Genomic DNA, 141,142 nt, shown 5'->3' with positions numbered 1-141,142 from the left:
GGGACACAGACGTCCCTCCGGAGCGGGGATGTGGGGACCGGGGGGCAGCTGCTGGCTCTGCAGGTCCTGGTTGGTCACTGCGGCCATTCAGCCGGCACTAGGCGGGGTCCCGGGCAGCCGTTGGCAGCTCTGCTCCTGGGCACTGCAGAGACCCTGCCCCATCCGCAGTCGCCCCTGGCTGTGCAGGTGGCCGACCCGTCTCCCTCTCTGTTGCCTTGACCCAGGGCCCCTTCGAGACGCCTGAGTCTGAGGTCGGGCACCACTGTGCCATTTCCTACGGCGCCTCCTGCTGGGAGATGCTGGGACTGGAGTAGCCAGGGGCTCCCCGGCAGTCAGAGCTCCCGCCCTCCCCAGCACAGCTCTGAGCAGGGGAGCTCCAAGGCATGGCTTTGTGGGCGTCTGTGCAGGGAAACCCCAGAGGTGGGGATTTCTCACTGCATCGAGCCGGCCCTGGGCAGCAGGGTTGGCTCTGCCCAGCTAGCCAGCATGGGTGCAGGCGTGCGTGTCGGGGATCCTTCCCTCTCCTCCCTGAGGCCAGAGGGGGGCTGTGGCTGGATACACACCTCCCCCTGCAGGGAACGAGGCCGCCTGCCCCAAAGCACAGACACAGACCAGAGGAGTTTAAGGAGACTCTCTCTTCAGGTCTCCAGCCACTAACTGGTGCCAGTCCTGGACATGTGAGCAGAGCCGAGTGCAGCGATGCACCGACTCCCAGCGATGGCACTGGGTTGGCAGGTGGCACCATTCATGGCACCTGAACCTGTATTCCCTCAATAGCCCACCAAGGGCCCCCACCCTTCTCCTCCTCAGCTGTCCTCTCTTGGGTGGAAACCCGCGTCTCTCTCCCTGCTGCCCGGCTATTTCCAGGCTGTGCAGCCCCTGCTTACACTGTGCCATTGCCCAGAAAAGCAGGCTGGTGGGTGGCCAGCGTTGGCACTTTGCTTTCTCTCCAGAGGCTGCAAACGGTGCCTTGCCGGCAGTTATACGGCGCCACCCCGCTCTCCCTCAGCAAATCACCACATATCAAAGCCCCTCCTTGTGTCTCCCTCCTTTCTTCTGACAGCTGTGACCCGGGGGCTTTTGCTAGGCCTGGGAGCGGAGAGTGATGGGAGCTGCTGGAGTAGCCCCTATAGCACCCCCACCCCCTATAGCGCCCCCGCCCTTCGAGAAGGCAGCACCCAGGCCGCACACTAGTAACGGCGGCTGGCGGCAGCCTGCGAATTCCTGTGTCTGAGGGCTGGATGTCGGGGGGCAGGGTAGGATGGCAGGGGTCCTCCTCACACACCCCCCCTCCTGCGCTCCCAACCCCAGCCCCACAGACTCACGTGGGCGTGTTGGTTCCCATGGCAACCAGGCCTGCGAGGAAGACCACGGTGCCCACGGCCGCAGCAGGGAGCAGCCAGGCCGTGTAGAAGCCTGCAGAGGGGACGGGCACGTGAGACCAGCCCCCGGAGGAGGGCGACACCGGACAGGGGAGACCCCCTCCCTCCCCTCTCCATCAAGGGTGGGGCACCAAGACTCCTGAGTTTCACCCCCAGGGCTGATGCCCTGTGTGGCTTGGGGAAAGTCCCTCCCCCGTCCGTGCCTCAGTTTCCTCAGCTGTAAAATGTGGACAATGATCCCGCCCCACCTGGCAGGCTGGGGGCAGGACTAAGGCACTTGCAGACTCTGCATGGCACCTCGCTCACCCTCTTCCACCCCACGCCCCACGCCCTGTGAAGCAGGGGCACGGGGCACCAGCCACATGGCACTGCTGGCACTTCGCGGCAGCACCAAGGGAAAGAACCAGGAGACCTGCCCACACGGTCCTGCCCCGGCCCTTTCTGTACCAGTCAGGTGCCGGGAATCTGCCTCTGCCGGCCGGCCACCGAGAGCCCTGGGCAGCGCCACCGGGCAGCACAGGCTGGGTGAGCCTGGCTGGGGGCAGAGAGAAGCCCTGGGGCTCTGTGTGTCCAGCAGGCTCCAGGAACAATCCCCGTGATCCCCATCCCAGCCCCAACCTGGCCCCTGGGACGCTGCAGGGGAGGCGCTGGGGCAGGGGCAGAGGCGGACAGAGGGGAGGAGGAGGTGGGCTCTCACCCAGCCAGGCGAAGTAGATGGCAATCTTCTCCCGAAGTACTGGCGGATGTGATCCAGCGGCTGGTACCGTACCAGCAGCCCCACTGGGCCCAGAAGCGGTAGAGGACTTGGCGAGGGTTCAGGGCTTCAGCGGGACCTCAGACTCAGGCGTCTCGAAGGGGCCCTGGGTCAAGGCAACAGAGAGGAGACGGGTCGGCCACCTGCACAGCCAGGGGCGACTGCGGATGGGGCAGGGTCTCTGCAGTGCCCAGGAGCAGAGCTGCCAACGGCTGCCCGGGACCCCGCCTAGTGCCGGCTGAATGGCCGCAGTGACCAACCAGGACCTGCAGAGCCAGCAGCTGCCCCCGGTCCCCACATCCCAGCTCCGGGAGGGACGTTTGTGTCCCCGCCCCATCCCAGCTCCAGAGGGACATCTCTCTCCCAGGCCCCCATCCCAGCTCCAGAAGGACGTCTTCTCCCAGGCCCCCATCCCAGCTCCGGAGGGACGTCTGTCCCCGCCCCATCCCAGCTCCGGGAGGGACGTCTCTCCCAGGCCCCCATCCCAGCTCCAGAAGGACGTCTCTCTCCCAGGCCCCCATCCCAGCTCCGGAGGACGTCTGTCCCCACCCCATCCCAGCTCCGAAGGACGTCTCTCCCAGGCCCCCATCCCAGCTCCGGAGGGACAGCAGCCCACCCGGCAGCCCCTACCTCGTGCAGCGGGAAGGCAGCGCCAGACACCCGCTCGTTCAGCAGCCGGTTGATCCCGATCTCGGCACGCTTCCGCTTCCCGTAGATGGTGCGAGCCAGGATCTCAGACCTGCCGACCCAAGGAGCGCGGCGCCGTCAGCAAAGTCCACCTTGCCAGGGCTCACGCGGAGCAGGAACCCAGCAAGTCCCGGCTGGGCGCAGCCCTGTGGAGCTCACACACCTGGACCTTGCACCAGAGCCTTGGGATGCTAATGGGAGCCTTCCCATAGACCTTTCTGGCCCAGCCCCCAGGGCAGGAGCTGCCCACGGCTCTGATGCCCCCACATTCCCCTTGGCTCATGCTAGGTGCAGGGCAGAGGGAGCCTTCCTGACCCTTCCCCAGGCAATCAGCCGTGCCCTGGAGCCTGAGATTGATTCAAACACACGTCACTGGTTCTAGTGTTTCCCACCAGCTGTGGGGCCTGGAGGCTGAAGCACAGAGCTGGGCCCAAGCCATGAAGGGGATGATTCTGGGTTGGGGTTTCTACACAGAGCTGGGGCAGGGTTGGGTCTGGGTGGGGTTAAATCAGCCCATTAGAGAGCCAGGGATTTCGATCTGGCTGCCCACCATGTGATGGGCCCGTGGAGCTGCCTCTAGGCAACGGGTTAATTACGGACCTGGGCAGAGCAGGGCTGGGAGTGGGGCAGGCCCCTGAGGTCCCCATGCTCCCTCCACCCTACTCACGATGCGATGTCTCTGCGTGTTGCTGAAGTAGGAGTCCCGGGAGTCGCTGCCCAGGAACCTGGGGGGGATAATCAAACAGCCAGTCGGGCCAGGGGAAGGGAGGCAAGGAGGGAGCTGTGACGAAGTGGGGATGTTCTGGCTGTGCTCTGTGAATGCTGAGTGGGGAGTGCTGGCCTGGGAAGGCTGCAGGGGAGTTGTGCTGGGACTGGCTGCATTGGGGATGGGAGACTTGCCTTGAGGGAGGACACCTGAGCACGGAACATGAGACCCCAGGAAGGGGGCTGGAGGTCGGCCAGGTGACACCTCTGCCCGGAAACTGGACAAAGGACACAAAGGCTGGGGGAGGAGCCGGGGGGAGGCTGAGTGAGAGGCTGGAGGGAGTTTCAGTTTGGAGCTGGCTGGGAGACTGGAGGGGAGCCCAGATGGGGCTCTGGTCTCCCAATGCAGCTCTGGCCTCCCTGGCCCCCCAGATGGACCTAACTGAGGGAGTCCCGAGACTCACTTGTCCAGCTTGGACCTGCGGAAGGCGCAGGTGTAATAGTCCACGGGCTTGTTGGGGACGTGCTGGTGCAGGGCGTTGGGGGTGCAGAGTCTCCTCAGGACCTCGGCGGAGCTGTTCCAGTCCGGGTTGGGCTGGGCCTGCGGTCGGCACAGACAGCGTCAGGGCTGGGGGTGGCCAGGGGAACCTCCCAGACCGACAGTCACCTGCAGGCGGAGACGGGGCCAGTCCCCCCACTACTTCCTGCACACGGGGGGCCTAGCAGAGCTGGGGGGCGGGGCTGAGCTAGCAGGGGGCTGCGGGTCGGAGCGCTGTCAGAGCTGGGTGGGGAGCCCAGGGCTGGGGTGGGAGGGGGCTGCGGGGCGGGGGTGCGGGGCGCGGGCGGAGCTGGGGGGGGGAGCCCAGGGCTGGGGTAGGAGGGGCTGGTCGGGGTTGAGGGAGCTGGCAGAGCTGGGTGGGGAGCCCAGGGCTGGGGTAGGAGGGGTTGCGGGTCGGGGTTGAGGGGCGCTGGCAGATCTGGGTGGGGCACCCCTGGGCTGGGGTCGCTGGTGCGTGCGGGTCGGGGTTGAGGGGAGATGGCAGAGCTGGGGCGCCCAGGCTGGGGTAGGAGGGGTTGCGGTTGGGGTTGAGGGAGCTGTCAGAGCTGGGTGGGGAGCCCAGGCTGGGGTAGGAGGGGGCTGGTCGGGGTTGAGGGGAGCTGTCAGAGCTGGGTGGGGAGCCCAGGGCTGGGGTAGGAGGGGGCTGCGGGTCGGGGTTGAGGGGCGCTGGCAGTGCTGGGGGGGCGCCCAGGGCTGGGGTAGGAGGGGCTGCGGGTCGGGGTTGAGGCGCTGGCAGAGCTGGGTGGGGAGCCCAGGCTGGGGTAGGAGGCTGCGGGTCGGGGTTGAGGGGCGCTGGCAGAGCATTCTGGGGGAGCCCAGGCTGGGCCAGCAGGGGCTGCGGGTCGGGGCACTGGCAGAGCTGGGGGGGGGGAGCCCAGGGCTGGGGTAGGTGGGGGCTGCGGGTCGGGGTTGAGGGGCGCTGGCAGAGCTGGGTGGGGAGCCCAGGGCTGGGCTAGCAGGGGGTTGCGGGTCGGGGTTGAGGGGCACTGGCAGAGCTGGGTGGGGAGCCCAGGGCTGGGCTAGCAGGGGGCTGCGGGTCGGGGTTGAGGGGCGCTGGCAGAGCTGGGTGGGAGCCCAGGCTGGGGTAGGTGGGGGCTGCGGGTCGGGGTTGAGGGGCGCTGGCAGAGCTGGGGAGCCCAGGGCTGGGGTAAGTGGGGGCTGCAGGTCGGGGTTGAGGGGCACTGGCAGAGCTGGGTGGGGAGCCCAGGGCTGGGCTAGCAGGGGGCTGCGGGTCGGTTGAGGGGCGCTGGCAGAGCTGGGTGGGAGCCCAGGGCTGGGGTAGGTGGGGCTGCGGGGGTTGAGGAGCTGGCAGAGCTGGGGGCCCAGGCTGGGGTAGGGGGTTGTGGGTCGGGGTTGAGGGAGCTGGCAGTGCTGGGGGGGGAGCCCAGGGCTGGGGTAGGAGGGGGCTGCGGGTCGGGGTTGAGGGGCGCTGGCAGAGCTGGGTGGGAGCCCAGGCTGGGGTAGGAGGGGCTGCGGGTCGGGGTTGAGGGGCGCTGGCAGAGCTGGGGGAGCCCAGGGCTGGGCTAGCAAGGCTGCGGGTCGGGGCGCTGGCAGAGCTGGGTGAGGAGCCCAGGACTGGGCCAGCAGGGGGCGGGTCGGGTTGAGGAGCTGGCAGAGCTGGGTGGGAGCCCAGGCTGGGGTAGGAGGGCTGCGGGTCGGGGTTGAGGGGCGCTGGCAGAGCTGGGTGGGGAGCCCAGGGCTGGGGTAGGAGGGGCTGGTCGGGGTTGAGGGGCGCTGGCAGAGCTGGGGAGCCCAGGCTGGGCTAGCAGGGGCTGCGGGTCGGGGCGCTGGCAGAGCTGGGTGGGGAGCCCAGGCTGGGGTAGGAGGGGCTGGTCGGGGTTGAGGGGCGCTGGCAGAGCTGGGTGGGGGAGCCCAGGGCTGGGGTAGGAGGGGCTGCGGTTGGGGTTGAGGGGCGCTGGCAGAGCTGGGGAGCCCAGGGCTGGGCTAGCAGGGGGCTGCGGGTCGGGCGCTGGCAGAGCTGGGTGGGAGCCCAGGCTGGGGTAGGAGGGGCTGCGGTCGGGGTTGAGGGGAGCTGGCAGAGATGTGGGGAGCCCAGGACTGGGCTAGCAGAGGGCAATGGGGGCTGGTGGGAGAGCCGCCCCGGGTGCACTGACCTGCAGGGGCGCTGCAGGCACAGCTCGGCGTAGAACACCAGCACGCCCCACGGGCGCTCAGCTTCAGGTAGTGGATGGTTTTCCGCTCGCTCAGCATCTCCTCCTGCGGGAAGCAGGAGGGGGCTGAACACGAGCCCCAGGGGCAGAGCTGCCATGTGCCTGCGTCCAGGGGCTCCAGGCCAGGGTCTGTAGGGCAGGGATGGGACACACGGCCCTGGGGTCAGGCAGGGGACAGCCGCCTTCTCCGACTGCTGCATCCTGGGGCCAGCAAGGCCTCGAGAGTCTCCCAATGCACCGTTACCCCAATCAGCCACAGCCAGGCCTGGCTGGAGCCGGGAGGATGTGGTGGGGGCCAGGGCCTTGGGAAGGGGGACATGGCCAGGGCTTGGGAGGGGATGCAGCAGGGGCCTGGACCCAGTGGGAGAGGGATGGGGTGGGGCTGGGGCCTGGAGGGGTGACGCTGGGGATCAGGCCTGGAGAGGGAGGGCCATGGCGGGGTGTGACGTTACTGATATGATCTGGGACCATATAGAACATGGTTGCAACCAAGGTCCTGTAGTGGCACCAAATCTTATGTAAAGGATCATATAAGGTGTCTAAGACCAGGCTATGGGTGGCTGGTTATGATTATGGTGTCTGGGTGCATGTGTCATTTTGTAGTTGAAGTTATGAGTATTGGCTCTGTACTGTCTGTATTTCAAATTTGTGCTGTGTTTCTGGTGGTGTTAGCCCTGCCTAGCCTGCTTGAGGGCCCATTAAGGACCATCAGCTACACAACTGACCCATGGAGAGGAGGCAGACACGCCTTGTGACTCAGCAAAGTGCAGGGACTTGCCCAGGTGACTCCAGACTCCATTTTGCTGTAAAGCCTCTAAAAGGCTGATGCCTCATCTCCATCTGGTCTTCAATCCTGCTTCTTACCTCTGGAGGGACTTTGCTACAAACTGAAGCTCTGCACAAGGGACTGATGGCCCATCCCAGCGGGGGATGTTCCAGAGACTTGATTTAAACCTGCAGTTTATTCCATCACTGCTACAAGCCTGAACCAAGAACTTTGCCATCACTGTATGTGATTGATTCCATGTAACCAGTTCTAGCTCTCATCTCTATCTTTTTTCCTTTATGAATAAACCTTTAGATTTTAGATTCTAAAGGATTGGCAACAGCGTGATTTGTGGGTAAGATCTGATGTGTATATTGACCTGGGTCTGGGGCTTGGTCCTTTGGGATCGAGGGAACCATTTTCTTTTATTGGGGTGTTGGTTTTCATAACCATTCATCCCCAGGACGAGTGGCACTGGTGGTGATACTGGGAGACTGGAGTGTCTAAGGAAATTCCTTGTGTGACTTGTGGTTAGCCAGTGGGGTGAGACCGAAGTCCTCTCTGTCTGGCTGGTTTGGTTTGCCTTAGAGGTGGAAACCCCCAGCCATGGGCTGTGACTGCCCTGTTTGAGCAATTGGTCCTGAATTGGCACTCGCAGTTGGGTCCCGCCAGAACCGCATCGTCACAGGGGGCCTGGGGCCTGGAGGTGGAGGGACATGGCAGGGACCTTGGGTTGCCAGGCGAAACGCCCCGTCACAAAGGGACCCTGGTGACTCCGGTCGGCGGCACAACCGGGGCCCGGGGCTAAGGCAGGCTCCCTGCCTGCCCAGAATTCACACGGCCCCCAGGTCCCTGCAGCTCCTAGGCACATGGGCGGCCAGGGAGGCTCCACGCGCTGCCCCTGACCCTAATGCCGGCTCTGCAGCTCCCATTGCCTGGGAACCACGATGAACCCTGCAGCCCCCTCTTGCACCCAAACTCCCTCCCACAGCCCTCACCTCTACCCCCTGCCCCAGCCCAGAGCCCCCTCCTGCACCCCAAACTCCTCATCCCCAGACCCACCCCAGAGCCTGCATCCCCAACCCCCCCCGCCCCATACCCTAATCCCCAGCCCAGTTAAAGTGAATGAGGGTGGGAGAGAGCAAGCGATGGAGGGGGGGGATGAAGTGAGTAGGGGCGGGGCCTCGGAGAAGGGGCGGGGCATGGGTGGGGCCTCGGAGGAGGGGCGGGGATGCTGGGTTTTGTGTGATTAGAAAGTTGGCAACCCGACGCGGCAGGGACCTAGCGGGTGGGGAGGGACATGGAAGGGACCTGGGGCGGGGAGGGACACAGCAGGGGCCCGGGGCCCAGGAGGGATGCGGCCGGGACCGGAGGAGGGAGGCACATACCGGGGCCCACGGTATAAGTCTCTCCTCTCACCTTCTCCATCAGCAGCCCGGCATTTCTCAGGTTGTTGAGGAACTTCCTCCTCCAGTGCTCGTGGTGCCCGCGTGGCCGGTCGCCTCTGGCCTCGTGAGCCGCCAGCTTCCCCCTCCTCTTCTTCGGGGGCCGCACCTTCTCCTCCCACACCAGCACGAAGTCTGCGGGGGCGAAGGGAGGGGCTGCGGTCCGGCCTTGCAGCGGCCAGGGGCTGGGAGTCTCCGCAGGGCCGGGGAGCAGCAGCGAAACTCACCGTGATCATAAAACACCCAGACCACGCACAGGATGGGCGCGGGGGCGGGGAGACAGCAGCCCTAGGGCCCTAGAGTGGGGGGGGGGCCACACTCGCCACCACCGCCCCCTGCTGGAGGGAACATCAGCCCCACTCTGGCACATGCAGCCCACCAGCTGGGGCGCCTCACCGCTAGCCTCAGCGGAGATTCCCCGGGCACTGCAGCGGGCGTGGCCTCGGGCTCTGCAGCGGGACGCCCGCAGGCGAACGGGAAGCCCCTGCAGCCGCAGCCCACAGGGGTGAGCAGGGCCCTGGGGAGGGAGGGAGCCTCGTTAACGTGGCCAAGCAAGGGGCTTTGGATCATTTCATTACTGCTCTGGACAATGTACGTTAGCCAGTGGAACTCTCTGCCACATGATGATGCCGAGGAAAAGAGATTTAGGGAGCACATGTTCGCAGAGCAAGGAGGGTCATGGGGCTGGGACGCAGGAGATGGAGGGTCACTTCTTGGCTCTGCTAGTGACCCCCTGGGTGTCCTTGGGAGAGTCACTTGCTCTTCGTGCCTCTGTCTGAGGCAATGAGCATCTCTGTGCCCAGCCCCCGGCACAGCCCGGGAGGCCCGTTGGCAGTTGGCACAATGCAAAGGCGCACCAAGGCTGCTCGACGGCAGACTGCAGAGGGCAGTGACGTAGGGTGGCTTAGGGTCGCCCCCAGACTGCACCGGGCCCAGCTCACACAGCCAGAGAGGACGTACCACGCAGCCACCCGCTCCCAGCTCCTCCCAGACAGAGGCCCGGGAGCTGCCGAGGGGCAGGGCAGGGCAGGCGCCACCGATCTTGGTTTGCCCATCTCGGAAGTAGTTGCCCCTGAGGTTGGGGCTGTAGCCTTCGTCACCATGCACGTAGATGGGATCGTCCTCGTCCTCTTCATCCTGCAGCCGGGAAACAAACGAGACGGGGGGCAGGGGAGAACCGTGCAGCTCCGCGCCCGGGCCAGCCTCGCCCGCGCCCCAGCTCGGATCTGTTGGGTCGGTGGGGAGCAGGGGAATGTTTCAGTGCCCAGGAAACCGAGAGGAGAACCTAGAGCCAGATGGGCTGCTTCACCCCACAGCCCTGCCGGTGCCCCTCAGTCCCGACCCGCAGCCCCCTGCTATCCCATCCCTGGGGTCCCCCCCCAGCACTGCCAGTGCCCCTCAATCCTGACCCTCAGCCCCTGCTATCCCAGCCCTGGGCTCACCCCGCCCCACAGCCCTGCTGGTACCCTCAGTCCCGACCCGCAGCCCTCCACTATCCCAGCCCTGGGCTCATCCTCCCTCCTCACAGAGCACTGCCGGTGCCCCTCAGTCCTGACTTCCAGCCCCGCTATCCCAGCCCTGGGCTCCCCACAGCCCTGCTGGTGTCCTCAATCCTGACCCGCAGCCCCGGCTATCCCAGCCCCAGACTCCCCGGCCACGGTTCCGCAGATGCACTACAGGGCACCAGCTATCCTGAAGGCCAAACCTTCGCCTCGCCACGGCTCTGGGTCTGTTCGAGTCCCCACCCTCCACCGCAGGGACGCCGACTCCATTAGCTCCAGGGGAAACCAGCACACGGAACGAGCGAGGAACCAGGCTCTGCCGGGATTCCGCCCAGGGCGGGGCTCGAACCGGGCAGCCCCTGAGCTGCAAGGACCCCCCCAGTTCCCTCCTCCTCCAGCTCCCGCTGCTCCCCGTCCAGCCAGGACAGTGGCTGAAATGGCCCCAGTAACGGACCGCGTGAGCTTTGCAGAGGCCTGGCCCAGAGCAGCCACAGACTCGGCCCAGAGCCGCGGTTCTCAACCTCTTAGCCATTGTGGGCTGCAGCCACCCAGTGCAGACACTACCCGGCGGCCCGGTGTGCTGATGGGGCTGAGAACCGCTGGCCTAGGAGAGGGGCCCAACTGGGACTAGAAACCCACCTGCCCCAGGGCAGCGGCAGGGCTGGGACTCAGCGTCTGGAATGAGGCAGGGAAGGGAGGTTGGATTACGGGGTTGGGCAGCTCCTCTGCCCCCAAACTCCTGCCGGGATTCTACCATGAGCTCGGGACGTGGGAAGAGCCGCAGCTTGTGAAACGGACGGACCCCCCCCCAGCCCCCAGAACTCAGCACCACCAAGGGCGGCGGCGCCATGGATTCACCAAGGGCAAGTCATGCCTGACTAACCTAATTGCCTTCTATGAGGAGATAACTGGGTCTGTGGGTGAGGGGAAAGCAGTGGATGTGTTATTCCTTGACTCTAGCAAAACTTTTGATATGGTCTCCCACAGTATTCTTGCCAGCAAGTTAAAGAACTGTGGGCTGGATGATTGGACTATAAGGTGGATAGAAATCTGGCTAGATCGTCAGGCTCAACAGGTAGTGATCAACGGCTCCATGTCTAGTTGGCAGCCCGTTTCAAGTGGAGTGCCCCAAGAGTCGGTGCTGGGGCCGGTTTTGTTCAATATCTTCATTAACGATCTGGAGGATGGCATGGACTGCACTCTCAGCAAGTTTGCTGATGACACTAAACTTGGAGGAGTGGTAGATACAGTGGAGGGTAGGGATAGGATACAGAGGGACCTAGATAAAGAAACCTGATGAGGTTCAACAAGGAGAAGTGCAGAGTCCTGCACTTAGGACGGAAGAATCCCATTCACTGTTACAGACTAGAGACCGAATGGCTAGGAAGCAGTTCTGCAGAAAAGGACCTAGGAGTTACAGTGGACGAGAAGTTGGATATGAGTCGACAGTGTGGCCTTGTTGCCAAGAAGGCTAATGGCACTTTGGGCTGTATAAATAGGGGCATTGCCAGCAGATCGAGGGACGTGATCATTCCCCTCTATTTGACATTGGTGAGGCCTCATCTGGAGTACTGTGTCCAGTTTGGGGCCCCACAGTACAAGAAGGATGTGAAAAAATTGGAAAGAGTCCAGCGGAGAGCAACAAAAATGATTAGGGGGCTGGAGCACATGACTTATGAGGAGAGGCTGAGGAAACTGGGATTGTTTAGTCTGCAGAAGAGATGAATGAGCAGGGGATTTGATAGCTGCTTTCAACTACCTGAAAGGGGGTTCCAGAGAGGATGGATCTAGACTGTTCTCAGTGGTACCCAATGACAGAACAAGGAGTAATGGTCTCAAGTTGCAGTGTGGGAGGTTTAGGTTGGATATCAGGAAAAAACTTTTTCACTCACAGAGTGGTGAAGCACTGGAATGGGTTTCCTAGGGAGGTGGTGGAATCTCCTTCCTTAGAGGTTTTTAAGGTCAGGCTTGACAAAGCCCTGGCTGGGATGCTTTAGTTGGGAATTGGTCCTGATTTGAGCAGGGGGTTGGGCTAGATACCTCCTGAGGTCCCTTCCAACCCTGATATTCTATGATTCTATGACTTCTGCGGGGGGAGGCATGCTGGACAGCGCCAAGGATTGGGTGTGAGCCCAGGGTGCAGAGAGAGCTGGGGGAGGGTCTGTGTGTCTGTAACACTTCCCTATCCACTCCCACAGATGGAGTCCAAGAGAGATAGGAAGGAGAGGACGAGAACCCCAGTACTAAAGAAAAATAAGGTGCATCCTAGCTGGACCTGGGGCTCTGTGGGGTTAATACCAGTGGAAGGGACAAGAGTCTCTTGTGCAGCGTGACTATGCTGGGTGCAGGAGCAGTGGGGTGCTTTCCAATTGTAGCTGTGACAACATCATGCAAAGGGGGTTCAGGGTAAGCCCTGGGGTGTGGGTGATGCGAGAAGGAGAGCCTAGCCATCACGGCAGATTGTGATGATAACTTTTGTTTTTCCCTCTTGTGTTGTGTTTGGCACCAAGGGGAAAGAAATGTGGGGGTGGAGAGGGAGGGGAAGAGGGGAAAGAGTCCAGCCCAGTGGTGAGATGGAAAACGAGTGAGAGCAGAAGCGTTGTTGATGCCAGGCAAGACAATCACCAACGAAATCATGCTGCCCGAGCATGGTGAGATTTTCCCAGGGCCCCCCGAGTTGCCCGAGGCCCCTGGGCATGGGCCCCCTGTGCGTTAAGCCGCCACTGCAATGGCTGCAGGGCTCAGGATACCGCTTCCCAGCATGCCTGGAATGCCGGGCGGAGACGGAACATGCGGGGAGCTACTACCAGAGCCAATCAGAAGTCAGCGCTCGGAGACAAAGGGGTCAGTTTATATTTGGTTGTTGGCTGTTGGTGGAGTGGAGCAGAGGGAGCCAATCAGAAGTTAGCGCTCGGAGACAAAGGGGTCAGTTTACATTTGGTTATTGGCTGTTGGGGGAGTGGAGCAGAGGGAGCCAATCAGAAGCCAGTGCTCGGAGACAAAGGGGTTGGTTTCCATTCGGTTGTTGGCGGAGTGGAGCTGAGGGAGACGCGTCACAGCCTGGGAGGTGCCCATTGACACTCAGACCGAAGACCCGGTAAGAATCCCTTTTGCTTGTTTTCCTTGTGAATTTCAAGCCGGCCAAGGAGCACAGGGCAGCATCAGCCCCTAGAGAACTGATACTCAACTCCCATTCTGCTGCGCAGGGGCTGGGAGGGAGCTGGTTGGGGCGGGTCGGGCCCCTTGTCAATGCTGTGATTGTTGATGGGTTACTAGTCTAGTTGCTCCTGTTCTTTCCTTAACCCCAGGCCTTTCTTCCCTCTGCCCAATAAGCTCCCTCACTTGTTGTGTTGTTACTGGGAGATTGTGATAGATTTGTACCCTTGTGCCTGGATGACAATCCTAGTCTGTTATTGGGCACCAAACACTTCCCCAGGCACAGCAGCCCTTGTGACTCAGGCACTAGGAGGGGCCCCCTGGGGTGGAGTCAGCAGGGGCCAAGAGAGTCCTGCACTTCGGACGGAAGAATCCCATGCACCGTTACAGGCTGGGAACCGCCTGGCTAAGCAGCAGTTCTGCAAAAAAGGGCCTGGGGATTACAGTGGACAAGAAACTAGATATGAGTCAGCAGTGTGCTCTTGTTGCCAAGAAGGCTAATGGCATTTTGGGCTGTATAAGTAGACGCATTGCCAGCAGATCAAGGGACGTGATCATTCCTCTATTCGACATTGGTGAGGCCTCATGTGGAGTACTGTGTTCAGTTTTGGGCCCCACACTACAAGAAGGATGTGGAGAAATTGGAAAGAGTCCAGCGGAGGGCAACAAAAATGATTAGGGGGCTGGAGCACATGACTTATGAGGAGAGGCTGAGGGAACTGGGATTGTTTAGTCTGCAGAAGAGAAAAGTGAGGGGGGATTTGATAGCAGCTTTCAATTACCTGAAGGGGGGTTCCAAAGAGGATGGAGCTCAGCTGTTCTCAGTGGTGGCAGATGACAGAACAAGGAGCAATGGGCTCAAGTTGCAGTGGGGGAGGTCTAGGTTGGATGTTAGGAAACACTATTTCACTAGGAGGATGGTGAAGCACTGGAATGGGTTCCCTAGGTGGAATCTCCATCCTCAGAGGTTTTAGGCCCGGCTTGACAAAGCCCTGGCCGGGATGATTAAGTTGGGGTTGGTCCTGCTTTGAGCAGGGGGTTGGACTAGATACCTCCTGAGGTCCCTTCCAACCCTGAGATTCTATGATTCTAAGGACCCAGGTTCCATTCCCCCTGAGGCAAGACAGGCCCATTGCTGAGAGGCTTTGTTGCCCCAGACTCACGGCTGCTCCCTGCTCAGTTCCAGGATGGACGTGCTGAGAAGGTATCTCAGGAGGAAGGTGGCCCCGGAGCCAGAGGGGACCAGCTGCCAGCGTCCCCAGACAGAGAGCTGCCCCTCCATCCGCATGGCATGGGAAGCAGGCCCCGGCCACCCCAGGAGATGGTCCTGCTCGGCCTTGCTCACTGGGAGGAAACCAGCCCCCAGGGCTGGTGCTGAGCAGAGAGAGACAACATCCAGGCCGAGATGGAGGTGGCCTAAGTTCAATCTGGGCAGGCAGGACTCAGCCCATGGCAGGAGCCAGGCAACGCAGCTCTGGGTTTGCTTCTGCTGGAAGGCCTGCCCTCATCCCAGCTGTGTGGGCCAGCAGGAGGCATTCCCAGGGCAGGAGCTGGGGGATCGCTGCCTCAGCTGCTTAACTGTTGCCGGAGAGGAGAGCAGCTACTCTCTGGAGGTTCTCTGCAACACGGAGGCTGAGTGGTCCTCCACTGCAGGTGAGGAGACCCTGGGCATGGGGAGGAGCAAGGGCCATTAACACCCAGTCGCTCTGTCCCAGTCATTGTGGGGATCCCAGCCCAGGGGTCTGGCCAGAGCCACGTGAGCTCAATGACATCAGCGGGAGTTGCAGAGCCACCCCCTGCAATGGGGCATGGGGGGAGCTTCTGGGAAGTGGGTCCCTGATGATTTGGAGCAACTCCCAGGGAGGATGGGACAGTGAAGGGCCCACTCTGCCATGGGGCCACAGGGCTGAGGGTCTATGGGAGGGGCAGTGTGGGGAACTCTCTGCCATGGGTCATTGGGGCTGAGGGGTCTGTGGACGGGGCAGTGTGGGGATCTCTCTGCAATGGGTCCTGGGGCTGAGGGGTGTGTGAGAGGGACACTGTGGGGATCTCTCTGCCTTTCGATGCTTACATGGGAGGGAGAAACATTAAATCTGCTCTCCCCATCCTTTCTCACCCCTGTCCTTCCTCTTCCCCCCTCCCCAGCAAGAGTCACCCTCTGCCCTTGTCTCTCTGATGCAGAGACCCCCACAGACCAGTCAGAGAAGGACTTTGCCCCTGAGGAAAAGACAGAGGAGGATGAAGACCCTGACACAGAAAGAGAGGAAGAGGAGGAAGATCTAAAGACAGAGGAGGAGGAGAAGCAGGAAGAGCAAGTCCTGATTAGTGAAAAAGAGGAGGAGGTGGAGGAGCTAGTGATGAAAGAGGAGAACATTACCACTGAGGAGGAGGAAGACCTGGACACAGAGGAGAAGGAGGAGGATGAGAACCTGTTTGCAGAAAAGGAAGAAGAGGAGGAGGAAGAAGAGGAAGAGGAGAATGTGTCTGCAGAAAAGGAAGAAGAGGAGGAGGAGGGGGGGGATGTGTCTGAAGAGAAGGAAGAGGAGAATCTGACTACAGAAGAGGAAAAGGAGGAGGAGAACTTGTTTGCAGAAGAGGAAGAAGAGGAGGAGGAGGAGGAAGAGAACGTGTCTGCAGCAGAGGAAAGGAGGAGGAGGAGAATGTGTCTGCAGCAGAGGAAAGGGGGAGGAGGAGAATGTGTCTGCAGCAGAGGAGAGGAGGAGGAAGAGAACTTGTCAGCAGAAGAGGAGGAGGAGGACCTCTGCACAGAAGAGGAAGAGGACTTGATCACTGAGAAGGAGGAGGAAGAAGAAGGTAAAGGAAGAGGAAGAAAGGAACACCTGATCATGGAGCAAAAGGAAGAAGAGAAGGACCTGGCCATGGAGCAGGAAGAGGAGCACCTGCCTGTGGAGGAAGAGGAAGAGGACCTGGCCACAGGAGTGGAGCACCTGGCCATGGAGCAGGAGGAAGAGGAGGAGGACCTGGCTCCAGAGGAGAAAGAGGAAGACCTGGCCATGGAGAAGGACCAGGCCACAGAGGAGGACAAGGAGGATCTGGGTCAGGAGGAGGAGAAGGGAGAGGACCTGGCAATGGAGGAGGACGAGGATGTGGCCATGCAGGGGGAAGAAGAAGAGGCGGAAGAAGAGGTAGAGGACCTGACTATAGACTAGGAGGACCCAGGAATGGAGGAGGATGAGGATGTGCCGATGCAGGGGGAAGAAGAAGAGAAGGAGGTGGACCTGGCAATGGAAGAGTAGGAGCAAGAGGACCTGGCCAGAGAGGAAGATGAGAAGGAGGAGAACCTGGCCACGGAGAAGGAGCAGGAGGAAGAGGACCTGACCAGAGAAGAGGACGAGGAGGAAAAGGAGGAGGAGAACCTGGCCACAGAGGAGAGGGAGGATCTGGCCAGAGAGGAGGAAGTGGAGGAGGGGGAGGACCTGGCCATGGGAATGGAGCACGTGGTCATGGAGAAGAAAGCAGAAGAGGACGACTTGGATGAGGAGGAGGATAAGGAGGGCAAAGCCAAGTCCTCCTCCACCTCCATGGCCAATTCCTCCTTGCCCAGATGCATAATCCATTCCCACTGCCAGACTCTTGCCCGCGGTGACAATGAAGGAGCAGGAGAACTTCTGGGCTGCACAGTCGGGTGTCACGGGGACGTCTGTGGGAGCCATTGACAGTGTGTTCTGTGTGAGCCATTTTCCTTCTCTGACCCAGGGTTCTCTGCTCCCAGAATCTCAGCCAGGAGGCCACCCTGCAGAATATGGCCCGCAGTTTGGTGATGGGCTGCAGGAGTCACCACGTAGCTGTGCAGCAGCCATAGCACCTGCATTGACCAGGGACCAAAACCTGCAGCCCTCACAGCCCAGGCTGCCCCCACGGATGGCAATGGGAGTGTAGCCTGGGCAACTAGCTGCTGGGCCAGGGCATATAGAGAGGACTCAGAGATGCAGCAAACCAGTGGGCAGAGAAGTGAAGGAAGTAAGGAAAGAGGAGAGCGAGGAGATCGGGAGCTGCTGCAGTCAAGGGACCCCAGCCAGAAGAGAGAAGCTGGGTGGGTTAGACACACAAAGTCCTGCATCTTGGCAGGGGTTAGACTAGATGAACCTTGCCAGAGGCGGCGAGTTATATGGGCCTGTGGTGCCCGGGCTCCAGCAAATTCAGGGCCTCGAGGCCCGGCTCCACCAATGTTCAGGGCAGGGTTTCTCCCAGCCCGACCTGCCACTCCCACGTGCCACCCCAGAGCATCCCCGGCCCTGCCTGCCACCCCACGTGCCTCCCAAGCGTCTCTGCCTGCCCCTGCATCTCCACACTGTGCTCCTCACTGGCCGCTGCCACTGCAGGCTACAGGAGCGGCGCTGGGGGCAGGCTGAGGCGGCTGCTGGGCCTGTGGAAGTAGGAGGCGCATGGCAGCCTCCCGCCCCACCAGGTGACTCCAAGTCGAATCTGAGGAGGGCTTATCCCGTTGGACCTCCTGAGCAGCAGCCTGGTGGGGCCTGGGTGAGTGTCTTGTCCCTGGGGGGAATCCTCCCCTCTTGCCCCCCACCCCAGCCCCAGGCAGCCTTCCTGCTGCACCCCAAACTCCTCATCCCTGGCCCAGACCCACACCCTGCACCCCCTCCTGCACCCCAACGCCCTGTCCCAGCCCAGAGCCTGCACCCAACACTCAAACCCCCTCTCACACCCAGCCCCCCAAACCCCCTCCTGCACCCCAAACCCCTGTCCCATCCCAGACTCTGCACCCAGCCCCCAAGCCCCCTCCTGCACCCCAACCCCCTGTCCCAGCCCAGACCCTGCACCTAGCACCCAAACCCCCTCCTAGAGCTTGTGCCCCCTTCTGCACCCAACCCCCAACCCCCTGTCCCAGCCCAGACCCAGCACCCAGCACCCAAACACCCACCGTTGTAACCGTTTCTGCTCCCAAACCCCAACCCCCAGTCCCAGCCCAGACCCTGCACCCAGCACCCAAACTCCCTCGTTTGTACCCTTTTCTGCTCCCAAACCCCAACCCCCTGTCCCAGCCCAGACCCTGCACCAAGCACCCAAACACCCTCCTTACACCCCAACGCCCTGTCCCAGCCCAGACCCTGCACCCAGAACCCAAACTCCCTCCTAGAGCTTGTACCCCCTTCTGCTCCCAAACCCCAAACCCCTGTCCCAGCCCAGACCCTGCACCCAGCCCCCAAACCCCCGCCTGCACCCCCACCCCCGGTCCCAGCCCCCACCCGGCACCCCGCACCCAAACACCCTCCTGCACCCCAACCCCCTGTCCCAGCCCAGACCCTGCACCCAGAACCCAAACTCCCTCCTAGAGCTTGTACCCCCGTCTGCTCCCAAACCCCAAACCCCTGTCCCAGCCCAGACCCTGCACCCAGCCCCCAAGCCCCCTCCTGCACCCCAACCCCCTGTCCCAGCCCAGACCCTGCACCTAGCACCCAAACCCCCTCCTGCACCCCAACCCCCTGTCCCAGCCCAGACCCTGCACCCAGAACCCAAACACCCACCAAGAGCGTGTACCCCCACCAGCACCCCAACCCCCTGTCCCAGCCCAGACCCTGCACCCAGCACCCAAACCCCCTCCTAGAGCTTGTACCCCCTTCTGCTCCCAAACCCCAAACCCCTGTCCCAGCCCAGACCCTGCACCCAGCACCCAAACCCCCTCCTAGAGCTTGTACCCCCTTCTGCTCCCAACCCCCAACCCCCTGTCCCAGCCCAGACCCTGCACCCAGAACCCAAACTCCCTCCTAGAGCTTGTACCCCCTTCTGCACCCAACCCCCAACCCCCTGTCCCAGCCCAGACCCTGCACCCAGAACCCAAACTCCCTCCCAGAGCCTACACCCCAAACCCCCTTCTTCACCCAAACACCCTCCCTGGACCTTGCAGTGCCTTCTAACCTGATGGGTCTATAATTCTTTGATTCTAGCATCTGTCACCTAAAAAGAAGGGCTGGCGTGTCTGGATTTCCTCCGCATCCTCTGCAGTGAAGACAGAAGCAAGGAACTTTTTTAGCTTCGCCGCAGTGGCCTGGTCTTCCTGGAGTGCTCCTTTAGCACCGATTGCCTAGTGGCTTTGCTGACCGTTTGGCAGACTTCCTGCATCCCATGTACCCCCTCCTGCACCCCAACCGCCTGTCCCAGCCCAGACCCTGCACCCAGAACCCAAACCCCCTCCTAGAGCTTGTACCCCCTTCTGCTCCCAAACCCCAAACCCCTGTCCCAGCCCAGACCCTGCACCTAGCACCGAAACCCCCTCCTGCACTCCAACCGCCTGTCCCAGCCCAGACCCTGCACCCAGAACCCAAACCCCCTCCTAGAGCTTGTACCCCCTTCTGCTCCCAAACCCCAAACCCCTGTCCCAGCCCAGACCCTGCACCCAGCCCCCAAGCCCCTCCTGCACCCCAACCCCTGTCCCAGCCCAGACCCTGCACCCAGAACCCAAACTCCTCCTAGAGCTTGTACCCCCATCTGCTCCCAAACCCCCAACCCCTGTCCCAGCCCAGACCCAGCACCCAGCCCCAAGCCCCTCCTGCACCCCAACCCCCTGTCCCAGCCCAGACCCTGCACCCCGAACCCAAACTCCCTCCTACACCCCAACCCCCTGTCCCAGCCCAGACCCTGCACCCCGAACCCAAACACCCTCCTAGAGCTTGTACTCCCTCCTGCACCCCAACCCCCTGTCCCAGCCCAGACCCTGCACCCAGAACCCAAACTCCCTCCTAGAGCTTGTACCCCCTCCTGCACCCCAACCGCCTGTCCCAGCCCAGACCCTGCACCCAGAACCCAAACCCCCTCCTAGAGCTTGTACCCCCTTCTGCTCCCAAACCCCAACCCCCTGTCCCAGCCCAGACCCTGCACCTAGCACCCAAACCCCCTCCTGCACCCCAACCGCCTGTCCCAGCCCAGACCCTGCACCCAGAACCCAAACCCCCTCCTAGAGCTTGTACCCCCTTCTGCTCCCAAACCCCAAACCCCTGTCCCAGCCCAGACCCTGCACCCAGCCCCCAAGCCCCCTCCTGCACCCCAACCCCCTGTCCCAGCCCAGACCCTGCACCCAGAACCCAAACTCCCTCCTAGAGCTTGTACCCCCTTCTGCTCCCAAACCCCAACCCCCTGTCCCAGCCCAGACCCTGCACCCAGCCCCAAGCCCCTCCTGCACCCCAACCCCTGTCCCAGCCCAGACCCTGCACCTAGCACCCAAACCCCTCCTGCACCCCAACCCCCTGTCCCATCCCAGACCCTTCACCCTGCACCAAAACCAGCTCCTAGATCTTTTACCCCCTCCTGCACCCCAACCCCCTGTCCCAGCCCAGACCCTGCACCCAGAACCCAAACTCCCTCCTAGAGCTTGTACCCCCTCCTGCACCCCAACCGCCTGTCCCAGCCCAGACCCTGCACCCAGCACCCAAACTCCCTCGTTTGTACCCCTTTCTGCTCCCAAACCCCAACCCCCTGTCCCAGCCCAGACCCTGCACCTAGCACCCAAACCCCCTCCTGCACCCCAACCCCCTGTCCCAGCCCAGACCCTGCACCCAGAACCCAAACTCCCTCCTAGAGCTTGTACCCCCTTCTGCACCCAACCCCCAACCCCCTGTCCCAGCCCAGACCCTGCACCCAGAACCCAAACTCCCTCCCAGAGCCTACACCCCAAACCCCCTTCTTCACCCAAACACCCTCCCTGGACCTTGCAGTGCCTTCTAACCTGATGGGTCTATAATTCTTTGATTCTAGCATCTGTCACCTAAAAAGAAGGGCTGGCGTGTCTGGATTTCCTCCGCATCCTCTGCAGTGAAGACAGAAGCAAGGAACTTTTTAGCTTCGCCGCAGTGGCCTGGTCTTCCTGGAGTGCTCCTTTAGCACCGATTGCCTAGCGGCTTTGCTGACCGTTTGGCAGACTTCCTGCATCCCATGTACCCCCTCCTGCACCCCAACCGCCTGTCCCAGCCCAGACCCTGCACCCAGAACCCAAACCCCCTCCTAGAGCTTGTACCCCCTTCTGCTCCCAAACCCCAAACCCCTGTCCCAGCCCAGACCCTGCACCCAGCCCCCAAGCCCCTCCTGCACCCCAACCCCTGTCCCAGCCCAGACCCTGCACCTAGCACCCAAACCCCTCCTGCACCCCAACCGCCTGTCCCAGCCCAGACCCTGCACCCAGAACCCAAACCCCCTCCTAGAGCTTGTACCCCCTTCTGCTCCCAAACCCCAAACCCCTGTCCCAGCCCAGACCCTGCACCCAGAACCCAAACTCCCTCCTAGAGCTTGTACCCCCTCCTGCACCCCAACCCCCTGTCCCAGCCCAGACCCTGCACCCAGAACCCAAACTCCCTCCTAGAGCTTGTACCCCCTCCTGCACCCCAACCGCCTGTCCCAGCCCAGACCCTGCACCCAGCACCCAAACTCCCTCGTTTGTACCCCTTTCTGCTCCCAAACCCCAACCCCCTGTCCCAGCCCAGACCCTGCACCTAGCACCCAAACCCCCTCCTGCACCCCAACCCCCTGTCCCAGCCCAGACCCTGCACCCAGAACCCAAACTCCCTCCTAGAGCTTGTACCCCCTTCTGCACCCAACCCCCAACCCCCTGTCCCAGCCCAGACCCTGCACCCAGAACCCAAACTCCCTCCCAGAGCCTACACCCCAAACCCCCTTCTTCACCCAAACACCCTCCCTGGACCTTGCAGTGCCTTCTAACCTGATGGGTCTATAATTCTTTGATTCTAGCATCTGTCACCTAAAAAGAAGGGCTGGCGTGTCTGGATTTCCTCCGCATCCTCTGCAGTGAAGACAGAAGCAAGGAACTTTTTTAGCTTCGCCGCAGTGGCCTGGTCTTCCTGGAGTGCTCCTTTAGCACCGATTGCCTAGTGGCTTTGCTGACCGTTTGGCAGACTTCCTGCATCCCATGTACCCCCTCCTGCACCCCAACCGCCTGTCCCAGCCCAGACCCTGCACCCAGAACCCAAACCCCCTCCTAGAGCTTGTACCCCCTTCTGCTCCCAAACCCCAAACCCCTGTCCCAGCCCAGACCCTGCACCCAGCCCCAGCCCCTCCTGCACCCCAACCCCTGTCCCAGCCCAGACCCTGCACCTAGCACCCAAACCCCCTCCTGCACCCCAACCCCCGTCCAAGCCCAGACCCTGCACCCCGCACCCAAACCCCCTCCTAGAGCTTGTACCCCTTCGGCACCCCACCCCCACCCCCGTGTCCCAGCCCAGACCCTGCACCCAGAACCCAAACTCCCTCCCAGAGCCTACACCCCAAACCCCCTTCTTCACCCAAACACCCTCCCTGGACCTTGCAGTGCCTTCTAACCTGATGGGTCTATAATTCTTTGATTCTAGCATCTGTCACCTAAAAAGAAGGGCTGGCGTGTCTGGATTTCCTCCGCATCCTCTGCAGTGAAGACAGAAGCAAGGAACTTTTTTAGCTTCGCCGCAGTGGCCTGGTCTTCCTGGAGTGCTCCTTTAGCACCGATTGCCTAGTGGCTTTGCTGACCGTTTGGCAGACTTCCTGCATCCCATGTACCCCCTCCTGCACCCCAACCGCCTGTCCCAGCCCAGACCCTGCACCCAGAACCCAAACCCCCGCCGAGAGCGCGGACCCCCATCTGCTCCCAAACCCCACACCCCTGTCCCAGCCCAGACCCTGCACCCAGCCCCCAAGCCCCCTCCTGCACCCCAACCCCCTGTCCCAGCCCAGACCCTGCACCCAGCCCCTAAGCCCCCTCCTGCACCCCAACCCCCTGTCCCAGCCCAGACCCTGCACCTAGCACCCAAACCCCCTCCTGCACCCCAACCCCCTGTCCCAGCCCAGACCCTGCACCCAGAACCCAAACTCCCTCCCAGAGCCTACACCCCAAACCCCCTTCTTCACCCAAACACCCTCCCTGGACCTTGCAGTGCCTTCTAACCTGATGGGTCTATAATTCTTTGATTCTAGCATCTGTCACCTAAAAAGAAGGGCTGGCGTGTCTGGATTTCCTCCGCATCCTCTGCAGTGAAGACAGAAGCAAGGAACTTTTTTAGCTTCGCCGCAGTGGCCTGGTCTTCCTGGAGTGCTCCTTTAGCACCGATTGCCTAGTGGCTTTGCTGACCGTTTGGCAGACTTCCTGCATCCCATGGACCCCCTCCGAGCGTCACACCGCCCAAGGCCCCGCCCCCGAGCGTCACCCAAGCCCCGCCCCCCGAGCGGCGCCCCGCCCAGTCCCCACCCTGAGCATTGCCCCGCCCAAGTCCCCGCCCCTCGAGCATCATGCTGCCCAAGACCCCGCCCCCTAGCGTCACCCAAGCCCCGCCCCCTGAGCGGCACCCCGCCCAGTCCCCACCCTGAGCATTGCCCCGCCCAAGTCCCCGCCCTCGAGCGTCATGCTGCCCAAGACCCCGCCCCTAGCGTCACCTCCCCCCCCCACCCACCCCCCCCCCAGCCCCCACCCTGAGCATTGCCCCCCCCCCCCTTGCCCCCTCGCCCCGCCGCCCGCCCCCCCCAAGCCCCGCCTGAGAGCGCCCCGCCCCCCAAGGCCGCCCCCCGCCCACCGCCCAAGCCCTGCCCCCGAGCGCCGCCCCGCCCAGTCCCCACCCCCTGAGCGGCCCCCACCCACCCACCCCCCCCCGAGCGGCGCCCCCCGCCAGTCCCCGCCCCAGCCGAGCACCGCCCTAGTCCCCGCCCCCCAACACGGCACCACACCTCCTAAGACCCGCCTCCCCCCCGCGCCGCCTGGCCAAACAAAAACAATAAACCCAACCCCCGAGTGCCCCCCTCCCAAGGTGCCGCCCCAGCCCGTGCTTGGTAGGCTGGTGCCTGGAGCCGGCCCTGATCCCATGTACTGAACAACCCTTTGCTGGTAGTTGTTGTGCCTTGGCTAGTTGCTCTTCACGTTCATTTTTGGCCTCTGCCCTGTACTTTTCATTGGACTTGCCAGAGTTTACGCTTCTTTGTCTTTTCCTCACTAGGATTTGACTTGCCAATTGTGAAAGGTGCCTTTTTAATGATCTTAGAAAGGCTCTAGCGGCTGCACCAGCGCGAGCCTCTCCTAAACAAGGCCTGCCATTTTACTGGCACCTGGCAACTACTCCAGCAAGCACTGGAGCTGTTTTGCTGCAAAAACAAATTGGCCAGGTGAGACCGATGGCCTATGGTTCCAAAACTCTCAGTGAGGTGGAGGCGAGGTTTTCAGCTTGCGAACGTGAGGTATTCGCCCTGGTATGGTCCCTAACACATTGGGAATATTTAAGTGGCACAGCTCTCATTGTGGTGAGGACATGCCATACTCCAGTAAAATATGTCATCTCTGGAAGAATTAATGAGGGAAGGGTATCCTCTCCCCGGCTGGCGGGATGGACTCTAAGTCTGGTCAATCGGGATATTCGTACTGAGAAGATCCCCCCCATACGAGAATCCTTCCCTATGCTCCGATTACCGCAGGAGATGAGCACGAATGTCCGTTGCCAGATCCTGATTTAGACTTACTATCTCCATTCTTCTTAGCAACATCCTGGGAAGAAGTACAAGGAAAAGGGTTAACACTCTGGGCAGTTGATGGGAGTGCTTGTCACCACGAAGGGCATCCTGTTGCAGGGTTTGCTGCAATCCAGGAGGGACACAGCAAGTGGTGCAGGGTACGGTGAGGCCGCCGTCAGCACAAGCTGCACAATGAATTGCGGTCCTGGCAGTATCGTCTGGGGTAGCACCTGAGGAAAACATCTGTCTGTGTTCTGCTTCTAGTTGGGTGGTTCAAGCCCTTCCCATCTGGAAAAAAGAGTTCAAAGTAAAAGCCCATACGAAGGGGGTCGGTTCTGGCCACGCTTGACAATCAGGCCAATCAGCTAGCAAAACAAGCTGCTAGGTTAGGATCAGCATATACATGGGATAAGACCCAATTTCAGCTGCTGTAGTTAAGATGCCGTCTCCAGATGTGTCAGCAGGCCATGGCATCTTGACCCTGCAAAAACAGGATAATGATCTCCAAGCCCTTTTAACAGCAGGGAAACATCAAGGATATGTAAGGACAAAAACGGATTGATTATAGCAACATCACCAAACTGTGAATTACCTGTACTGGTTATGCCAATAACTCCACGAAAAGAACTAATAACTGTAGCTCATGGCCAGGGTCACTATGCTGCGTCCAAAACTTTGGAACGGGTGTCTAAGTGGCGTGGTTGCCTAACATAAAGGAGGAAATACTGGAACAAACCTTTTCTCGATTTGGTATCCCATCAGAAATAGATTCAGACAGAGGACCACACTTTGTGGGTGAAGTCACAAAAGCGCTGTGTGCGGCCTTAAACATCAAACAGCGGTTGCACATAGCTGCTCACCCGCAAAATCTGTTATCGTCGAGAGGCTAATAGAGCCATGAAAACTGCTCTTAGAAAAGTAATAGATGTGCAAGGAAGGGATTGGGATAGCAAACTCCCATATATCCTAGCGGCCATGCGATCTACTAGAACTGTGTGAGGGTTTTCACCGCACGAGATGCTAACTGGGAGAATTATGCACACCCCTGAACTTTAGTGGGTGGGAGGAGTTCCACCGGATGAGTACCTTCCCAGGGTGCAAATAGACTTATACATGTCACAGTTGCTAGACACCATCAGCAGTCTTCAACATCGAGTAGCTCCTCAACTAAAAGCTAATAACCAAGTCATTAGTGCTTGGTTAGGCCACATTAATGATGTAGGATGGGTGGTTGGTACAAAGGTAATGTTTAGGTATTATATAGAAAAGGCCATGTCCTTAGTCCTCGTTGGGTGGGTCCAGTTATCATAACAAACGGAGCAAGTGCCTCTGTATATCAGGTTCAAATACCAGCAAAGAAGGGGATCAAATTAAAGTGATTCCATAGCAGCCAGGTAAAGGAATGGAAAGGAAATCAACCCATTTAACTGTGCCAATCATATTTTCTCTTCCATTCCTAGATCGACATGACCGCCATCATCCTATTCTCTATGTATATAGGTTGCACTGTATTTGTTAAGGTTTGGTTAATTGATTTGGTTGAAGTTGACCATCTGTTCTGTATAACAGGGAGTCATTATGCCACAGAGGATCCCATGGCCACCCTGGATCCTTTGGAACAAAATGACCCCATTTCTGTTTTAATGATCAAGGAAGAACCGTGCTGTGTGCTCAAGTGGGTCAAAGAAAGATCAAACAAGGCAGGTATATTTCAAGCAGTAATTTCAGAAATGTGCCTTAACTATCAGGCTGCACCTGTGGGATGCAGAGAAAAAACAGAAATGTCATGTAAGTGGGATATAGTAAAACCTCTTTTGGGAATTGTACCAAACTTAGGGTGCCCAACAGTTCTCAGATTTGCGGTTGCATTAAATTGGAAGTACCTGAGCATGTACCATGGGGTGGGTTTCTGGAAATATATCAGCTCCTTGGGTTCATGAAAGACCTAGTGCCATGTTCAGAATTAGTACTCCAGCACAGTCCTTCCTTCTCGGCTCTCAATGTACTGTTGTATCCACACCTTCTTGCGATAGTTCGTCTATGCAGGAAATGGATGTAAAGCAGGAAGAGTCTTTTCATTGTAAAACTTTCTACTGCAGTAAGATCAAGGTTAAATTTTCCGTAAATAGTTAGACTTGTATAGGAGGTTTAAAATGAATGTTACAACGGCAGACTCTGGTAAATGGTCTATGGTAGGTCCGTATGGAATAAGAGTATACCAATTTGTTTTGGTTCTTCCTTCTCCTATTCCTAGTTTAACTGGTCCCGTGGTAATTAGGGAAGAAGCAAATCAAACAGTTATTACACATCCCCAGTCTGCGATAAGGAATGTTTTAATCAGCACTACCCCTCTGTAATACTATGGTTGTATTTGGGTTCAATGCAAATTTTTCGCCATGTGACAATTTATTCATCGGGTGGGTCATAATTTGGCAAGCCACAGGTGTCGGCAGTTACATCTTTTAAAACAGGTGTAACACCGACAAGAGGGAAATGTTAATTTCAGTATACATGTTTGCGAATTATTCTGTATAAAAGTTAAAATAAGTTCTGTAAATCAAAAGGCCATTTTGTTTTGGTAAAAGGACAAGGCGACCTCCATTGGGGGTCAGGTTCTTGTTCCTCAGTACCTAGAAAAGGCGGGAAAGTGGGAAGAGCAGGAATCTGACCTTGCCCAGCAACAGCTCCCTACAGAGACCAATGAGGGGAGGGGCCAGGGGCACTGGCTCTTGAGCTTTTGAGCTGTCAGAGGTGCAGGTGGCTGCTCTCTCTCCTGGTGCGGTACAATCTTGCCACTGGCTATGGGCCTGCAATAGCTACTTACTAATTAAGTTGGGGTTGTTTGTTTGTTGTTTTGGGAAAGCAAACTTGCATACACGGACCTGGTCCGATTAGTTAGATCAATCGTGCACTCAGGACGACGCAAAGCGGGTTAGGGTGGGAGTTAAGATAGGGATACGTACCTGTCTGTTTCATCTGTTGTCCACGGTCAGTGTTCACTACTGGCTTCTCTTTTCTGGATCCTGCACCCCTTTATCGCTGATGTCTGTAAAGATAGAACATCTTGTATTATAAGTGCCTGTGTGTTATTCCGAATCTCCAGAATCATTAAACCATTCCCCTTTCCATTCCTTCCTCTCCCTTAGCAAATAACGTGTTGTTGTTTTATTTTATAGCTTTGTGTGGGTGGAGTTCATTAAAGTCAGCTCTGATAGATGGCCTTAAAAGGGGGACTCAGCGGAGATAAACTGTAAGGCTCCCGAGATCTTCTGATCAGATCGGCCTAGAGAGATAAAAATCCTTACGCTTGTTGAACCTCATCAGATCTCTTTGGCCCAGTCCTTCTTGAGAGTGGGAAGGGGCTGGGACAGCAGCTTAAAGCCACATCTCCCAGGGCAGCACAGCACAGCGTGCAGCGCAGGGGCACATTTCAGTTAGTTTCACTTTGTGCAATTTAACCCTGAGGTTCTCAGCCCTGTGAATGAGACTGTGGAATTACCCAGCCCGTGGGAAAGACTGTGAGTGTAAAATATTCCCAGGGTTGTTCCATCCCTGGGGGACCATCTGCCTCTGGAGGCTGGGGATGGAATCAGGACCTTTCACTGCCAGGCTTCTGCTTATGACCAGGACTACGTCAGCCGTGATCAAGTCTAAACAGTGACTTCCAATGAGCCTTAGCCCACCGACTGTTGTTAACGGGCAAGGCGGAAAGGCCTCAATTTACAACAATGGCCTAATTTTGGGTACCTCAGTTTCTCCCTTTGAACTACAGGACTGCAGGGAACTTGTTCCAACTGCAGCCACAGCTGCATGTGGAGTCCTTGGGCACTGCAGGTGTCCAGCCCCTACGCATGTAAAGGCAGGATCCCATATTTGGATCTGACATCAAGAGACATTCTTGAAATCTGGCCCCAGCCCACCACTGTGCTCTGCCTCCCATGCTGCCCAGGGTGGGCCAAAGGGGCTGTAGGGAAGGGGTAAAGCCCTCCCCCACCCTGGGAAATTCCTCCCACACAGGTGCCACTTGTGCCTCCCCCCAGCAGCTGTAGGCACAAGGAGTGCTCGGGGAGGGGGGAGCATGGACAGGCTGGAGGGGGAGGGGGTGGAGCAGGGATAGAGGGGTGTGACCAGGGTGAAGCTGCACCTCAGTTTTATACAGGGCCGCCGAGAGGGGGGGGCAAGAGGGGCAATTTGCCCCAGGCCCCGGGCCCCGCAGGGGCCCCTACGAGAGTTTTTCGGGGCCCCTGGAGCAGGGTCCTTCACTCGCTCCGGGAGCCCCGGAAAACTCTTGCGGGGCCGGGCCCTTGGAGCTTCTTCTGCTCCCGGTCTTCGGCGGCGGGGAATCCTTCCGCTCTGGGGTGGAAGGACCCTCTGCTGGCGAATTACTGCCGAAGCGGGACCCGCCGCCGACGTGCAGCCCGGTCTTCGGCGGTAATTCGGCAGCAGGGAGTTCCCCGCCACGGGGCTCCGGGGCACGGCGGTGGCGGGTCATGAAACGGAAGGGCCCCCCGCCACCAAATTACCGCCGAAGTGGGGGCCCCTGCCGCCGAAGACCCCAGGCCCCCGGAATCCTCTGGGCGGCCCTGGTTTTATACCCTGGCAAAGCCACTAACACCATTAAAATGAGTGCAGCACACTACTCAGCTGAGCTGCAACCTCTATATTAACCATGTAGTTAAAGTGCTGCAGCGTCGTACTCAGGGAACTAGCAGCATCTGCAGCAGCATCTCTGCTCAGCCCAGCTTCCCCAGCACAGCTGAATTCCCTCCTTCTCCCAGACGGCTGCTTTCCCGACTCCTGCCCCAGTCCCCGGGCTGCTCCCAGATCCTCCTGCAGTGGAATGGACACGTGGCCTGAGAGCCCTGGACACTGGATTTCTCTGTTCACCCCACACCATGGACCCTGCAGGAGCGCTAGTGCAAGCTCCCTCACCCGCTGCCCTTGATCACTGGTTTGCAGCCCCAGCTGGGGAAAGTTCATTCTCCATGGACCAATGAGTCCCTGGTCTCTCTGCTGGGACTCACAGACAGGGAGAAAATCGGTGCAGGCCTTGCTGGGTGTGGTTACGGGTGACGGGGTCACCTACCCCACTAGGGCCCAGGCCGAGATCCCAGCACATTCCACGCTAGCCCCTGACCTGCCATCAGATGGACTTTCAGCTTCTGTCCCTGTGGTGGGGGGAGGCATTGGGTCATTGCCCTGGGGGAGCTGCTGGGCGAGGGAGGCGATTTACCTGCTCACAGACCCAATGGGCTAGTTTTACTTTGGTTATTATAGTTGAAAAGTCATGGAAGATGGGAGAGATTCCAGCAGACTGGAAAAGGGCAAATGTAGTTCCCATACATGAAAAAGGAAATAAGGACAAGCCAGGCAGTTACAGACCAGTCAGCTTAACTTCTGCACCAGGGAAGATAATGCAGCAAACAATTCAGGAATCCATCTGAAAACATCTAGAAGATAATAGGGAGAGAAGCAATAGCCAGCTTGGATTTATCAAGGACAAGTTGTGTCAAACCAGCCCCCGATAGCTTTCTTTGACTGGGTAACAAACCTTGCGGATGGGGGGAAGCGGCAGATATGGTTTATCTAGACTTTAGGAAGGCTTTCAATGCAGTCTCACATGACCTTCTCCTTAACAAACTAGGGAAATACAACCTAGATGGAACTACTCTAAGGTGGGTGCATAACTGGTTGGGAAACTGTTCCCAGAGAGTAGTTATCAGTGGTTCACAGTCAGGCCGGAAGGGCATAAGGAGTGGGGTCCCACCATGCTCAGCTCTGGGTCCAGTTCTGTTCAATATCTTCATTCATGATTTAGATCCTGGCATAGAGAGTACAGTTACATAGTTTCAGAGCAGCAGCCGTGTTAGTCTGTATCCACAAAAGAACAGGAGTACTTGTGGAACCTTAGAGACTAACAAATTTATTTGAGCATTAAGCCACTGAGCCATCCCACCCCACTCCAGGGGCAGCCATGTGCTGGGGAATGACGCAGGGCAACAATTTCCCACCTACACAAGGACAAATCGCTGCAGATAACACGGGTGGAAAATGCCCTCACGAGAGAAGATTTTAAACTGACGTTTGAGACTCATGGGGAGAACGGGGAAATCGGGGAGACGGGAGAGCTGATCATTGAGGAAAGGGGGAAATCGCCCCAGATTTTATAGCCCGTGTGAGACACTGAGCGAGAAAAGGGGCAGAACTAGAGAGAATTTGTATCGGGGCGAGAGCCAAGTGGCACAAACAGGGACAGGATCCAATTAACCCCCTCCCCTACCCCGCCCACCACTTCTCCCCACTTGGGAATTTCCTGGCTGCACAGAGACAGTTCAACCCCCTCCCCCGCGTCCCACTGACCTTCCCCCTCCAACTCCAGCTTCTCCTCCCTGCCTGACACCCCCATCTCCCCCACACCACAGGGGATCCCCGCCAGGCCCCAGTCTCTGCCCCCAAATCCCAGCGATGCCGGGGCAGCTCCTGCTGCAGCTCCACTGGGGCTGAGGCAGCTCTGAGGCTTCTCCCGGGTTCCCGGGCAGAGTCACTTTCCTACCCAGCCCCAGTGCCCCCGGGTCTCTCACTCCAAGGGGCTCCGTGGGAGGCTGGACACCAGGGATGCAGGACGGCAGGAATGGGGTGACAGGCCTCCTGTTCCTCAGTCTCACGGCGGGACCCAGGGGTTCGTCGCCTCCGGCTCGGGAGCACTGGGAAGACCCGACCGTGGAGGGCCGTCGCTGGGGGGACGGCCCGCGCAGGCGCTGAGCACGTCCTTATATCACTTCTGTGGTGGGAAAAGGGCTGAGGAGATGGAACGCTGAGGGCTGGTTTTGGCGGAAAACCGGTTTGGACTGGTTTGAGCCTGTCCCCTGATGGTAAACAAGTCCTCTCAGAGATGGAGTCCAGGGTCAATAGTTCATATGCTCCAGATTGGATCTTATTTTAAAGCCAGTGATTTACTTCGTAGACATCTTATTAACCAACTAATGGAACCTATTCAACAGTTCATACTTCTCACACCTAACAATGAGATAAAAAAAAGAACACAGACAAGCCTTGTCAGTAACAGCTAATGTCCCAACTGGGACGCACGTGAGCTTGTTGCAGAGCTGCTGCTCAGGGATGGGAACCTCCTGGCACCCCAGCCTCCAAAATCACTCAGGCTGCACTTTCTGCACGACTAGGTGCTGGCTGAGGGGGGCGTGGAATTGGTGGCCTCTGCTGCAGGTGATGGGAATCGCAGGTATTTAAAGCCATGGCCTAGAGGAGGGAAGTGCCTAACTCCAGAGTCTGCAGCTGCCTAGGGCCAGGGCTGAGGATTTAGAGCCCCTAGTGCTGCCGTTGCAAGGTTCAAGCACGCTCAGCCCTGGCATTGCCACCCCTCCTGCGGCTAGTAGCTGCAGCTGGCTAAGGCTGGCCTCTGGGAACTGGCCCCATGGCTGTAGCCAGAGAAGCTGCAGGTGGCTCTGTGACTACTGGGGCCATTAAGCTAGAGCAGCTAAAGACACTGGAGTTCACCTCAAGGAACAGAGGGCACCAGTAGGACAGGAATGTCAAGGGGAGCAGGGAAGGAGGGAGCAGGTCAGGCTGGCAGAGGGAGCTTCCAGCTGGGTGGGAGCATTTCCAAAGTGGAAAGGAAACAAGTATGGGGAGAGGTGGTGACCAGGTAGCAGACTAGCATGTAGATGGGAGCAGAGGGAGAGAGGCTGGTGGCTTCAGATTCCCAAGGGCTCAGTCCTGACTTTGGGGAGATGGTGTTTGCAGGTGGCTGGTTCACATGGCAGGATGGGGGCTGGGGGGGGGGGAATCTGTCAGACCTGATCAGGTGTCTGCTGGCTTTAGAACTCTGAGCTGAGACTAGGACCATCTGCCGTGACTGGTGACATGGGGGGTACTGGAGACATGGCTAGAGAAGGTCTGAATGAGGAAGGAGATAAATCTGTGGGGAGTTTCCTTGATCACTATGAAAGTTCTGCTCACTGTGGACACTGGTAAACCCACATGGGTGTACAGCTCAATAAGAAAACCCGGGGGCTGAGGGAGCTGTGTATGGCAATGCGTACAGTCAAGTAGTGGTGTGTGATCAAAATGAAAATGTCTCTGAGGTTCAGTACCGGGTATCCTATGGCACCAATGGCACTGCCCCACCAGGCCCACACTCGGAGCCCACAGTGACTACATAGGGGCCTACAAATATGTTTGGTGCCGGGACCCACAAAAGGCTAATCCGGTCCTGACTGCCTGAGCACTATTTCAGCCTCACATTTTTGGGTGGACCTCCTACAGTGGGAGCTGCAGAGCCCTCCCCCGCAACACCCCCCCTCCCTCCTGGTGTTGGGAGGGGAACAGGAGAAAGAACAAAATAAGCAAGAAAAGAAGAGAAAGGAGGGAGGAAGGGATGGAGGAAAATGTGAAACAAAAAGGACAAACCCTAATGTTCCCAGTGATTCTAAGGGACAAAATCCCAGGTGCGCAATAAAATTCTGCCTCTTTAAGCTCGTGTTTTCCATGCCTAGAATTCAACTCTCACCAGATGGATCAGACTGAACAGGTTTCAAACCTCCAGGAGGCTCTTACCTTCTAAACAGGGACGGCTGTTTTCTAGTAAAATCACTAAAAGGGAAGGAGAAAACTCGAAAGAGGTTCCTCCTGGCGCTCAGGTACTTGAACCGCAATATTCCCCCAGTCCTCAAAGAGAGACCTGGAGAGGGAGACTTGCTGAAGCAAAGCCACAGGGTCTCTGAGGTTTCCCTGGCCCCTCGCCCCTGTCCTGCCTGGCTGATGTCAGCATCTCTCTGTGAGGTCACCACCTCCCCACCACCTTTGGCCAATAGTCTGAGCCCCTGCAAAAGGCCTTGTGATGTCACTGCCACACCCCTCCCTTGCTGTGCTAATGTCCTGCCCCTGGCCAGGCACTTTGCAGGTTTGAGCTACTCCCTGTGGATCACCCCACTCAAGGAGCGTTCGTTCTAGGCAGCAAGCCGGCTAGGCAGGGAAACATCAGACGCTGCTCCCAATGCTACCCTCAGATTTTCAGAAATTAGTCGACTTTATGGCAAGAGACCATTAGAGCATCTAATCTGACCCCCTGTGTATCGCAGGCCTCCTGTAGGACACAAGAGCTACTTTTGGGGCAAACACATTCCATAAAGGCATCTAGTCTTCATGAAATGACATCAGGAGATGGAGAATCCACCACTTTCCTTGGTAACTTGTTCCTGTGGTGAATCATCCTCGCTGTTGAATATTTGTGCCTTAGTTGTAATATGAATTTGTCTCTTTTCACCTTCCAGCCATTGGGTCTTCTTAGGCCTTTCTCTGCTCGATTCAAGAGCCCTTTAATACCCAATCTTTTCTCTCCATTAAGGCACTTCAACACTTCAATGAAGTCACCTTTCAATCTTTTGAGAAGCTAAACAGGTTGAGCTCTTTCAATAGCTCACTAGAAGGCATTTTTCTCCAGCCCTCAGAACCGTGTCACCTCCTGTGACATTACTGACATAATCTGTAACTGTATAGATCACTGTTGCGACCACTGTTCTATATTCGCAGCCAATATTGTAGAAAGGTTGTTGTGTAAGAGGTCTATGGAGAGGTTCTGATTGGCTGATTATAATGATGCTATCTCTAGATGTGTATCATTTTGTAGTTGATGTTATGAATTTTGGCTCTCTGCGGCCCGTCTTTCTTACTTGTGCTTTGCTTCCAGGGAACACCACTGCCAGACAAGTTGTTTTATGTTCTGCCTAGCCTGCTTGATGGCCCATTACGGACCATCAGCTCTACAGTCGACCCACTGAGAGAAGGCAGATACACCTTGTGACTCAGCAAGCTATGGAAGGACCTGCCTATGGACAGAACTCTAAGGTTTTTCTATGCCATGTGCTTTTAAACGGTCTGCATGTTGCTTGCAGGCTCCTAGCACTTGCCACAGCAGCTCCTTTTAACTTCCATCCAACCATCTGTACTTATGCCGATAGGTCGACTTTAGGTCTTTAACTTTGATTGGTAGCTGAGAAGATGGTAAATTGGACAGAAACCCGTTCGACAAACCTCTTCATTTCCTTGTTATTTCCTGACTTCTTTATTCATCACCTTTTCCTTATTTCCCAGCAGATTGACTAGATCTGGGTGCTAGCAGGGGGACCTGATGGGCCTTATTTTCTGGTTTCTTTCGGAAGCATTGAACTTGCCAGGGCACAGTCAGATTCTGGATGCTCATGGAAATGTAACACCTCGTGCTCAGCTTTAGTTCTGTTTCTCAGCTCTTTGGAAAATCGATCTTTAGTCTGACATGCAGCATCCTTGCATTAGGAGATGGCTAATTAATAAGACCACAAACCTTGGCAATCAAATGGAACCTGAAGTCCATAGAAGACCCCAAAAGGCCCTTGGGGAGTGGAGTGCAAGTTGAGGAAGACTTCCCTGCACAGCTTCTCTCTCAATTCTCGTTTTCCTGTATTGAGCACAAAAGTCGGGAATCAGCTCAGGGTAGGGTTATACCATGTGTGTGCAGTGGTTAGACAAGAAACAGCAAGGAACTGGACTGGTATGGAGCAAAACTATCTTATGTGTGCCTGATAACTGTACGTTTGAGAAGGAGCAGAAAAGAGCATTGGGGCTGGGATAGCGCTTGCATAGGCTTTCTTTGGCCTGTTTTGCTGTAAGAGTAAAAGTGAGAGATTGTTAGTCACAGGTCAGTGGGTGGGTTTATGCAAATTAGGAGTGTACAGGGAAACCAGCAAGAGGAAGGAGGGTGAAAGACTTCTCTGTCTTTGAACAGAATTGTGTGTTAAGGGCTCTTGCTTTGAATTCTTCCAGTGGAGTCATTTCGGGGAAGTGATCATCACTGAGTTACCTAGTTATCAAAGTTTTGTGAATGGTGTTTGGTGTGTGTCTGGGAGCTCCTCGTGCTGAAGTAGAAAGCAGTGGGGAAGAGCGGCTGCCTAGCATTTGAGACTCTTAGCATTGTTTCTCGGCTCCTTGGAGCTAAGATCAAATGTAGGAGCTAAGATCTGGTTCAGAGATATTTACACAGAGTACGTCACGGCCCACCATCAATGCAAAGAGTAAGCCGGCATGATTTCACGCACCCATAAGGCTGAAATGACCTGTAAACTTCCCTGTTAGACTTTATTTTTTGAGCCTTAAACCAACCACACTGAACTCTGCCCTGTGAGGATCATCCTATCATCATTACCCATTTGGTTCATTTATTTATGCTCATGACTATCCATAACCTGTTTGTATGAGTGATGTACCCTCACTGCTTGTTGGCTGTACCTTGAACTCACCCACCATATACCCCGCATTGGGGACATGACAGACTGTGTATATGTATGTGCCGTCCAATACCCAAACGCTAATATCCCCCTACAGCCTGTATCCTACCCCCAATGACACAATAACTGACTCTTCAAACATTTTGTATCGTTTATTTTTAAATATGCTCTAATAAACTTTAAATTTGCTTCTTGGCTTTTTGAGCTCAGAGGGGGTGAGTAGTCTCTTGGTCTCTTCAAGGCTGTGATCAAATGTCTTGATGTTTTGGTCTTTTGGCCTCGAGATGAAAACCTTATCTGTGTCTGGGGAACCTTGAGGTAAAAAATATTATCTAAGTTATATCTGTTCTTATCAGTTTAATATCTGATAGGTCCTTTGTTGGAGGACTGTATGTTAAATTTATTTTTGAAACAAGGGGATGGAATAGGAGCTTGCTCTGTCCACCCCATGCATTGACCTGGTATTGCAGTGTCTCCAGGACCAGTCTCTCTTCTTTTGGGGAGAATTGTCTGGTTAGAAAAGCAGAAAAAGTTTCACTCTAAAGATGCTGATTTGAGAAAAAAAATTTAAAGTACTTGAAAAATCAGGCCTCTTTAGCACTTTGGTTTCTTCATAACAACATATTGTTAAAATTTCTTGGGAGTGTTTTCTGAGTCTACAGATGTGAGTTTCTTTGTCTTGCTGGCAGGGGCGGCTCTAGAAATTACACCGCCCCAAGCAGGGCGGTGCGCCGCGCCGCCCTTCCCCGTCCCGTGGCCGGGGCAGAAGTGTCTGCGGCGGGTGCGCTGGTCCCGGCTCTGGTGGAGCATCCGCAGGCATGCCTGCGGGAGCTCCGTCGGCGCCGGGGGACCAGCGCACCCGCCGCAGGCATGCCTGTGGGAGCTCAAGTGGAGCCGCGGGAAGAGGGGACCCGCCGCAGTCTTGCCTGCGGCAGGTCTGTTCGTCTGGCTCGTGGACCTCCCGCAGGCATGACTGCGAAGGTCCGCCGGAGCCAAATACCGCCCTGCCCCAACAACGCCGCCCCACGCGCCTGCTTGGCGCGCTGGGGTCTGGAGCCGGCCCTGCTTGCTGGAGGATTGTTTTAAAAGCTGAGATTCTTCTGTTTGCTGTGAGTCTTTTCAACAATATGAGGGATGAATGCTTTCCAGACTGAGGGTCTGTTTGGGAGATGGTTGGTTGGGGGCGGGGGGGGGGGGGTTCTGTGTGTGTGGGGGGGACACACACAGATTGGCAATATTCGAGGTCACATGTATATCAATAACTGGATGAGTTACACAGACTTCTCCCTTCCCAGCCTATGTTCCATGTATCTTGACGGGGCCTGTCGCCCACCATCCCAGAGCAGAAGCCTGAAGCCTGAGCCCCACCGCACGTGGGGAGGTGGGGAACTCCCACTGGTTACCTGCTCCTGCAGTGTTTATGACTCCGGAAGGGGGTAGGGACCAGCCCCTGCAGGCAGCCCGGGGGAAAGAGCCGCTGCTTTGCTGCCCCTGACTCCCCCTCAATTACAGCCCAGGAGCCTGTGGCCACAATAAAAGCCCCTGGTGGCCACACTTGAGAAATGCTGGAGCCTCACAGTAAACAAATCCCAGCAGGTTAGTCACTCCCTGTCCCCCACCCTGGGAATTTCCTGCCCTCTCCCACCCAGACCAACCTTCCTGGAAGTTCCCACCCCCTATGTATTTACTGCCCTTTCTCCCCGCCAAGGGAACCCGCCAGCAACTCCCTGATCATCCCTCCCTCAACTGACTCCACCGCAGCCATTTCCCTTCCCCGGCCCCTGGGAGGACGGAATGAGCTGGAGCAAAACATGGATGTTGCACTGCAGCCTGTTAGGGCAAAAAAGGCAACTGGGGACATGTCAGAACAGGAAATAATTTCACAGCACAATTCCCCCCAGGCTCTTTCTCTGCACACAGATATTCCAGCTTGTCCTGCATGTGACAGAAACATTCAAATCTAGGGCTGGCAATTAATTGCCGTTAACTTACGCTATTAACTTAAAAAAAATCATGATTAATCTGTTTTAATCGCACCGTTAAACAATAGAATACCAATTTAAAATTACGGGATTATATTTTGTTTTTCTACATTTTCAATATATTGATTTCAGTTACAACACAGAATACGACGTGTGCAGTGCTCACTATATATAGTTTTATTACAAATATTTACACTGTGAAATATAAAGTGCTTTAGGGCAATCTCTGTATCATTAAAGTGCAACTCGCATATGTAGCTACTGCTCCCCCCAATGTTGGGCTGTGCCCCCCTAGGGGGCTGTGAGGGGGGAGCAAGGAGCGACATCGGGCTCCCTGCCTCCAGGTCACCTTCCCCACCACCTGGGCGGCATAAGGAGAGGACAGAGCGCAGCAGCCCAGCCCCCTCCCCCGCTCCGGGACCGCCCCTGGCCGCGAGCAGGATTCGAATCCCAACGAGCGGGGGGGGCAGCGAAGCCTGGGGCCGAGGGAACCGGCGCCTCCCACCACGCGCCGAGTCTCTGTCCCGCGCTCTCTCCGCCAATCAGGAGCGGGAGGGCGCGCGCGAAGTGACGAGTTACGGCCCTCCTCCAATAGAAGGTCGCGTAAGAGAGAGAGAGAGAACTACGCTTCCCAGAGTGCACCGGGAGGGGGCGCGTTGCCTGAGCAACCTGCCGTCACCTCCGCTCTGAGACGAGCCAGGAACTTCAACTCCCAGCCTGCCCCGGGGCGCCTCCGTCCTCCAGCCCAGGTGAGGGCGGGTCCCTGGGTCAACCTGACACCTCCCAGCGCAACTCCTCATCCCCGCCCCGCCCCAGAGACCCGCCCCGGTGCAGGGTGTGACGCTGCCCAGCGCAGGAACGTGCTGCGCCGCCGCCTTCCCCCCGCACAAAGCGGCTGGTGGGGCGGGGCCGGTCTGGCTCTGCCCGGGCTGGATCCCGTGTCCGCCCGCGGGATGTTCCCGCGCCCTTGTAACCCCCCTCCCGGCTGGGTGTGAGCGGGTCCGGGTGGGTCCGACGGGCCCAGGCACCGGCCGCGTGTCACCCCCCGACTCCCGCTGCCTCCGCCCCGCCCCCTGCCTGCTCCTTCCCCCAGCCCCACCCCGCTGTGCCCGCCCCCAAAGCCCCGCCCCACCGTTGTGCCTGCCCCTAAAGCCCTGCTCCGCCCCTTCCCAAAGCCTTACCCCGCCCCATACACCCAAAGCCCTGGCCCCGCCCCGCCCCCTCGGTCACTGCCCACCCCGTGTGGGGGCACCAGCACTGTGCCGGGTCGTGATGGGAAATTGTCCACGCTGGCCCAGGAGAGACGTGTGTGTCCCTGCTGCCTCCTGCTGGTGGGGCTGAGCCCCACTCTGTGTGTGTGGTGGCTTTGCAGGATTTTGTATCCTGCAGCAAGTGACACACACACACACACACACACACAAAGGGACTCACACAATCCCAAGAACACTCACACACAACACACCCAGAGGGACATGCTAGCCCAACCCCAAAGAGAGAAACAATCACACCCCCAGCCACACTCACAATCACTCCCCCCACACCACAATATTCACAGTCGTGCTCAGAGACACAACTGCACGCAGTTCACTCCCACTGCTCAAATACAAGGACCTCCTGCCCCACACAGCATGTGCCGAGGCCTGTGGAACTCACTGCCACTGGACAGCTACCCATGAGAATGATCCCCTCGTGTTGGATCATCTGCTTGGCCCCCCACTCCCTCTCGGGGTGCACTGTGCGGCGTGGCTGGGGATTGTGCAATGGCCCAGCACCAGGCAACGCACAACGAACACCACAGGCCCTGCCCTTCCTCACCTGAGCTGCTCTCCAGGTGCATTGGAGCCCAGCACCCCGCACCTTGGCACTCCTGCCCCATAGGGGGTGAGCTGCAGCCCCTGCCACACTCCACAGAGGGGAGAAAGGTCAGGCCAGCCAGCCATTGTAAGATGGGGAAATCACCATCGGGGTCGACGGTATGGGGGCTGTGACAAACGGAGAAACGGTTGTCGTGCCGGCAGAAGGCAGCAGAGCACACACACACACACACAATTGCAAACATACATGAACACATGCAGGAATCCAGCCACACACACACAAACACCCGCACAAATCCAGCCAACACCAACACAAGCCTGGGAGCCAGGGGAGCAGAGCAGGCTGGGGCTGGGTCACACCACTTCCCGCAGGAATTAGCCAGCCCCCCATGTCCCACGATGGCCTGGGGCCAGCCCCCTTCTGCTTCCCCCCATGGAGGCCTGGGGCCCCAGCCTGCTCTGCTCCCCTGGCTCCCAAGCTTGGGGAGGAACTGCCCCACAGCACTCGCCGGCGGCGTGGCTGGGAGCCAGGGGAGTGGACCAGGCTGGGGCTGGGTCACTCCACTTACCATGCAGTGAGTGCAGGGGCGGGGGCCATGGGGAAGAGCCGGGCAGCCCCCTGCAGCAGCTCCCCTCCCCAGCTCACCTCCGCTCCACTTCTCCCCTGAGCTCGCCGGCTGCTCCACTTCTCCCGCCTCCCAGACTTGCGGTGCCAATCAGCTGTTTAGTGCGGCAAGCCTGGGAGGGGAGGAGAATTAGAGTGGGGGCAGCGTGCTCAGGGGAGAAGACGGGGCAGAAGTGAGCTGGGACAGGGAGCGGTTCCCCTGCACGCCCCCTCCCCCGTTACTTGCTGCGGGCAGCCCTCCCCCCGCACCTCCCAGCCCCCTGCCCCAGCTCATCTCCACTCCACTGCCCCCCCTGAGTGTGCTTTTTGGTGCCCCCAACCACTTGGCACCCTGGGCGGCCGACTAGTTCTCCTAGTGGTTGCACCGGCCCTGGCCACTGCCTGTCAGCAGGATTCCCCCTCCTCCTCCTCAGGGAGACTAAATCTCTGCACCTAGACAGCCGGTCCGTCCGCTGCACCTCAATCCCCCATGCCTGAGCCTCCCTGCCAAAGCCCTGCACCTGGCTCCAGAGAATTAAGTCTCACATCTCACTGGGAACTTGACTTTTTGTGCCCAGAGAGTCTTGGTCCCCCTCAGTAGCTGACCTGAGAAACACAGTGTCTGCAAAAGCAGCAAAGAGTCGTGTGGCACCTTATAGACTAACAGACGTATTGGAGCATGAGCTTTCGTGGGTGAATCCCCACTTCATTGGATGCATCAGTGTCTGCCTTTTCCAAAGAAGTGCCTGGAGGGCTTTTTTTCTGTGTGACCATGTGGCCTAATGGATAAGGCGCCTGACTTCGGATCAGGCGATTGAGGGTTCGAGTCCCTTCGTGGTTGTGCTTGTGCAGTTTTACCTTTGGGCTGAAAGTCCTGCTCCCTTCAGGGCTGGAACCTCTTCTTGGCCGCTCAGGCCAATGCTCTGGCTTCAGCTAGAGCCCCGGGAAGGAGTTGGGGGTTGGGTGTCACAAAGGCTGGGGCATGAGCCCCAGGTGCTTCCAGTCTCACCTTTGCCCTTCCTGACTTGCCAAAGAAAATGGGCGGCTGCCCGGGCTAGCGTGTGGAGCAGTTTCCCTCTTCCAAGTGTGTGCCTGTCCCTGTGCTGGACGGGGGTTGCTACATAGCACCTTGGGAGCCTGGGTGTTTCTCTGCTTCTCGCCAGCTGGGGAAAAGCCTCTTGGGGTAAAATCTCCTGCCCCACTGCCAAAGTGAGCACCTGGAGTGGGAACGGTAAGAGGCGCCACCAAGGGGGCTGGCCCTGCTTTCCTACCGTCTTCGATAATGGCCACAGAGCATCAGCAGCTGCCCTGCATGCTGGTCTGTGGGTGGCCTTCAGTGGGGGTTTGGCAGGGCCGGCTCCAGACCCCAGCACGCCAAGCACGTGCTTGGGGCGGCATGCCGCGGGGGGCACTCTGCCTGTCGCTGGGAGGGTGGCAGGTGGCACCGGTGGACCTCCCACAGGCGTCCCTGCGGATGCTCCTCCGGAGGCATGGGACCAACGGAACCTCCGCAGGCACGTCTGCAGGAGGTCCACCGGAGCCGCGGGACCGGCGACCGCCAGAGCGCACCCTGCGGCGTGCTGCCGTGCTTGGGGCGGCGAAATTGCTAGAGCCGCCCCTGGTATTTGGCACGGCAGGGAGCAGCCTGGCTGGGTGTTTTTGTGCCTGTCTGAAGGCCACACATAGGCATGGGCCTGCCCTCCTCTTGCCCTGCCCTCGGCTGCTCTGTGGCTTTTAAGCCTTCCCTTGGAGCCGTCAGCACCAGCTGCCTCTGCTCTAGGTGCCCAGAGGAGGAGAGGTGCTGGGCTCTGTGACGAAGTGGAGGATTTTCTTGGGGTTTTCTGTGTTTTCCAGTAGTTCACATGCACAGGGAGTGGGACTCAGTGTCCCCAGGTGTTACTGGTTTAACGAGGTGAAGGGAGAGGGAGTTTGTTGTTACAGAGGATCGGAGAGGGACTTGGGACCCCGGCTGATGGCCTGGAGGATGGAGACCCCAGCGACTGGTGACCTGGTCATCCGGAGACCCAGCTCAGGAGTCACAGCCGGTTCTGGCCAGTGGGAATAAAATGGGCTGCAGAGAGAGGACCCCGGAGAGGAGAGGAGGCCCAGGCAACCCTGTTTACTTGGAGAAAAGACAATGGACAGAGGTGGAGCTTGGGGCCGGGCAGGGGCGGCTCTACCTATTTGGCCACCCCAAGCAGTCATGCGCGGGAGGTGCCCCGGAGACCCGGGAGCAGCGGACCTCCCGCAGGCATGACTGCGGAGGGTCCGCTGGTCGCGCGGCTCGGCTGGACCTCCCGCAGCTGCGGACGGTTCGCAGGTCCGGCGGCTCCGCTTGAGTTTCCGCAGGCATGCCTGCGGGAGGTCCAGCCGAGCCACGGGACCAGCGAATGTCCGTAGCTGCGGGAGGTCCACTGGAGCCGCAGGACGAGCGCCCCCTCCGCAGTCATGCCTGCAGCAGGTCCGGTCGTCCCGGGGCTCCGGTGGACCTCCCGCAGGCATGACTGCGGCAGATCCGCCGGCCCAGCCTGCCGCCCCCCCGGGATAGGGCCGCCCCACGCGCGTGCTTGGCGTGCTGGGGTCTGGAGCCGGCCCTGGGGCTGGGGATATCAGAGGCCCAGCTGGGAAGCAGCGGGGCTCGGGGCTGGCGAGGGGAAGCCGGCAGAGCCCACCTGGCTGCAAGGGGACTGGGATGTGCTGTTATTGTGAGAGGCCAGGCCTGAGGCCCTGAGAGTTTCCTGTGCTGTGTTCAACTCTCAATAAACCCTCCTGTTTTACGCTGGCTGAGAGTCGCTCTGGGCTAGAGAACAGGGGGCATCATCCCCTTCGGGGGTGAGGAGGCCCAGGGGGTCCAGAGCGCGTGGACTCCCTGAGGGGGCCCACGGCGAGAGACAGACGTGCTAAGGCTCAGAGAGGTGCGGCTCCAGGAGGTGGGGGGCCTGACCCCAAGAGAGAGTGGACCCCCGAGAAGAGCTGTCGCACTGAAAGGGGCACCCCCCACGGACCGCACGGGGCCAAGAGTGGGCACGATCTGTGAGTCCGTGACAGGCAGTGACATCACAAAGGCCTTTTGCAGGACCTCAGACTATTGGTCAAAGGTGGTGGGGAGGTGGTGACCTCACAGAGAGATGCTGACATCAGCCAGGCAGGACAGGGGCGAGGGGCCAGGGAAACCTCAGAGACCCCTGTGGCTTTACTGGAGCAAGTCTCCTTCTCCAGGTCTCTCTTTGAGGACTGAGAGAGTATTCGGGTTCACGGACGTGAGCGCCAGGAGGAACCTCTTTCGAGTTTTCTCCTTCCCTTTAATGATTTTACTAGAGACCCGCCGTCCCTGTTTAGAAGGTAAGAGCCTCCTCGAGGGAAGGGGTGTCCTGGGGGTGTCACAGTTCGGATGCCGGTGCCTCCCCAATGTATGGAAGTTCCCACCACCTGCTCTGTGTTCGCAGGGCGGGAGAGAGCAGCATCCACGGCAGTGATTTGCTCCTGGCTGCCGGAGCAGAGCAGCAGGCTCAGCTGTCAGAACTTCCTGGAGCGATGAAAGGGGAGGGCCCCATGGCTCTGTAGCAGGAATGCAGGGCAGGCGAGTTCACAGAGGGCATTGTGGGATACTGGCACAGGCCAGTTATGGTGATATAATGAACAGCAGCATCTACACTGACACTCTGTCACTTCAAGTTTGCTGGAAAAAGCTCTAGACCTCTCATCGAAGTGGTTTTATTTTGTCAGCAAAACAGGGGGAGCGTTGTGTGTTTTTCACACACCTGAGCAATATAATTGGGCTCAAATAACTGTGTAGTGCAGACCTGGCCAGAGACCCTCTCTCTCTCTCTCTCTCTCTCTCTCTCTCTCTCTCTCTCACACACACACACACACACACACACACACACACACACACACACACACACACACACACACACACACACACACACACACACACACACACACACACACACACACACACACACACACACACACACACCTGCTGCTCTGCTTCGTGGGGCCCAGGGGGGGATGGCAGGGAGTCAGGTGTGAGCAGACACTTTACTTTACTCACAGGCAGGCACCATGGCTTAGCTGGTTAAAGTACCTGTTTTGTAAACAGGAGATGCTGGGTTCAACTCCTAGTGGTGCCTTGTTGAGATGCTTTTAGAGCACCTGGTATTGGCTACTGTCAGAAGACAAAATACAGAGCTAGGTGGACCTTTGGTCTAGCCCAGTGTGGTTTTTCTTATGGTTTAAATTACACTCACTGGCACTGATAATAGAGTTACTCAAAGTTTGGGAGTTAAGAGCTGATAGGTCAGTGGTCCAAGCCCCTCGTGGATGATCCTCCTCTGGGACAGGGGCAGGTCTGGGCTCTTGCACCAAATGCTCATTGTGGCTGCCAGAATCTGTGGGCAGCTCATTTAGTTTGCACCGAGGGTTGAGTCCTTGATTCACACATCAAGGATAACAACCCTTTGTTTCTCCTGCCCCAATAACATGGAGACTGGGAATCCAACACCAGCCACAAGTGATCATTTCGGCAAGCAACCCAACCTATTTCCAACATACTGTGAAATCCACATGCAGACTCGTACACGAAACCTTGCAAGAAAATCTTCCTGAGGGGGTCTGAAGCACCTGCTGCTGGAGGGAAGGAGGGAGCTGTGGGTTGGGATTGAGGAGCAGCGTGAGGAGGGGGGCCTGTGGGTTGGGATTGAGGGGCACTGGGAATAGAGGGGACATGGGTTCGGGCTGAAGAGCGTCCTCATTTGGGGATCCAGCAGGACAAGGGAAGGCAGCAGGTGATTCTAATTCCTTAGGGATATTCTGTGTGTTTGCGTGTGCAGGGAAGGAACATGCTCTATGCCCAGAGGCCTTTATTCCTCCAGGCTGCAAGGTCAGAGGGGCTGTCAGGAAGTTGCCCCTTCAATCCCCCCCACACAAAGGCCCTTCTTAGGATTTGCAAAATCCTGAAGAGAAAGAGTAACACCCGAAGAAGATTCCAGAAAATCAGATTTTTACAAAAATAGTGAGAAGTTTATTACCTGACCAGGGACTTGAACCCTGGACCCTCAGATTAAAAGTCTGATGCTCTACCAACTGAGCTAGCCAGGCTCGCATAAAAAAACTTCAAGTTGGTGCAGAGGTGAAGCTAGTCAAGAAAAAATGAGTGGGAAACAATAGGGGAAACCTGCTGCTCTCTCTCTCTTCCCAGCCCTGGCCTGGCTGGGTATTAGTGCTGGTTAAAAAGACGGGAAAGTGTCGGTATCTACCAGCCATTCATAGCTGTACAAGACTCAGGCACAATACAGAGGTGCCCATCTGCAAGTGCCGAATGGTTGGATTGGCTAATGCAGCCTGTAGACGTCCAGGGCACTCTGGGATATAGAGCCAAGTGTCCATCACCATCATCATTTCAAAGGGATAATGATAATGGTAGCAAGGTTCACAACTGACTCAGCAGTTGCATACAAAGGTGCATGTTTGGCAGTTACGTTGGCTCAGGTTGGCCACCCTGGTCTAGATGTAGAAGTTACAACATTTAAACTTGAAAGAGGGGCCAATTTCCCCATCATTTCCCACCTTTACATCCAAACACGATGAAGGTAGCAGATAGAGCCAGAGCAGGTTGTCTATGGGACCAAGTATATGCAGAGTCTCCTCGACAGAGGTTTGTTCAACCTGTTCTTAAAAACCTCTGAGGAGAGAGACACCACAGACGCCTTTGGGAGCCTATTCCAGAGCTTAACTGCACTCAGAGTCTGACATTGGTGAAGTAGGAGGCTGAGGCCTGGTCTACACTAGGCGTTTAAATCGGTTTTAGGAGCGTAAAACCAATTTAACGCCACAACCGTCCACACTAGGAGGCACCTTATATCGATTTTAATGGCTCTTTAAATCGGTTTCTGTACTCCTGCCCGATGAGAGGAGTAGCGCTAATATCGGTATTAACATATCGGAATAGGGTTAGTGTGGCCGCAATCGACGGTATTGGCCTCCGGGCGGTATCCCACAGTGCACCACTGACCGCTCTGGACAGCATTCTCAACTCGGATGCACTGGCCAGGTATACAGGAAAAGCCCCGCGAACTTTTGAAATTCATTTCCTGCTTCCCCAGCGTGGAGAGCTCATCAGCACAGTTAACAATGCAGTCTCCTGAGAATCGAAAAAGAGCCCCAGCATGGACCGCTCGGGAGGTACTGGATCTGATCGCTATATGGGGAGAGGATTCAGTGCTAACAGAACTGCGTTCCAAAAGACGAAATGAAAAAGTATTTGAAAGAATTTCTAAGGCTATGACGGATAAAGGCCACAGCAGGGACTCAGTGCAGTGCAGAGTGAAAGTTAAGGAGCTCAGACAAGCCTACCAGAAAACCAAAGAAGCAAACGGAAGGTCCGGGGCAGGTCGATAAACATGCCGCTTCTATGCTGAGCTGCATGCAATTTTAGGGGGCTGCGCCACAAGTACCCCACCCCTGACCGTGGATTCCGAGGTGGGGGTTGTAATCTCTGCCATGTCTGAGGATTATGCAGACGGGGAAGATGAAGAGGAAGAAGAAGAGGAAGACTTAGCAGAGAGCACACAGCACTCCGTGACCCCCAGCAGCCAGGAGCTTTTTATCACCCTGACGGAATTACCCTGCTCCCAGCCCTCACAAGCAACTATTCCAGAGAATGACGCCATGGAAGGGAGCTCTGGTGAGTGTACCTTTGCAAATAGCAAACAGTGTTTTTTAAGCAAGCCTTTTTTAATGATTGATTTGCCCTGAGGACTTGGGATGCATTCGCAGACAGTATAGTTACTTAGAAAAGTTTGTTAACATGTCCGGGGATTGAGAGGAAATCCTCCAGGGACATCTCGATGAAGCGCTCCTGTAGGTACTCCAGAAGCCTTTGCAGAAGGTTTCTGGGCAAGGCATCCTTGTTCCGCCCACCATGGTAGGACACTTTACCATGCCATGCATGTAGCAAGTAATCAGGGATCATTGCGTGGCAAAGCATCACAGTGTATGGTCCCGGCGACTGCTGGCATTCAAGAAGCATCCGCTCTTTATCTTGTTCTGTTATCCTCAGCAAAGTGATATCGTTCAGGATAACCTGGTTAAAAATCAGGAATTTAAGTAAGGGGGGTGGCCATTTCTCTACTGGGTTCGTGGAATGCAGCAGCTTAAAAACACTTCCCTGCCCGTACCAACGCGGGGGGAGGGGAGGAGTGAAATGCCAATGATCTTTTCTGTTTGGTCACCAGCGAGGCGATCTTCCCCAAGCTACCGGACACGCAGTGGGTGGGGGGGAGGGGGAAGGTTGTTGATTAGCAGGGAGCTAGCGTGGTATTAGCCATGCGTTGGGGGGGAGGGGTAAATCACTGAGACAGTGGCTTACCATGGCCGCATGCAAGCTGAATTCTGATGCCTGGACCTGATGTGTCTGTGAGATCTGTAACCCCAGAGCTGCAAGCAGTCACTATTAAGATGAAAAATGCGACCTTGTAGGGAAATCACATGTGCTAGGTGAATAGTGATGTTCACTGTGAAACAGTATAACCATTGTTCTGTAAAATGTATCTTTCTAAATATTTATCTCCCTCATGCAGCTGCAAATTTTTCAAGCGTCCCTCCTCCATCCCAAAGGCTAGCACAGATAAGGCGGAGGAAAAAGAAGACGCGAGAGGAGATGTTCTCGGATATTATGGAAGTTACACGCAATGAAAGAGCTCATCTGAATGAGTGGAAGGACGTGGTTTCAAATTACAGGAAAGAGGCCAGTGAACGTGAGGACAGGAGGGACAACCGAGATGAGAGGTGGCGGCAGGAAGACCGGCAGGAAAATCAGCGGTTGCGGCAGGAAGATCCGCGGTGGCGGGATGCAACTCTGGGGCTGCTGCGTGATCAAACTGACATGCTCCGGCGTCTTGTGGAGCTTCAGGAACGGCTGCAGGATCACAGAGTGCCGCTGCAGCCCCTGTATAACCACCCTCCCCCCTCACCATGTTCCTTAGCCTCCTCACCCAGACGTGTAAGAACGCGTGGGGAGGCTCTGCACCCGCCCACTCCACCCCCGTGGACAGCCCAACCAGAAGGATGTCGTTACTCTGAATTTTTTTTTAATGGCCTTCTCCATCCCTCCTTTCCTCCTCCCAAAGCACACCCTTACTTCTCTCCCTCTTTTTATAATGAATTAATAAAGAATTCATGCTTTTTAAATGAGAGTGACTTTATTTGCATAAGTAAGCTGTACTCGAAGGGGAGGGGGAGTTGCTTACAGGGACTGAGTCAATCAAGGGGGTTGGGTGTTCATCAACAAACACAGCAGTCACACTGTACCCTGGCCATTGATGAAGCTCATTTTCAAAGCTTCTCTGATGCGCACCGCTTCCTGGTGTGCTCTTCTAATCTCCTGGTGTCTGGCTGTGCGTAATCAGCGGCCAGGTGATTTGCCTCAGCCTCCCACCCCGCCATAAAGGTCTCCCTCTTACTCACAGAGATTGTGGAGAATACAGCAAGCAGCAATAACATAGGGGACATTGGTTTGGCTGAGGTCTGAGCGAGTCAGTAATGTGCGCCAGTGCGCCTTTAAACGGCCAAATGCACATTCCACCACCATTCTGCACTTGCTCAGCCTGTAATTGAACAGATCCTGACCACTGTCCAGGCTGCCTGTGTATGGCTTCATGAGCCATGGCATCAAGGGGTAGGCTGGGTCCCCCAGGATAACGACAGGCATTTCAACATCCCCAACTGTTATTTTCTGGTCTGGGAAGTAATTCCCTTGCTGCAGCCGTTTAAACAGAGTAGTGCTTCTGAATACGCGAGGTCATGAACCCTCCCTGGCCATCCCACGTGGATGTTTGTGAAACGTCCCTTGTGATCCACCAGTGCTTGCAGCACCATTGAAAAGTACCCCTTCCGGTTTACGTACTGGGTACCCTGGTGCTGCGGTGCCAAGATAGGGATATGGGTTCCATCTATCGCCCCCCCACAGTTAGGGAATCCCATTGCAGCAAAGCCATCCACTATGGCCTGCACGTTTCCCAGAGTCCCAACCTTCGTAGCAGCAGCTTAGTGATTGCTTTGGCTACTTGCATCACAGCAGCCCCACAGTAGATTTTCCAACTCCAAATTGATTCCCGACTGACCGGTAGCTGTCTGGCGTTGCAAGCTTCCACAGGGCTATCGCCACTCACTTCTACTGTGAGGGCTGCTCTCATCTTGGTATTATGGCGTTTCAGGGCAGGGGCAAGCAAGTCACAAAGTTCCATGAAAGTGCCCTTACGCATGCGAAAGTTTCGCAGCCACTGGGAATCGTCCCACACCTGCAACACAATGCGGTCCCACCAGTCAGTGCTTGTTTCCCGGCCCAAAATCGGCGTTCAATGGATAGAATCTGCCCCATTACCATCAGGATCTCCAAAGCGCCGGGGCCCGCGGTTTGAGAGAATTCTGTGTCTACGTCCTCATCACTGTCATCGCCGCGCTGCCGTATCCGCCTCTTACTCGCCTCGGTTCGAAGGTCCTGGTTCAGCATATACTGCACGAGTGCGAGGTGTTTAAAACAGCCACGATTGCGGTATGGAGCTGAGCAGGGTCCATGCTTGCTGTGCTATGGCGTCTGCACAGTTCACCAAGCAAAAAAGGCGCGAAACGGTTGTCTGCCGCTTTCAGGGAGGGAGGGAGGGGTGAGGCTGTACCCAGAACCACCCGCGAAAATGATTTTTGCCCCATCAGGCACTGGGATCTCAACCCGGAAATGCCAAGGGGCGGGGGAGGCTGCGGGAACTATGGGATAGCTACGGGATAGCTACCCACAGTGCAACACTCCAGAAATCGACGCTAGCCTCGGACCATGGACGCACACCACCGATTTAATGTGTTTAGTGTGGCCGCGCGCACTCGATTTTATAAAATCTGTTTTACAAAACCGGTTTATGCAAATTCGGAATAGTCCCGTAGTGTAGACGTACCCTCAGAGTTAGAAAGCTGTTCCCAGCATCTAACGTAAATCTCCCTGGCTGCAGATTAAGCCCATTACTTCTTGTCCTACCGTCAGTGGACATGGAGACCAATTGATCATCATCCTATTTATAAAGACCAAACTTTTCTCTCTGCAGTCATCTGTTAAATGGTTATTATCCCCTCTTCTTGCCTGGGGTAGAATGGAAGAGGAGGAAATTCTATTTGTTCTCTCTTCATGTTTTACTGAAGCTCAGAGAGGAAGGAACCTGATCTGCCTTAGATTGTAGAGCGGACAGAGAATTTATTTCATTTTGGGCTGTGACTATAAGCATAAGAGTGACACCTAAGAGCTGTTGCTGCTGCCCAATATGGGGCTTAAACTCATGCTGGCAGGATTAAGAGTCTCATGCTCTATCAACTGGGCTGGCCGGATTTGAAGTCAGTCAAGTGCCCAGTCGCAGTGTAGAAGGAGCCCTGAGGGCATTTATTTGCGGAGCTGAGGTTCCCTGTCTGACATTTGCCTTCTTTCCTGGTTCATTATGTCTCCAGCGAGCAAACCGGAGCTGTCACAAGGCTGGTTAGATGCTGCTCTCTAGCCCAGAGAGCTGGGGTTGATTTAACATGCTGTCACCATCAGCTGGTCAGAGTAACCAGCGGGGAGGGTGGCATTTAGGATTCTCCCACCAGTGGGAGGTGCTGTTGGACTCATCTAGTGGGGGAGAGTCTGAAAAAGCTTCTCAGCTCCCAGAGAGGGGGTAGACAAGCCAGTTCCCCACACACACATTTTCACAGGGAATCAGGTCCCCTGAGGAAAAACTCAAAAGAAGCCTGACCCAGGAGTGTCAGAGAAGGGAATCACTGTTTGCCTTAAGAGGTAGGTGAGGGAAACCTGCAGGTCCTTAGATCCCTCCAGCGCCTGATAGAACCATTTGTGGGGAAGATCTGGGGAAGCCGAGGAGGACAAGGAGACGGGAAAAGGGCTTGCAGCTGTTGTGCAATCCCCATGCTCCCAGCAGAAGGGTCCAGGGGTCTCAGCACTCAGAACTCACAAGATGGCAAAGCTCAGAGGCCCGTTACATGGAATCAGAATGTGATCAGCTCACACCCAGGGGGAGCAACACCCCTCCCTTGGTCTCTATGCCAGAGCTCCTATCAAATCAGTGTCCTTCCTGCAAGAGCGGGCTGCTGAGAGGGTTGTGATGGGGTAAATGAAGACAGAGGAGGATTGTTCCTCATGGGGTTTTTTTGTGTGGCTCTGTGATCCTGCTGGAGGAAGCATGATTTGAGTTTGTTTCAGTGGCTTGGGTTGGGCTCAGGTTGTGACCCTGAGTACAGGGATTCCTGCACTTTCTGCTCCCAGCCCCTCAGGGAATGGACAATGGAGCAGTTTCAGAAAGTGGATAGAAAGTAGCCTAAGAAAGTGTAGCATAAGAGAGAAAAAAATAACATCAGCTCCCTGGTGGTCTAGTGGTTAGGATTTGGCACTCTCACTGCCAAGGCCTGGGTTCAATTCCCAGTCAGGGAAAAGTGACTTTAAACCAGAAATGCTTCAGTTATTCTTCACTTGCAATGTAAACGATTCCATGGTATTTTCCTGATGCCCCCATCTTCCCACTGTCTCCATGGCAGGGCTGACTTCAGGCACCACAGCAGCAAGCAGGTGCCTGGGGCGACCAAAGGAAAGGGGAGGCTTCAGCAGCAGTTTGGCCCTCTTGGAGGGAAGGACTTGCTGCTGATTGCAGCTTTTTTTTTTCCCCTCTGCTTGGGGCGGCAAAAACGCTGGATCTGGCCCTGCTCCAGGGAAGACAATTTGTTAAATCCCAGATGCGTGCAGTTCTATCAGGTCTCAGCCTGAGTCCTTAGGTCTTAATCCTGAGGATATTGTCCCACCATGGGGCCATTTCCCGCCTCTCTTCCTAGGGAAGCACAATTTTCCTTGCACAGACACAGGAACAGCAAGATCTTTCTCTGTCCCTTGTGCAAAGCAGGGGCCAAATTCCATGGAAACAATGGACAAGCAGGGGCCCTGGGCACATCCAGCCCTGGCTGTGAGATGTTCCTCCTCTTTCTTTATGCCCCTGTTGTTATTTCATGGATTGTCTGGGATGGGGGAAAAGCTGAGTTCACTCCAGGTGGAGGGGAAAAAGGACCCTGAAAATCTCAGGACCCAACCCCCGCTACCAGGATCACCGAGGTGCTGGGGATTTGAGTAGGAAAGGGACGGTGTGAATTGTCAAGGTGGGGAATGAATAACAATCTACCACAAGATCCACCTCATTAACCACTGACACAGGCTAATCCTGCTGTCGATAGAAGGGAAACTGGGAATGATTCTTTGCTGTTCAGCCATGGAAACAGTGACCCAATTGCACCGCAGTGAATGTGCTGGGGAAAGCTGGACTTTACAGGAAGGTGGAAACACCTGGAGCTCCCCACCCCGCTTCTGCCGCCAGGGTGAGGTGTTGAGCTGCTCACAGCGTCCCCCACCATGACCTTGCAGCACGGGGTGGCAGCACCCCCCACCCAATGCAGGGGAGAGGGCTGAGGGTATCTCTGCACCCTGAGTCCAGGGCACAAACTCTCTCTGCCCCACACATCGAATCTGGCCCTGCTGCAAAGTGACCCCTATGAACAATTAACCTCCAGGAGAGCAGGAATGGCCCTCAGAGAGGGGAATGGGCTTCTCGTGAGGCTTATAGGTCACTGGATGCAGTGGAAACAGGAGGGCTCTGAGTGTAATCCGTAGCCCACCTAAACCATCTGGGGATGTAGCTCAGTGGTAGAGCACATGCTTTGCATGTATGAGGCCCTGGGTTCCATCTCCAAGTTCATTTTTTCACCCTGGTGCTTTGCTCATGCCCGGAGGAGATGTGGCCCAGCAGTCTCCCTGCACCAGTTTCAATCCTGCTCAGTAAGGGGCAAGTGCCAATTGCATGGAAGGTCTGGGGGGTGGTTTCTGCTCCTAAGTCACCTTGGTACATTTAAGATTCCCACCTGCTGTGCTGCTTGGGACAAGGGTAGATGAGAAGGGCGAATCCTCCAGCACTGGAGGGAAAGGTCCCATCTGCACAGACTGAGAGGCAAGGAAACACAGGGGCAGTCAGTGCTCAGAGAGGAGAGAGGTCAGTGATTTACACCCACCAGGGGACACTGTCTTTTTGAGGCGAGTGCAGTTTGCTTGGGATGATGCTGATGATGGATAGAAAAAAGGCTGGAGTCAATGACTGATGAGACCACAGAAGGGGAAGGGGAATGGCAGCCCCACAGAAGGTCCTGGGTGCTCAGATGCCCCAGTTATTGCACCCTGGCCTGTCACAGAGAGAGAAAAGACCCAGCGGGACCCAGCCCCCCTACAGTGATCCCATGGACAAGAACCTGGCTGGGAGTGGGGTGAAGTTCCCTCTGGGCAAAGGGGAGCTGAAATCCCTCAGTGTCCTGGAATTTAAGCAATGGAAGCTTCAAACCCTGCACGGGTGTGGGCTGAGGTGCATCAGCAGAAGGTTGGGCTGGACAGGGGCGGCAGGTTTGTACAATTTTTGGTGGTGCCCAGAATGGGACCAAGTCCTGCCCCACCCCCCCCCACACACACCTGCCTAAGGCTCTGGGAGGGAGTTTGGGTGCAGGGTCTGGGCTCAGTCAGGGGGTTGTGCTGCAGGAGGGTGTGCAGGGGGCAAGCTCTTGGAGGGAGTTTGGGTGCAGGTGTGGGGTCTGGGTTGGGGGTGCAGGAGAGGGTGAGGGGTGCAGCATTTACCTCGGGCATCTCCCAAAAGCAACCTGCACCTCCTCTGGCAGCAGCCCTAAGCCGGGAGGGCCAGGGGTGTCTCTGTGCATGGCTGCCCGCAGACTTCACCCTTGCAGCTCCCATTGCCACAGCTGGCAGAGTTGGCACTCAGGGCGGGGCAGCGTACGGAGACCTCCCCCACACCAGGGACGTGCCAGCCACTCCCGGGAGTGGTGAGCCACATGGAGTGAGGGCGGGCAAGAAACCGCCTTAGTCCCCTTGTGCTGCTGGCGGTGGTGGCGGGGGTCCCTGGGCCCTTTTAAATTGCCCAGGGGTGGCAGGCAGCACTGAGGGGGACACTCCCAAGGGCCTAACGTTGCTTTGCACAATGATAAATCTTGGAACAGGACAGAAATGAAATGGCAGCAGAACCTAAGGAATTAAAAGCCTCCGGATTCTTGTGTGTGCACTGACTCCGACCGGAAACTGTAATTTGACTCGCTTTGTGTCTGCGGCTGGTAAAATATCAAGGCAAAATCATTCCAGTGATCGTGACCCTGGGATTGAGGAGGCTTTGGTGTTATTAAAATGTAACTAGAATGTTACACTTGTGTTTTTAAAGGTGGCTTCCCAAGCAATCCCAAGTTGTTCTTCCCACAGCTGGCTGATGGGGGCAGCAGGGATCTCCCAATCTGGGGAATCTCTCTGCGCCCCACTGTTAATTCTCCATCCGTTCTCCCCCGAACCCTGCCCACCCCTCCCCACCCCATTATCAGTGTTTTGGAGCAACCCCTCCCTCCCGCCCTCCCTCCCTTGATGGGATACAGACTCTGTGACAGACACTGACTGGGGCGCCACTCGGCATGGCCCCACTGGGGAAGGAAAGAGACTGGAGGGAGGGGAGAAGACGAGCAGAAGGAGTCAAATGGGGCTAAACCAAAACAGAGGAGATTTTCTTTCTGTCAAAATGTCCTGGAGTCTCATGGCTGAAAAGCATCTTGAGTTAGGTTTGATGCATCAACCTTTCAATTACCAGGCAAAGGTCTGAATCACAGAGACTGATAACTGCCTGCTTCCCAGCTTTGCCTAAGAGGCACCTGCAGTGGTGCAACTGGTTAGCGCAGAGGGGGCTACTGCTGGGATTATGAATTCAAGCCTTATTTAGAGCACTGTTTTTTATTACCTGTGTAGTTTCCCCAACTTGCTTTGCTTAATTTGCATGGAAAGTGCCCTACTAGGAAAAGGAGAGTAAGTTCTAAAATGTGGAAGTAGGTGCATAGCTTGGAAACATCCCCCCTGTGCTGCCATTAGTTCCAGTAGATTGTTCACTGGCAGCCTGAATTGATTTCTTTGCTGCTGTGAAAGCTGCCATGAAAAGTCTCTGGTCACCAGAGCTCCCTGCTTCTTCCAGCACATCTCTGGCTCCTTCCCTGCCCCAGTCACTGCTGTAGGAGGGTCCTATAAACACTGAGCCTAAAACTTTTCCAAGCCTTCTTAGCGCAGTTGGCCGCGTGTCAGTCTCATAATCTGAAGGTCCTGAGTTCAAGCCTCAGAGAAGGCAATGGCTTTTGCTCCCTGCTTCAGATTTTCTACAGGAAATCAGAGAAAAGAAACTAGAGGAAAGTGGTTTCTAGACACCCTCCCACCCATCTCACACACACACACACACACACACACAGACTTTTCTAGGGCATTTTCTTTTCCTTCTCTATGGACCTTGTATTTTTCACAGAGCAAAATAAAACAAAAACATGCAAGCCCAAGCCTAATACAGTATGAAACTCAATACAGATCAAATCTCACCCTCAGAGATCTTCCAATAAGCTTCTTTTGCAGACTAGACTTATTTTATGTCTGGGCCCAATCTTTTCACCTCGTATAGTCCGTGTTCCAGCTCAGGTGGTAGCTAGGGGATGTCTCATGACTGCAGCCATGTTTGTTCAGTTCCACCCCCTTATACAGCTTTGGTACAAGGCAGGAATTCTTGTCTCTCTCTTGAGGAAGAGCCCCAGGTTTAAGATGGATTCCTGTACCAGGTGACATGGTCACATGTCCTGTGAGACCCCCAAGCCTTCATTCTTCCTGGCCTGACTCACAGATGGTGCAGGACAGAGCCATCTCCAGTCAATTGTCCTGGTTGATCAGAGCCATCAAGAGTCCAAACCACTGTAAATGGCCCACACTTTGCATCATTACAACAGGACCTCAGAGTTATAGTTCATATTTCTAGTTTCAGATACAGGAATGATCGGTTCATACAAATAGGATGAACACACTCAGTAGATTATAAGCTGTGTAATGATACCTTACAAGAGACCTTTTGCATGAAGAATGTTCCAGTTACATTATATTCACACTCATTAGCATATTTTCATAAAATCCTATGGAGTGCAACGTCACAGCAGGGAAAGGGTTTTACTGCAGCACCTGGGAGCAGTTGAGTTTCATGTTCAGGCTGTGGTATGAGTTCCTCCAGGTTTCTTGTAAGCAGACAGGGACCTTCGCGGGTGCTCTCGATACAGGAATGGCCCTGACACGATAAAGTGATGGGGATTGCATTTTCCTTTTTTATTTCTGTATTTCCAATGACATTTCTGTTTGTGATTTCATTTTGCTTTGTATAACTGTGTTTTCTCCTGGATTTGATATTTAACTGAAAAAAGAATAAGACCTCAGGGCGCCGGATGGAGGAGCAGGCTGGGGCTAGGACTGCTAAGAGAGTGAGAGTAGCAGGTTTTCTGTATTGTTTCCTGCCTTCATTTTCATGACTAGTTTCTCTTCTTCATGAAATTTGCTTCATTTATGTGTAAGCCTGGCTAGCTCAGCTGGCAGAGCATCAGACTTTTAATCTGAGAGTCCAGGGTTCAAGTTCCTGGTCAGGTAAAAAGGGAACAGTTCCCCACAGAAGGAAAGAAGGCATCTCTCCAAGTTGTTATTTGACATCACCTTTTCCCCAGGACTTGTTCTTTCCTAGGAAGGGCCATGTACTGCCTGGGACTGAAGGGGCAACTTCCTCACATGCCCACTGGCCTCTCAGTCTGGTTTAAGAAAGGCCTCTGGGAGCTGCAGCAAACTGCTGCAGGCCAACTTGGTGAGTAAAGGCAGGGCTGCCCCCACAGGGTCATCCACACCAGAGCTCAGCAGAGGTCTGGGGGTTCCCTATTGGTCCCATGGTGTAAGGGCAGCACTCGGGACTTTGAATCCTGCAATCTGAGCTGAAGTCTCGGTGGGATCTGAGGACAATTCCTGTGCCACAAACCCTGCTGGGTCTTCCAAGGCTCGATCTTGCTTTCTCAAAGGCCATGAAAGCCTGTCTTTTACCCGCTAGCTGTTGTGACTTGAGCACAAGAGGGGACGTTTGATCCAGAAGCCTGGCCGTGCCTGGAGTCCTGTAGGTAGGGATGCGAGCTCCATTTCCTCTGAGTCCTGAAGCTGGGCTGCAGGCTGGCCTAGGAGGCAGCCCTATTGGTTGACCTACTGGCCCAAAGTCACTTGGGCGGTGTTGGTGTTCCCAGGGATGCTGAAGGGCCTAAGGGAGGGAGGCTCAATACTCCCCCCTATCAGTCAGGGCGGAAGAGGAGGGCAGCAAGAGTTTGCAGGTTGATGGCTGGGCCTTCTAGCGTTCGGTTGGGGACGAGGTGGGGAACGCGAACTGGGAGAAATGGTTGCTGGCCTGTGAGGAATGGCTCAGCCGGTGGCGTAAGGGGACCTTGTCATTAACCTCAGCCATGTGTTTCCCCCTGCTCCACGAATGCTGCTGAGACCGAACACGATGGCCTTCCACTTCTTGTGGGGCCATAGGACGTCCCTACCTAGTCAGGAGAAGTGCGGCTTTTCTGCTGTATTAGAAATGGTGGTTGGGCCTGGTGGGCTTTGAAGCCTTGTACGGCTCTACTTTTTTGTTTTTCAATTTTCAGTGGGTGGCTGAGCTGGAGGGCAGGTCAGGCCCGAGGAGAATGACGGGACAACCATAAAGAACCCAACTGACTCTTCCGATATGGCCGTATTTTTTTTACCCCACTGGGTGCAGCACCAGGTATGGGATGGCCAATAGTGGCGGAAGGGGGAGGAGATTAGGAAGGCCCCCGCCCCCCCCCCCGTGTTCTTCTATTCCCACCTTACATCCTACAGGATTTTCAGTGGGTGGCTAGGTGGAAGGTGCTTCCAGGATGGCTTCATCCGCAACAGTGGCCACCCTCACAGCAGCGGCAGCCACAGCAGCGAGCCCCCCCCCTTCGGCTCAGTCTGAACAGAGGTCAATGTACCACTGGGTGAGACAGGCCAATTTTAGGGAGCTTCCTCTGAAGGTGAGCAACTGTCTCCAGAACTTACTGACAGGATCTTTAAAGTATTTGCAAATGTGCATGGCCGGCATGTGCAGAGCAAAGGCGGCCCGGGGCACTGTGTCAGGCTCTGGCACCGCTCGAGACAATGGACCATCTTCAGCCACCAGGCGACCCAGGATCTAAGGCAGGAATGGGGTGAGGAAGCAAGTCAAGCTGAGCAAGGCAGGCAAAATTCATCTCGCCTTCGTGGGCGCTTGCAATGATACCCTTTTTGTGTGCCAGGACTGACAAAAACATCCCAGACAGAGAAGCAGCAGGCCAAAAAAGCAGCAGGGGTATTCTATCTGCTATCCAAGATCCATAAACGTAGAAATCCTGGATGCCCCATCATTTCAGGCAATGGCACCCTGACAGCAGGATTGTCTGGCTGTGTAGACTCCCTTCTCAGGCCCTACGCTACCAGCACTCCCAGCTATCTTCGAGACACCACTGACTTCCTGAGGAAACTACAATCCATTGGTGATCTTCCAGAAAACACTATCCTGGCCACTATGGATGTGGAAGGCCTCTACACCAACGTTCCACACAAAGATGGACTACAAGCCGTCAGGAACAGTATCCCTGATAATGTCACGGCAAACCTGGTGGCTGAACTTTGTGACTTTGTCCTCACCCACAACTATTCCAGATTTGGGGACAATGTATACCTTCAAGTCAGCGGCACTGCTATGGGTACCCGCATGGCCCCACAGTATGCCCACATTTTTATGGCTGACTTAGAACAACGCTTCCTCAGCTTTCATCCTCTAATGCCCCTACTCTACTTGCGCTACACTGATGACATCTTCATCATCTGGACCCATGAAAAAGAAAACCTTTGAGGAATTCCACCATGATTTCAACAATTTCCATCCCACCATCAACCTCAGCCTGGACCAGTCCACACAAGAGATCCACTTCCTGGACACTACTGTGCTAATAAGCGATGGTCACATAAACACCACCCTATACCAGAAACATATTGACTGCTATGCTTACCTACATGCCTCCAGCTTTCATCCAGACCACACCACACAATCCATTGTCTACAGCCAAGCTCTAAAATACAACTACATATGCTCCAACCCCTCAGAAAGAGACAAACACCTACAAGATCTCTATCGAGCATTCTTACAAGTACATTACCCACCTGCTGAAATGAAGAAACAGATTGACAGAGCCAGAAGAGTACCCAGAAGTCACCTACTACAGGACAGGCCCAACAAAGAAAGTAACAGAACCCCACTAGCCGTCACCTTCAGCCCCCCAACAAAAACCTCTCCAGCGCATCTACAACCTATCCTGAAGGACAATGCCTCACTCTCACAGATCTTGGGACACAGGCCTGTCCTTGCTTACAGACAGCCCCCCAACCTGAAGCAAATACTTACCAGCAAGCAAACAGCAGAAACACTAACCCAGGAACCTATCCTTGCAACAAAGCCAACTCTGTCCACATATCTATTCAGAGGACATCATCATAGGACCTAATCACATCAGCCACACTATCAGAGGCTCGTTCACCTGCACATCTACCAAAGTGATATATGTTATTATGTGCCAGCAATGCCCCTCCACCATGTATATTGGCCAAACCAGACAGTCTCTACGTAAAACAATAAATGGACACAAATCACATGTCAAGAATTATAACATTCAAAAACCAGTCGGAGAACACTTCAATCTCCTGGTCACGCATTTACAGACCTAAAAGTTGCAATATTACAGCAAATAACCTTCAAAAACAGACTCTCATGAGAGACTGCTGAAGTGGAATTAATTTGCAAAGTGGACACCATTAAATTAGGCTTGAATAAAGACTGGGAGTGGATGGGTCATTACACAAAGTCAAACTATTTCCTCTTGTTTATTTGTCCCCCTACTGTTACTCACATCTTCTTGTCAACTGTTGGAAATGTGCCATCCTGATTATCACTACAAAAGGTTTTTTTCTCCTGCTGATAATAGCTCACCTTAACTGCTCACTCTCGTTATAGTGTGTATGGCAACACCCATTTTTTTTCATGTTGTGTGTGTGTGTGAATATATATCTTCCTGCTGTATTTCCACTGCATGCATCCGATGAAGTGGGTTTTAGCCCAGCAAAGCTTATGCTCAAATAAATTTGTTAGTCTCTAAGGTGCCACAAGTACTCCTCTTTCTTTTTGCAGATAAATGAATGGAGGTTAAGTCCATGAATGGCTATTAGCCAGGATGGGTAAGGAATGGTGTCCCTAACCTCTGTTTGTTAGAGGGTGGAGATGGATGGTAGGAGAGAAATCACTTGATCATTACCTGTTCAGTCCCTCTGGGGCACCTGGCATTGGCCACTGTTGGCAGATAGGATGCGGGGTTGGATGGACCTTTGGTCTGACCCAGTATGGCCATTCTTATGTACTTATGAAGGGAGGGGCAAAGGCTTTTGACAGAGTTTCTGCAGTGTAGTGGTTATCACGTTTACCTAACATGCAAAAGGTCCCTGGTTCAAAACCACGCAGAAACACAATGGCTTAATTTTCCAAGCTCCTACTGGCCTGTCCCTGCTGTTGTAGGAGCAGCAGTGATTTCTATGCTCAGAAGGTCTGTTGTACTTCCCCTGCTCCCACTTTTGTCTCCTCTCCCTCTCTGAAGGCCTGTGAAGTGGCTTTTCCCCTCCTGCTCCCCCCTGGAATGCTCGTGGGATGAATGGGCTGGGTGAAGAGCAGAAGAGCTCCCAGGTAGACAAGGTGTCTGGGACGCTAATTAGGCAGCACTCACACACCCAGAGCATGGACACTGCCCAGGGTGGAGTGTGACCAACCAGATGCAGCCAAGTCATCTCTAGTCGCAGGCCATGAGGTGCAGGCCCTTAAAAGGGGGAGGGGCCCTGTGCTCAGGAGAGCACTCACAAGCTTGTACCTCCAGTGAATGCCCTTTGCCCGGACTGCCTTACCTTGCAGAATCCTGACATCTCCAGTGCTGTGCCTGTCCTGGGAGCGTGAGTATGCAAGTGTGAGTGTGTCACCCCCGCTGCCCCCCGCTTCTTCTTTTGAGCTTAGCTGTCAGTATAATAAACGTGCTGCTTTCTGCCAAACTCTGGTGGGTCATTAGCTTACTAGCTGGCCCAATTTTGGGTAACACCTGTGATAAACTCAACCCCTGCCTGGCAGAGGGTGGTGAAATGAGCTGGGAAAAAGCCTTGGCATCAGCACGGGAAAGCTAGAGGCTCTTGGCCAGTCACCTTTTGAAGCCTTGTGGCTTGGTCTCTTCTGCCCTGGGAGGTTGGCCTATGGCGTCCGGCTCTTCCTGCTGCCTCCTCTGTGTGACTTGCCAAAGGAGGGAGTGAGGCAGCAATGGGGCAAAAGAGGAAAGTCGAGCTGAGGAAGGCAGGGCAGAAGCTAAGCGTCTCAGTGCGGCTAAGTGGGGTTAGTAGAGCACCACCAGTCGTTCTGCAAAGCCTGGGGAGGTGCGGTTGGCTGCTGGGAGGCAGAATCCTGTGCCTGCCTCTTGGCTTCCCAGGGGTGGCTACTTGCAGCCCAGGAGAAGGACGATGGTTCTGGGTGAAAGGAAGACAAGCAAAGCTCTGGCAGGAAATTTGGGTGCGGGGTGCTGGCTCTGCGCTGGGGGAGGAGGTTGGAGTGCAGGAGGGGTGGCGCTTACCCCGGGCACTGCAGCTCCCAAAGTGACCGGTACACACAACCCTCTGGCAGCAGGTCCTAGGTGGGTGGGGCCAGGGGGTCTCTGTGTGCCGCTGCCTGCAGGCGCCGCCCCCAGAGCTCCCATTGGCTGCAGTTCCTGGCCAATGGGCGCTGCGGAGTTGGTACTCGGGGCAGAGGCAGTGAATGGAGACACTCCCCCCCACCCCAGGGGATGCTGGGACATGCCGGCCATTTCTGGGAGTGGCACGGAGGGACGGAGGCAGAGTGGGCAGGGAGCCACCTCAGTGCTGCTGGCACATCTCTGCACACTGATGGGGGGAGGGGAGCAGAGGGCCTCCATGTGCTGCCTGGGGTAGGGGCAATGAACAGAGCTGCCTCCCCTCCCGGGTCTATTACAGGAGTGGGTGGGTGGTGTCTTTTGGCCTGCAAGGTGCAGCAGGTCGGACTAGATGATCACATTGTTCCCTTCTGACCTTAAAGGCTTTGAGTCTAAAAGGGAGAGGGAAGTAAAGATATTTTTTTTTAAATAAACCAAACATTGTAATACCAGATAACTCCAACAGCTCATTGTACAGTCCCACCCCTTTCTTCCTCCACTGTGTGTTGAATGACCTGCAGGACATTGATTCTCTCATTTCATTGATAAACTGATACAACGTGACTGAAATAAAACCAATTCCCAGTAGAGAAAATGTCACTTCCCTGCATTGGCTGGGAATCGAACCCAGGTCAACTGCTTGGAAGGCAGCTATGCTCACCACTATACCACCAATGCATCTGGCAAAAGTGCTACTTATGCTTGCCCAATGAGGCTAGAGCAGCATTGAGGCACTTTTCTGCCTGTTAAAATGTACTGGATTCTCATCACTAAAAAAACACCTCCATCTTCACTTGGGTTTGAACCATCAGCCTTTCAATTAGCCAGCAAAGCCTTTCAATTAGCCAGCAAAGTTGTTAATCACAGGGTATGTCTACACTATGGGATTATTCCAATTTTACAGAAATTGTTTTTTGGAAACAGATTGTATAAAGTCGAGTGCACGCGGCCACACTAAGCACATTAATTAAGTGGTGTGCGTCCATGTACGAGGCTAGTGTCAATTTCCAGAGTGTTGCATTGTGGGTAGCTATCCCATAGCTATCCCATAGTTCCCGCAGTCTCCCCCGCCCATTGGAATTCCGCGTTGAGATCCCAATGCCTGATGGGGCAAAAACAGTGTCATGGGTGATTCTGGGTAAATGTTGTCACTCAATCCTCCCTCCGTGAAAGAAACGGCAGACAATCATTTCGTGCCCTTTTCCCTGGATTGCCCAGGCAGACGCCATAGCACGGCAACCATGGAGCCCGTTCAGCCTTTTTTCACTGTCACCGTATGTCTACTGGATGGTGCTGACAGACGCGGTACTGCAGCGCTACACGGCAGCATCCCCTTGCCTTTTGCAAGTTAGCAAAGATAGTTACTAGCCATCCCATCCCATCTGCTGCTTTGCAAGTTGACAATGACAGTGACCAGTCATAATGTACTGTCTGCTGCTGTCATGGGTGCTCCTGGCCGGCCTCGGTGAGGTCGGCCGGGGACGCATGGACAAAAATGGGAATGACTCCCCCGGTCATTCCCTTCTTTACGTTTTGTCTAAAGGGAGAGTCAGTCCTGTCTAGACTATCAGACAAGCCTACTAAAGAACCAGAGAGGCAAACAGCCACTCCGGGTCAGAGCCCCAGACATCCCGCAGAAATGATGAGCTGCATGCCATTCTAGGGGGTGCCCCTGCAACAACCACACCCATTGCTTCCCTCCTCCCCCACCCCTCCTGGGCTACTGTTGCAGTTATCCCCCCATTTGTGTGATGAAGTAATAAAGAATGCAGGAATTTGAAACAACACTGACTTTATTGCCTCTGCAAGTAGAGCTCAAAGGAGGAGGGGGGGCAGCCTCCAGCTGCTATGATATTCCAGGCAGGACTGAATCTCCGTTAGACAAAGCTTAAAGAAGAGAATGACCTGGGAGTCATTCACATTTTTGCCCAGGTGCCCCTGGGCGACCTCACCGAGGTCAGCCAGGAGCACTCACGGGATGACGATGACTGATACCAGTCCTACTGTACCGTCTGCCATCTGGAAGGGAAGGGAAGGGAAGGGAAGGGGATGCTGCTGTGTAGTGCTGCAGCACAACATGTGCCAGCAGAATCCGGTAGACATACGGTGACATTGAAAAAAAGCGAGAAATTATTTTTTCCCTTTGCTTTCACGGGGGAGGGGGGGCAATGACATATACCCTGAACCACCCGTGACAATGTTTTTGACCCTTCAGGCTTTGGGAACTCAGCCAAGAATTCAAATGGTTTTTGGAGAGTGCGGGAACTGTGGGATAGCTACAGTCATCAGCCGCCCCTCCCTCCATGAGCGTCCATTTCATTCTTTGGCTTTCTGGTACGCTTGTCTCAGCTCCTTAAGTTTCAGCACTGTGTTGAGTCCCTGTTGTGGCCTCTGTCTATCATGGCCTGGGAGATTTTTTTCAAATGTTTTGGCATTTCGTCTTTTGGAATGGAGTTCTGATAGAACAGATTCATCTCCCCATACAAAGATCAGCTTCAGTATCTCCCCTACAGTCAATGCTGGAGCTCTTTTTGGATTCTGGGACTGCATGGTCACCTGTGTTGATCGGCGCTCCACGCTGGGCAAACAGGAAATGAAATTCAAAAGTTCATGGGGCTTTTTCTGTTTACCTGGCCAGTGCATCCGAGTTCAGATTGCTGTCCAGAGCGGTCACAATGGTGCACTGTGGGATAGCACCCGGAGGCCAATACCGTTGAATTGTGGCCACATTAACCCTAATCCGACATGGCAATGCCGATTTCAGCGCTACTCCCCTCGTCGGAGAGGAGTACAGATACCGGTATTAAGAGACCTTTATATCGATATAAAGGGCTTCGTTGTGTGGATGGGTGCAGGGTTAATGCGATTTAACGCTGCTAAATTCGATATAAACTCGTAGTGTTGACCAGGCCAGAGAGAGCAGCAGGTTTCCCATATTGTTTCCCGCTCTTGTTTTCTTGACTAGTTTCTCCTCTGCACCAACTTGCTGTTTTTCTTTATGAGCCTGGCTAGCTCAGTGGGCAGAGCATCAAACTTTTAATCTGAGGGTCTAGGGTTCAAGTCCCTGGTCAGGTGATAAACTACTCCCCAAGATCTTACACTGTCTTGCTGGAGTCCTCTTTGATGTTACTTTTTCTCTTCAGGATTTTCCCTTTCCTCAGAAGGGCCTTTTTGTGTGTGGTTTGAAGGGGCAACTTCCTGACAGCCCCTCTGTCCTTGCAGCCTGGAGGAATAAAGGCCTCTGGGCATAGAGCATGTTCCTCCCTGCACGCACACACACACACACACACACACACACACACACACACACACACACACACACACACACACACACACACACACACAAAAACAGAATATCCCTAAGGAATTAGAATCACCTGCTGCCTTCCTCTGTCCTGCTGGATCCCCAAATGAAGATGCTCTTCAGCCTAAACCCATGTCGCCTCTTTTCCCAGTGCCCCTCAGACCCAACCCTCAGTCCCTCCTATGCTCACTGCTCCTCACTCCCAACCTGAGCCTGCTCCTCTTCACCCTTCTCCTCTGTCCCAACCCACAGGCCCCTTCTCCTCATGCTGCTCCTCAATCCCAATCCACGGCTCCCTCCTTCCCTCCAGCAGCAGGTGCTTCAGACCCGCTCAGGAAGATTTTATTGCAAGGTTTTGTGTATGAGTCTGCATGTGGATTTTACAGTGTGTTGGAAATAGGTTGGGTTGCTTGCCGAAATGATCACTTGTGGTTGGTGCTGGACTCCCAGTCTCCATGTTATTGGGGGCAGGAGAAATAAAGGGTTGTTATCCTTGTTGTGTGAATCGAGGGCAGCACAACTGTGCTTGGCAGACCCCGATTGAGGGACTCACCCTCAATTCAATAGCACTTGCTAGGCAGGGGACAGGGGTTCCAAAGCTGAGTGGGCTGGGGTCTGGGTCCCAATGCTAAAATTTAGGTGTCAGACCAACTTTAGGACAGGGTGGCTGTAGAGGGATGAGTGAGTCCCTAGACAACATAGTGAGTAGGGTGCCTTCTTATATTCCCCCCTTTTCCACCCAGGATGGCAGGTGAACTGTACAGAGGCACCTCTGGGCTTGCTCTGACTAAGGACAACAGCTGTGAGTGGGGTGCAGAGTGGGGATGGCTCATGTTAAAGGACTTTTGGTTGCTGGACTTACGAACCGTAGGGAGAAGGACACTGCCCAGCTTATCTGGGGGGTGGGTCTTTCCCTTGTGGTTTATGTTTATGTGTTGGGGCTGCTGACATGACTTCTACTAACCTTGGGCTTACATTGCAGTGTAGACATACCCAGAGAGGGCATCTAGACTGTGATAAAATCCCACTGGCCCGGCTGGCCTGGATGATCTGATTTGGGCTCCTGGGGCTCAGGTTGTGGAGCTAAAAACTACAGCGTAGACATCTGGGCTCAGACTGGAGCCCAGGCTCGGAGACCCTCACCCCTCATGGGGTCTTGGAGGCTGGGCTGAAGCCCAAGTGTCTACACTGTAATTTTATAACCCTGCAGCACAAGCCCCACAAGCCTGAATCAACTGACCCAGGGTTTGAGAATAGTGACTTGGGTGTGTTAATGGCAGTGTAGACATAATGCTGGGCTATGTCCACACTGCAATGAAACACCCAGCGCTGTCCCGTGCCAGTGCAGGCTCCCAGGCTAGGGCCATGGGGTGGTAAATTTGCAGCGTAGACCTCTCGGCTCAGGCTCAATACCGGGCTCTGGGAGCCCTCAAGGTTGGGAGGGAGTTTAGCAAGCAAACAAGGTAAAATGGCAGTGGAGTATTAGCCTGGACTCAATGGCATTTCTCCATTGGTCTGTCTGCTTTGGGGCAGAGACAATAACACGTCCTGCTGCTTTCGTTATTTCAAAGGGCGGTTTAGGATTTTCATCCTCACACACGGTGCACAAAGCAGGACTCAACCCTCGGTACAAACTAAACAAGCTGCCCACAGGTTCTGCCAGCCACAATGAGCCATTCAGTGTGAGAGCCCAGACCTGCCCCTGTCCCAGAGGAAGCAGGATCATCTGTGACAGGCTGGAACACTGACCTATCAGCTCTTAACTCCCAAATTTTCAGTAAGTCTGTTATCAGTGCCTGTGAGTATAATTTAAACAACTATACTGGGCTGGACCAAAGAGCTCTGTGTTTTGTCTTCCCACAGTAGTCAATACGAGGTTGCCCAAGAGTTAGTCAACAAGGCACCACTGGGAATTGAACCCAGGATTTCCTGTTTACAAGACAGGTGCTTTAGCCAGCTAAGCCATGGTGCCTGCCTGTGGCAACAGCACAGTGTCTGCCCACACCTGACTCCCTGCCATCCCCACTGGGGCCTGACAAGCTTTGCTTGTGTTTGGATTCTGCAAAGCAGAGGAGCAGGTGATGTTTTGCTTGCAAGGTGTGTGTGTGTGTGTGTGTGTGTGTGTGTGTGTGTGTGTGTGTGAGAGTGAATGAATGAATGAATGAATGAGAATCTTTGGCCAGGTCTGCACTACAAGGTTACTTCAGCATCATTATATTGCTCAGATGCGTGAAAAACACACAACGCTCCCTCGGTCAGCAGCTTGTGGCTGGTGCACACACTGCAATACCACGTCTGGCGACAAAATTGCCCTGTTTTGGTGACAAAATAAAACCACCTCGACGAGAGGCCTAGTGCTTTTTGCAGCAAACTTAAAGTGACAAATGTCAGTGTAAATGCTGCTGGTCATTATATCACCATAACTGGCCTCCACCAGTATCCCTCCATGCCTGCCGTGAACTCACCTGCCCTGCATTCCTGCTACAGAGGCTGGGTACCTCCCCTTTCATAGCTCCAGAAAGTTCTGACAGCTGAGCCGCTATCTACACCGGGATTAGCTTGATAGAACTGCATTGCCAGCCTAAGTCATGTAATTACACCAACCTAATTTTGTAGTGTAGACCTGTCCAAAGAATCACACACACACCTTGGGAGCAAAACTTCATCTGCTCCTCTGCTTTATAGAATCCAAACACGAACAACACTTCTCAGGGCCCAGTGGGGATTGGCAGAGAGTCAGGTGTGGGCCATCTTTATCCCAGGAGAGATGGACTAAGGGTACGTCTCCATTGCAATGTAAGCCCAGGTGTGGCACGCTGTGCTCAGAGCAGCACCCTGCAAGCCCCATATTCACCACTCTCATATAATGATGAGATGGTTCGTACAAAGTCTGCCTGGTGAGGTGTCATTTCAAAAGTCTTGATCTGTTGAACATTAATATCGTGTTGGATTGTGTGTGCTCGCATTGGTTGGGAAGTTATGAAGTTTTGCTCTGTGTGCGTTACTGAGATATGTTATGAGGTTGGGAAATGCCCCCCACCAGACTTTCAGGTGCGACAAGGGAGGAGCCAGACTCGCTGCTGGCCCATTGAAGGGATCCACACTCCCAAGGACCATCCCAGGAACCGTGTACAATGCAGGCTTCTCCGAGATAGCACAGCGACAATGGACACTGATTGACTCACATCGTAGCAAAGGAGCTTCCTAGCAAGTCAGAGGAAACTATGAAAGAGGGGAAGAGACATCATGACCTGGCCTCTCTCCCCCACAACTCAGCAGCTGGAAATGTTCGCCAAAAGGGCTCGTTTCCCCCTGGAGCTTACCTAATTACACCAAGGAGGCACGGAGACAGGAAGACGAGTACCACACCCTTTATTGATCGGTCAGCTGAGCGGGTGTTCCTCTCGGCTAGTGCCAGAGAAAGAGACACACATTACATGGCCAGATGGGCTTACCTTTATACCCCGAAACAAACAACTTAGCCTACGTTTGTCTACGTCATTTGGTTGACCTGTAGAACCTGTACATGCATCTGTTAGGGGATAATTGGATATGCAGGATACATATATCATTTTGTGGGGGCTACAAGATACATCTGTTGAGGATACATTTGTCATTCTGAAGGGGACACAAGATACATCCGTTGACCCTTTGTACTAGATACTTTGGATGCATACATGTGAACGCAGCTGCATACACTTGGGGAGCCAAACAAAACTGATAAGCGAAATAGCTGACTTAGGTAGATACACGGCCTTCAGTCTAATAAGTTCTGTAAGCTTTCCAACACGGTTTGGGCAAGCATAGCATAACTTTGGTTCACTCAGGCCTAATGCAAAAGGCTTCATTAGCACTATGATTTTCCAACAACTCCCCTTTGAGAATACTCACCAAACCTTTTGGCTGAGTTTTCTCACACTGAACCAAAAAGCAATGAAGCTCTGCAGAAATATTTACAACTGCTCTTTTAAGCTTAGTCACCCCCAACCCAGGAATGAATGCATGGACAAAAGAGTGGAACCTTGTTCATTTAACAACTAAGGGATCGGGGCACTGACTATAACTCAGGTAGGCATACTCAATGGTTTAATTTCCCAGATGCCTCGGTGAATAATTTAGTCCCATATGCATCCTCCCCATGGACCCGGCAGGATTCGGTCTGTGGAGCCCACATCCACCCTAACCGGTCCATATGCTTGGAAGGAGCACTGTAAATGTACACACTTTCATCCAGAAAGTGTCCAAATATGTTTCCATGACCACAGATCAGATGGTACTTCAGATGTGTCTGTAAGGGCAGTGGGCCAAGTCTGGTACTCAAGATTACTCCAAATGGCCATCAGCTGGTCATTCAGGAAATCCTGGATTTCTAAACATACTAGATCCCACTGCAATGCCTTCCCAGTCTTAGTGATATTTAACACCATTTCTGTCAGTAACTTCTGGGTCATAGAACTAAGGGTGGAAATGACATGTAACTCACCAGCTCCAGCCTGTACTTAAGATAGCTGAGCTTAAAAAATAAGGCTAGTGGCCCTTTCTAGTCGGCCCAATTTCTTATTATGTTCTTGGCCTTTAAGAATATTCCAAATGGCTGTTACAATGTTAGCCCCAGCCCACAGGGATCTGCCCAATTTCTTCTTTTTCCAGAGGAAATAACCCAGACTCTTTGTTGTGCTAATCTAATGGCAGCCCCTTGTGAGCAATCTGGGTATGTAAAAGTGATCTGAAAACTGGATAAAGGCAATGTCATTTAAAATCCAATTAGGGAGGGCAATACATACTAAAGGATTTATCCAAAACACAGGGCGCAGCCTGTAGAATAAACCCCAAAATTCAATTAATACCACATTTCCAAACAGGATCCCACAAGTTTCTTCCTGCCAGTGTAGAATTTTTGTTTCTTTACCAGGGTCAGTTCTCAATGTCCTTTTTAGTCAGGAATTCCTGGACTTTGGCAATGTCAGTGGAGTGAGTGTTTTTTTTTCTTCTTTCCCAAAACAATTGTAGTTTAGCATTCTACAGGGGAGAGATTATCAGCACATCACCCTGTAATGGTTTTTGATTCTTCTAGAAAAGTTCAAAGGCACAGTAGGTCTGTCAGCGGACAAGGGAGAGGTTAGCTAGCACGTCACCTTGTCCTTTTTCCCTGCTGTCCAGAAGGCACAGTGGAGCTAGAAGAAGGAATAGGCTAATCATATAGGAGAGTTCTCCTTATGTGGACGGGTCTTTTTGCAGTGAGAATCATGGGCCCAAGCAGTCAGTCTTTGGCACTTCACAGCGGTGTTGGTAATCAGCAGGACTCAATAAGGGCCTTTCCAGCGTGGAGCCAAAGCAGTCTTTTGTTGGTGGACCTGTACATTGATCCGGTCTCCAGGTTCCATGGAGTGGCAGGGCTGCTAGGGTCTTCGGGTAGTGCGTCTTTACCTGTGTAAAAAGGAAACCTAACACATTGCATTAGTGTCTTTGCAGATTGTACAGCCCCCCTTTTCTGGTTGTTAGCCAAGTGTCCTTGAACGAAGTCAGTGTATTTTTTTTTTTGGACTGAGCTTGCTAGTTAAAGTTTTCTCATTTAACTCGTTCTTTTCCTTTTCCCCTTTTTGGCTTCCTTTTTAACCTACAAAGGAAACTTTTACTTTTACTTATACACCTTTTGTTAACAATGAACACATACACATTGCTGTTATACAGTACATTAGTCTTATTATTTAATGTATGCCACATATACCCTTCTACTAAAATAACCTTATTACAGAGCTTTGGAACAACAAGCCAGGACAAGCACACCCACTTTGATGAGTTCATTTAATACAAGCTCTAGTTCAATAGCTTCCCACCCTCCCCAGCCCTCTGGCTAGAAATCTGAGGTAGCCAGAAGGATCCATGTACAATATGGGGAGTGGGTTAACTTTTATGTCCTTGCTTCCAAAGACTGTTAGTATGCAATTTGGCCAATGCAGTTTTTTCTTTTAAGAAAATACATAAGACTTTAGTATATCACATTTTTCTGATGTATTCAAACACTTTGTATTTTAAGTTGAACAAAACAAATATCTGCATTTCAATTCAAGCCTTCTGCTTTATTTCAAACCAGACCATCCCATGAAAATATTAAACACATTCTGGCCACTTGAGACAGACACCACAAGACAGAACATAGAACACAAAACATAATTTTTACTCTGCCAGTAAATCATGGTATGTTGTATGCTGTTTAGCTGGCATTAGTTTTCTTTGATTATCTGAAAGACAAAAACAAAGGTCTACCCCTTCTGGGCAGTCAATTATTGCTTAAAATATACAAATACCCTTGTTGATTTTAGGCAAAACAGGGGAATTACCCCATATTTTCTTGTATATGTTTTATAGGCAGCCCAGGTTTCAGTGGCTTTACCTTATCAGTTAGATAATTTGCATTAATACAGATGCTTTCTGGCTTGCTTTTTACTTTTAACTCCTGCTTTTAAACACTGAAAGAAAACATCACCACTGATAGTGCCTTAGAGCCTAATAAATTTTCATTTACACAGCACTGTATACATTCTTTAGCTAATTCAACAAAATTGTTCATAGCCAAATGATTGCAATCTAATAATTTCTTTGCCTGAATTTATTTACAAACATTTAAAAAAAAACACCAAGAACTTTTCTCTTTAGCATTTTTACAAAGTTCAACTACTATTCCCTCCAGCAACTACAGAGTTAACTCTTCACTCTCCTTCAAATCACTTGCTCTTTCCTTATATCACTTGCTTTGTCTTTCAACAGCCACTTACCAATTCAAATCACCATTCCAAATATCCTTCTGAGTATTTGAAATCCCCATGCTTATACTCACTTACTTCTTCCTTCCACGAGACCCTCAAAAGTTTCCAACCTGTTCTCCAAGCTCTCTGTCTGTTGCCTGCCCGCCTGGGCCCGATCCTTTTTTTTTTTTTTTTTTTTTTTTTTTGCGCTGAACCGTTTCTTTCATGGGCTTCTGCCCCCACCCTTCTGGTTTTTTTTTTTTTTCCTAAAACATTTTATTCACGAGACGACCCGAGTCCTCCCTCGTGAGGCTTGCCACCTGGGCAAAACGCATGGCCCACTGGCGTTAACTATTTAATTGCCTCTTGTAGCAAACACACTGCTGTTACGGCATATGCTGAGCACGAATGGTTACATTTTAACAAGTCCCTGAAGGACTGGTACTTGCTTAGCCAGGGCTTCCTTTTCTCCAACTACTCTATTGCCCAGTCCTGCTACGACTGGGGGTAGATCCTTTCACCTGCCACCCTTCCTGGTCAACCAGGGTGGAGAGAGGAATGCTAAACCCTTCTCCAGTTCTCAGACTTACTGCAGCTGAGAATGGGCACATCTTTAATTATGCAATCCTCAACATATAACACCAACAGAACCAAATAAAACAAACATAAAACAACAAGGGTAAAACAAATAGATGGTGTAAATTCTACAGGGTTCCCCCATTCTCTATTGCTCACCAAACTGTGACAAATTTCTGTTACCAATTTATGCCTCATGTCAGGTGATCAAACTGACACTGCAGGACGTTGCAGGAGGATAGAGAAAATACACCATATAACCAAATTTTAAAGCTTCATTAAAATGATAAAACAACAATGGAGAGCGTTGGGAACGCTTCCACATCACTCATAAAAAATACGAATGCCCCATACTTACACATATCCAGACTGGCCACGTCTGTATATAACATTCAGAAAAGGGGAATAGGTGGACGGGAGATTATCCTGTATACAGCTTGTTCAAGCAGCAAAGAATCCTGTGGCACCTTATAGACTAACAGATGTTTTGCAGCATGAGCTTTCGAACATCTGTTAGTCTATAAGGTGCCACAGGATTCTTTGCTGCTTCTACAGAACCAGACTAACACGGCTACCCCTCTGATACTTGACAGCTTGTTCAGAATTTCCAACATGCTTCCGCTCTTGGGAGGGCTGTTCTTTTACACCCTGGAATTTCCTGCGGTGTCTCTTTCAGAGATTCCAGTCCAGGTCAGCTACCTGTGGCTTCTCCAGTGTCACCAAGCCACACCAACACCGGCATCCGTCACAAAATCAGACTGTTGGATCTCACCAAACAGTTAAGCTTTGCAAATGTAATCTCAGTTCTGTAACTTGTACTGCCTTTAGTTTGCCTGTCTCTATTTTTCCACAGCCAGCTGGGGCTGAAAGCAGTTGTTTTTTTTTTTTTTTGTACTTAACATAGTTTATGCTGATTTTTGACCTTGAGCATAAAACAACTTTCTCTTTTTATCTCTGGGCGAAGCTGAGTTTTAAATTAACCCGTTTCTAGACAAATTGCTCACACTGTGTCAGAGGCTTTTCTTTGGTGATTAAAAGCTCCTCTGAGATATATGATCTCATCTAGATTAAAGGTACCTTTTAATGGGCATTGTTTAGATGGATCTTCACACGTATAAAGATTCCAATTCTCTAAATACCTGCAGGTTTTAGAACCATAATGTACGTACATATAATATGCTGGGGTACCCTTAGGGGGTGAGGTGGAATGTTTAGACTGTCCCTTATCCCCACGGAAAAGAAGGGGTGGGGGAAGAGAAGATGGGTTCACACGCTCCTAGACCCGATTACAGTTTTGGCTTCCAGCATACCAATAGAACAAGAAACAAAAGTACCCCTACCAAAAAGAAAAGCCAGCCCTGGGGCTGCTCTAAGTCCCAGTAATTGTTCAGCACGGCCCACGGACTCGTGGAGTTAATGGAATTATTCATTAGCCGTGTCTGAACCTAGGTACCTTAACCAGAAAGCTTTTACCCACACACCTTCCTATTTGTGGGTTCCTTTACCGTTAGGGGCCCAAGGTCCCAACCCGCACTTCGGGGGCGTTAATCCTCAAACCCAGGAGGTAACGCACTTACCACGCCCGGAGTGGCCACGTCTGGCAGGTGGACTCCCCTCTTCTGGTACTGTCTTGCCTCCGTGTCGGTTGGAGTTCTCTATGGAGGGGGCGTAGCCGTCCCGGCCGATTGCGGCGACCCGGAGCTCGAGCAAACCAATAGCTCAAGGTGGCCACTCTCCTGAGCCGTCCTCGGCCGCCAGTCAGCGCCCCCAACAGGGAGAGAAGTCCCTTCGTGGTCACCATTTGTTAGCCAAAAGGGCTCGTTTCCCCCTGGAGCTTACCTAATTACACCAAGGAGGCACGGAGACAGGAAGACAACCACACCCTTTATTGATCGGTCAGCTGAGCGGGTGTTCCTCTCGGCTAGTGCCAGAGAAAGAGACACACCTTACATGGCCAGATGGGCTTACCTTTATACCCCGAAACAAACAACTTAGCCTACGTTTGTCTACGTCATTTGGTTGACCTGTAGAACCTGTACATGCATCTGTTAGGGGATAATTGGATATGCAGGATACATATATCATTTTGTGGGGGCTACAAGATACATCTGTTGAGGATACATTTGTCATTCTGAAGGGGACACAAGATACATCCGTTGACCCTTTGTACTAGATACTTTGGATGCATACATGTGAACGCAGCTGCATACACTTGGGGAGCCAAACAAAACTGATAAGCGAAATAGCTGACTTAGGTAGATACACGGCCTTCAGTCTAATAAGTTCTGTAAGCTTTCCAACACGGTTTGGGCAAGCATAGCATAACTTTGGTTCACTCAGGCCTAATGCAAAAGGCTTCATTAGCACTATGATTTTCCAACAGAAACACACCTGGAGGAAAAAGACTGAACTGAACTGACTCAGAAATCAGAAGAGAATAATAACAATAATACTTTCAAACCAAAGTCCCCAAACAGACTAGTATTCGTTTTTCAGCAGAAAATTTTCAGTTTGGGGAATTTTGTTTTCTCAGTCAGACTTGGCCAAGGGAAGCAGGGAGAAAATGTTTGAGTTGCCTCCTTCAGAACAGCTTGGCCTAGATACTAGCTCTGGTTCACTGTTGTGGCCTTGCTCGAGTTGAGGGTATTTTAATAATTTGGGCAGGTCCCAGGGTGTTTTGGGGAGAAGATGAGGATGTTACCTCTTGAGATAAAAACTAAGAAATACAGCACTAGAGAATTTCTTTTTTAAAGAAATCTGGGATTTAGACATTTTATTTAAAGCAAGGGAGTTCTGAGTTTCTGAGAAGGTTTTTGTTTGCAAGAAGCAAGATCGTTTGAGCTGTCATTGTACCAAAGGGGGAGATGGTTGTCTACAAAGGAGGGGTGAAAACTAAATGCATCCGATGAGGATGGGATTTGAACCCATGCATGCAGAGCACAATGGATTAGCAGTCCATCACCTTAACCACTCGGCCACCTCATCTGAGCTGTTAAAAAGGGACAGGAGGAGAAATCTAAGGCCAGCAGAGCTAGGGCCAATAAGGAGTTTTTAAATACTACGCAGAAGCAGGGGCTGAATGAGCTCCCCCCTCACATCTAGTGAGGAGCTGGGGGAAAGACTTCAGGAACAGAGCGTGTTTGCACAGACACACCTACTCTGCCTAGGTATGCAGCATGATGGGGCCGCTTTCCCAAAATGACCAGTTTCAGCTGGTGGTGGGTTACAAATCACTTTAGGATTCAATGGAATGAAATGTTATTATCCTTCCTGCATGAGTGAAGGGCAGCAGAACATACCTAGACTGTCCTGATGGAGGGGTGGGTGGGTGAGGAATAGCTTTTATTGGACTTCATAGAAGTGATTGAGAACATCACCCTAAACCAGTGGTCCCCAAACATTTCACTCTGTGCCCTCTTAGCCATGGCTGTGGCCCCTTGGAAGCCGCAGTCAAGAACTGAGGCTGGGAGTGGGGCTGTTGCTTGCTGGGGAGAGGGGTGCAGACAGGGGTAAGGGGGTCGAGGCTGAGCTGGGAGCCAGAGCCCCAGGCTGACGTTGGGGTTGGGGAAGAGCTGGGGCAGAGTGGGGCTGAGTGCTGCTCCCTCCATGGGGGCTGGCTCAGGCCCTGAGGTGCCCCCATGCATGTTCCTCTGTGTCCCCCTAGGAGTCATGCCCCACATTTTGGGAACCACTGAACCCTACTCGCTAAGCAGGGGCTAGTGATGCCAAAGCCCAGGGAAAGGGAGAACAAGTGCGGGCCCCCAGCACTGGAGCCATGTGAAGGGGCTGCAGGAGAGGGGCAATGGCTGGTGGCCCAGGGAGTTAAGGGCAAAGGGGGCACAGGAGGGGGCAGGAGTTAGGGGTGAAGGAGGTGCAAGGGGTGGGAGTGCAGGAGCTAGCGGTAAAGGGGGAGTGGGGACCGTCCAGGGGCAATGGGGAAGTGCCAAAGTACAAGCTTTGCCCAGGGCACCATTTTCCCTAATGCTGGTCTGAGCAAACAATTGGAAATGACCCTTCAGTGAGACCAGAACCATCGTGTAGAAAAGCCCCTTTGTTAAGTGTTGGTGGCTGAGGGCTTAGGGAGATGGGTTAGAAAGCAACAGGCGTCTTTCTGTGGAGGTTTGATTCTTGCCTGTTAGGCAAGGCTGGTGTGTGGTGTCTCCATGGCTGTACTTTCCGTGTCTGATCTGCCACAGGGAGCCAAGTCTAGACATATTCAGAGGCTCTATGCCAGCGTTTCTCAAATTTCCTTTCACTGCAACCCCTTCTGCCCAAAAAACTTACTCCATGGCCCTGGAAAGAGGGACCAGGCCCCTCCCACTGAGCAGAGGCAGGAAGACAAAGCCTGAGCCCTGCCCCAGTTAGGGGAGGTCAAAACCAGAGCTTGAAGGATTCAGCCCTGGGTGGTGGGGCTCAGAAATTTGGCTTCAGCCCCAGGCCCCAACAAGTCTAACGCCAGCCCTGGCAACCCCATTAAAACACGGTTATGACCCACTTTGGGGTCTTGCCCCACAGCTTGAGAACCACTGCTCTATGCTGAGGGGAGAGAGTTTTCCTGGGGGTGTAGTTAATCCACTTCCCAAGAGGTGGCAGCTATGTCAGTGGGAGAAGCTATATCGGTGGGTGTGCAAGCTGTGGTGTTTGCCACATTTAAGAAGTTTAATCAAACCCCATTTTTAAAACCACCTGTGGTCTGGGAATGGCAAAGGAGCTCGATGAATCAGGGTTTGTCCTTCAAAGTCCTGAAAATCACGATTCCCTACTCAGGTCATTGTGGGGGTATAGCTCAGCGGTAGAGTGCTTGACTGCAGCTCAAGTGATCCTCAAGTGGTCAGATTAGATGCTCTAATCGTCTCTTCTGGCCATAAAGGCGACTAATTTCTGAAAAGCTGAGTGTAGCATTGGGAGCAGCGTCTGATGTTTTACTGTCTAGCCGGCTTGCTGCCTAGAACGAATGCTCCTTGAGTGGGGTGATCCACAGGGAGTAGCTCAAACCTCCAAAGTGCCTGGCCAGGGGCAGGACATTAGCCCAGCAAGGGAGGGGTGTGGCAGTGACATCACAAAGGCCTTTTGCAGGACCTCAGACTATTGGTCAAAGGTGGTGGGGAGGTGGTGACCTCACAGAGAGATGCTGACATCAGCCAGGCAGGACAGGGGTGAGGGACCAGGGAAACCTCAGAGACCCCTGTGGCTTTGCTTCAGCAAGTCTCCTTCTCCAGGTCTCTCTTTGAGGACTGAGAGAGTATTCGGGTTCACGGACGTAAGCGCCAGGAGGAACCTCTTTTGAGTTTTCTCCTTCCCTTTTCATGATTTTACTAGAAAACAGATGTCCCTGTTTAGAAGGTAAGAGCCTCCTTGAGGTTTGAAACCTGTTCGGTCTGATCCATCTGGTGACAGTTGAATTCTAGGCATGGAAAACACAAACTTAAGGAGGCAGAATTTTATTCCGCACCTGGGATTTTGTCCCATAGAATCAGTGGGGACATTAGGGTTTGTCCTTTCTGTTTCACCTTTTCCTCCATCCATCCCTTCCTCCTTTCTCTTTGTCTCTTGCTTCTTTTGTCCTTTCACCTGTTCCCCTCCCAACACCAGGAGCGGTGTGTGTGTGTGTGTGTGTGTGTGTGTTGCGGGGGAGTGCTCTGCAGCTCCCACTGTGGGAGGTCCACCCAAAAATGTGGGGCTGAAATAGTGCTCGGGCAGTGATCCCCACCAGTGACCTGGGCCATCCTTTGGGCTCTCTGGTGAGAACCCTCAGCCTCCCGTCCTCAGTCTCTACCCTGATTGGCTGAGCAGGGGGTTATTGACAGGAGGAGACTCAGGTCCTTGTTGTTCTCTTTAAGACCAAGGAAATAAGTCAGAACCTGTTATATGTTGACAAATTTTGCTGCTTTGCTGCATTAATGGTCTCTGAGCAGTTCATGATTCTCTCTAACATTGCAGTTCTCCTCAAATACTTGCTGAATAATTACTGTGCACTGTTGTTGGTCTGGAGCTCATCTGAGAGCACTTTATTCAGGTCATTCAGTGTTTGAAATTCAAGATCTGATGGTTAGTTTGAAAATCAGGGCTCTTGGGTCCTATTCCCAACTCTGCCACTGGCTGGCTGTGTGACCTAAGACAAGTCAATTCTCCTTTCTCAGCCTTAGCTTCTCCCTCTCTCAAGTAGGGATAATGATGATCCGCTCCTACCTAGCTCAAGGTGGGTGGAGGATGGGGATCCATTGGAGAGTGTCACTAGGAGTATCAGAGGGGCCGTGTTAGTCTGGATTTGTAAAAGCAGCAAAGACTCCTGTGGCACCTGGCTAAGCAAACAGAACAAACCCCAAATCCCCCCTGTGCTTTGGGAGCCAGGTTTGCTGTGGGAATCCTGTAGTTCAGATGACTTCACGCCTGGGCATTGTGATTCTTTACCAGTTTCTCTGGCATTGGGGCAGTTTTGTGCTCACAGCTGTGATGGCTGAGTGGTTAAGGCGTTGGACTTGAAATCCAATAGGGTTCCCCTGCGCAGGTTCAAATCCTGCTCACAGCGAGGCCTGTGTTTTAGCCAGTCTCTCACCCGGGCAATACCTCTGTACAACCCCCTGAGACACTCTCAATTCTCTCCCCACCCCAAGTAAATTCTGTTCTGCTCCTTTCATCGAGATGCCTGGGACACTCCCGCACACTGTGTACCTGAGGGGTCGGGCAAACTCTCAGCGCCTGAAGCCTCTGCCACTCACCTAGTGCCCCATAGATCAGCCATAGCCCTGGTTCTGCTCCTCTCTCTAGCATGTGAGTCAGCGACTCCATGGGAGCTACGGGGCTGCAGAACCAACAGAGAGAAAAAAAGGTGCTCAGCACCCACTGGCAGCCAGCTCCCCCCCACCCACTACAGGCCTTGCTGACAAGCTCCTCACACTTGCCAGTGATCAGCTGTTCAGTGGGGTGCAGGAGGCGCTGGGGGGGGAGGAGCAGGGAGAGTGGGAGAGGGAGAGGAATGGGGCAGGAAGGTGCAGGGCGGGAAGAGATGGGACAGGGGTGGGGGCTTGGGGGAAGGGGTGGAGTGGGGGGCAGGGCCTGGGGAGGAAAGGGGGGATTTGTCCCATACCCCGGATCCCTCTAGGGCCGGCCCTGAAGGGAAGCACCGACTATCACAGTGACAATAAAACTGACCAGCCTTGTGGGGGAGGCTGAGGGAGATCCGCACTCACCAGGTCTCTTGTCTCCCCCAAGGTGAGCCAGACACTGCTCTCTCCTGGCTCTCACTCTAGCAGCTGGACGCCAAGGAGCCATTTCCCCTCAGGAAGTGCATCGAGTGCCCCTGTGGTGCTGGGGGGCTGGCACTGCTGCTGCCTGTGGGGCTGGCAGGGGGGCTGATGTCTGCACAGACTCTCAGCTGCCAGGCCGGAGGGGGCACTTGGGACCTCACCAGACTGGCTCAGTGAAGACGGGGGGTTGACAGAGCAATACAGACGCTCTCCAGAGCACGGAGCAGCATCCGCCCATGCAGCCAGGCAATGAGCATTTCCCACAGCCTGGAGCCGAGGGGGAGGCGGCAGCTGCTGTTCCAGCTCCTCGGGGACAGGCCCTGTCAGCCAACAGCCACTTCTTACTCCCCACAGCTAAGGGCGCCGGGTTCCTCCGGTGGGGGTGTGGGGCAGCCGTTCGTTTTCCTGTTCACACTCCTCTGCGGTGTGAAAATCGGGGAGGGGAGGCAGAAGCCCCACTTCCCTCCAGAAATGACGCCCAGTGGGGGAAGCCAGGACAACAGGGTGGGGCGGCAAGTGGTGGCCAGACTCTCACTGCCAGGGTCTAGTCTAGCTCAGGGTCCAGCTCAACCTCCTCCCCGTGCCACTGGCCCCCAGTCCCTTTCCACCACCAGGTCAACCCGGCCACTAGGGCAGGAACGGGGTGAGGCAGCAAGTCAAGCTGAGCAAGGCAGGCAAAAGCGAGTCTTGTCTTCATGGGCCGCTCACAATGACGTCCTGTTTGTGTGCAACTGCTGCAAAAACCTCCCGGGCAGAGAAGCAACAGGCCAAAATACTGCTCCATGGCTGCCAAAGTAGCTTAGTTGGGAGAGCGTTAGACTGAAGATCTAAAGGTTCCTGGTTCAATCCCAGGCTTTGACAGGTTCTTTTATTCTCTTTGTACAGGGGGGCAGCTTGTTCTCTGGCAGCCCAGTGGTACTTGCACCCAAGGTGAGCAGAGCTGCTGTGGGGCAAAGCAATTTTGGGGGCCCCTTCAATTAAAAAAAGTTGCAACATTGTATTCTCATGGGGCCCCTGTGGGTCTGGAACAAACTTCCCCACTTGCCTCCTGTTGGTGGCACTGATGGTGAGTCTCTGATCTTGGGCTCTGCAGTAGGAAAACATAGAATGGGCTTCTGCCCCTACTTGGCCCACCTGACTTTTAACAAGGAGAGATGAGAGCTGTCTTTCCCAACATGGCAGGAAGACAGCAAGGCAGGGTGACCCTCAGGAATGGTGCCAGAGGGCTGCTGGGCAGTGACAGGCAGGGATTGGGGATGGAAGCTCCTCTGTGCAGCTGAGCAAGGGCAGTACCAGGGAAGGGGAATCTGTAAAAGTGGCCCTGTGGAAGGGATTTGGGGGCCCAGGAGGAGGCGCTTGATGTTCAGTGCCTTGGAGCAGCTGGACTTGGCCATGGTGAGTGTTCAGGAAATGCACATTAACAACTCTAGGGTAGCTCAATAGGCAGAGGGTGATTGGAGGAAGGGCCTCCTGGCCAGGGAAGAACGATGGGGCTGGAGTCTTGTTTTTCACATTCGCGGTGCGAGTACAGAAGGTGGGGGAGCTCTGACCAGGGAGGGCATTACTGGTGGGCTTTGTGCTCTGTGGCACTGGTCACTGCTATATTAGTGTGTATGGTCCCCAGTTAAGGCATGAGAGGGAAGATCAAAGGCTCCCTTCCTCTGGGCTGCATGATGTTTGGTGTTGGGGGGGATTTTAATTGTGTCAGCCGGCCTGAGCACCGCTGGTCCCGTTTTCCCAACCTTCAGAGGAAACGTTTTTACAATGAGCACTACCTGGCACAGGTCTGTAGTGAGGTCAGCTTAGAGGAGCTCACTCCAGCCACAGAGGGGGTTCACCTTTCTGCGGGGACAGGCCAGGACTCGCATTGACCGGATTTATGCTTAGCTTTTGTGTCTTTAGCATGTTGCTTCTCAGATTCTTTCTTGGCCTGACTTGTTACACTTTGACACTTAACAGGCTAGAGTTTGTGCACCTTCCTATTATCCTCACTAGGATCTGATTTCCAAATTTTGAGGAATGACTTTTTGCCTCTAACGGCCTCCATTACTCGACCGTTTACCTAGAGTGGCGTTCTGCTGGTCGTCCTATTGTCGCTTCTGATTTAGGGCAAACGTTTCATCTGAGCCTCTAATTGCGGTGTTTTTAAAGGCTCTGCATGCTGCTTGCAGGCACCTAACACTTGTGACAGCAGCTCCTTTTAATTCCCATCCAACCATCTGTACTTATGCCGATAGGTCGACTCTAGGTCTTTAACTCTGAGCGGTAGCTGAGAAGATGGTAAATGGGGCAGAAACCCGTTCGACAAACCTCTTCATTTCCTTGTATCAGAGGGGAGCCGTGTTAGTCTGGATCTGTAAAAGCAACAAAGACTCCTGTGGCACCTTATAGACTAACAGACGTTTTGCAGCATGAGCTTTCGTGGGTGAATACTCACTTCTTCGGATACCGCTCAGAGTTATTCTTGCATCCGAAGAAGTGGGTATTCACCCACGAAAGCTCATGCTGCAAAACGTCTGTTAGTCTATAAGGTGCCACAGGATTCTTTGTTGCTTCATTTCCTTGTTATTTCCTGACTTATTTATTCATCCCCTTTTCCTTATTTCCTGGGTGAGGCGGCGGCCTGCCAGGAGCTCCCGGCACCTCTGGCTGCCTGGGCTGAAGGCAAGAGGCAGGCCTGGGCGTGGCGAGGGCCTCCTGTCCTGGCCTGAGGCTGCAGTGCTTCCTGGTCCCCTTTTCCCACCACCCCGGCAGGCTGCTGCGGGAGACCACGAGGGAGGCTCTGGGGGCGCTAGGCAGCGCTGTGTGTGTGGCTGTCAGGGGAAAGAGCCGAGGCTCCGGACTCGACCTGCCATTGACTCGCATGGCTCTGCGCGGCCGTCAGCCGGGGCGGGCCAGGCTGCGGACGTGACTCAGGCTTGGGCCGCATGGCCGCGCTTTCCTGATGAGGTATAACCCTGGGTGTCAGGTCGCTGTGCAGCTTTGATCTAAACTGACCAGCAGCCCACAGCCTCCCCCTGGGTCAGCCCCACCTGGTTACTCCTTACAGGCCGACCTCACCCCCCTTCCAGTCCCGGATTCACCCCCTAATCATCCTACTACCACTCAGAGCCACAGCCGTGGAGGTGCTGAAGGAGGGAGGGGTGACTCCAGGGTGGGGTTCTTCTCTAACGATGGCTGGCAGAAAGGTGGTGCTCAGCTCTGTCAGCGACCTGCCCAGTTGCCTCGCTGCCAGGGGATGCAGACATTTCTGTAAGGCCATTAAATGGGGTATTTGGCTTCTGAGTGAATGTGAGAAATGTGCAATTATGAGAGGGAATTTCCATCTACCTTTCTACTGCTCTTCAGTGGCCTAATGGCGAAAACATTAGCTTCCTAAACCAGATATTGTGGGTTCAAGTCCCATCCGGGGTGAAAAACTCCTCTCTTCTTGTATAAAGTACTGGATCTTCAGAACAGTCCTCCAGGAACAGAATCTTCCATTTGACAAATGCTTTCTAAACCTATCAGTAGCAAACAGTTAATACTAGTGTTTGTCTGAGAATAGAGTGAAGGGGAGTGTTTACTCCGACACAGACAGAAAGAGCAAGGCTGTTCTGAAAGAGAATGGATCTGTCTGGAGACAAAGCAGAACCTGAGACTGAGCAACCGTGTGAAAAGAAGAGGTTCAAATATGTTAGGTGTTATGTAGGTTGGCCTGGCAAATTTAGCGCTTGGCTACACTTGCAGATGTAGAGCGCTGGGAGTTAAACCAGCCCTCGGAGACCACAGCAGGGAAAATGCTGCTGTGTGTTTACTCTGACAGCTGCAAGTGCACTGGAATGGCCACACTAGCAGCTCTTGCAAATGCCACAGAGAGCAGTGCACTGTGGTAGCTATCCCAGTGTGCAAGTGGCTGCAATGTGCTTTTCAAATGGGGGGCGGGGGTGGAGTGTGTATGTGGGGGGAGAGACAGTGTGTTTTGGGGGTCTGAGAGTGTGTCAGCATGCTGTCTTGTGTGTTCGGACAGCAGCAGACCACCCCTCCCCCACCTCTCTCTCTCACACACACACCCTGCATCATCGGCAGCAGCATTCCCCAGTAATGGTTGCTTTGTCCCGGAGCAGATAAGCAGCCGGCTGCTGTCGGAAACAGAGCTTTGAAAGGGAATATCCGCATGCCGATTTCAAAACAATGACCACAGTGGGCACTTGACTTCAGGGGATTATGGGACGTTTTCAGAGGCCAATCACAGTGCAGTAATACAACACGTCGTCACACTCACACCTGGGCATTTCAGCCGAGGCAAAGTGAGCTTTATGCTTCTCATGGAGGTGGATTACCAGGAGCGCTCCAGCTGCAGAGCCCAGGTGCTCCATGTGCCTTGCGAGTGTGGACACCTCAGGAGTTAGGGCACCCGGGGCTGCTTTAATGCGCTCAAACTTGCAAGTGTAGCCAAGCCCCTAGACTTGCGACCTGACACCCAGGGTTATAAGACAGACATAGTGACCCCCTTACTGGCCTTGGGGAACCCCAAACCCTTGTTACTAAGGGCACTGAGGAGTCTCTGTCCCTTAATAACTTCTGGGAGCTCCCCAGCAGGCTGCGGGCGTCAGCCACCTCCTGCCACACAGGTTAGACTCTTGGTGCTGTGCCAGCCGCCCCCTCGCTTGCAGGCCCAGTGTGAGAAGCAGGAGGCCTGGTGCTGGCAGAAGAGGGTTTTGATTGATCCACCTCTGTGTGCTGGGCACAGGACGCTTCCACTGTGTCACTCTGCTGGCTTTTCTTCAGCAGCGCCTAGCGGCCCTGGCTCCAGCCTAGTGCCTGGTGAGCTCTGGCACTGGCAGGAAGCGCTGCAGGGTGCTGGGCAGCGGCCCTGGCAAACCAGCTGCTGGTAGGTGTCTCTGTGGTATCATGGGTCAGTGAGTTCAGCTGTTAATGGAAAGGAGGGGGGGTTATGCTCCCCCAGGGATGCCACTGAAGGCTCCTCATGGGCTCCTCAAGGTCTGCTGGGAGCCGTGTTGTCCCCCTTTTGCCACGCTGAAGGCTCCCTCCTGGACACAGTGGATTCACCTGCTGCCTACAAGAGTGTCGGGGCCGCGCTGCAAAAGCCCATCTCCCAGCAGCCGTGCCGGAGGCTCAGGCTTAATCCTCAAGGCCGAGTGCAAAACCTTCAGCCGGGAACATTTCGCTCCCTTCCCGCCTCCGCCCAAGCGGCAAGGGAGAAGCGGAGGAGACAGGCCGGCTCAAAGACGCCTCCCTCCCACTTCCCTGTACGCTGTGCAAAGCTCTTGGCCTGCCTCATGCCTCGTCAGGAAAGCACGGCCATGCGGCCCAAGCCTGAGTCACGTCCGCGGCCTGGCCCGCCCCAGCTGACGGCGCGCAGAGCCACGCGAGTCAATGGCAGGTCGAGTCCGGAGCCTCGGCTCTTTCCCCTGACAGCCACACACACAGCGCTGCCTAGCGCCCCCAGAGCCTCCCTCGTGTTCTCCCGCAGCAGCCGCCTGCCGGGGTGGTGGGAAAAGGGGACCTGGAAGCACTGCAGCCTCATTCCAGGACAGGAGGCCCTCGCCACGCCTAGGCCTGCCTCTTGCCTTCAGCCCAGGCAGCCAGAGGTGCCGGGGAGCTCCCTGGCAGGCCGCCGCTTCGCCTCAGCCACCTCTTGCCTCATGGCCTAGGCTCTTGGTGCTCTGCTGGTCACCGCCTGGCTTGAAGGCCCAGAGGGAAAACAAATGAGCACACAGGTAGTAGAGGATGGTTTTGATCTACTGACCTCTGGGCCCAGCACACTTCCACTGCACCACTCTGCTAGCTTTTCATCCTCTTACTACCCACCCACCACTATCCGGATTAGTGCCTTACGAGCTCTCGTGCTGGCAGGCAGATGTGCAGGCTGCTAGGCAGCTGCCCTGGTCACAGGATTTTACAGCTTCTACAGGGTAAAAGGGATCTATTTGGAGTTTGGACCCCATTGGGAGCTGGGCAGCCGGTTTAAGATCGGGTGGCATAAGGAATACACAATCTGCAATAGCCCCGATTGGGGGTAAAGGGCTTTGGTGTGTGGAAGGGTGCAGGGTTAATTCGGTTTAACACTGCTAAATTTGGTATAAACGCGTAGTGTAGAGCAGGCCTAACAGGGATCTCTGGGGAACAGACGTCATTGCTTTAAGAGCAGATTGCTTAGTGTGTACATCTCTTCTGAAGCACGTTAGCACCTTTGGCTCTTGCAATGTGTGCTTCTTGTGCGTAACTGTTCCGATGCGTCATTCCAACGTAGCCAGTTCCAGTTTGTTAGTCCTGCCTCTGTGAGTACAAGCTATGGAAGAAATATCTGATTGGCTGAAGAGGTGTTCCTCTCTTAGTTAGAAGAAGTGATTGGTGAAATTCGAGAAGACGTTTATTTGTAACAGAAGCTAAAGAGGCATTTTAAAAAGTTTCTTCATATGTCAGGTGCCACAATGAAACATGCATACAGTGTGCTGTTTGTCAGTCTCGCTGTCTCTGTGATCATAGTGAGATTTGATGTATTAAATTACACACTGTAACCACTAAATATAGGCACTCTAGACGTTAGACTATAGCCGTGGGAGGTTGTTTTAACACAAAGTGATTGGTCTCCCTAAGTAGTGTCTGTTACAGCTATCCCCCTATTCCATTTTGTTTCTTACAGCTGTCCCCTTACTCCATTTTGTTTTTGTTCTCCTCCTGTGGCCGCCCCTCCCTGGCTGTTAAGTTGTTTACCAGGGCCACTGCCCTTCTCAAAGGGAGGGCCCCTTAAGTCGTTTGCCAAGAGCCATTGCCCTTCTCAAAGGAATGGCCACTTGTGCTGCGTGCTAAGTGGGACCACTGCCCTGTTCAAAGGGTTAGTCCTGTTATCACCTTGTTAAACCTGGGCTTGGTGTAGGGTAGGCAATGTCCAGAGCTGCAAGACCTAAAGTGGCCACATAGCTGAGCATATGAGTCATATCTGTGAGCTCAGAACTTGCCCAGGCATGTCATGTGCCTACCTGCAGTTTTTCCCTGTGTCTCCTCCCCTGTGACAGAGGGAGCCTATCAGGATTACTGGTGGGAAACTGCCTAAGTTTGCCTTTATAACCAGACATTTTCTGATCAGACCTCAGAAAGGTTTCTGCATTGCTGCCTGGTCTGATCAGCCAGGGGTTCTGGGGGTCCTTTCTCCGCTCTTGTTTTATTTTTGAGCATACCCCCATTTTTAACTCCCCTCCCACGAACAATGAAATTTGCCTGGAAATCTCCTGATTATTGTAAGCGAATTGAGTCCTCTCTGTGTCCTCTGATGCTGCTGCTGTTCCTGTCTCTGCCTTTGCTGCTGCCTTGGGGACTGGTAAGAATCCTTCTGAGAAACTTTCTATACTTTTATTTTATTATTTTAGCTGCTGGCCTTGTTTCCCCAGCAGACAGACCCAAGCTAACTCCTTGGTCTGTATCTGTAATCTGCTTCTAGCTCCACAGCACCTTTGCTGCTAGAAATAAGCCTGCTTGCAGCCGCCCCACTGCTGCAGCCACCACTGGGCACACACCACTGTGCCCTCTGGAACTACCCCTAGTATAAGGTGCACCCATTAGGTTAGGTTTAGCCTTTAGTCTAGATAAATTGTAATTTCATTTTGCATAGCTGTGGTTAAGTTAGGCTTAGAGAATTGTTGCATTGTGTTTGTTACTTGCTAATTTGTGTAGTCTTGGTTAAGTTAGATCATAGATAAGATTTTGCTGTGTTCTGTATAACTGTAATTAAGTCTGTCTTCCCACTGCCAGCCCCCCTCCCCCCCGGGCTTCCCCAGTCACTTACAGTCTGTTTGTTCTCTGTGTCTCTCTAAGTTTAAATCTCCCTCCGCAGCGCCTTTGCCTTGTGCTCCTCTTCCCCCATCCCAATCTAGCATAAAACCCCATTGGTTACTTTTTTTCCCTCTGATACACCTCACATTCTACATTTACACCACTGTGACACATTTTTACCTAGAATTGTTTCCTATTTAACATATTTTATCCATAACTGTTAGTTGGTTAGGAGTACTTGTGGCACCTTAAAGACTAACAAATTTATTTTAGCATGAGCTTTCGTGAGCTGCAGCTCAGTTCTTCGGATGCATAGAATGGAACACACAGACAGGAGATATTTATGTGTGTGTTCCATTCTATGCATCCGAAGCAGGGCCGCCCAGGGCCCTTTGGGCCCCGCCGGGTCTTTGGCGGCGGGTCCCCGGAAGGCCCGCTGCGCTCGGCGGCCCCGCTTCTCGCCCGCCCTCCGCCCGGCTTCTCCCGCCCGGCGCCGGCGCGGCCTCCCACCCGGCCGCCCGCGCCCGGCGCCGCCCGCCCGCCCGCGGCCCGGCCCCGGCCGGCCCGCCGGCCGCCGCGGCTTCTCCCGCCCGCCCGCCGCGGCCGGCCCGCCCCGCCTCCGCCCGGCGCCGCCGCCCGCCGCCGGCTCCCGCCGCCCGGCCGCGCCCCGGCCCGGCTTCTCCCGCCCGCCCGGCGCGCCCCGCCCGGCTTCTCCGCCCGCCCGGCCGCGCCCCGCCCCGGCTTCGCCCGCCCGCCCGGCCCCGGCTTCTCCCGCCAGGCCGGCAGCAGCCCCGGCCCCGGCTTCGCCCGCCCGCCCGCCCGCGGCCCCGGCCCCGGCCCCTTACCGAGCGCGTCGCCCGCGGGGCCTGAGCTCCGTCCCGCTCAGAGCCGCGTGGTGAGGGGATGGAGCTGTGAGCTCCACGCCGAGCAGAGGCAGCTGCCCCGCCCCCTCCCCACGCCGCTCTGAGCGGGGCGGGGCTCAGGCCCCGTTGGAGCTCCCAGCCCTGCCCCCTCCCCACGCGGCTCGGGGCGGGGCTCAGGGGCTCGGCCGGAGTCTCGGCGCTTGATGCGCTAGGGCTCCCGGAGAGGGGCGGAGGCGGGAGCCTCCACTCTTCTCTTGGGGGCCCCTGCGGAGCCCGGGGCCCGGGGCAAATTGCCCCCTTTGCCCCCCCCTCTGGGCGGCCCTGATCCGAAGAAGTGAGCTGTAGCTCACGAAAGCTCATGCTAAAATAAATTTGTTAGTCTCTAAGGTGCCACTAGTACTCCTGTTCTTTTTACGGATACAGACTAACACGGCTGCTACCCTGAAACCTGTTAGTTGGTTATATGCTGCTGTGACACACCCTTTACATAGAAATTGTTAGCTACCTGTTACATTTATATTTCTGTGTTAATTGGTTACCCACCATGTTGTATCCTACTGTATTGTACCCCACTATTGAAACCCCCCTACTGTTCACCAAAAGAAACCCCTCCCCAATTGTCTACCGTAACAAACCCCACACCCCTCACTATTGAATTTTCCCTGTTTTTGCATTTTCTTAATAAAGTTTATTTTGCACCCCACCAGTGCAGTAATTGTCCCCCAAGATCCCCTACCTGCTGGCAGGGACAAGTAGGAGGATGAGTTAAAGTGCTTTTTCCTGAGTGTAAAGCGAGTAAGCAGTACTGCTTTGATGCAGTTGTTGTCTGTTATTGATGATTTTTCTTTCTTCTCTCTGGGGAAGTAGAAGGGAAAGAACACAGGCTGAGTGGTTAGTCTGTATAAACTACATTAAAAAACATTTTTTGGAAGTTGGTGTTTAACTTCTGTTTCTGATGTGTATATTTAGAGAAGGGATGTAGTGATTGTAACTAATTTTTAGTATATGTATTGCTTCTGTATTGTGGGAGGATGTGGGTGTTTTTCAGTGAGTTTTCTAATAGCACGAGAGAAGAAAATGCAGTGTAAAAATACAACAGTTTTTTATGTAAACAGTTGCTTAGTTGAACCTCTAATTGCTTAAACTTCTAAGTCCACCTTTTTATGCAGTGTCCCCCTCTCTTTTGTCCTCCCTCATTCTAGTTTAAACTTATAGACTCATGCATATTAATTCTGCAAGTTCTCTCCACTTTCCACTTTTTCTTCTTTTCTCCACCCTCTCCCCCATTTCGAGTAGCCCCTATTTCTACCCCTAATGCTCTGCCAGTTTGTTGGTATGCAACTTTCTCAGAGCCTCTCTGAGCCCTTAATACAGTGCGTAAGGTGGAAGTGGGGGAGGAGAAAATGGGACCCACAGAACCCCTGGCAGGTAAGGGGACTGGGAGAGCTTGGTTTGGGAAGGAGGGAGGAATGGGGGAGAAGAGGCAAATAGGGGTGCACACAGTCTCTACAGTGGTGGAGAGAATGGGGGCCCTGAAATGAAGCGAGGGGATAAGTGGAGGTACACAGAACCCCTCGTCCTATGGAGATTGGAAGAACCTGGCATGGGGGGAAGGGAGGGTACACAAAGACCCTGGCATGGGGGAATAGAGGGAACACAGAGTCCCTGCCATGGGGAAGTGGGAATGGGGGTGAGAACAGAGCCATTGGTGTGGGAAGAAGTGTGGGGAACTTGGTATGGGGAGAATAAGGGTGCAGAGATTCTCTGGTAAGGGATGAGATTGGGGGAATTTCAGGGAGTCCCTAAAAAGAGTGGGATGGGAGAGGGCACATAGGGAGCTTGCGGGAGGGAATTGAGGGGTGCTGGGAGCCTCGGGGGCGGGCAATAAACTCGACCTGTACAAACTACAAAGTGTGCTCCCCCCACTGCTGTGAAGAACGTGGCCATCTGCTGACAAAAAGGCTGTTTGCAAAAGGTCCGATCCATTTTCTTTCGTGACCACTTGTTTTAAAAAACGAGTCATTACGACGTTAATCAGGGTAGCCGGGGATTGGCAGTAGGGAGGGTGTCTTTGCAGGAGAAATGGCTGGCACTTAGCTAGAGACGTGCTTGCCAAAGGGATTGTTGGAGGACGATTTTTACCATGTTTTCTTCCAATCCGGCACCGAATAGGCGGGATTGCTTGAATGCAGCTGCTGTCTGGCGCTGATGCCCGCTGCTTCTTCCCGCTGGACAGTCTCTAAGGAAAAGGATAAATGGACACAAATCAGACATTAGGAATGGCAATATACAAAAACCTGTAGGAGAACACTTCAACTTCCCTGGCCACGCAATAGCAGATCTTAAGGTGACCATCCTACAGCAAAAAACTTCAGGACCAGACTTCAAAGAGAAACTGCTGAGCTTCAGTTCATCTGCAAATTGGACACCATCAGCTCAGGATTAAACAAAGACTGTGAATGGCTTGCCAACTACAGAACCAGTTTCTCCTCCCTTGGTTTTCACACTTCAACTGCTAGAACAGGGCCTCATCCTCCCTGATTGATCTGACCTCGTTATCTCTAGCTTGCTTCTTGCTTGCTTATATATACCTGCCCCAGGAAATTTCCACCACTTGCATCCGAAGAAGTGGGTATTCACCCACGAAAGCTCATGCTGCAAAACGTCTGTTAGTCTATAAGGTGCCACAGGATTCTTTGCTGCTTTTACAGAACCAGACTAACACGGCTACCCCTCTGATACTAGAGAAGTGTGGTTGAAAGTGTCTGACCTTGCTAACCACGATGAGGAGTTAAAGTGTTCTCTTCTGAGCATGAAGTGAGTGGATAGTGGTGCTTTAATGTATCTGCTATTGATGAGTGTTCTTGCTTTTCTTTTGGGAAGCTGAGGGGAAGAGAACACAGACTGAGTGGTTAGTCCTTATAAAACAAGTTTAAAAATAAATGTTTTGGGTTTTTTTTCTGTTATCTGAATTTATTTAAAGTTTTTGTGCAGTTCTGTTTAGGGGCAAGTCTTAGTTTGTTTTGGCAGAATTTAGAAGAAAAGTAAAGGTAGTGTGAAAATGGTATTTTAAAGGTTTCTAATTCAATACTTACTGAAAGATTTTTTTAAATTTCTTTATGCTGCTCTCTCTTTATTTCTTGTAATCTATTTAAGAATTTAGGTAGGGTCCTGTGTCTGCATGTTCTCTTCCTTTTCCACTTGCTCCTCCGCTTCTCTCTTCTTCCCTTCCCATTTTTCAGGAAGCCCCTATTTTTACTTCTCCTGCTCTGGCAGGGGGTATGCAGTTTGCTCTTGGCCCCAAGCCCATCAGACAATCCACACAGGATCTGAGAGTAGCTGTCTCTTGGCCGTATAGTGGGTAGAGGGTTCTAAAGCTGTCTCAGGGTACGTCTACACTATGGGATTATTCCGATTTTACAGAAACCAGTTTTTGGAAACAGATTATATAAAGTCAAGTGAACGTGGACACACTAAACACATTAATTTGGCAGTGTGCGTCCATGTACCGAGGCTAGTATCAATTTCCGGAGCATTGCACTGTGGGTAGCTATCCCATAATTCCTGCAGTCTCACCCGCCCATTGGAATTCTGGGTTGAGATACCAGTGCATGATGGGGCAAAAACAGTGTCATGGGTGATTCTGAGTAAATGTCGTCAGTCAATCCTCCCTCCATGAAATCAACGGCAGACAATCATTTTGCGCCCTTTTCCCTGGATTGCCCGGGTAGACGCCATAGTACGGCAATCATGGAGCCCGTTCAGCCTTTTTTCACCGTCACTGTATGTCTACTGAATGGTGCTGACAGACATGGTACTGCAGCGCTACACAGCAGCATCCCCTTGCCTTTTGCAAATTAGCAAAGATAGTTGCCAGCCACACTGTACTGTCTGCTGCTTTACAAATTGACAATGACAGTTACAAGTTATACTGTACTATCAGCTGCTGTCATGGGTGCTCTTGGCCAGCCTCAGTGAGATCAGCTGGGGGCGCATGGACAAAAATGGGAATGACTCCCCAGGTCATTCCCTTCTTTAAGTTTTGTCTAATAGAGAGTCAGTCCTGTCTAGACTATCAGGTAAGCCAATTAAAGACCCAGACAGGCAAATGGTGGCTCCAGGTCAGAGCCCCAGACATCCAGCAGAAATGATGAGCTGCATGCCATTCTAGGGGGTGCCCCTGCAACAACCCCACCCATTGCTTCCCTTCTCTCCCACCTCTCCTGGTCTACTGTTATCCCCCATTTGTGTGATGAAGTAATAAAGAATGCATGGATTTGAAACAACACTGACTTTATTGCCTCTGCAAGTAGAGCTCAAAGGGGGGAAGGGAGGGTAGTCTCCAGCTGCTATGATATTCCAGGCAGGACTGAATCTCCATTAGACAAAGCTTAAAGAAGAGAATGACCTGGGAGTCATTCCCGTTTTTGCCCTGGCATCCCTGTCCGACCTCACTGAGGCCAGCCAGGAGCACTCGCGGGACGACAATGACAGATACCAGTCCTACTGTACCGTCTGCCGTCCGGAAGGGAAGGGGATGCTGCTGCACCGCGTCTGCCAGCAGAATCCAGTAGACATACGTTGACATTGAAAAAAGGCGAGAAACAATTTTTTTCCATTTGCTTTCGGGGGGCGGGGGGGCGACATATACCCAGAACCACCCGCGACAATATTTTTGACCCTTCAGGCTTTGGGAACTCAGCCAAGAATTCAAATGGTTTTCAGAGAGTGCGGGAACTGTGGGATAGCTACAGACATCAGTCGCCCCTCCCTCCATGAGCGTCCATTTCATTCTTTGGCTTTCTGGTACGCTTGTCTCAGCTCCTTAAGTTTCAGCACTGTGTTGAGTCCCTGCTGTGGCTTCTGTCTATCATGGCCTTGGAAATTTTTTCAAATGCTTTGGCATTTTGTCTTTTGGAACGGAGTTCTGATAGAACAGATTCATCTCCCCATACAGAGATCAGCTTCAGTATCTCCCATACGGTCCATGCTGGAGCTCTTTTCTGATTCTGGGACTGCATGGTCACCTGTGCTGATCAGCGCTCCATGCTGGGCAAACAGGAAATGAAATTCAAAAGTTCGCGGGGCTTTTCCAGTAAACCTGGCCAATGCATCTGAGTTCAGATTGCTGTCCAGAGCGGTCACAATGGTGCACTGTGGGATGGCGCCTGGAGGCCAATACCATTGAATTGTGGCCACACTAACCCTAATCCGACATGGCAATACCGATTTCAGTGCTACTCCCCTCGTCGGGGAGGAGTACAGATACCGGTATTAAGAGCCCTTTATATTGATATAAAGGGCTTCGTTGTGTGGATTGGTGCAGGGTTAATGCGATTTAACGCTGCTAAATTCGATATCAACTCGTAGTGTTGACAATGAGGTTAATCATCTAGTGGAACAAGCTCCGCAAGGGACGTGGTTAATTCCCCATCACTGCCCTGTGTAAATCAAGACCGCAGCTCTTGCTGCAAGACACCTGGTGTGTGGGTGTCCCTGTTCCCCCTTCAGAACCTCTGGGACATGGTGCATCCTTCCTCCCAGTTCAAGATCCCCATCATGTGGGTGCTCCCATCCAGGATCTCTGGTGGGTGTCTCTGTCCCCCACCCCATGAACTAGCTCCAGTGTGTGGTTTCCCCTGCCTGCCCCCATCCGGGATCTGTGGGTGTCTCTGTTCCCCTTTTCAAGATCCATGTTGCTTGGGTGCGTCCCTCCCCCCAAGTCAGAATCCCCAGCTTGTGGGTGCTTCCATCCCCCCCTCCAGGCTCTGTGGGGGGTGTCTGTGTAAAACGAGACTGTGTCTCACTGTCTTGCCCAGGCTACACTGCAGGGGCTATTCACAGGTGCAATCCCACTACTGATCAGCACGGGAGTTTTGACCTGCTCTGTTTCCAACCTGGGCCGGTTCACCCCTCCTTAGGCAACCTGGGGACCCCAAGCTTCCCCGGGATCACCATATTGATGCTGAACTTAGTGTGGACACCTGATGGGCACAGCCCCCTGCAGCCCAGAACTCCTGAGCTCAAGCGATCCGCTGGCCTCAGCCTCCCCAGGCGCTGGGATCACAGGCACCAGCCACGGAGCCCAGCTGCTTTTATTGCTTGGCAGCTGGAGCTTTAAACTCAGCTTGTGAGCTCTGTGCCTTGGCCAGACGGGGACAGCCTGGAACTGGGAAATGATTCTGCTTCCCCCGCCCCCGTCTCATGTCAGGGTGCAGGCTCCTCTCTCCTCTCATGTAAGATCCCAGATGTTTTGGTGCCCCCCATCCCCCATCCAGGAGCCCAGGTGTCCCGGTAACTCTGCCCCCCCTACAAGATCCTGGGTGTGTGGGTGCCACTCTCCCCCCCAGTAGATCTCTGGTGGGTGGGTCCCCAGGGTGTGAGTGCTCCCATCCCCCGATACAGGCTGGGGGGGTATAACTGGCTCTCCCTGTCCTGCCCAGGTGGTGCTACAGCAGCTGTTCACAGGGGCAGCAACCCCACTGTCACCCTGCAGCTTTAACCTGCTCCAGGGGTGACCTGCTTCACCCTCCTGTGGGAGCCCAGGGACCCCGAACTGCCCAGAATCTCCTGATTGATGCCGAGCTCAGCACAGACACCGGCTCAGCATGGCAGGGTGCAGCCCTGAGCCCTGACAATCAGCTTCCCTCCGCCTCCTACTGCACAGTGAGGATCCCACGCGAGAGGCTTCGTGCCCCGCGTGTCCTGCCAGGTCCCTCTCAGCTCCAGCTTTCAACTCTGCTTGTGAGCTCCCCTCTCTGGCCAGACGGGGGAAGCACTAATGGCCTCATTTAAATTTGACCCTTCAGAGTGCAGATTATAACCGAGCGGGCAGATTATAACCCAGGAAGCCAAATTCTTCCCCAAACTGACAGTTGAAGCAGAAGATCCCCTTGGAAAGATCAGGATTTTTGCCTTTAAAAACAAGGAAAATGTGCATTGTTCTCTTCTGTCTACAGCGAGAGATTGAAGAAGCTCAATTGATTTCATTGCCTGGAGGTTAAGAGGCGATTTAATCACTGTTTTAAATACATTTTACAAATTCCCAGAGGGGGGAATATGTGATTTAAAGTGTTCTTTAATTCACCAGACAAACACTGAACAAGATCCCCTTGGCTTGCAGTCGATGTCAGAAAATCCCAACTGGAAATAACCATTTTTTAACCATGAGGCTAATTATCTAGTAGAACAAGCTCCGCAAGGGAGGTGGTAAATTCCCCATCACTTGCCGTTTGTAAATCAAGACCACAGCTCTTGCTGCAAGACACCTGGTGTGTGGGTGTCCCTGTTCCGCGTTTCAGGATCCCTGGTACATGGTGCCTCCCTCCCACCAGTTCAGGGTCCCCACAATGGGTGCTCCCATCCCCCCATCCAGTCTCTGCGGGGGATGGAGGGTGTCTAAAAAGAGACCGTGGTACTGTCTTGCCCAGTCTAAGCTGCAGGGGCTACTCACAGGTGTGATCCCACTACTGATCAGCACGGGAGTTTTGACCTGCTCCGTTTCCGACCTGGGCCGGTTCACCCCTCCTTAGGCAACCTGGGGACCCCAAGCTTCCCCGGGATCACCATATTGATGCCAAACTTAGTGCAGACACCCGATCGGCACAACCCCCCGTGGCTGGGAGCTCTGTGATCCACCCACAGTAGCTGGGAGCTGTGGGGTCCATCCGTGGTGGCATGGGCCTGTGGGAGCCCCTTCTGACACTGGTGGCTGATAGCTGTGGGGCCCCCACCAGCCGACAGCTCCAGTCTTGCTGCCCCAGGGCTGAGGTGGAAAATGTCACTGAGATCTCTGAAAGTCACAGATTCTGTGACCCCCTTTATATAATCTGAGCCTTAATAGTTGTTGACTGTCTCTCTCAATCTAGTGGTCTGCTCTAGCGCAGATGGGACAGGGAAGACAGACGCTCACCCCCCAGCACAGGTTTGGGCAGAAATGGCTCTTGGGCTATTTGCTGAGCATGCAGAGGACTTGTCCAGGCCGGTGGAGCAGCTCAGCCAGATGAGGAGCTGGAAGAAGGAGAGCGGAGCAGCCTGGAGATCCCTCTTTTTCTCCACAGCCACTGCCTGTCAGCAGGATTCCTCCTTCTCCTCAGTGAGACCAAATCTAAGCACCTAGACAGCCGGTCTGTCCGCTGCACCCCAATCCCTCATGCCTGAGCCTCCCTGCCAATGTCCTGTACCTGGCTCCAGAGAATTGTCTCACATCTCGCTGGGAACTCGACTTCTTGTGCCCAGAGAGTCTCGGCCTCACTCAGTAGAGGACCTGAGAAACCCAGTGTCTGCCTGTTCCAAATAAGTGCTTGGAAAAGTTTTGTTCCTGTGGCCTAACGGATAAGGCGTCTGACTTTCTGATCAGGCGATTGAGGGTTCAAGTCCCTTCGTGGTTGTGCTTGTGCAGTTTTACCTTTGTCCTGAAAGTCCTGCTCCCTTCAGGGCTGGAACCTCTTCTTGGCCGCTCAGGCCAATGCTCTGGCTTCAGCTAGAGCCCCGGGAAGGAGTTGGGGGGTGGGTGTCACAAAGGCTGGGACATGAGCCCCAGGTGCTTCCAGTCTCGCCTTTGCCCTTCCTGACTTGCCAAAGAAAATGGGCGTCTGCCCGGGCTAGTGTGTGGAGCAGTTTCCCTCTTCCAAGTGTGCGCCTGTCCCTGTGCTGGAGGGGGTTGCTACATAGCACCTTGGGAGCCTGGGTGTTTCTCTGCTTCTCGCCAGCTGGGGAAAAGCCTCTTGGGGTAAAATCTCCTGCCCCACTGCCAAAGTGAGCACCTTGAGTGGGAACGGTAAGAGGCCCCACCAGGGGGGCTGGCCCTGCTTTCCTACCATCTTCTGATGTTGGCCACAGAGCATCAGCAACTGGCTGTGGGTGGTTTTCAGTGGGGGTTTGACATGCCAGGGAGCAGGGATCAGGCTGGCTGGGTGTCTCTGTGGCTGTCTACTGGCCACGCATAGGCATGGTTCTCCCCTCCTCTTGCCCTGCCCTTGGTTGCTCTGTGGCTTTTAAGCCTTCCCTTGGAGCTGTCAGCACCAGCCACCTCTGCTCCAGGTGCCCAGAGGAGGAGAGGTGTTGGGCTCCAGCCTGGAACTCTGCCTCCCTCCTGCCTTTCCCTGACTATGAAACCTGGCCCTGACACTCCTTTCTTCAAGCGCCATGTGGGCAAGAGGAAAAGTGTGGTAGAAAGCACAAGGGCCAAACTTGTGGGCATCAGAAATCCCAAACACCCAGTCAAACCCTAGCCACTTCTAGACCCCATTCCAACCAGAGACCGGGCTCCAGTGGGTATGAGTCACTCAGCACAAGGTAAACAACTCATTCTTATGCAGCTGGAGACAGGAAAGCACTTGGATCTCCAGGGATTTACCACAAGGTCCCACTGAGCTTTGAACTCAGATTTCAGCATGCCAACCATTACACCATGGGACCAGCTTGTGCTAGTTTCTCTGAACTTTGGTGACCCTATCATAGAATACCAGGGTTGAAAGGGACCTCAGGAGGTATCTAGTCCAACGCCCTGCTCAAAGCAGGACCCTGAGACTGACATGCCCCTGGGGCAATGGCCACCAACTGGTAGGGAACAAGTGAGAATTTGTTAATGAGTAAAATTCCTGGTGAAAATTGGCAAAGCTGTGGAGATTTTAAAAAGTTCCAGTGAATTTACACATGAAATATACAAACAGAGAGACAAATAGAGAAAGAGAACATCACAGACTGCACAGGCCCACACAGACATAAACAAAACCCAAACCCAACCAGCACACAGAGCCATATACACATAAGGGAAAGCCACACAAAACATAGAACAAATCCACACCAAAAAATACAGCAAAAGCCCACAACAAGAAAGCACAAAAACCACATACCAAAAGAATACTTAGCAAAAAACAATCTGCATGCAAAAGTCATACTCACACACAAAACTATATGGCATCCACAAAAATCACACAGGACCCACATGCACATCAACACGACAAACAAAAAAACCCCCGCAACATACAGAAAGCCCGGCAGGGTTTGAGTCTCACAGTGAAGAGGGTGAGCACACAGGTGGTTTGGGGAGCAAAGACTGAGGGGTATTCTGGGGCAGTGCTCTGGGCTCTGCCTGACCCCTCCTGGTGGAGGGGCCGGTGGAGAGCAGAGCCTGGTAGATCTGTGGAATCTGCCCTGCTCTCTGTAAAGCAAGGGGACCTCGGTGTCTTCTGAGCTGCAATTGTATTTTCTGCAGGGCAAAATGATTGGCAGAAGCCATTTGCTTAAAGGAAACTAGTACTGTAGGTGAGGTTTGAACTCACAACCTCAGCATGACTCCACTCAGCACTGCTCTGTAAGTACTGGGCACTAACCCATTGCACCCTTGGACTCTGCTGTCAAGAGCTTGTCTCTATGTCTCATGGATGGATTAGAGGGGTGGGTGAGGGGGTTGCATTAGCTAAAACAAATCCATATTAAAGGCTGCAGGATGGCAGCAGCAGAGGTGGGGAGCCTCCTTCCATGTGATAGAGCTGGTTCCCCCTTCCGTGGCTCAGGGGAAGGTTGGTGCTTTGAGCCCACCCGGTGCTGGAACGTCCCATGGGTGAGATTAACGGGACTCTTGGGAAGGGAGGGGAAGTCTTTTCTATCCCTGCCTAGCTCCATTGGTCTCCTGTGGCCCTTTCGGCTCTCTGCTGCCCTGCTGGGGAGATGCAGAGACAAGCCCCCATCTGGGTGAGTCACCGAGAGGCTGTGTCCCATGGCGTGTGGGGGGGAGAGAGGGGTCGGGGTAGCGGTCGGGGTGGGCTGGGGCTCAAGGGGAGAAGGTTCTGTGTGACAATGTGGGGGAGGGTGTGTTCCTTAGGATATAAATGATGGAAAACACAGGCGCAGTGACAGTGAAGCCCCGTGTCTGAGTGTTATGACCCTGTGTGGTGCTGCCATTCACCTTCCCCTCCTATGGGCTCAGCTTTCATTGAATCCAGCATTTTTTCACCTGTCCTCACCCCAGAGGTGTCCCACGTGCCTCAGCTACCGAGTGTCCCTCTTAGAGACGCCGAGGACTGGGACTGATTTCAGCTGCTGGGCAGCTCTGCTAGGTCTTTATTCATTTGCACAGGAAAATGCTGAGTGTTTAAATTCATTTCAAGCCCCCCCCCCCAGCGAACTCCTGAACATACTGGAGATGGGTCTGGAAATCGATTTTCATTCAAAAAGGTTTTTAAAGGGAATCACTTGGATTGGAACTAGAAACCCATTACCCTGCAGGGAAACATTCACCCACTGATCTATACTCGCAACAGAGAGTGTCATGTATAACCCACAGCAGAAACAGTTTTTAACCTGGGGGTTAGTAAACTTTCTCTCTATACAAACACCACAGCTTACACACTCCCCACCCCCGCTCTGTGTCACCAGAGCACAACAACAACTCTCCTTGGGGCACACACAGCTCCCCAGCTCCCTGCCCGTCAGTCTCTCCAGCGTTGCTCCAATCCCTTAAAGCAGGGTCTCAACCTCAATTTACCTTAGGGGCAGTGCCAGTCCTCCAGTCCTCCCAGTGGGCCAATAATGTCACTCATACTGCCCAGACCCCGCCCCCCAAAACTCCACCCTCCACCTGCCTAAGGCTCTGGAAGGGAGTTTGGGAGGGGGGAGGAGGTCTAGGGTGCAGGCCCTGGGTTGGGGCTGGGGATTGGGGTGCAGGAGGGGTGCAGGCTCTGGGATGGAGTTTGGGTGCAGGGTGCAGGCTCTGGGCTGGGGCAGGGGGTAGCGGGAACAGGAGGAGGGGTGGGGTTGCAGGCTCTGGGCAGGAGATTGGGGGCAGGTGTGAGGGGGTGTGTGGGTAGGGGGAGGGGGTGCAGGCTGTGGGAGGGAGTTTGGGGGCCAGGGAGGTGTGGGAGGGGGGGGAAGGCTCTGGAAAGGAGTTTGGGAGTGGGAAGGGGTATGTGGGGAGGGGGTGAGGGTGCAGGCTCTGGGAGGGGGTCAGGGATGCAGCGCTTACCTGGGGCTCCAAGGTGGGGCAGGCTGAGGGGCCTCCATGTGCTGCTGCCCCCAGACACCACCCCTTTATCATCTCATTGGCTGCAGGGGCTTGGGGTGGGGGCAGCGCGCAGAAGCACAGCCCTGCCCTGCCCTGCCATGCGGAGGGGCCGGCAGCCACTGGAGCGAGCAGGCAGATGCTGCTCAGCTCCGCTGCACTGACGGGGCCCCTGGGGGGAAGCGCCTGGGGGCAGCAGGTGGGGCCAAGGGAGTGACCTGGTCCCAAAACTGCCGGAGCCCCACGGGCGAGACCTGGGGACCAGGACTGCCAGCCAGCCAAACACCTTTAAGAGGAGGCGTCCCTCTCCCTGTCAAAAACTGATCTTCCTCCTTCAGTTCAGTGACAGCCTGAATTGTTCCTTATCCCGGCAGAGCCGGAGGATTGAAACAGCAACATCAACCCCCCTGTGTAGCTCGCAGGGATGGACATAAACACTCCCTGGTGTCTGAGGAGATGTTCAGCTTTGCCCTTGGTCAACTACAAGGCTAAAGGGAAAGGAGGTGGCTGCAAAATCTTTTGATGTACTTCTTCTTATCAGCAGTGTATTGTTTTCTCTGGAGTCTGGGCCTTGACCAAGAAATTTTTACTTTGCTAAAATAATCGACTGCCCCTGGTGAAGGCAATGGACTTGCACCCACTGGGGTGTCCCTACACAGGTACAAGTACTAACAACAGTGGCTGCCTTTTAACCATAGATTTTAATCAGGGCAATGAATTGAAACAAACCCCTGTTAAATCATTTCTCAGTCCGAGTCCTTCTCCCACATTCCCTAGAGTATTGGGCCACCATGTGGATGTTTCATTTCCAACCTCAGTTTCACACAGAGACACAATTTCCTTTGTACAGATCCATGAACAGCAAAATCTTCCTGTGTCTCTTGTCTGAGCCAGGGCATTCGATTCCAGTGAACCCTTCTCTCCTGCAATGGTGATGGTCAGACAGAGGGGACGTGTCCACCTGCATCCCTGGCTCAGCTCTTTCTTTCTGCTGCTGCTGTTAGTCCATGAAACATCAAGGGTGGAATGCAAGGCTGACTTCATGCACCAGCCCCCTGAAATATTTCAGTGCTCCAGAGAAATCCTGCCACCTGCTATTGGAACGATGTGCTGGAGATTTGACTAGGAAAGGGACTGTCTGAATTGTCAGAGTGGGGAATGAACAACAATCTACAGCAATGTCGTTCACACAAACACACTCTCATCCTGCTCCAACCAGAAGGGAAATGGGCAGGAATTCTCGCTGTTCAGCCAAGGACACACTTACACTAATGCAGCCGTGAGTGTGCTGGGGAAGCTGGTCTGAGCAAACAATTTGAAGTGACAATTCAGTGAGAACAGAATCATCATGTAGCGAAAATGGCATATATCAAGTAGTTGTGGCTGAGTGGTTAAGGCGATGGGCTAGAAATCCATTGGGGTCTCCCTCCGCAGGTTCGAATGCTGCCAACTACGCAAGCGCTGCACTGTTGTTATTATTATAGTCTTAGTGCCTGAGCATCCACAGTGCGAACTGGAGATAAATCTAGTTTCACTCTGTCTACGCTTAAAACGCTGCTGTGGCACTGCTACAGCACTTTGGAGTAGACAGTGACTGGAGGGGTTTCCCGTCCCTGTAATAGCTGCATGGACAGAACAATTCTTCCTTTTCTTTAGCACTATCTAACCAGGGCTTAGGTCACCTTAACTCTATGGGTTTCGGGGGTGGGGGGGTTCACACCTTGAGAGACGTCGCTCTGCCAGTTCAGTGCCCAGCATACACCAGCCCTTCGATCCCTCTGGGTATTTCAATGCTGGCACTGACCTGTGAGAGGAAAACATCAGCTCACAAACACAGAGACTGAATTCCCCACATTTAATCTCGCTGCACTTTCCAGAAAGTCACAAAATTCAATTCATTCCTGCTAGGCCAGAAAAAAATAAGTGACACTAAGTTTTTGGCTTGGTTAAATAAAATTGTTTAATTAATATAGTAATATTCTGTACTGATTCCTCTAACTAACACCATCGTGTGAAATAGGAACAGAGACAAATCTTGTCAGTGATGACTAATTTCGCAAATGATCTTCCCATTATTAATTTCCACGCTGTCCCCATTGGAGGTCTGGGCACCTGCAGTGTCATTGCTCTGCATTCACCTTCCCCTAGAATTGTTCTCAGACATTCGCCTTCCTCTGCAGCGTGGGGCTCGGGTCACTTGCTGGTGGATTCCCTGCACCTTGAGGTCTTTAAGCCACGATTTGAGGTCTTCAGTAACTCAGACATAGGTTAGGGGTTTGTTACAGGAGTTGGAGGGTGAGATTCTGGGGCCTGCGTTGTGCAGGAGGTCAGACTAGATGATCATAATGGTCCCTTCTGACCTTAAGTCTATGAATCTATGAATCTATTCCCACATTTGGAAAATTGTGCAGTTCAGAATGTGAATAGTGACCCCATCCCCTTCCTGCACCTGCTCTACATTGCTCCACAGCAGCTTCTCCACCTGCAGAGTCACCCCAGCACTGCAGTGCAGCCGCCCAGGGTTCAGCAGGGGCCCCTGGCAAGGACCGTGGGTGCAGCTAACAGCCCGGTGTGCCTGGCCGTGAGGCTCCTTCACTAACAGCTGAAATCAGGGAGAGCTCTGTGAAGTGCAGGGCCCCAGGGGTGCCTGAACAGGGGGGAACAACACCCCAGGACTGTGTGTTGTATCGTTGAAGAGGAGCCCCAAGCACCCAAACAGGGAACTGTAACTTCAACCTTCAGAGTAAGAGCCAGAGGTGCTGCCAGCTGAGCTAGCCAGGCCGCCTAAACATATTAATCCCTTTCACCGCAAGAGCAAACACTGGGTACTTCTGTGCTTCTCAGCAGCTGGGAAAGAGCCTCTTGTGGGAAATATCTCCTGCCCCACCGCCAAAAGGAGCCCCTGGAGTGGGAACGGTCAGAGGCCCCACTCGGGGACTGGCCCTGCTTTCCTACCGCCTTGTGATGCTGGCCGCAGAACGAATGCTGGTCTGTGAGTAGCCTTCAGTGGGGGTTCGGCATGGCAGGGAGCAGGCTGGCCGGGTGTCTCTGTGGCTGCTGCTGGCCACTCATAGGCATGGTTCTCCCCTCCTCTTGCCCTTGGTTGCTCTGTGGCTTTTAAGCCTTCCCTTGGAGCTGTCAGCACCAGCTGCCTCTGCTCCAGGTGCCCAGAGGAGGAGAGGTGTGTTGGGCTCCAGCCTGGGACTCTGCCTCCCTCCTGCCTAGCCCTGACTATGAAGCCTGGCCCTGGCCCTCCTTCCTTCAAGTGCCAGGTGGACAAGAGGAAAAGCACAGAGGCAAGTACCAAACTTGTGAAGCCATGAGAATCCTGACCCTCAGGTGTCAGTAGCCAGTTCTAGAGCCCTGACCCACTGCAGCCATCCCACCCCAAGGCCTGAGTCACCCAGCAGGAGGGGGGAGATTGGCTCTTGCACAGCTGGAGACAGGGAAGTGGAGCACTGTGAGCTCCAGGGCTTCACCACAAGGTCCAACTGAGATGTGAACTCAGAGTGCAGGATTTAGAGTCCTGAGTGCTGCCTGTTACACCATGGGACCAGCTCATGCTGCCTTTTCTGCACATTGGTGACCCTCACAGTGCTGGCTCATGTAAGGGACTGTTGGCCCCTTACTAAAACTAAAATAAAGGAAAGGAGCCTGACAGAAAAGCCAGTTCAGCAAGGAAGAACTGACAGGTCAAGCTGTGCTGACGGGACTGCAGCAGCTCCCCAGGGCCAGCTTTGCTCTTTCACTTACATCCTTCACTTCTTTGGCTGAAGCTGTGTTTGCCACCAGTTTAATCCATAGCTGAGACCTCAGGTACCAGCAGCTAGTTACAAAGGCTCAATTCCCATCACCATCAGTGGGAGGTTATCCAGGGCTGCCAGGGCTGCAGGATTTGGCCCATGGACAGTCAAGTGGTTACAGCAGCTACATTCTAACGTGGTGAGTCCTGCAGCCTATTACCAAACTGCTCTGCCATAGTCTGCAGGGGGCCTGACTTGCTGAGAATCTGGCAGAGGAGAGACCCTGGAGTAGAGAAGGAAAATGTCCTCAGCAGTCACAGCCGGCAGGAGCAGGAAAGACTGAGTATCAGACTGTAGACGGGTCGGACTCACCCCTGCGGCGCCTCCTGCTGGTGACTCTGGGAATTAGCTCTATTCCAGCGCTGGAGCGCCCTCTGCAGGCCAGTGATCCGCCTGTCCTCTGGCCCCCGTGTCCCTCCCTGGACCCGGTGCCCTTTCACATGGGGTGCTGCCCCTGGCAGTAACCCCTTTCTCTCTGGGTCTCCCCTCCTTGGGGGACCCCACCCTCTATCCCCACCTTGCCTCAGTTTTGGCTACTGCCAGTCATTGTCTAGCCCCACACTCTGGGGCAGGCTGCAGTATCAGCCTGTTCATCACTGGCAAAGGGGCTTGGACCTGCTGCCTTGGCCTACCCCTGGGCTGCCCTCTGCTAGGCCGCAGCCTGGGTCTTTCCAGGCTGGAACTCCCCAGCTCCTCAGCCTTTCCCCAGCCCTGCTTCACTCAGGTATCTGGGCTCTAGCTCCCTGCAGCCAGGCCCTTCTCTCTCTGAAGGCCGAGAGAGACTGTCTTTCCTTCTGGCTTCCCTGGCCTTTTTATAAGGCCTGTGGCTCAGTTTGGGGCGTGGCCCCAGCTGCAGCCACTTCCTCAATCAGCCCAGCCTTAAGCTCCTTCCCAGGGCTGTTTTAAAGCCCAAAAGGGCAGGAGCAGGAGCCACCCTGCTACACAGACACACTTTGTCACCAGGACAATAAATGTGCACAACCCCCTGATATATTCTCAATTCACTCCCCCTCCCAAGGATGCCCTATTCTGCTCTATTACACTCTCATGAGATGAGAGGAAGGTCCTATCATGGGTAAATAACTGGTTACAAGGTAGGAATAAATGGTCAGTTTTCAAAATGGAGAGAGGTCAATAGTGGTGTCCCCCAGGGGGTCTGGGACAAGTACTATTCAACATATTCATAAATGATCTGGGAAAAGGGGTAAACAGCGAGGTGGCTAAATTTGCAGATGATCCAAAACTACTCAGGAAAGTTAAGTCCAAAGCAGCCTGGGAAGAGTTACAAAAAGAGCTCACAAAACTGGGTGAAAGGGCAACAAAATGGCAGATTTGCTGATAAATGCAAAGTGATGCCTATTGGAAAACATAATCCCAACTATACATACAAAATGATGAGGCCAAAAATAGCTGTTGCCACTCAAGTGAGGGATCTTGGAGTCACTGCGGATAGTTCTCTGAGAACATCCACTCAGTGTGCAACGACGGGCAAAAAAGCAAAGAGAATCTTGGGGGCCATTAAGAAAGGGATAGAGAATAAGACAGAAAATATCATATTGCTTATGGCCGACCACATGCATTGGCCTCCCCTCAGGGAGGGGACTTATAGGCTCTTCTGCCAGTTGGCGTTAGCAGCAGCAAGGGCTGAGTTCAATGTCTAGGGGAGGAGAGCAGCAGAGACGCAGGAGGAGAGAGAGTCCCGAGAGCAGAGTGCAAACCGACCAGCTGAGGGTCTCACAGGAGTCCTGAAATAACAGTAGCTCCAGGTCCAATCAGGGCTGCCCAGGGGGGGCAAGAGGGGCAATTTGCCTTGGGCCTCGCAGGGGCCCCCACGAATTTTTCGGGGCTCCTGGAGTGGGGTCCTTCACTAACTCCGGGGGCCCTGGAAAACTCTCGTGGGGCCCAGGCCCCTGGAGATTCTTCCGCTTCGGCAGCAATTCGGCGGCGGGGGGGTCCTTCCGCTCCGGGACCCGCCGCCAAAGTGCCCCAAAGTTATTTTAATCGAATTTCCTGAATCGCGTTCATCCATTCAATGTTATGTGTCCCCACTAAAGCGTGTGAATTCGGGGGAGTGCGTCCACAGTACCAAGGCTGCATCGAGTGGCGGAGCGTTGCACTGTGGTAGCTATCCCACAGTTCCCGCAGTCTCTGCCACCCATTGGAATTGTGGGTTAACCTCCCAGTGCATGATGGGGCAAAAATATTCTCACCGGTGTTTCTGGGTGTGTGCCGTCACTCGCTCCTCCCTCTGTGAAAGCTACGGCAGACGCCATAATGCCAGCATACGGTGCAGCACGGTGCAGCACCTGTCTCCTGGTATGTTGAATCCACATCAAATGTCCTCTCCTCTTTCTAGCTACGTTTTCATCTAACCATTTCACGCCATTTCTCGCTCATCGTGAACAGAGACACACAGCTTCCAACACTTTCTCCAGATTGTCTGTGCTGGGCTCCCGTGGAAACTACAGAAGGCAACAATTCCCCGCCGTTTCTCGGCCATCGTGAACAGAGCGGCACAGCTTCTGCCGCAAACTCTGCAGGTCCAAATCAAGTCTCTGGAGTACATCCATAGCTGGGATGGGTCATTCAGTCCCTTGTATAGAGCTTTAGTTTGTAGCAAAGTCCCTCCAGCGGTATCTGCCTTTTCTCAATGGGTCGACTGTATAGCTGATGGTCCTTAATGAGCCATCAAGCAGGCTAGGCAGAACTGACACCAACTTGTCTGGCTGGGGTGTTCCCCGGAAGCAGAGCACAAGTTTAAAATATGGGCAGCATAGAGCCAATATTCATAACGTCAACTACAAAAATGATACATATCTAGAGATAGCATCATTACAATCAGAACCTCTTCATAGACCCCTTACACAACAACCTTTCTACAATATTGTCTGCAAATATAGAACAGTGGTTGCAACGGTGATCTGTACAGTTACAGATTATGTCAATAATGTCACAGAAGGTGACACGGCATCAGTGAGACTGATATTGGAATACTGCCTCCAGTTTTGGTGTCCTCATTTGAAAAAGATGTTGTGAAATTGGAGCTCGGGCAGCAAAGAGCCACCAAATGTTCTGAGGGCTGGAGAAAAATGCCTTCTAGGGAGCTATTGAAAGAGCTTAACGCGTTTAGCTTATCAAAAGAAGATTGAAAGGTGACTTCATTGAAGTGTTGAAGGGCCTTAATAGAGAGAAAATATTGGCTATTAAAGGGCTCTTTAATCTAGCAGAGAAAGGCATAACAAGACCCAGTGGCTGGAAGGTGAAAAGAGACAAATTCATATTACAGCTAAGGCACAAATATTCAACAGCGAGGATGATTCACCACAGGAACAAGCTACCAAGGAAAGTGGTGGATTCTCCATCTCCTGATGTCATTTAATGAAGACTAGATGCCTTTCTGGAATGTGTTTGCCCCCAAAGTAGCTATTGTGTCATACAGGAGGCCTGTGATATGCAGGGGGTCAGATTAGATGCTCTAATGGTCTCTTCTGGCCATAAAGTCGACTAATTTCTGAAAAACTGAGTGTAGCATTGGGAGCAGCGTCTGATGTTTCCCTGTCTAGCCGGCTTGCTTCCTAGAACGAACGCTCCTTGAGTGGGGTGATCCACAGGGAGTAGCTCAAACCTCCACAGTGCCTGGCCAGGGGCAGGACGTTAGCCCAGCAAGGGAGGGGTGTGGCAGTGACATCACAAAGGCCTTTTGCAGGACCTCAGACTATTGGTCCAAGGTGGTGGGGAGGTGGTGACCTCACAGAGAGATGCTGACATCAGCCAGGCAGGACAGGGACGAGGGGCCAGGGAAACCTCAGAGACCCCTGTGGCTTTGCTTCAGCAAGTCTCCTTCTCCAGGTCTCCTTCTCCTTCTCCACGTCTCTCTTTGAGAACTGAGAGAGTATTCGGGTTCACGGACGTGAGCACCAGGAGGAACCTCTTTCGAGTTTTCTCCTTCCCTTTTAGTGATTTTACTAGAAAACAGACGTCCCTGTTTAGAAGGTAAGAGCCTCCTCGAGGGAAGGGATGTCCTGGGGGCATCACAGTTCGGATGCCGGTGCCCCCCCCCCCACTGTAAGGAAGTTTCCGCCACCCTGCTCTGTGTTCGCAGTGCGGGAGAGAGCAGCATCCACGGCAGTGATTTGCTCCTGGCTGCTGGAGCAGAGCAGCAGGCTCAGCTGTCAGAACTTCCCAGAGCGATGAAAGGGGAGAGGCCCATGGCTCTGTAGCAGGAATGCAGGGCAGGCGAGTTCACAGCGGGCATTGTGGGACACTGGAAGAGGCCAATTATGGTGATATAATGAACAGCAGCGTCTACACTGACACTCTGCCACTTTAAGTTTGCTGGAAAAAGCTCTAGGCTTCTCATCAAAGTGTTTTTATTTTGTCACCAAAACAGGGCAGTTTTGTCGCCAGACGTGGCATTGCAGTGTGTGCACCAGCCACAAGCTGCCGACCGAGGGAGCATAGTGTGTTTTTCAAACACCTGAGCAATATAATTCTGCTGAAATAACTTCGTAGTGCAGACCTGGCCAAAGATTCACACACAGAGAGAGCTTGCAAGGAAAATGTCACCTGCTCCTCTGCTTTTCCAAACACAAGCAAAGCTTGTCAGGCCTAGATGGAGATGCAGGGAGTCAGGTGTGAGCAGACACTCTACCTTAGTCACAGGCAGGCACCATGGCTTAGCTGGTTAAAGTACCTGTTTTGTAAACAGGAGATGCTGGGTTCAACTCCTAGTGGTGCCTTGTTGAGATGCTTTTAGAGCACCTGGTATTGGCTACTGTCAGAAGACAAAATACAGAGCTAGGTGGACCTTTGGTCCAGCCCAGTGTGGTTTTTCTTATGGTTTAAATTACACTCACAGGCACTGATAATAGAGTTACTCAAAGTTTGGGAGTTAAGAGCTGATAGGTCAGTGGTCCAAGCCCTCGTGGATGATCCTCCCTCTGGGACAGGGGCAGGTCTGGGCTCTTGCACCAAATGCTCATTGTGGCTGCCAGAATCTGTGGGCAGCTCATTTAGTTTACAGCCAGGGTTGAGTCCTTGATTCACACAACAAGGATAACGACCCTTTGTTTCTCCTGCCCCAATAACATGGAGACTGGGAATCCAACACCAGCCACAAGTGATCATTTCGGCAAGCAACCCAACCTATTTCCAACATATTGTAAAATCCACATGCAGACTCATACAGAAAACTTTGCAAGAAAATCTACCTGAGGGGGTCTGAAGTACCTGCTGCTGGAGGGAAGGAGGGAGCTGTGGGTTGGGATTGAGGAGCAGCGTTAGAAGGGACCTGTGAATTGGGATTGAGGGGCACTGGGAATAGGAGGCGGCTGTGGGTTGGGACAGAGGAGAAGGGTGAAGAGGAGCATGCTCGGGTTGGGAGTGAGGAGCAGTGAGCATAGGAGGGACTGAGGGTTGGGTCTGAGGGCATTGGGAAAAGAGGGGACATGGGTTTGGGCTGAAGAGCATCCTCATTTGGGGATCCAGCAGGACAGGGGAAGGCAGCAGGTGATTCTAATTCCTTAGGAATATTCTGTGTGTTTGTGTGTGCAGGAGAGGAACATGCTATATGCCCAGAGGACTATTCCTGCAGCCTGCAAGGACGTCAAGGAGTTGCTCCTTCAATCCCCCACACACAAAGGCCCTTCTTAGGAAAGGCAAAATCCTGAAAAGAAAGCATAAGACCAAAGAAGACTCCAGAAAGTCAGATTTTACAATCACCGTGAGAAGTTTATCACCTCACCAGGGACTTGAACCCTGGACCCTCAGATTAAAAGTCTGATGCTCTGCCAACTGAGCTAGCTAGGCTCACCCAGGAAAAGTGCAAGTTGGTGCAGAGGTGAAGCTAGTCAAGAAAAAGCGAGATGGCCACAATAGGGGAAACCTGCTGCTCTCTCTCTCTTCCCAGCCCTGGCCTGGCCTGGTATTAGTGCTGGTTAAAAAGACGGGAAAATATCGGCATCTACCAGCCTTTCATAGCTGTACAAGTCTCAGGCACAGTAGAGAGGTGCCCATCTGCAAGTGCCGAATGTTTTGATTGGCTAATGCAGCCTGTAGACATCCAGGACAAACTGGGATATAGAGCCAAGTGTCCATCACCATCATCATTTCACAGGGATAATGATAATGATGGGAAGGTTCACAACTGACTCAGCAGTTGCATACAAAGGTGCACGTTTGGCAGTTACATTGGCTCTGGTTGGCCACTCCAGTCTAGATGTAGAAGTTACAACATTTAAACTTGAAAGAGGGCCAATTTCCCCATCATTTCACACCTTTATATCCAAACACGATGACTTTCTGAATGAACCCTCCTCGTTCAGCCAGAATATCTTGGGGTGGATGTAAGAGTCACTGGGTAAAATTCACTGGACTCTGTTATGACTCAGGTCAGAGCAGAGGTACCTAAGCGATCTAGTCTGGCTGTAAAATCTATATATCAACACTAAATATGGTGTGAAATTGATCCTCAGAAACGGCTGTTCCCCACCCAGATCCCAGCAAAGGGCTCCCCAAGGAAGGGGGCTGTTGAGGAAGGAAAGAAGAAAGATGTCCTTCTCTCCCTGGAGGAACTGGGCTCTGTGCTTTGGACAGAAAGGAGGGGAAGGAAATGGCCACACGATTGCAGCAGAACCTGAGAAATGAAACACAACAGGCTTCTGAACAGTGAATGAACCTGACTCCTGTATCATGAAAAGCCAAAAAGCCGTTTCTTTCTATGAGCAGGAGAAAAGAGTTACACTAATTCCTGCCTGTTTACTTTTGAATTATTTTACATTATAAAGAAAATTGTAACAAAATGAGTCTGAACTTGAGCTGCCTGTTATTAAAAGCTGGTTCCCCAATTCAGTTCCAACTGCCCTGCTAGAAACACCCCCAGGTCCCTGCTCACCCCAGGAACAGGAAAAAGAGAAACCCCCACTGGGCACTGCCCTTGGCACCAGGCTGCTGTCCCGGGGTGCGGGTGGGGACTGATTGTTTGCTGCTGAGGGAGCCAGTAGAGGCCTCTGGTGCTCTGCTCCTAGCATCTGCCCAGCCCAGGCTGTCCTCTGCCTCAGCTGCTGCTCCCGGCCTGCTCTAGAGTCAAACACGCAGGGCCCCCAGGGGAACAGAGGCTGGGACAGGGCAGCAGCCTGGGCTGGGCTGGGCTGGGAAGATGCTGGGAGTTCTCGTTCCCTGAGAACTGGCCTGGCTCCCTTCTCAACAGCAAACAAATCAATTCCACGTCCCCTCCCCAGAAAAACCAGCCTGGAGCCAAGGGCAGCAGGGGACGATTCCCTCCAGTTCCCACTGAGGCAGGAGAGAACCCAGGGTGTTTCTAGCAGAGCTTATGGAACTGACGTGGGGAAACCAGCCTTTAATAACAGGCAGTTCCAGTTGAAGCTCAGTGTTTTTAATAATTTCTACAACATTAAATAACCCTTCAATCGTAGTGTCACCATCCATAACATTGCTTCAGCCTTACAGGTTCCCAAGTGCAAAACTAAACATCTCTTCAAATCTAAGGGAGTGGAGATCAGTCAGTGTTCAGAGTCATCCCACATAAAAGAACCATGTTGTGGTACATACTGGCCCCATCATGTGGCCATGGCCTTTCCCTCCTCTCTGTTAAAAGTTTTAGTATTTTGCACAGAAACTTTCTTCCCTCAGGAGACACCTGGTACCAGGGCTGCCAGCCACACAAACACCTTTAAGAGGAGGCGTAACCTGTCAAAAAATGATCTCCCTCCTTCAGTTCAGTGACAGCCTGAAATGTTACTTGTCCCGGCAGAGCTGGAGGATTGAAAGCAGCTACATCAAACCCCTGTGTAGCTCGCAGGAATGAACATAAACACTCCCTGGTATCTGAAGAGATGTTTAGTTTTACCCTTGGTAAACTACAAGACTAAAGGGAAAGGCGGTGGTGCCAAATATATAGAGTGAAACACGAAACAATTGTCATAGTTATGCCCATAGTGACTGCAAAATCTTTCTATATTCTTCTTATTATTTTCTCTGGTGTCTAGACATTGACTAGACCTTGACCAAGAAATTTGGCTCTTGATAAAATAATCAACTACCCCTGGTTAATGCAATGGACTAGAAATTGACTGGGGTCTCTCCACGCAGGTTCAAATCCTGCCAGCTAGAGATGCATTAGTATATTGTCATTACTGTTGTCTTAGCGCCTGAGCATCCACAGAGCCAAACTGGAGCCAGATCTGGTCTTGCTCTGAGGCTGTCTACACTTAAAATGCTGCTATAGCACTGTGGAGAAGACCATTGCTACAGTGAGGGGAGGGGTTTTCCATCCCTGTAATAGCTACATTCACAGAACAATCTTTCCTTTCATTTAGCACTATCTAACCATGGCTTAGGTCAGCTTAATTATACTGGTTCTGGGTTTTTTCACACCCTGAAAGACGTACTTGTTAGAGGGTTTATTCCATCACCCTCCCATTCCCTGGTCCTTCTCGCATGACCAGAGAGCAGCAATGCACAAAGCACAAAGGTGCAAACAATTCAATGTTTATTGGGGAAAACTTCCAGCAAGTAATGATTCCAAATTTCCTTCCTCAGTGTCCCCCTTCCCAGCTCTGACACCACAGAGCCTTGTCTGTGTCCCTGTTCCCATTCCCTGTTCCTATTCCCCCCCTTAGCAAAACATAATTCCCCTTCCCATCCCCATCCCCTCCCCTCCCCCTCCTTACTTCCTGACTGACTGCAGACTATATAGTAAAACTGGAGTTCTGCTTAGCTATACCTAACCAATCATTTTACTGAAATGTAACTAACCAAGCCTAACATAGTGTAACATGATTATCTAACCAATTATAGCCCACCACCTTAATTGGTTTACACTCAACAAATTAATTATACAGCAGACAGAAAGAATCACAGCACCAGACAGAGATTATACAGACAAGCAATAGGAAAGTGGGGACTACAGTGATAGAACAACACAGAAATGAGGATTTCACACCCCAGCTATTGATCAGTGAGTTGTTCCCAGACAGGATGCTATCATGGTAGAGGTTGTGGGTGCTGGTTGCTTAACTGTCTGGCCCCCAGGGCAGGATTTTGAGGTTCACCATTACTTTCTCAGAATGCCAGCACCCATCTTTTGTTCACTTAAAATGCGAGCAGGGAGATTACAACACCACAGAACTCATGGAGCTCCAGGAAATGTGTAACTTTAGGTCCGGGTGAGTGTGTCTAAAAATCAGCTGTGCTGTAGAAGGTCTCTAGGAGTTGAAAGAGATGTGCCATCTCGACCGCCCTAAAGAGTTCATCAACTATTAATGAAAACTAGGGTTGATAAGTCATGTTTTTTGTAGCAGGAGGATGGTGGACTGGTCTAAAGTGCCAGTTTTAAGACTCTTTTTTCCCTATCTCTTGGGTGTTCTGGTCTCTGCATAGAGATGTGGTTTCAAATCCCACTCCTGACATTACCATTTAATTCTGTCTGGAGAAAATAGCCTCACTTCAATCTCCTTTGGAACAATAGGACCCCATTTGCTTAGCTTTGCTATTCCAGTAGTTGTGAGAGAAGCTCCAAACCAGGGGGAAACAGGGCCTGTTCTCTCGACCCATCAATTTTTGTCTTCCTTCATTCCAAGCCATTTTCTCAGAAACATCCATATTTCCCACACTATTTTGTTTAATGTTCTTTGCTTTTATGAAACTTTAGAGTCATCATTTAATTGCCACACAACTGTACTTATGAAGTGAAACAATATTTTTTGGATATTCTTGCAGAAGAGTTTTGCTTTCTGACCTGGAACTGAACAGGGGCTACCCGAGGGGGACAATGCTGCTCCCTTTTCTTGGCTCATCCAAAAAACATAAGTTCTTGGTGCCCTTTGTTTCCCTGTTCTTCAAAGGCAAATCAGCTGGTTTAGCGGCTACTGAGAAAGCCTTAGAAAAGGGCCCCAAAATTGACAGCAGCTGGTTTCTATAGTGTAGGGGACAGGAAGCAGGGTGGGTTGGATGGGGAGTGGTTGGGGTGGGGTCTCTGGAGGGGGCAGTCAGGGAGCAGGGGTGGATGGGGCAGGGGAGGCCCGGGGTCTGTTAGGGGGTGGGGGAAGGATAGGAGACAGGGCAGTCAGGGAACAGGGAGCAAGGAGGGTCCTGGGAGCACAGTTAGGACGGAGGGGGTTTCTGGGGGGGGGTCAGAGAACAAGGAGCTGGGGGGGTTGTATGGGTCCCGAGTTCTGGGGGTCCTGTCAGGGGGCAGGGAGCGGTTGGACAGGCATGGGAGTCTGGGGGGTTCTGTCTGGGTGCGGGGGTGTGGATAAGGGTTGGGGCAGTCAGGGGACAGGCAGGGGGTAGGGTCCTAGGGGGGCAGTCAGGGGACATGGGGCAGGGAGGCTTAGATAGGGAGTGGGGTCCCAGGAGGGGGTAGAAGGGACAAGGAGCAGGGAGGATGGGGTTTGGGGGGGCAGTCACCCAGCCTTCTGCCTGGAGCCCTAACCCCCTCCACACCCCGCCCAGGCCCCTGCCCTGAGCCCTGTACCACCCAGCCCCCTGTTGACTCCTTCACCCCGCCACGACCCCAGCCCTGACTCTGGCACCCCCACACATCCCCAGCCTCCCCACATCCCATGCACCCCGCACATCCCCACCCTGAGCACCAAACGGGAGCTCCTGCACCCCTCCGCACACATTCCCACCTGCCCCCCTCATGCCAAATGGGAGCTCCCCAGGTAAGTGCCCCCACACCCAAACCTCCTGCCCCAACCCTGAGCCCCCTCCCTCATTCTAGCTCCTGGCCAGACCCTTCACCCCCAGCCCTGTGCTCGGTCCACTTCCACCCTCAGCTCAGTGCAGAGAGGGTAAGAGAATGGGCCAGAACCAGGGTACCCACTGTATGTGGGCAGGGCCGGGACTCCACACCAGCAGCGGGCTGAGCAGGTCTGGCAGCCGGGATCCCGGCTGGCAGGAGCCAGCGGATGGAACCCCTGAGCGGCAGTGGGCTGAGCCGCACAGCCCGCTACCGGTCTGGGGTTCTGGCTGCCAGACCCTTCCCAGCTGGGGTCCTGGCCGCAGGCCCCGCTCAGCCCACTGCCGGCCTAGGTGAACAGAACCCCAGACCAGCAGCGGGCTGAGCGGGCCGGTGGCATAAGATCAACATTTTAATTTAATTTTAAATGAAGCTTCTTAAACATTTTGAAAATCTTGTTTATTTTACAATACAACATTAGTTTAGTTATATAATATATAGACTTGTAGAGAGAGACCTTCTAAAAAACATCAAAATGTATTACCGGCACGCGAAACCTTAAATTAGAGTGAATAAATGAAGACTCGGCACACCGCTTCTGAAAGGTTGCCAACCCCTGCTCTAGAGGTTTTTATGGCATTGATCTCCCTTGCAGATTCTCTGATGGCTAATATGGGCTGATTGCCAAGAGAAGGTTTTCCCACACTCACTGCATTCATAGGGCCTCTCCCGTGTGTGGATTCGCTGATGTTTAGAAAGGGCTGATCTTTGAATGAAGCTTTTTCCACAGTCACTGCATTCATAGGGCCTCTCACCTGTGTGGATTCTCTGATGAACAGAAAGGGCTGATCTTTGAGTGAAGCTTTTTCCACAGTCACTGCATTCGTAGGGCCTCTCCCCTGTGTGGAGTCTCTGATGTTCACAGAAGGCTGATCTGCGAGTGAAGCTTTTTCCACAGTCACTGCATTCATACGGCCTCTCTCCTGTGTGGATACTCTGATGTTGATAAAGGCCTGAGCTGCGATTGAAGGTTTTCCCACACTCACTGCATTCATAGGGCCTCTTCCCTGTGTGGATTCTCTAATGTTGATAAAGGCCTGAGCTGCGATTGAAGGTTTTCCCACATTCACGGCATTCATAGGGCCTCTCCCCTGTGTGAATTCTCTGATGTTTGGAAAGGGCTGAGCTGTTAGTGAAGCATTTTCTACACTCACTGCATTCATAGGGCCTCTCCCCTGTGTGGATTCTCTGATGAGTAAGAAGGTTTGAGCTGCAATTGAAGGTTTTCCCACACTCACTGCATTCATAGGGCCTGTTCCCTGTGTGGATTCTCTGATGTTTAGAAAGGCTTGAGCTGCTATTGAAGGTTTTCCCACACTCACTGCATTCATAGGGTCTCTTCTCTGTGTGGATTATCTGATGTTTAGAAAGGTCTGAGCTGGTAATAAAGCTTTTCCCACACTCACAGCATTCATAGGGCCTCTCCCCTGTGTGGATTCTCTGATGTTTAGAAAGGTCTGAGCTGCTCGTGAAGCTTTTCCCGCACTCACTGCATTCATAGGGCCTCTCCCCTGTGTGGAGTCTCTTATGAACAACAAGATTTGATCTGTAAGTGAAGGTTTTCCACACTCAGTGCATGTATTTTTCCTCTTTCCGCTCAGGATTTCCTGTTGGGTTGTGGTTTCCTTGATGCTCTTCTGAGTTCCCCGACAGGAAATAAATTTACCCACTTTCTCCTCTGGCTGGTTTCCTTGCTCTCTTTCTGGTATGTGCTGAATCTCACAGGATTTTCCCTGCTTATGACTCTTCGACACATTCCTTTTCGATCTTTGCGATAATCCTCTGTGTTTAGCCACTTGCTCAACATTTTCCTGCTGAGAATTCTGCTCCTCTTTCTCACACACCATTGCGTCACCTGCTGTGATAGAGACAGAAACCTCAAACAGGGATAGAGAGGGAAGGCCAAACCAAAACAAGTGCTTGAGAGAGGTCAAATAAAAACAAGAACTGAACTCCCCAAACTCTTCCCTAAACAGGAGAGAGGAGGATCAATTTGGCCTTCACATCCCATCCAAATTCACAGGGGGAAGGGAGGAAGCTATTGCCTGGTGTCTGCTAGGGTCTACAGGAAGCCATGAGCTATATTTACCCTGAGGATACGACCCCTGCTAGGGACAATAATGAACTGAGAGACCTTCCAAGGGCTTTGTAGGGCATCCCAGATGTTTCCTTCAGGCACTTACAGATTCTGAGTTGGTTTAATCTTTCCTCACCTGTGCAAGGAACTCTCAGGATCTCTCTTTCCTCTGAACCCTGGAGGTCTGGGACCCATGGCTCGTCCCCTTGTTCCAGCTGGGAGATTATATGAGGTTTGGAAACTGGAAACCCTGCTCAGATGAAAGAAAACAAAGGAGTTCAGTTGATTTCATATGACTGTGTCATAAAAAACATTATTAATTTAACTTCAGTGCTTAGTGTGAGCTGGTGTTCCTGGGGCAGTCCACACTGAAAATGCCAAGATCATGGCAGGCTGAAAAAAGGGAGAGCAGATGCTCCTAAAACTGGTGGTTAACACGGAAGTTAAATTCACTGATCAGTCACCAACTGTGCTTCTGATCCCCCACACTGGTTATCGAGAAACTGAAAAAAGACATCACACGGCCCCCTTTACTGCATTCCAGTTCTCTGACTCCCAATCAGCACCTAGGTCCGGCACAGTGAGAGGTTATTTAAAAACTCTGCTCACATAAACAAAGTGTTCTTCTGACCCCAGAGTCAGCCACATTACCAGGTCTGTATAGGTTTGGATCTTACCCAGAATACTATGATGCCAGCCAATCCTTAGCATCTAAACTAAAGGTTTATTATAAAAGAAGGAAAGAAAAAGGAAGTTGTTAAAATGGGAAAACAATGAGATGCATTCAGAAATCTATATATCAGGTTCTTAGCAGTATTGGTGAGTTGCTGGCTTGAAAGGCTCTCTGGTACACATCCACATCATTCAGTCCTTTGTTCCAGGGTTCAGTTTGTAGAGAAGTTGCTCCAGAGGTAGGAAGAGGGACTGAAGACAAAATGGAGATGATGCAGCTGACCTTTATATTCCTTTCCCCATGTGTCTTCTACTTCCTGTGTCCCAAACACAAGCTTCACAGCACATGGCATGGAAAAGCCTTGGAGGTCTCAGTACACAGGCATACCCCTGCATGTCTTGCTGACTCAAGAGGTGTCTCCTTGATCTTTTCAATGGACTCATTGTACAGCTGATGACCCTGGATGGGCCATCGAACAGGCTGGGCAGCGCTGATGCCAATATGTCTGGGGGTGTCACTCAGAAACACTACACAAGTCTGGAATACAGATATACCCTACATATCTATAACTCACAATATAAAGATAGAAACAAGATTATCAAACTTGGAAAATCATAACATTTTCATTGATACCTTACATGGCATATCTAGCACGATTCATTGCAATTTCATCATATTGGTATTTATAATAAAATAATAATAATATAAAGTGTCTCTCAATTCCATAGAGTGTCACTTAATAAACCAGTGAATTCCCAGGACTGGTTCCCCAGGTGTTTGAAGATGCCGAACACCTTGCTTGTGAGGGACTGAAATACCCACATATATGTTGGGAACACACAGACAGACACTGTGCAAGTGTGTGCCCCTATGTTCACTCTTCTAGAAAATTATGATCAATTTTGTTCATAGTATGTGTCAGGGCTGAATCTCTACTCTGTCACTCCGAGTGCAGAAAGTGGGGGCCCGCCAGGATTCTAAAAATGAATTTGTGCAACTCTAGGCTTGTATTAAACCCCCAAAGTTACAGCTTTTCTCTGACCTTGGCTTGGTAAATGCTGCCACCACCCAAATACAAAAAAAACCCAAACCCTTGGACCCAGGAAGGAGCATTTGAGAATTCTTCCCTCTGGGGCACCCTCAAGCCCTTTCACCTCCCCTCCGGGAAAGAGCTGAGAAAGAAAACAAAGGACACCAAAAATCTAACCCTGTTCTTAAGAGAGAGAAATTTTATTAAAATTGAAAAGAAAAACAATAAATCTGGAACTTAGGCTTTTGCTAGATCTTAAAAGAAACAATTGTTGTAAGCACCCAAAATAGCTTTCCTGGGGGTTCAGCTTAAAGCTTAGAAGCAAACAAAAGCATCTGGGATAGCACAGAGGAGCTCCAAAAGCCAAAATAAAAAATATAAACCTGATTGTGTTTGTCTAAACTTCCCTGTCCAAATCATTTCTTCTAGGGATGGAAATGAATTTTCAAACCTGCTTCAAGCCACACACAGCATTGCTACTCCGTGTCGCCTTCTCCGGAGAACAACAGACAAAGGGAAAGTTACTGTCCCATTTTAAAAAGTTCTAGTCTTTCCATTGGCTCTTTTGGTCAGGTGCCCACTCCTTTTCTTTTACCTATGGCCTTGTTAACCCTTTACAGGTAAAGCAGGCAGAGAAGTCACACCAACAAGGATTTTACAGCAATCTGGCTGGCTGGGTGTTTATAAAAGGGAGATCCGATCCCTTCCCTCCCCCTTCATTTATCACTGTATGGCTTGTTCGGTACCATTTGAAAAGACAATCTACTGAAAATCCTCCTTAAAATGTGTAGCAACACTGTGTGTAAAGTTATGAGATTTTACGGCATGATGTTACTGAAAAAGTTGCAACCCTAACCCTAAGTTCCTCAGAGACAGCAAGGCAAACAGCTGGTCAAATAGCCATTCTCCAGGAGAGGGAAGGTGTGAAGAAGACATTTACATTCCATCACAGGGACCACTTGAAGGTCATATCTACGAGAGCCTGTCACCATGACTCAGCTGAGAACTGGATTTGTTTCTAGTACAAAGGACTGAATTATAAAGAGAGGTGAGGAAAATGCATGAGACTCTCTCTCTCTCCCCCCTTTCCCTCTGCTCATGACAACTCCTGAAGAACTGAATGTGGGCAGCAGGGGCAGGTTAGAGGGATTCCCGGCTGAAAGGAAAACCAGCCTGTCTCAGCAGATGGTGAGAGAAACATTTGTTTTAAATCCGTTTTAGCTGGTTAACTTAGATGTTAGTTTGTGTTTTATCTTCCACTTCTTTCGTAAAGAATTCTGACTTTTATGCCTCGTTACTTGTAGTCACTGGAAAAAAAATTTTTTTCCAGTAGTTAACAATCTTGGTTTATTGTTTTATCTAACCAGTGTGGTTGGATTAAAGTGTGTTGGAAACTCCATTTGGAATAACAAGGCTGGTGCATGTCATTTTCCATTGATGAAATAACAGATTTCATATGAGCTCCCACTGTTCAGTAGTGTGCCGGACAGGACAAGATGCACATTTCTGGGGGATGTCTGGGAGCAGAGAATTTTCTGGGGTTCTCCGGTGGGGTACTGTAATTCAGGAGTTGCTGACTAGCAGCACTCAAAACTGTGTAGCTGGGAGCGAGTTACATGCTGGAGACTGTGAGTTACCTGCCCAGGAGTGGCTGCTCTCACAGTAGAGCAGTGTAAAAGGCACCCCAGCCTGGGGAACTGAGGGGACACAGCTGTTCAACAGTCCAGACTGTACTGTGCTTAATGTCACAGACACTCAATTTCAAAGTCTCCTAAAACACATAGAAAGTAAATCCATGTCCCAGAAATCGAAGTCTCCAGAGAGAGGGCAAGTCTCCCTGGCTCTGCTTCTTGCTGACAGACAGGTCCAGAGACAAAGAGAGAGTCCTGGGGAAGCTGGAAACATAAGCGTGGGGCTCAGTGGAGATAGGGGAGAGGAAGGGCAGGGATATTACTGAATGCAGGATCTCAGCACTACTAAATGTCAGGATAACACATAGTGCAGCCCACTGGAAAACACAATCCCAAATATACATATAAAATGATGGGCTCTAAATTAGTTATTTCCATTGATTTATATAAGGGCAATAAGATATTTTTTGTATTATTGTCTATCCCTTTTTAAATAATTCCTAACATCCTGTTTGCTTTTTTGACTTCCGCTGCACACTGCTGGATGTCTTCAGAGAACTATCCACAATGACAAAAAGATCTTTTTCCTGATCAGCTGTAGCTAAATTTGCCCCCATCATATTGTATGTATAGTTGGGGTCATTTTTTCCAATGTGCATTACTTTACATTTATCCATGTTAAATTTCATTTGCCATTTTGTTGCCAAATCACTTAGTTTTGTGAGATCTTTTTGAAGTTCTTCACAGTCTGCTTTGGTCTTAATTATCTTGAGCAGTTTAGTAACATCTGCAAACTTTGCCACCTCACTGTTTACCCCTTTCTCCAGATCATTTATGAATAAGTTGAATAGGATTGGTCCTAGGACTGACCCTTGGGGAACACCACTAGTTACTCCTCTTCATTCTGAAAATTTACCATTTATTCCTACCCTTTGTTCCCTGTCTTTTAACTAGTTCTCAATCCATGAAAAGATCTTCCCTCTTATCCCATGATAACTTCATTTATGTAAGAGCCTTTGGTGAGAGACCTCGTCAAAGGCTTTCTGGAAATCTAAGTACATTATGTCCACTGGATCCTCCTTGTCCACGTTTGTTGACACCTTCAAAGAACTCTAACAGACTAGTAAGACATGATTTCCCTTTACAGAAACTATGTTGACTTTTGCCCAACAATTTTTGTTCTTCTATGTGCCTGACAATTTTATTCTTTACTATTGTTTCAACTCATTTGCCTGGCACAGACATTAGACTTACCGGTCTGTATTTGCCAGGATCACCTCTAGAGCCCTTTTTAAATATTGGCGTTACATTAGCAATCTTCCAGTCATTGGGTACAGAAGCTGATTTAAAGGACAGGTTACAAACCATAGCTCATAGTTCCCCAATTTCACATTTGAGTTCCTTCAGAACTCATCGGTAAATACTATCTGGTTCTGGTGACTTGTTACAGTTAAGCTTATCAATTAGTTCCAAAACCTCCTCTAGTGACACTTCAATCTGTGGCAATTCCTCAGATTTGTCACCCACAAAAGGTTTGGGAATCTCCCTAACATCCTCAGCCATGAAGACTGAAGCAAAGAATGCATTTAGTTTCTCCGCAATGACTTTATCGTCTTTAAGGGCTCCTTTTGTATCTCAATCCTCCAGGGGCCCCACTGGTTGTTTAGCAGCTTCCTGCTTTTGATGTAATTAAAAAACATTTTGTTATTGCCTTCTGAGTTTTTGGCTAGCTGGTCCTCAAACTCCTTTTTGGCTTTTCTTATTACATTTTTACACTTAATTTGGCGGTGCTTATGCTCCCTTCTATAGACACCTCACTAGGATTTGACTTCCACTTTTTAAAAGATGCCTTTTTATCTCTCACTGCTTCTTTTACATGGTTAAGCCAAGCCACAGTGGCTCTTCTTAGTTCTTTTGCTGTGCTTTTTAATTTGGGGTGTACATTTAAGTTGGGCCTCTAATATTGTGTCTTTGAAAAGCGTCTATGCAGCTTGCAGGGATTTCACTCTAGTCACTGTACCTTTTAATTTCTGTTTAACTAGCCCCTCATTTTTGCATAATTCCCCTTTCTGAAATTAAATGCCACAGTGTTGAGCTGTTCTTCCCACCACAGGAATGTTAAATTTTGTTATATTATGATCACTATTTCCAAGCGGTCCTGTTATAGTTACCTCTTGGACAAGATCCTGCACTCCACTCAGGACTAAATGGAGAGTTGCTTCTCCCCTTGCAGGCTCTTGTACCAGCTGCTCTAAGAAACAGTCATTTAAAGTATCGAGAAATTTTGTCTCTGCATTTTGTCCTGAAGTGACATGTACCCAGTCACTATGGGGATAATTGAAATCTCCCACTATTATGGAGTTCTTTATTTTGTTAGCCTCTCTAATCTCCCTTCGCATTTCACCCTCACTATCACTGTCTTTGACAGGAGGTCGATAATAGATCCCTATTGTTATATTCTTATTAGAGCATGGAATTACTATCCATAGAAATTCTATGGAACATGCAGTTTCATTTAAGATTTTTACTTCATTTGAGTCTACATTTTCTTTAACATATAGTGCCACTCCCCTCCCCACCCCCCGAGTATGACCTGCTCTGACCTTCAGATGTATTTTGTACCCTGGAATGATTGTGTCCCATTGATTATCCTCACTCCACCAGGTTTCTGTGATGCCTATTATGTCAATATCCTCTTTTAACACGAGGCACTCTAATTCACCCATCTTATTATTTACACTTCTAGCATTTGTGTACACGCACTTCAAAAACTTGTCACTGTTTATTTGTCTGCCCTCTTCTGATGTGTCAGATTCTTTTGTGTGTGAATGCTTCTCGTCTGATCTGGCCCCTACTTTATCCTCTTCCAGCCTCTCTTCCTGACTAAAACTAGAAAAATCTCTATCACTACACTCTCCTCTAAGAGAAGTCTCTGTCGATCCACGTGCTACTCTGCAGCCATTGGCTTTCCCCCCATCTCCAAGTTTAAAAACTGCTCTGCAACCTTTTTAATGTTAATTGCCAGCAGTCTGGATCCACTTTGGTTTAGGTGGAGCCCATCCTTCCTGTATAGGCTGCCCCATCCCCAAAGTTTCCCCAGTTCCTAATAAATCTAAACCCCCTCTCTCTACACCATCATCTCATCCACGCATTGAGACTCCGAAGCTCTTCCTGCCTACCTGGCCCTGCGCGTGGAACTGGGAGCATTTCTGAGAATGCGACCATAGAGGTCCTGGATTTCAGTCTCTTTCCTAGCAGATTAAATTTGGCCTCCAGGACATCTCTCCTACCCTTCCCTATGTCATTGGTATCTACATGTACCATGACCACTGGCTCCTCCCCAGCACTACACATAAATCTATCTAGATGCCTTGAGAAATCCACAACCTACGCACCAGGCAGGCAAGTCACCATACGGCTCTCCCGGTCATCCAAACCCAGATATCCTTGTTTCTAATGATCGAATCTCCCATTACTAACAGCTGCATTTTCTTAATGACTGGAGTTCCCTCCCCCGGTGAGGTAACCTCAGTGCAAGAGGTTACCCCACCACTATCTGGAAGGAGGGTCCCAACTATGAGAAGCTTTCCCTCTGCTCCCGTTGACTGCTCTCATTCCCTGGGCCTTCCATCCTCCTCAACAGTGCGGGGGCTGTCTGACCGGAGTTGGGACAATTCTATAGTGTCCCGGAAAGCCTCATCGACATACTTCTCTGTCTCCCTTAGCTCCTCCAGTTCCAACACCCTGGCCTCCAAAGCCTCCACACGGTCTCTGAGGGCCAGGAGCTCCTTGCACCAAATGCACACATACATACATAACATAAGAACGGCCGTACCGGGTCAGATCCAAAGGTCCATCTAGCCCAGTATCCTGTCTACCGACAGTGGCCAATGCCAGGTGCCCCAGAGGGAGTGAACCTAACAGGCAATGATCAAGTGATCTCTCTCCTGCCATCCATCTCCATCCTCTGACAAACAGAAGCTAGGGATCCCATTCCTTACCCATCCTGGCTAATAGCTATTGACGGACTTAACCACCATGAATTTATCCAGTTCTCTTTTAAACGCTGTTATAGTCCTAGCCTTCACAACCTCCTCAGGTAAGGAGTTCCACAAGTTGGCTGTGCGCTGCGTGAAGAACTTCCTTTCATTTTCTTTAAACCTGCTGCCTATTAATTTCATCTGGTGACCCCTAGGAAGCTTCTGTTCATTATGCTGCACTTAACCCTCAGTTTTACTTGAGCAAACAGGAGATATCTGACACTGTGCGATATGGCTCCTGTGCTCTGTTCCCAAAGTGTTCTGCAGCAGGGGAGGGTCTCTGGTAGTGTGTGTGTCACTGGCATATTGGGGTGATGCTGAAACAGGGCAGAGTAGAGGTGGCATTGTGGGGCTGGCGTAAACCTTCTCTCTCCATTTCCCCTTCCAAGAACCAAGGGGACAGTAACCCTTACCCAGTGAGGTCACATTCTCATAGTTCTCCTGCATGACATCCCAGTAGAGGGCTCTCTGAGTGGGGTCCAGCAGAGCCCACTCTTCCCTGGTGAAATACACAGCCACCTCCTCGAAGGTCACCGGCCCCTGAAAGAGCAAGAGTCCAACACTCAATACCTGCTGCCCCATTCACAGCCCCACTATTTGTGGGGAGAGAAGCCTATCAAAGGGAAGCCCTGGGTGGATTGCAGTCAACAAAGTCCCACCCCCACCCTGCTCAGAGCATCCCGGAAACATCAGAGTAAGGGGACAAAGAGAGCCCCTTATCTCTCCCAGCAGATCCATCACATACCTACTAGCCACAGACTGATAGAGGAGAGGGAGGCCCTAGCAGGGACCAGGGAGAGCTCCCTGGTAGGAAGCCCAACACCCTCCTGTCATAAACAGATAGTTAAGGGTTAAAGTGTGTTTTACCTGTAAAGGGTTAACATGCAGTACCTGGTGACCACCTGACCAAAGGACCAATCAGAGACGAGATAATTTCAAATCTCTGAGAGGATTTACTACACTTTTCTGCAGGTACTAAGTAGCACCAGCCGGTCAGCTGGGCTTATTAGGAAGATTGTTTTTTTGGAAACAGATTTTCAGCTGGGTTTAGCTGAGGCATACGGTTTCTAACAGGCTGTGTTAGAAAAGGATTTTTTTCCTTCTTCTTTTCTTTTTTCTCCTTTTTTTTTTTTTTCTTTCTGTCTGCTTAAAAACAGCTAGGAAAGAGGTGCAAGTTTTCTAGGAGGCTTGTTAGAAAGGACCCCCACTGTGAGGTACTTAGCAAGTGCTAGAAACAGGACAAACCAGTTTTTTTGGTCTTCTCAGTATATCAGCAAACAGCAACTACACATTTGCAAATGAAAAGGTTTTGTTTCTTTTCTATTCAGTCTCTCCGGAATAGAAAGGGTTAGGAATTGGGGAAACTAGTTCACTGACTGCACAGGGGTGTGGCCAGCACCAAAAAGCAACACCAGCAAGCCACACATAAAATTCACTGACTGCAGAGGGGTGTGGCCAGCACCAGAAGGCACTGTTCCCCATCCCAAGACATTTCCCACCTACATGGCAGGTGAGGACACTAAGGCCTTCTTCAAAAAGGTTAAAAGGACCTGCCATGGGTACAGCATCCCTGAAGACCAGTACAAGGACTGGTCAGGAAAGAGGACTTTTGCTGTCTATTACAATTATTCCATCCCCATGCTACTGGGGGCAGACTTGGCCAACCATGTGCAGCTGGCCAAGAGGGGGGGAGTGGTCACCCGCGGCCAGGCCAAACAAGCAGGCACTCCCATCCCTGTTCCTGAGCCATCCACCAAGACCCCGTCTGTGTTACCAGAGACCCAGACAGAGGTGGTGGAACCGGATCCCATGCCAACAACTACAGCAGCCATAGTACATCCAGTCCCAGGACCGGAACTGGAAAAGCAACCAGCGGCAAGACCAGCGCCAGCACTGACGCCAGCGCTTGCAACTCCACCGCCAGGGGGCGCCAACGGGCCTAAACTGGCAGAAGCAGCAGACAACTCTACCCAAGAGGCTCAGCCAGAGCCTGAAATATCACCTTGTGCACCAGCGAAGAGCGGTCCACAGTCAATGGAAACAACCTCATCACCTACATCGCTCCCAGAGGAACTGGTGTCTCCCGCCTCAAGGGAACAGTTCCAGACAGAGCAGGAAGCCGATGACAGCCTTAAGAAAGCTTGGGCGGCGGCACGCAGCAACCCACCGCCTCTCAGCTCTTCTACCCAATTCCAGTTTGTTGTAAAACAAGAACTTTTACATAAGGACATTCTTTCTGGTGGACACCAGGAAGGCCAGCATCCTCAAAGACAGTTGGTAGTTCCAACTAAGTACTGGAACAAGCTCTTAAGCTTGGGCCCTGACATCCCAGTGGGCATTCTGGGGTCAACAAAGCAAAAACAGGTTAAAAACATTCCTTCCACTGGCAGGGAATGGGCAATAACGTTGCCAAGTATGTCCGGTCAAATGCATGCAAAGTGTTCTTCAATGTCAAATATTTTGTTGTTTACATACTTAGTAGTATATGTAATAGTGCATGTGTTTTGTTTATCTGTTTATTTTACAGTTCTAGGAGGAAATCACCACCAGTAGTTCCCACTGTTGGCGATTTGGGGGGCGTGTCATAAACAGATAGTTAAGGGTTAAAGTGTGTTTTACCTGTAAAGGGTTAACATGCAGTACCTGGTGACCACCTGACCAAAGGACCAATCAGAGACGAGATAATTTCAAATCTCTGTGGAGGGAAGCCTTTGTCTGTGTTCTTTGTGAGAACTGTTTTTGAATCTAACAGAGGACAGTCATGTCTCCAAGTTCTCCTGGAGTAGTTTCTACTAATTAATAGTGAGTATTAATTAGAAAGGCGAATTAGTCTTATGATTTGATTTCTATATTCGCAATTGTGTGTTTGCTAAAGGAAATGCTTTATTCCTGTTTGCTGATATTGCTTTTACTGAGAAAAGGGGGAGAGGGGATTCTCTCCAGAGATTGATAAGGTTATACCCTATGAGTGTCCAGCTTGGGCTCATAGAGATTCTGTATTTTCTTTTTAGTCTTTAATAAATTCTTTTCTATTAAGGACTTGTTGGTCTTTCCTTGGGTGGATTCTCAGGGAAAGGGGAGGGGGAGGTATCCCTCTGTAGTTAGATCCCGGTGTCTCTCCTGAGAAAAAGGAAGGGGGGAGGAAGCAGGGGGAATGGTTTGTTTCTCCTGGGTGTAAGAACTCCATGGATTTGGGGCTCTTGGAATCCCCTAGGATTTTGGGGAAGGACTGTGTCTCAATCCACATTTAATGATTGAGTGGTGGCAGCCTACTAGATCTAAACTAGAATTTTAGTTTAGAGGGAAACCAAGTCAGGTCCCCACATTGGAGCCCAACAGTTCCAAGTGGGGGTGAGACTCTGACATGGTGGCAGAATACATGCGGGTCCTCACTTTGAAACCGCCCAGTTTCAAGTGAGGGTAGACTCTGACACCTCCTCATTGTGAGGAGCTGGATATGAAGGGAGGGGAATCTCCCCTAACCCTCACTGGTGGGTGCCCCCTTCATATCTCACAGCAGCCACTGGTTAGTCAGGTCAGGGTCCAGCACTATGAGTCTGGTCAGTTTTCCCAGCCCCATTCACGTGGGTTATTTTCTGCTTCACAAACTAGAGCATTTCTACCTCCGAACCTCATGGGTCTGTTCCTAGAATCTAGGCCACTTATAAAACAACTCCCAGCAGGTTTGTCACACCCTGTCCTCCTCCCTTTCTCCACCCTGTGCATTTCCTGCCCCGCGCCAACCTCCAAACCAGACTGTGCAAACCTTCCCAACTCCACTGTATTTGCTGTCCCTCTCTCTCCTGTAGGAGCCCACCAACCCCCCCTCAAAAAAATAATCCCTACCTGAGCTGGCTCCACTGCAGCCATTTCTCTTCCCTGTGTCATGGGAGGATGGGATGAGCTGGAGAAAAACATGGACGTCGTTCTGCAGCCCTGGCAGGGCGAGAAGGGCAGTTGTGGAGGTTTCAGAACAGGCTTTAGTTAATTTCACATCACGATTCCCCCAGGCCCCTTCCCTGCAGACAGACATCGTAGACTCCGCCATGCTGGGAACATGCTTGATCTCTTTATTACAGTGTAGACCTGGCCCCTCCTGCCGGGCTAAGCCCACAGAGAGATTTTTAACCTCCCTTCTCCCTCCCCCAATCTCATAACTAAGTCTCTGAACACAAGGCTAGAAAAGAGCAGAACCAAAGGAGTCACTGTGGGGGATTCCCTCGGACACTGACCCCCCGGCAGTCACACCCCAGCAGGGGGAATATGGAGTCAAGAACCAGCTTTTCCTCTGTCTGATCCTTTTCTTGATCACTGGAAAGTGGTTCTGCCCAGGGATGCTGCAATACATGTGTCTGGGTGGACTAGAGAGCTGAAAATCTCTCCCTCCACTCATTTCTCCCACTGCCCCTTTCAGTCTCTCCTTCCCCTGACCTCTCTCCCTGCCCCCTCTGGCTGGGACAGTCCCATTCCTGGGGGCTTTGCTCTCCCATGGCTGGATTTGCTCCTGGCAATTGCTAATGGGAGGAGAGGCTGTTTGTGCAGAGTCACTTTCTTGCTAGTCCCCAGCACTTTCTCAGAGGTCTTTCAGTTACCTGGAGTCTGTGGTAGAATTTGTATTAACAGGGCCCAGGGCTGCCCCAAGGGGCTAGTACCAGCTGCAGAAAGTCATCCCCTGGGCCGGGCAGAGAAAAAAGCTTTAATTAAGTTCACATCCCAGCACAGAGCCCCGCTGGGGGAGCAGCGGCTGCTAAGCCTGGTCTCCCAGATCACGATGGAGGCTGCAGCGTCTGACCCAGGAAGCTGAACCGCAATATCCCGGGCAGAGAGGGACAGAGCGTTTGAGCCGCTTCCCTCCTTTAGCTCTCTGGGGAGAGCAGCTAATGAGAGCCCCTCCTCACAGGGAGAACTGCTGATCTCAGTCACCCCACTGTCCATCCGGAGTCACTCCTTGTCTTTCCATGCAGTGACTCTGGATTAACAATGGTCTCAATGAAACCAGATTTCAGAAAGAAGGAGTCCAGAACGCTGTGGAAGAGACCATCGTATGGCAGTGCTGATCCCCTTCCCACCTGCCGCACCCCCCGGATCTAGGACAAGGACTGGGGGGGGGCATGAATATTCCCTGCGGGACCAGAAGTTCCTGCAGTTTTCAAGAGGGGAGAAAAGAGAAATCTGTGATTTCACCTGACAGTGTTTGGTAAGTGGATAGAAAGTTACCAGGGTGAGGGGGCCTGGCTGGGGGCTGCCTGGCCGCGCTTGGAGCCAGGATTGTGGCACAAACTGATCCGGGAGCAGGATCAGGGTTAGTAGCAGCCCCCAGACACCCCCCAGTGCCCAGACCCCACAGCCGGGGCCCAGACACCCCCAGAGCCCCAGCCAGGGACCTGCCAGATCTTCCCTGGCCCCCAGTCCCCAGAGCCCCTGGCCAGGGCCCCAGACACCCCCCAGTGCCCAGACCCCACAGCCGGGGCCCCAGACACCCCCACAGCCCCAGCCAGGGTCCTGCCAGATCTTCCCTGGCCCCCAGTCCCCAGAGCCCCTGGCCAGGGCCCCAGACACCCCCCAGTGCCCAGACCCCACAGCCAGGGCCCCAGACACCCCCACAGCCCCAGCCAGGGTCCTGCCAGATCTTCCCTGGCCCCCAGTCCCCAGAGCCCCTGGCCAGGGGCCCAGACACCCCCCAGTGCCCAGACCCCACAGCCGGGGCCCCAGACACCCCCACAGCCCCAGCCAGGGTCCTGCCAGATCTTCCCTGGCCCCCAGTCCCCAGAGCCCCTGGCCAGGGGCCCCAGACACCCCCCAGTGCCCAGACCCCACAGCCGGGGCCCCAGACACCCCCAGAGCCCCAGCCAGGGTCCTGCCAGATCTTCCCTGGCCCCCAGTCCCCAGAGCCCCTGGCCAGGGGCCCAGACCCCCCCAGAGCCCCCCCAGCCCCCGGGAGAGCGGGACACTGGCGAAGGGGAGAGAAAATGGGGCACAATCGGGGGGGGGGCAGGGAACTTCTCCGGGGTGGGGGGTGGGGGGGTCACCCTGGGGGCTGCTCGTGGCTCTAGGGAGAAAGGGGGCAGGGCGGGGGGTCCCCACGGGGGGGCAGCGGTAAATCCGAGGGGGTCTCAGCCCCCCCCTTTCTCTCCCCGCTCCTCGGGGGTCACCGGCTCCTCCCCCCCGGCCAGGTCCGGGCTGCACCGACACTTCCCCCCCGCCCCTTTCCCAGCCCCCCCGGAACCCCCCGCTCGGCCCCGCCCCCGGGCTCGTGCCGGGACCTGGAGGCTGCAGCTCCGCAGCGGGGGCAGAGGCCGGGCCGGGCACGAGGGGGTTAATGAAGGTCTCTCCCGCCACGATCTGCGCATGCCCAGAGCCCCAGCGGCACAAACCCTTCTCCGGCCCGAGAGAGGCTCCAACGGCCCCGCACGAGCCAGGCAGAACCGCAGCGCCCCGCGCGCGTTCGCGCCCCGTCTTCGCCTCCCTCGCTGACATCACTTCCGCTCCAGGGAGAGTCCGGAACTACATTTCCCAGCCTGCCCCGGGGGCGCGTCCGCCCTCTCCAGCCCGGGTAAGGGAGGGGTCAGGAGCTGGAACTGCGCATGCTCCGTGCGAGCCCCGCTGGGGGCGGGAGAACAAAGCTGCTGCTGCTGCCGCCTCCGTGCGAGCCGGTGAGTGACAGACCCCGGGGGGGGGCCGGGCACGTGACTCTGCCCCGGGGAACCTGGGAGAAGCCGCGGAGCCGCCTCGGCCCCGGGAGCCGCAGCAGGATCCGCCCCGCCCCCGCTGGGATGGGGGGACGGAGCCCGGGGGGGGAGAAGCCGGAGTTGTGGGGGGCGGGGAGTTAATTGGCTCCTGTCCCTGTTGGCGCCTCTCGCCCCCCCGCCGGCACAGAGTCTCTCCGGTTCTGCCCCGTTTCTCTCTCGGGGTCTCGCTCGGGCTGTAACATCCGGGGAGATTCGCCCCCATGATCCGCTCTCTCGGCCCCCCGTCCCCCCCCCCCCGGGCTCCCCCCCCCCGTTTTACCTGCAGCGATGTGTCCTTGTCCGGGTGGGAAAATGTGGCCCTGGGTCAGTCCCCAGCACGTGGCTGCCCCTGGCGGGGGGGGGGGGGGTGAGATGCCGGTTCTCTGCCGGGGGGGGACGGGAGGGGCACGTGTGCCCCGTGGGGGCTGCCCGGACCCCGGTTTCCCACTTACTGCCCCCAACTCCCACCACAGCCACCGGCCCATCCCCCACTGCTGCCCCCTTCCCTCATCTAGGGACCTGCCAGCTCCCCGCCCTCTTAAAGCAGCTCCTCACAGGGCTCCCTGCTGCCTGTGGGGGTGGGGGGAACCATCACTTTCTGTATATGTATTGGATAGTAATATAAAATCCAGTCCAACAGCCCCCCTTTTCCCTCTAGTTATTTAACAGTAATATAAAATCCCCTCTGATCTTGCTGGTGGTCATAGAATCATAGGGTTTCTCAATCCCACCCACTGACCCCAAACTACCAACACTGTTTCCCCCAGGCCTCAGTTGCCAGTCACCTGCTGCTCCGCCCCGCCCCGCCCCGCCACCTTCACTTGCAGGACCAATTTTTGCCCCAGATTCCTAAATGGCCCCCTCAAGAATTGAACTCACAACCCCAGGTTTAGCAGGCCAATGCTCAAACCACTGAGCTATCCCTCCCCTCTCTCATGTTATTAATTGCGTAGTTTCTGACACATATTCTCTGCAAATCTCAAATATTAATAAAAATTATCCTAAGCCCCACTTTTTCTCTAATTGTCTATTTCTAAATGACTATGGCCTGAGATTTTTCCCTGTCTCTCTAATTATAAAATACTAAGAAAATCTCAAATTTACACCTTTTCTCAGATTCCTGAACATGGATATAAAATATTGGCAAATGTTCCCATTTTCTCTCTATTCAGTTATCAGATATTGATGTGAAACACTCAGATTTTACCTCATATCAACAACTGATATAAAATCCCTCTGATTTTCCACTTTCCTCTCTAAACGGATTTAATACCCATCAAACCCAGAGGCCTCCCCCTGTTTGGGGGCTCAGTGGTTCCCAGCTGGTAACAGGAGAGTTGGCTGGACCCTTTTCTCCAGCTGGCACTGGGTGAGGAGGTCACTCTGAGTGCAGCGTGGGTCCAGAAGTATCCCAAAGCCCAGGACAAATGGTCTCTGGGAGGGGTTGCTTCCCGCAGTGCGAAGATGTAGCTAGTGACAGGGCATGGACCTTTCTTGCCCTCCAGGCCTTCCATTCTCCTGTTAAAGCACCACCGCCCAGGGATCCCTCTGCCCGTGTGACTGGCCAGCAGGAGGCAGTGATAACTTTCTATCCACTTAGCAGACACAGTGAGGTAACTGTTGCTGGGGTAGGGGATGGGGTGTCTGTGTGGGGAGATTGCAGCTCGAGCTGAAGGGGCATTGTGGGAGGAGGTGGCCTCTGGGTGACTGGGCAGGGGGTACCCTAATCAAATTGGTGGGTTCTGGAGGTTTGGGGGGGTGGGTTCTGATGTGTCCAGCCCTGAGGCTGTGGGTCCTGGAGGTGGGTATCACTGGGGACTTGTTGGTGCAGAACAGTGAGGGTGGGCGTCTCTTGGGGAGGCAGGGCAGGGGGCTGGAGGGAGCCTGGTGCTGTGCCAGGGGCTCGGTCGTGCCCAATGCACAGAACTGGGTGGGGGAGTCCCAGGCGCTAGTTGGGATGCCAGGCAAGCAGAGGGAGGGGTCCCATTGTAAAGCATCAGGGGGTCCCAGGCAAACGGCCTGGCAGGTCCTGCTGGAGGGCAGGTGGGGTCCTAGGCAGGCAGGCGGGGAATCCTGGGCAGGCAGTGAGGGACTGAATTCCCAGTGAGGGGTCCCCTGGGGGGGTCGTCCCTGACTGTTGGGGGCTCTTGGTGGGGGGAACCTTTAGGATTCCCAGCCTGCCAGTGATGGTCTGGTGGGTTCTCTGGCCAGTGGGGTGCTGAGGGGTATCTGGAGTCCCTGGTCAGGGATTTTGGGGGTTGGGTCCCAGGGACTCTGGCTGCAGGGTCTGGGCTCTGGGTACTGGAGGTGTCTGGGGGGCCCTGGATGGAGGCTCTGGGGGCTGCTACTAACCATGCTCCTTCTCTCTGATCAGCTTGTGCCAGAATCCTGACTCCAAGCACGTCCCAGCATTCCCCAGCCAGGCCCAGTCACCATGATAACTTTCTAGCCACTTATCAAACATCTTGAAAACTCCAGGACCTTCCAGTTCCATTGGGAAAATTTGTGCCCCGAGTCCTTACGCTAGATCTTGGGGGTGCGGCAGGTGGGAAGGGGGCTAGAAATGCCACACAATGGTCTCTTCCACAGCATTCTGGACTCATTCATTCTGAAATCTGGTTTCATTGAGACCATTGTTAATCCAGAGTCACTGCATGGAAAGACAAGGAGTGACTCCGGATGGACAGTGGGGCAAATGAGATCAGCAGTTCTCCCTGTGAGGAGGGGCTCTCATTAGCTGCTCTCCCCAGAGAGCTAAAGGAGGGAAGCTGCTCAAACGCTCTGTCCCTCTCTGCCCAGGATATTGGGGTTCAGCTTCCTGGGTCAGACGCTGCAGCCTCCATTGTGATCTGGGAGACCAGGCTTAGCAGCTGCTGCTCCCCCAGCGGGGCTCTGTGCTGGGATGTGACCTTAATTAAAGCTGCTTCTCTGCCCGGCCCAGGGTATGACTTTCTCCAGCTGGTCCTAGCCCCTTGGGGCAGCCCTGGGCCCTGTTAATACCAATTGTACCACAGACTCCAGGTAACTGAAAGTCCTCTGGGAAAGTGCTGGGGACTGGCAAGAAAGTGACTCTGCACAAACAGCCTCTCCTCCCATTACCAATTGCCTGGAGCAAATCCAGCCATGGGAGAGCAAAGCCCCCAGGAATGGGACTGTCCCAGCCAGAGGGGGCAGGGAGAGAGGTCAGGGGAAGGAGAGACTGAAAGGGGCAGTGGGAGAAATGAGTGGGGGGGGAGAGATTTCCAGCTCTCTAGTCCACCCAGACACATGTATTGCAGCATCCCTGGGCAGAACCACTTTCCAGTGATCAAGAAAAGGATCAGACAGAGGAAAAGCTGGTTCTTGACTCCATATTCCCCCTGCTGGGGTGTGACTGCCCCGGGGGTCAGTGTCCGAGGGAATCCCCCACAGTGACTCCTTTGGTTCTGCTCTTTTCTAGCCTTGTGTTCAGAGACTTAGTTATGAGATTGGGGGAGGGAGAAGGAAGGTTAAAAATCTCTCTGTGGGCTTAGCCTGGCAGGAGGGGCCAGGTCTACACTGTAATACAGAGATTGAGCATTTTCCCAGGATGGCAGAATCTAGGATGTCTGTCTGCAGGAAAGGGCCTGGGGAATCGTCCTGTGACATTAACTAAAGCCTGTTCTGTAACCCCCACAACTGCCCTTCTCACCCTCCCAGGCTGCAGAATGACGTCCGTGTTTCACTCCAGCTCATCCCATCCTCCCATGGGACAGGGGAGAGAAATGGCTGCAGAGGAGCCTGTTCAGGTAGGGATTATCGGGGGGTTGCTGGTGGGTTCCTGCGGGAGGGAGAGGGACAGCAAATACGCCGGAGATGGGAAGATTTGCACAGTCTGGTTTGGAGCAGGGCAGGAAATGCACAAGGTGGGGAAGGGAGGAGGACAGCTTGTAACATTCCTGCTGGGGGGAGTTTAATAAATGGCCTAGATTCTAGGAACAGACCCATGAGATTAGGAGGTGGAAATACCCCAATCTGTGAAACAGAAAATTATCCTCCTACATGGGGCTAGGAAAACTGACCAGACTCCCAGTGCTGGACCCTGACCTGACTAACCAGCGGCTGCTGGGAGATATGAAGGGGGCACCCACCAGTGAGGGTTAGGGGAGATTCCCCTCCCTTCATATCCAGCTCCTCACAATGGGGAGGGTGTTGGGCTTCCTACCAGGGAGCTCTCCCTGGTCCCTGCTAGGGGCTCCATCTCCTGTATTGGTCTGTGGCTAGTAGGCGTGTGATGGATCTGCTGAGAGAGACAAGGGGCTCTTGCTTTGTCCCCTTAACTTGGTGTTTCCCGGATGCTCTGAGTGGAGTGGGGGTGGGACTCTGACTGGGATCCACCCAGAGATTCCCTTTGATTGGTTCCTCTCCCCACAAATAGTGGGGTTGTGAGTGGGGCAGCAGGTACTGAGTGTTGTACCCTTGCTCTTTCAGATGCCAGTGACCTTCAAGGAGGTGGCTGTGTATTTCACCAGGGAAGAGTGGGCTCTGCTGGACTCTGCTCAGAGAGCCCTCTACAGAGACGTCATGCAGGAGAACTATGAGAATGTGACCTTGCTGGGTAAGGATTCCTGTCCCCTCAGTTCTTGGAAGGGGAAATGAAGAGATACGGTTCACGCCAGCCCCACAATGCCACCTCTGCTCTGTCCTGTCTCTGCATCACCCCAATATGCCAGTGACCCACACACTGCCACAGACCCTCCCCTGCTGCAGAACAGTTTGGGAACAGAGCACAGGAGAAGTGTCACACAGTGTCAAATATCTCCTGTTTGCACAAGTAAACTTCTTTGAGATGGGGCGACCACATCTGCACGCAGTGTTATGCTCCTACAAAGCACATGGGATCTTTGTAGAGGAAGGTAAATACACAGCATTTATTGAGAATACAACAGTTAGCATATGCTTTTTAGTCACCCACCCGTGATGTTCATAGTTACCAGTCTCTTGTAGCTCGAGTCAATCTAATGGCCAGTTAGATTGAGCACGAGTGTGGGGCTGGGCTCTTGTCGGTCACGATCCAGTGCTCCTGGAGTGTGGCAAGACAAACTCAAAGTCCCATGGCCAAGCACCCTGGTTCTTATAGGCTTTTTTCCTTTGTTGAACTCTATGGATTTTGCTGTGTCAGTTTGTGATCGGTTACTTCTTAACTGGTGTAAACATTCCAGTGCACCTCCGAGAGGGTCAGCCTGTCCTTTGTTCTCATTTAATCAATTGTCCTCAGGGGTGCCAGCCTTTACCTCAGGGTCATCAATCTGCCCTTCATTATGGATGCGCGTTGATGATTCTTTGATGTCCTTTAAGTCTCTTGACTCCTTCCTTGACTCTGGCTATAACAATGGCCTTTACACCTTCTCTTTTTCTGATGCATACATCCTCATTCACACAAACCCACTGAGAATACAAACAGTAGTATTTTATATCGAGCAAAAGGCATTGCAAATGAAACCTTGCCTTCAATGTTTCTCTAATCTACTTAACATAGACACAATAGAGAATCCTGTCTCTTATTTACTAAACCTTAAAACAAAGACATGTAGATTTAACTAGAGTGCCTAATTTGTAATACATAGAGGAAACCATAGTAGACAGTGTAACTTATCCTAAAACAAAAGGTGACCATAATCAGTCAGAAGGATTGTTCTGGTCTGTCATTCCTTTCTGCTATTCAAAAAGGGTGGCTGACAGGATGAAATCAAATCATACATTAATTCTCACAGTACGTTATAAAATCCAGCTCCCACAGCCGTATTAGAGATGTGGACGTACCATAGATTTATATACAGGCAATATGATATTTTCTGTCTTTTCTATCCCTTGCTTAATGATTTCAACATTCCGTTTGCTTTTTGACTGCTGCTCCACGTTGCGTGGATGTTTTCAGAGAACTATCCATGACTCCAAGATCTCTCTCTTGAGTGGAAACAGCTAATTTACACCTCATCATTTTATATGTCTAGTTGGGATTATGTTTTCCAATGGGCTGCACTGTGTGCTATCCTGACATCTAGTACTGCTGAGATCCTGCATTCAGTACTATCCCTGCCCTTCCTGTTCCCTTTCTCCACTGAACCCCACCAGCCCATGGTTACTGTTCCCAGCTTCCCCAGGACTCTCTCATTGTCTCTGGACCTCTCCGTCAGCAAGAAGCAGTGGCAGGGAGACTTGCCCTCTCTCTGGAGTCTTGGATTTCTGGGACATGGATTTACTTTCTCTGTGTTTTGGGAGCCTCTTTGAAATTGAGTGTCTGTGACATTAACCACAGTGCAATCTGGAGTGTTGAACAGCTGTGTCCCCTCAGTTCTCCAGGCTGGGGTGACTTTTACACTGTTTTACTGTGAGAGCAGCCACTCCTGGGCAGTTATCACACAGTCTCCAGCATGTAACTCGCTCCCAGCTACACAGTATTTACTGCTAATAGTCAGCGACTCAGGAGTTACAGTGCAGCACAGGAAAACCCCAGAAAAGTCTCTGTTCCCAGACTTCCCCCAGAAATGTGCATCTTTCCCTGTCCAGCACACTACTGAACAAGGCAAGCTCATATGACGTCTGTCATTTCATCAGTGGAAAATGACATGCACCAGCCTTGTTATCCCATGTAGATGAGTGGACTCATCCCTGCGGCACCCCCTGCTGGTGACTTCTGGGAATTAGCTCATTCCAGCTCCGGCGCACCCTCTGCAGGCCAGTGATCCGCCTGTCCTCTGGCCCCCCATGTCCCTCCCTGGACCTGGTGCCCCTTTTACCTGGGGTGCTGCCCTCTGGCAGTAACCCCTCAGTCTTAGGGTCTCCCCTCCCCAGGGAACTCCCACCCTCTATTCCCGCCTCGGCTCAGTATAAGGCCAGTCATCGTCTAGCCCCACACCCTGGGGCAGGCTGCAGTATCAGCAACTCATCACTGGCAAGGAGGGTTTGGACCTGCTGCCTTTGCCTACCGCTGGGCTGCCCTCTGCAACCCCCCAGTACCTATTGCCTTCTGCTAGGCCTCGGCCTGGGGCTTTCCAGGCTGCAGCTCCCCAGCTCCTCTGCGTTTCCCCAGCCCTGCTCCACTCAGGTACCCTGTGTCCAGCTCCCTGCAGCCGGGCCCATCTCCCTCTACAAACAGAGAGACTCTATCTGCCCCTGGCTTCTCTGCCTTTATAGGGCAGCTGAGTCTGTTTGGGGCGTGGCCCCAGCTGCAGCCACTTCCCCCAAGCAGCCCAGCCTAAAAGCTGCTTTCTCCAGCCACAGCCCCCTCCCAGGGCTGTTTTTAACCCTTCAGAGCAGGAGCGGGGGTCCACCCCGCTACATCCCAAATGCAGTTTCCAACACCCTTTAATCCAAACACGCTAGTTGGATAAAACAATAAAACAAGATTGTTAATTACCAAAAAAAAAAGATTTTAAATGACTACAGGTAACGAGGCATAAAAGTCAGACTAGTTTACAAAAGAAATGCAGATAAAACACAAACTAACATGTAAGTCAGAGGTGGGCAAACTACGGCCCACAGGCCACATCCAACCCGCGGGCCCAGCCTGCCCGGCCCCTGAGCTCCTGGCCGGGGAGGATCCCCCCTCCCCTCCCCTCCCCTCCCCTGCTGTCCCCTCGCCCCCGCTGTCCGCCTGCAGCCTCAACATGCCGCGCCACCAGCGCTCTGGCCCACCGCTCCTGGGCAGTGTTGCAGCGGTGGGGCTGCAAGCTCCTACTGTTCTGAGCGGCATGGTAAGGGGGCCGGTCTGCGTGCTCCTGAGGGACCTCGTGTCTAGCTCCGGCGAGCCGCGTGGCTGTGGTAAGGGGGCCAGGGCCAGGGGGTTGGATAAGAGGCAGAGAGTCCTGGGGGCAGTCAGGGGACAGGGAGCAGGGGCGGGTGGTCAGGGGATGGGAATGGGGAGTTGGATAGGCGTGGGAGTCCCAGGGTCTGTCAGGGGCGGGGGCTGGATATGGGTTGGGGCAGTCGGGACAGGGAGCAGGAGGGGTTGGGTGGGGTTCTGGGGAGGAGGCTGGGGGTTTGGGAGAAGGCGGTTAGGGGACAATGATCGGGGGGCTTAGATAGGGGGTGGGATCCCAAGAGGGTTCTGGGGGGGGTTAGTGGTGGTGGGGGTCTCTGGAGGGGGAGGTCAGGGGACAAGGAGCAGGGGGGGTTGGATGAGTCGGCAGTTCTGAGGGGGGCAGTCGGGGCGGGAAGTGGGTGGGGTCAGATAGGGGGCGGGACCAGGCTGTTTGGGGAGGCACAGCCTTCCCTACCCGGCCCTCCATACAATTTTGCAACCCCGATGTGGCCCTCTGGCCAAAAAGTTTGCCCACCCCGATCTAAGTTAACAAGCTGAAATGGATTGAAAGCAAATGTTCTCTCACCATCTGCTGAGACAGGCTGGTTTTCCTTTCAGCCAGGACTCCCCTAACCCGCCCCTGCTGCCCAAGTTCAGGTCTTCACAAGTTGTCATGAGCAGAGGGAAAGGGGAGAGAGAGAGTCTCATGCATTTTCCTCACATCTCTTTACAATTCAGTCCTTTGTACTAGAAACAAATCCAGTTCTCAGCTGAGTCATGGTGACAGGCTCTCGTAGATATGAGCTTCAAGTGGTCCCTGCGATGGAATGTAAATGTCTTCTTCACACCTTCCCCCTGCCGCAGAGTGGCTATTTGTCCAGCCATTTGCCTTGCTGTCTCCGAGAAACTGATCTTCCCGAGCATTGTAACTTTTTCAGTAATATCATACAGTAAAATCTCATAACTTTAGATACAGTGTTACACATTTTAACAGGCTAATATTCAGTAGATTATGTGTTTTCAAAATGCCATTCTGTGTACAAAATTGATCATAATTTTCTAGAAGAGTGAACATAGGGGTACAGACTGACACAGTGTCTGTCTGTGTGTGTTCCCAGCAGATATGTGGGTATTTCAATACATCATAAGCACAGTGTTCAGCATCTTCAAGGACCGGGGGAGCTGGTCCTGGGAATTCACTGCTTTACCAAGTGTGACACTGTATGGAATTGAGACATTTTATGTTTTTTTTTTATTATCAATACCAATTTGATACAATTGAAATGACTCGTGCTAGATATGCCATGACAGGTGGCAGGGGAAATGTTATGCTTTTCCAAGTATGAGAATTTTGTTTCTATGTTTGTATCAGCTTTGTATTGTGAGTTATAGATTTGTAGAGTAGATCTGTATTTCCAGACTTGTGCAGTGTTTCTGGGTGAGACATATTGGCATCAGCTGTACAGTGAGACCATGGAAAGGATCAAGGGCAGGGGTGGGCAAACTTTTTAGCCCAAGAGCCACATTGGGGTCCCCAAACACCCTGGCCCCACCCCCTATCCGCCCCTTCCCACTTGCTGCCCCCTGTCTGCCCCCTCAGAATCCCCGAGCAATCCAACCCCCCCTGTTCCTTGTCCCGTAAGCGCCCCCTCCAGAGACCCCCCTCCCTAACTGCCCTCCCAGGACCCCACCCCCTACCCAACCCCGCTGCTACCTGTCCCCTGACTGCCCTGACCTCTATCCACCCCCCTGCCCACTGACAGACCCCTGGGACTCCCACACCTATCCAACCCCCTATCCCCCCAGAACCTCCGCCCCATCCAACCATCCCCTGACTGCCCCCCGCGACTCCCTGCCCCTTATCCAACGCCCCCACCTCCTTACCATGCGGCTCAGAGCAGCGTGTCTGGCAGCCACGTGGACTACGCAGAGCCAGACACACTGCCCCGCAGGAGTGCACAGCCCCGCCCCGCAGGAGCACTGCCCAGGCGGTGGCGTGGCTGCGGAGGAGGGGCTAGCCTCCCCAGCCAGGAGCTCAGGGACCGGGCAGGACGGTTCTGTGGGCTGGACGTAGTTTGCCCACCCGATCAAGGGCATAAACCTATTGAGTCAGCAAGACACGCAGGGGTATGTCTGTGTGCTGAGA

General features: G+C 53.2%; 2 long non-coding RNA genes, 9 other non-coding genes and 3 pseudogenes across 12 annotated transcripts; 8 read left to right on the top strand and 6 right to left on the bottom strand.

Moving 5' to 3' along the window:
- Nucleotides 1–24,026: 24,026 nt before the first annotated feature.
- Nucleotides 24,027–27,681, bottom strand: LOC120392799. 2 transcript variants are annotated; one of them, XR_005591796.1, is made up of 4 exons: nt 27,539–27,681; nt 26,459–26,613; nt 24,806–24,863; nt 24,027–24,609 (listed from the first exon to the last, which is right to left on the bottom strand). It is a non-coding gene; the product is annotated as an uncharacterized LOC120392799 (long non-coding RNA). The 2 variants fall into 2 exon arrangements; XR_005591797.1 differs by lacking the exon at nt 24,806–24,863.
- Nucleotides 27,682–36,142: 8,461 nt separating this feature from the next.
- Nucleotides 36,143–36,349, top strand: LOC120392804 (annotated as a pseudogene).
- Nucleotides 36,350–41,022: 4,673 nt separating this feature from the next.
- TRNAR-UCG lies at nt 41,023–41,095 on the top strand. Its single transcript has one exon. It is a non-coding gene; the product is annotated as a tRNA-Arg (tRNA).
- A 4,186-nt stretch (nt 41,096–45,281) lies between these two features.
- TRNAK-UUU lies at nt 45,282–45,354 on the bottom strand. Its single transcript has one exon. It is a non-coding gene; the product is annotated as a tRNA-Lys (tRNA).
- Nucleotides 45,355–51,646: 6,292 nt separating this feature from the next.
- TRNAE-CUC lies at nt 51,647–51,718 on the top strand. The gene has a single exon. It is a non-coding gene; the product is annotated as a tRNA-Glu (tRNA).
- A 3,684-nt stretch (nt 51,719–55,402) lies between these two features.
- TRNAM-CAU lies at nt 55,403–55,475 on the top strand. The gene has a single exon. It is a non-coding gene; the product is annotated as a tRNA-Met (tRNA).
- A 7,105-nt stretch (nt 55,476–62,580) lies between these two features.
- TRNAG-UCC lies at nt 62,581–62,652 on the bottom strand. Its single transcript has one exon. It is a non-coding gene; the product is annotated as a tRNA-Gly (tRNA).
- Nucleotides 62,653–67,176: 4,524 nt separating this feature from the next.
- Nucleotides 67,177–67,250, bottom strand: TRNAT-UGU. The gene has a single exon. It is a non-coding gene; the product is annotated as a tRNA-Thr (tRNA).
- Nucleotides 67,251–75,503: 8,253 nt separating this feature from the next.
- Nucleotides 75,504–75,585, bottom strand: TRNAS-GCU. Its single transcript has one exon. It is a non-coding gene; the product is annotated as a tRNA-Ser (tRNA).
- Nucleotides 75,586–79,047: 3,462 nt separating this feature from the next.
- On the top strand, nt 79,048–79,129 carry TRNAS-UGA. The gene has a single exon. It is a non-coding gene; the product is annotated as a tRNA-Ser (tRNA).
- Nucleotides 79,130–80,635: 1,506 nt separating this feature from the next.
- TRNAF-GAA lies at nt 80,636–80,708 on the top strand. Its single transcript has one exon. It is a non-coding gene; the product is annotated as a tRNA-Phe (tRNA).
- An 8,534-nt stretch (nt 80,709–89,242) lies between these two features.
- On the top strand, nt 89,243–89,374 carry LOC120392806 (annotated as a pseudogene).
- LOC120392803 lies at nt 89,315–91,283 on the bottom strand. Its single transcript, XR_005591798.1, has 3 exons — nt 91,257–91,283; nt 90,629–90,725; nt 89,315–89,341 (listed from the first exon to the last, which is right to left on the bottom strand). It is a non-coding gene; the product is annotated as an uncharacterized LOC120392803 (long non-coding RNA).
- LOC120392805 lies at nt 91,195–91,399 on the top strand (annotated as a pseudogene).
- The last annotated feature ends 49,743 nt before the right edge of the window (nt 91,400–141,142 follow it).

The sequence above is a fragment of the Mauremys reevesii genome, unplaced genomic scaffold (genome assembly GCF_016161935.1).
Source record: "Mauremys reevesii isolate NIE-2019 unplaced genomic scaffold, ASM1616193v1 Contig117, whole genome shotgun sequence".
NCBI classification, from domain to species: Eukaryota; Metazoa; Chordata; order Testudines; family Geoemydidae; genus Mauremys; species Mauremys reevesii.
The sequence above is the reverse complement of the archived record's forward strand: the minus strand, read 5'-3'. Positions and strand labels throughout refer to the sequence as shown.